Source organism: Lutra lutra, chromosome X (genome assembly GCF_902655055.1).
Source record: "Lutra lutra chromosome X, mLutLut1.2, whole genome shotgun sequence".
In the NCBI taxonomy this organism is placed as follows: Eukaryota; Metazoa; Chordata; class Mammalia; order Carnivora; family Mustelidae; genus Lutra; species Lutra lutra.
The window spans coordinates 35,596,377-35,718,272 of NC_062296.1; the positions used below are offsets into that span (position 1 = coordinate 35,596,377).

General features: G+C 40.0%; 1 protein-coding gene across 2 annotated transcripts; it reads left to right on the forward strand.

Moving 5' to 3' along the window:
* Positions 1-1,364: 1,364 nt before the first annotated feature.
* AMMECR1 (AMMECR nuclear protein 1) lies at positions 1,365-114,848 on the forward strand. Of its 2 annotated transcripts, XM_047716884.1 has the most exons (6): positions 1,365-1,871; positions 55,109-55,219; positions 92,798-92,912; positions 106,451-106,541; positions 107,961-108,057; positions 110,393-114,848. In XM_047716884.1, exons 1-6 carry the CDS (start codon positions 1,396-1,398, stop codon positions 110,505-110,507), a joined length of 1,005 nt encoding a protein of 334 aa, XP_047572840.1. In that variant the 5' UTR covers positions 1,365-1,395; the 3' UTR covers positions 110,508-114,848. The 2 variants fall into 2 exon arrangements, with proteins under 2 accessions (XP_047572840.1, XP_047572841.1); XM_047716885.1 differs by lacking the exon at positions 55,109-55,219.
* The last annotated feature ends 7,048 nt before the right edge of the window (positions 114,849-121,896 follow it).

The following is a 121,896-nucleotide window of genomic DNA, read 5'->3' on the forward strand; positions in this document are numbered from 1 at the left end:
GAATGAACAGCCCTCAGCTATTTGCAAGATCCCACACATTTGGCTCAAAGGTGACAAAAATCAATCAATCCTCTGATACCTCCAAAACTAGAGACATCTGCCTTTGTCTACATGTTTTGGTATGGTGTACACAATGCAAATAACTCACACTCTCTGTTTCTGTCAGGCTAATTTCTATGAATGTTAACTCTTGATTTGTCTTAGGTGCCCAGAATGGGACTGACTCAATCACACGCCTCCTCATTCATTCAAGCATTCTTTGATTGAGAAATTTTTTAAATGAATACTAATAACTATCTAATTATATACCTGAACAAAACCTTTCAACTTGTGACTAAGTGCACCACCTGCCCTATTTACCTGTAAGATCTGTGCTGACTATAGATATATTTCTAATGGCTTTGCTCCCAAGCCAAAAAAAAAAAAAAAAAAAAAATCCCCCCAAAACAAAAACAAACAAAACCCCAAACAACAAGACAATAACCTACCACAGCAAGTTTCAGAGCACAATCAACATCTTTGAACTAGGGAGGTGTTGGTTAGGATTTTCTTTTCTTTTCTTTTCTTTCTTTTTTTTTTTTTTTCTTTTGAAAACGTTTGCATGGGGCTGGGAGGCAGGGAAAGTTGGGGGAACAAGGGAGATACAGATTCAACCAGGCTTGAATATTTGTCAATAAGGAAAGAGTATTGTTCTTTCCCATAATCTTGGAAAACCCCAAGTGCGTGCTTAGATGGGTACTAAAGCGACCGCAGTGTGGCCATTTCCCCGACTGCTTTGTACATAGTTTATACGGGCGGTCTTAGGTGTGGGGCTCCAAGCACCTGCTTGCTCAGCTCCCGCAGTTCAGAAACCAGCGTATTTGAGGCCGGTGGCTCGGGTTTCACGTAACTCGGCTCAAATGTTACTAACACTTTGTGCAGTGCCGGTCATCGAGCTGTGCTTTGGGACTCGGATACTTAACTTCGGACTTTCTTCTTTCTCCCCTCCTTCCCCCCGCCCCCACTAGTTTTCCTTTCTCTTCCTCCCTGGGCGTGCCCAACTCTTTCCTTTGCTCCTACTCTCTGCTTGGCGTTCTCGTTTCCTTCTCCTTCCTTTCTACAGGGCTTCCCGTCTTTCATCCATCCTCTGAGGGCCACAGAGCTCGAGGCTGCGCCTCGGAGGAGGCGCGAGTCCCGCGGGACAGGCGCGAGGTGCCGAGCGGCGAGGGTGCGCGCGGCTGGGGCGCGCGCGGGGCGGCCGCGTGGCCGGGCGGCCGGCTAGGGAGCGGCGCGCGCGCGCGCGCCCTGTGAGCCCCTGGCGCGCCCCCGGCGGCCGGGGCCGCAGCGTGCTCGCCCCCGCCGCCAGCTCGCCTCACTTATGGGTCGGAAGCGCTGCGTGGGGGAGACTGTTCCAAGATGGCGGCGGGTTGCTGCGGGGTGAAGAAGCAGAAACTGTCCAGTTCGCCCCCCTCTGGCTCGGGTGGCGGTGGTGGCGCCTCCTCCTCCTCCCACTGCAGCGGAGAGAGCCAGTGCCGAGCTGGGGAGCTGGGACTAGGAGGCGCCGGCACGCGGCTCAACGGGCTGGGAGGTCTAGCCGGAGGAGGTAGCGGCAGCGGCTGTACCCTCTCTCCCCCCCAGGGCTGCGGCGGCGGCGGCGGCGGGGGGATTTCCCTGTCGCCTCCTCCGAGCTGCGGAGTGGGGACCCTACTTTCTACCCCGGCCGCCGCCACCTCTTCCTCGCCCTCCTTGTCGCCCGCCGCCTCGTCCTCATCGCCCGGCTCCCGGAAGATGGTGGTGTCAGCGGAGATGTGCTGCTTTTGCTTCGATGTGCTCTACTGTCACCTGTACGGATACCAGCAGCCCCGGACCCCTCGGTTCACCAACGAGCCCTAGTGAGTACCGTGCCCTCCGCCGCTCTCTCTCTTGCGCTCGGGATGGGGCTCAGAGTTGAAGCAAAGTATGAGTCCGCCTCCCCGCCGGCGGCTGCCCCTGCCCCTCTCTCTGCCCCGGTCCCCGGAGCCACTCGACCTAAGTAAGGGCACCCCGCGCTTTCTGCCCTCCGAGGCAGGCACCCCACACTTGGAGCAGGGTGTTGCTACAGGAGATGGCTCACTGGCTCCCAAAGGGGTTCGCTTTCTCTTTGCGATAACTTCGAGGAGTTTAGACCCTTCCCTTCTCTCCTTTGCCACCCCGCGTCCCCACCGCCCTGGTTTTGGAGATCTGGATTACTCAAGGTGTTGACCTCTCCTCACTTTGGTTTCCATTTACCCCAAGTGAAAGCCCCGCCAGTATTCCCGCCCAGCGTACCTTGCACAGGGAGAGTTACTATCCCAACTGCAGGGTGAAAAATAGCAACTATCCAACTTCTGTTCGGCTAGTGATGGAACTTAGCTCCAGAGCTTATGAGGTTACCCCTCTTTTCCTTCAGGTTTCCTTGTGTCCCGGGGGAGGGAGGAGTTTTGTTTTTGTTTTTTTTTAACACATTTTCCCTTACTACCTATTCTTATCCGAACGTACCCATTAAAATGTGTTTCTAGTGAAGCGCACCGCCAGCTCTCTCACATTGGAAGAGTGAGACCCCCCCCCCCTTTTTTTTAATTCCACCGTCTGGGTAATAGCTCATTCAAAGAGAGCTGTCCCCATAGAACCAGTGTCAGTTTGTATATGAAGCGTGCATTCGCTTTTGTGTCTATTTCACTTGTAAGAAATCTGTTAGGCTCGACGGTTTGAGAAATAGTTAATCCAACAGTAAGTGTGTAGGAATTTTTATGTTTTCTTTTGGCTTGTACTTTTATTTTACCCTTCAAGTGTGTGGTTGAAATTGTTTAAAATAGCACTGTTACATCTAAAAGCAGGTTAATTCTAATCCCCGTCCATTTGGATGTGTGGGAGATGAGGCATATGGTTTTTTTTTTAATGTGTAAACTGAGTGTAAACTGACTTTTTGAGTTAAATGCTAGACAGAATGTAAAGCCCAAGGAAGGGCAGAATGACAAAGAGGGCGATTGTTTTTATTATGAGTACTTTGCATCACAACAACAGAAATAATAGAGAAAAATTTCAGTGAAACTTATGAAGAAACCACCAGCACTTTTCCTTGCTAAGACAAGTGCCCCTTGTCCCCATATCATAAATACCTGAATCGATGTTCTTTTTAAACTGCTTCTTTTCATTTTGTGAGATTAGGGGATTAGACTACTACTGGATAAGTATAAACACTTCTGCCTAGACTAAAAATATTAAATTAATATGTAAAATGGAAATTGCAATAAAGTGTCCTGGAAATTGTAAATTTGTATTGTTTGTTTTCTTTGGCTTTGATACTTTAAATGTACTTAATTTTGTATTTTTGCCACTCTTGTGGTCTGTGCATTTTCGTTCAGACTTGGTTCATCTTTGGGCATTTAGTCATAAAAATGCATGAAAGAGCATCTAGACTAACACTTTTCTAAATATCTTTATAAATTTCATAGTTTTAATTCTAGGAGCTTAAATCCTAAAACCACACCTTTACTTAGCCAGTTTGTTTTTTGGTAAGAAGTCAGATTCATTTAAAAGAGACTGCCATGTAAAAAAAAATCTATGAAATATTTATTAGTTTGAGTCACTTATTTGTGACTTTCCTGCGTTCTCTTGGGTGTCTATGATGTATTAAAGCCACTCGTGGAATGATACATAGGTTGGCTCTGCAAAGTCATGGGACGCAAAAATTCACTCCTGTTCAGTTACATGAGTTTGGCAAAGGCTGTTTTACTATTCACGCTCCATTGCTCCAAAGCATATGAGAACACACTTTCAGGAGGTGCTATTTTCACACATTTTAAAGTGAGCTTGGGTTAACTGAAAGACTGTAACAAGAAGTTTAAAAGGAAAGAGAGCTTGACCAGTTCATACAGAGAATGCTTTTGAAAATGTCATCTTAACAGTGGCTACTTTGGACATGTGTTTAGGTATTGCTTATCTTTCAATACCCCATCCACTGGATTTCTTTTACATGGAACTAAAGAGACCAAATAAGACACACTTTGACCACTGGGGATATGTTGAAACAATGTTGGAAGAATAATAACCATTATCATTTAGCAGGCCTTGAATGTGTCATGTCTTCAACAAAACAGCTTAGAAGAGACCCTGAACATGACCAAGGGGAGAACGAAAGTTTTCTTAAGCGGAAAGAGGACTACATCTTATCTTCCTTTATCTTAAAGTCATTTTTGAGGTGTACTGTGAAAATTCAAGAAAATGTCTTAGAGGTAGTGTTTGATTATGGAGTCAAATAATTGTAATCACTTGCCAGTGCCTTAGTAACCACCACACATTTTCTGGTTTACATATCACATATTTAATAGCATCGTGTACTTATTAGTGCCTTCATGCTGGGGGCATAAGCTGTAAATAGACCTATTTCTCCCTCCACCCCGAGTTATTAGTATCCCGTCATGAGCAGCAGTGTTCCAGGTCTTGTCTCTGCTCCCCCTACCCCAGAATTCATGCTTTCAACAAATCAGATTCTCCTGTGTAAAAACACACTGCTTTCATCCCTTCCCAGAACCTTCTCTGTCAACACGTCTGTAAGTAGTGAAATCTGCCTTGTATAGGTTCAGAAGTTCTCCATTGAGCAGTTACCCTCCCATTCTGAAGGGTTATTAGAAATCTCCTCTATCCCTTTCAGGTTTGGGGAAGGGATGCCAACATGTGAACAGGCTGTAGGGATACAAACTCTTCACGGTTGGCTGCCGTTTGTTGGAGCACCTACCTCACTGCACACGAGATAGCAGTAGCTACAGCTTGGGAGGACAGTGGCAACTTGCTCAACGGAGGACACGTGACATTCGTGTTAAAAGTGAGGACTCCATTACCAAATCCTTCGTCTCAGTTCTCCAGGCACATTTGCTCACAGAAATCAGGTTTGAGACGTGATTTTACAAATGACTCGAGGTGCATTTTACTCTTCAAAACCCGAGCTCTTGGATTCGTATGTGGGAACCCAGAGAGCCACATTATAGGAAATCATTTGCTACTCTAAAGGGACCCACTGCGCCAGGTGTGGAGCCAGTCAGACTCCAGAGCAGCGGTTCCCCACTCGGGCCGCACATTCGAACCACTGGGGAATTATTTTAAAATGTGGAGACCTGGGTCACAAGCCCAGAGATTCCGATTTAATTGGTCTTGGATGGGGCCTGGACCTCAGGATTATAAAAAGCTCCTCAGGTGATTCTGAACATGCAGCTGAGGCACAGAACCACTGGTCCTACCGTATTCACCTAGTCCTCTCTCCTGAGATTCAGATTAATTTGGCCTGGGGTGGTGCCTGGGAACCCATATTTTATAAGCACCCTGGGTAATTCTGGTAAGCAACTAGTTTTCCAGAAACCCATGCAGTGTGGTCTGCATTAGACCCGACCTAGGAGCTGCTCTGAAATGGAGGCTCTCAGGTCGCTCCTCAGCCCGGCTGAATTGGAATCTGCATTTTCACAGGCTCCCCAGGTGATTTTCCGCACGTTAAAGTTTGAAGAGGAGTGGTTCTCCAACTTTAGAGTACATCATAATCTCCTGTAGTGCTTGTTAAAACACAAATTGCTGGGCCCCATTCCCAGAGTTTCTGATTCAGTCGGTCTGGGGTGGGGCTGTGAATTTGCATTTCTAACAAGCTCCCTGGCGTTGCTGCCTCAGTTCCCAGGACCACACGTTGAGACCCCCTGGGTTAGAGAGAGAAGCTAGGACCTCAGTAAAGTCGTGCAGCAACTGCAAGGGAATGGCAATTCCCCTTGCCAGTTTCCAGTAGGGAACTTCCTGTTTCCGTGTCACCAACCTTTGTCATGTTCTTTCTAACTTAGCACTGGGGAAATAGAATGCTGCCAAGATCCTAGTAAGAGTCCCAGGTTCTTGGGATGGTTGCATTCTGAGGTGGGGGGAGGGGTGACTCTTGGAAACTGATGGTATGATTTTAGGACTCTTTTTTTCTTCCAGAAATGTTAAATGCGAGGGGCACCTTTTAGGCATTAAAAACAGCATAAATATCTCTTAAAGTGAGTTGTATTGATTTTGATAAGTAAAGCCCCCTTTCTGTTGCCATAAAAAATGCTTTGATGATTAGCTCACTAAATTACTCGTTGTGATATGATTTTAAAGCTTTTCCTTACACTTATGCTTGCTGGATTGGATTTTAAGAATTTCCCTCATTAACAAAAATATAAAAGGTTCCTGCCAAGGCACTGGGATTGTTCAGTCTTATATCTTTAATGCTGTGTTGCATGTCACGTCCCATGAACTATTTGTTTTAATCTTCTTACCACCTTTGAAGTTAATGCACTACTACATTTTGTACAGACCATGGCACATAAAAGATACTTTACTATTAACATCAATAATATGGTTTTTCATCACAGTGAATATAATAAAAAAAAATCCACTCCTGGATATGCAGTTCTTGAGAGACTCCGAGCAGGTGTTCGAACGGTTAACTCTTTCTTGTCTTGTCACAGTAGTCAAATTACTGTTTTCCGGCATGCTTGGGAGGAATTGGGTTGTTTGAGAAAGGTGAAGCAGGCATTTTGCCTCACCAGAAGAGTAAGACTCCTATGACATGTTCATTAAAAAGGTGATTTGATAATGTAGTTCAGGTCAAAGTGATATTAATACAGCATTTTAAACACAAGCTATTATATTTCTATTATGTCTTTTTTTAATGAAGACTGAGCAGAATAGCCAGAAGGTTTATCTGTCTATTGCAGATGATGCTACTAGGCCAGCATAGTGGTCATAATATATAGTTTTTCTTCAAAAAAAAACCACAACAACAACAACAACAACAATGATATGTTTGTCTGGAAAATTGTTGAGCATTTTTGAAGGTATTATACAGGTGGTTTTTCAACAATGTTGATTTCCATTGGAAGGCAGCCTGGTGTCCTGTCTTACTAAGAGAGAAGAAAGAAGGCACGCCCCCAGTTGTCATTTATGCTGTAAAAACAGCCAGTGACTGAAATGGAAAGATGTAGAAATATAAATTACAAAATTATTTTTATATCCATGCATAAAGGTGTATGTAGGACAAGGTATATTTAGTTAAAAAGAAAAACTCGATGCTTATTTTACCTTCTCCCCCATATGGCCAAAGGGAGTGATAATCTAGCTCATAATTTTGCTTGCTTATGAATTGTGTTTGTGCTGCATTCAGGTCCCAGCTAGTGGGTGGCAATGAAGAAGGAGTCTTTGCTGGGATCTCAGTCCAATGGGAAGAAAGACCACTACTGAGAAAGTGAAAAATGCTCTGTTAGCCCATATGCATGAGTAGATCCCCCCCTCCATGTGCTTCTCAGAGAAATACTAGCATTCACATTGTTGTCTTTAGAAAACCATACACTTTTTGAAATGTATTTGTGTTAAAATGCTCTGATGTAGTACTGCAAAGGAATTATGATTTTGAAGTCAGTTGTGCTTCCCATTTAGAGACCATCTTACTTTTTGAGAATGTATATGTGTGAAACACTAAAACTTGTGCAATGAGATTAGTCAAAGTTCCCTATTTCAATAGGCGTTATTCTGGTCTCTCAATGTCACACATGCTTGCCTGTTTTAAAGCAGCACAATGACCACGGCTTTTACATTTAAATTTTCTTCAATAGTCTCCCCCCCTTCCGTGAACTTGTGTAATAATGTCTCTTTTGGGTACTGTTCTGAATCAATTAAGCTAAGTAAGTGAGGACCAGCAGTAAAAGCCAGGGGCCTGCCAAGAATGGAACTTCAGTGTGTAGCTGTCTTTCCACAATCAGTAATTGGGCAGTTGCTCACAGGACACTGGAGACAGTGTGGGAAGCCAGTGGTTGTGTAGGTGGGAAGAGTAGATTCCCCAACAGTAAACTTATTTAGAGTTTGAGCTTCTGTAGTCACAGTGCTGCTAAGAGCAGAAATGAGCCACAAGCTTATGTAGTAGAAATAAAAGAGCCCGAAGGAAGAAGTATGGTGTAATAGTGCAGTTGGTTGGGTGGAGCATATTTTATGTTTGGTCCAACGATAAGTGGCATCTTTTCTATCCAGTGTGGGTGTATTTTCTGCAGCTTTTAAACTATCATACTTTCAAACTTGCTCACCCTTAAAAATGTTAGTTTTGAGGAGCTAGGTGGAAATTATATGTCACTGGGGGAAAAAAAAAACCCTGTTATTTCTTTTAGAATATACGGTATTGCTGAGTTCCCAGGTTGGAAACCAGAGAAGTCGCTCTGTCCTCACAGAGCTTCCAGTCTCGTTCAAGGTATGACACAAACATTAGAGTTGCTTAAAATGCTGACAGTGCACTATATACGTGATTGTAGGTGAAGTTAAAAAATGGGAAACATTGTACGTCAGCACAGTGATGCCACAGAAAAAAGGAGTGGTCAGGAAGAAAGGCTTTTGGGAAGAGGATGACTTTTGAGCCAAGTTTTGAAATGGCAAAGGTACAGAAATTATTGGTGGAGAGTCTGGTATGACCAGTAGATCTCGAAGTCTTCCTGGTGGTTCTCAAACTCATTGCTCACCACCACACCCCTTGCCACAACACTTGGGGATTCTCAGCAGCTATCTTCAGCCAGCAACTTGGACCCCCAGCGTTCTCCATACCACTCCCCTTGCTCTGGTCTCAAAGATCAGAAAACTTCAAGGAAATTACAAGCAGCCTTTTGTCTTGGGAACCCTCTGGCAAGGCTGGATAAGAGATACTGGATCTGATTATGGTCTCTCACGTGAGGTGGAGAACAGCATTGGCAGAAGAGTCCTCCAGGACCTAAGATGACTTGGAAGGAGATGAGTCTCACGGTAGAGGAGACCAGCTATGGGTGAGGTTCCGAGGGTACTAGGAAATCTGGCATTGGAAAAGTAGGGGAGCCACTCCAGGGGCAGAGTTCATGAATATGGGAATGTTGCAAAATCAAGAAATGGAAGAAGTTATCAGCAGATGCAGGGACTCGCACTCCAGGGCCAGGTTTTGTGTAGGAGTGGAAAGCTTGCAGCTCACCTGTTTCTTGGCTGCCATCCTTGCCTCTTCTTTTCTTGGCTCTGTGCCTAGCTATTCTTGTGCTCAGGAAAAGTTTGTTCAACAGCTCAGTTGGAATGGCTATGAAATTTGATCACAAGTGTAAGAACCTCCCCTTCCCCCTCTTCATCTATGCCCGACTGTATCTAAATTGAGAGAAAGGAGAAGATACGTTGGTGTATAGAATTCGGATCAAGTATAAAGTTAGCTGAGATAGCTTTTGGGCGAGGACCTGAAATTAGGGGACTGCATGTACATAAAGAGACATTGCAGAAAACAAAACAAATCAAACAAACAAACAAACAAAGACCACCAAATTCCCATTGCTGGGGGAAGTGAAGTGAGGAGAGTCTTTGAACCTAGTTCAGAGTTTACAAGCCTGAGGAACCAGAAGGATGGTGGTGCCACTAAAAAGCATGGAGGTGTAGGAATGGGAAGAAACAAATAGTTGGTCAGATGAACTCAGTTTTCTTATTATATGTTTTTCAAGTGTTTGCAGTTATCCAACATCATTTCTTTTTTAATTAACAGGACTACAGAATAGTGACAGAGCTCTTGTGACAATTTGGTCAGTCTCTTGGCTCTCTACAGCCACCCCTGCCCCAGTTGTGACTTTGAATGCTTAGATGGGTAGAGATCAGTGATAGTTTTCAGCTTCATATTGCTAGGAAAAATACCTGATAGTATGTTGGGTTTCCCTCATATAGTTTTATGTATTACATATATTATATCTCATCAATTTGTAAAGTGATCAGTGATTCTTAGATTTCCTTAGTGTATATTTTAGCATTGTGTTCAGTAAAATACAGCCTCATAGACAAACATCTCCAGAATTTGTAGTTTCAGGGCACCTGGGTAGCTCAGTTGGTTAAGCGACTGCCTTCAGATCAGGTTATGGTCCTGGAGTCCTAGGATTGAGTCCCGCATTGGGCTTCCCACTCTGGGCTTCCAGCTCTGGGCTCCCTGCTCAGCAGGGAGCCTGCTTCTCCCTCTGACCCTCCCCCTCTCATGCTCACTCTCTTTCTCTTATAAATAAAAAAAAAGAATTTGTAGTTTCAGATTGTGGATTAAAGGCAATTTCTGAAGGACTGGAAGTACTGCCTGGTATTTGATTCTAGGTCCTGTGTCCTCACGCTTTGCTGACAAGGAAGGGTAGATGCTCTCAATGGACAGGATCAGCTATATTGCCTTATGACCATTGCGATCTTCAGTGGATGGGCAGATATGAAAAGTTCTACTTGAGTCCAGGCCGACTAATGCTAGTTTTTGTTTTTTTTTAAATTAAGGTCTGTGATGGTCTTGATGATTCTTGCCTTTCCCCTATCTGTTTCATTTTACAGATAATCCACACTGAGACCCAAAGCCACATGCAATGCTGGGAGAGCACAGTTGACTGTATTATGCAATATCCTGCCAGAAGATGCTGACCAGCTCTCTAGTAATGGAAAGTAGTGAGACTGACCTAACAGCCTATGTAGCTTGCCTTGCCATTCCATATGTTTTCTGTAAGCATATGACACACAATTCTAGTAACTTATATTCTAGTGAGATTTTGGATTGCTTCAAGGAGTTACCACCAAATTCTCTGCTTTGCTTCAGGCATTAGTGGGTCTTTGAGTCATTCTCCTAGAACGGAATCTATGAAAAAATTGGTTTTTGTGCTGTCTGCTTCCAGGTCCCTCAGCACTGTGACAGCCTCAAAGAGATGCTTGTGTGCTAGTCACACGGTTATGCTGCTTCTCCGTGACATTGTTTTTGCTTATGTAGCCTAGCAACTGTACAGGCCTCAGTGCTTTGGGGTACAAATAAGTTATATAGCTGGGGAAACTTGGGCCTCAGTACATACCTCATGATAGTAACGGAAATACCTTTTGTATCCTGATTTTAAACAACAGTAGGGTAAGTGTGTAGATGAGGGGTGCCTTTTTTATATCCTTCTCAAATGATTACATGGTAAGTGGAAGTTGGTGTCGGTAATTTATTCACTGAAGGAGAACCTCTTGAAGTCTTCTGGCCTTTTTCCATGTTAGGGTATTGCCCTCAGTGCATTTTATGAAGTTTCCCATGGTTGACGCAAACAAACAGCTCTGCACGCTTCTTTGGCACCAACCAAAAACTTGCCATCAGCCTGGCCAGGTGATTCCGTGGAATAGCTCTCTGATGTCAGGACGAGGTGCCCGGTAGTCGGTGGTTAAAATGAGTCCATCTACCCCACACTCTTGTCAATTCAGAAAACCCTCACAAGAACAAATGGGAATGATACTGATTCTATTTCTCTGACACTAATGATGTGATGTGTGGTTTGTGGCATGTTTTACTCCACAAACTCCTCTAATCGTCGCCCTGTTTGGCAACATGTTTTGCAGAAAGCCACTCTTTCACACTGTGAAAGCATTAGCTCAGTGGAGAAAGAGAGTCACATAGGGCCAGAGGCAGGAATAGAGGGCACGTGGGAGCCAGTGAGGGAGAAAAATGGGATCGCAGTCAAGTGAGATGAAGCCTGGATTCAGGGCAGAAAAAATGAGACTTAAGTGCCTGGTCTGGGGTAGGGCTGCTCTAACAGGCATATTTCACGTTATGCAATCCTGGGTGTCCCTCCTTTACAAGTGGCCATGGCACTCTTGTAAAAAAAAAAAAAAAATTATTCCTATCAGAAACAGATGCACAGAATAAAATTTAGCTATACAAGAAGACTTGCCTATGCATTCCCTGAGTACTTCCAAGAGACCACATTGAAATGAGAATGAGGCCTCTGGGCAAGTTTGGGGGCCATAGAACAAGTAGCTCAAGTATATCCCCAAACAGATAAATGTAGCCACTCTCTGACCATGATCCTTTCTTTGTTTCTTTACTTGTCTGTGAACATAGTTATAAATTCTCAGATACTCAGATGTGTCTTACTTTCAGGTCTGTGTATTGAGGTAGTAATAGATAGATGAAGTTTTGTTTATAGAGCTTGCTCATAGTCATTCTTCATAATAGAGATTATGGAACAGATAATATTAAAGGATAGATCCTGCTGTAATTTTTGACTGCAGAATGCAATCAATAGGAGGGCTTTTGATTGATCATACTTACATCTTCTGTAGCTTTTCTCTAGTGTGTCTCAACAGGACCTACTCTGGTCAGTCTAATTTGTAGGTTACATTCCCACAGATAACTGGAGTGTCAGTCATTTTTGGTTAATCAGTTTCTCTTTAATCACACAGATGTATAATGCTTTTAGAAAATTAATTGATTAATGTATTTATTTAGTGGTAAAAAAACACATAAAGTGAGACCTACCCTCTTCTCACATTTATTTTTTAGAGAGAGCAGGGGTGGAGGGACGGAGGGAAAGGCAGAAAGAGAATCTGAAGCAGGCTCCACATTCAGCAAGGAGCCTGACGAGGAGCTCGATCTCACGACCCTGAGATCATGACCTGAGCTGAAATCAAGAGTCAGATGCTTAACCGACTGAGCGATCCAGGTGCCCCTCTTTCCAAATTTTTAAGTACAGTACAATACTGGTAACTATAAGCACCATGTTTAGCTTAGTTTTTGAAGGTGCATGATAGTGGCTCTACCTAAAGCAACTAATGTTTCATGAGAATTTTGGGAATCTTTAAAAATGAATCTTACAAACATGTATTAGAGACGCACAGAGCTTATTTATGGGAGAACTTAATTTAGGCTTTGAAGTATTTATTTTTCTGAACTTATTGAAAACTGAGTAAACTAGGTTGAAGGCATCTGAGTAAGAAATAACTATTAAAAAATGTTTCGAACTGGTAGTGTGTCAGTATTTGACATGGCATTTATCATTTCCTTTATTAGTATACTTAATACCACCCACCTATATTTGAAAAAAACTGGATTTTCTAGCTTTCCTTTTAAGTTATTATTCTTATCCTCTGTCTTTTAGGGCTTTCTAATGAATTTGCTAATAATAATATAAGAAAACGTCTTTGACAGGTAGGAACTTTGCCTTGTTTACCCACTCTTAATGGTGGAAGGATGAAGGCAGAGAGAGAACATTCATTTTGATGGTTGAACCTTATGTTTCTGAGAAAATGTGTTTTTTAGAGAGATGGAAAATTGGAAAACACCTTGCCTAATGGGCTACTATAAGTAAGGCCTTTTAAGCCCATCTGTGCATATGTAAACCACTTGAGTTGAGCACTTGTTGAAATTGCTTCTTATTTGCTTTAATGAAAAGCTTATATCTAAAGGTGGTTAGTGGAATACTCACTTTGGGAGTGCATACACTAAGTGTGGTAGTGGAATCTGTGAAATAATAGACATGGTCAAGTCTGGAAAGTTGTTTATTTGCCTCACTGTCTACACAGCTGTGTGAGGTTCTTTATTATTAGGAGAGGTACAGATGTTTTTTAATATTATCAGAGTTGTGATGTATTAATTTGGATTTTGGAGCAGTTTCTAACTTTTTCCATTTAGAGATGGCTTTACAGTTTCAGAGAAGAAAGAAGAATTTCCACTATGATTATCCCTTTGCTTATAGACATTTTGAAGTGCGTATTTGTTTAAGCTTCAAGATATATTTGCCAACATTATCGTAAGACAGTGTATCTTACATCAAAACCTAGCATTCTCAGCTAGTACTGCTCTGCATATTGTAAATTCTAACATTTCAGTTGAACGAGTAATATAGCGGTTGTGGGTGAGAGTTCTATAAAATAGGTGTATGCCATGCTTCCTGCCCTTAAAAAGCTTGCAGTCATACTGAGAAGACAAGATTCATGAAACACAGAATGAGGCCACATGATTTAATGACTGAATGAATGATGGAGACAATGAGGCCTGTTAGAGTTAGGACAAAGACTAATGTGGGCTGGGATTTTACAGGAGGGCTCCATGAAGAGAGTAGGATTCAGGCTGGGTAGACCTTCCACAGAGGGATAAAGCATTCTAGACAGGGAAACAACTTAAAGACATAGCGGTCAGAAGGAGTATTGGACAGTAGTCAGTGGGTACCAATCAAAGGTATGTTAAAGTCGGGGAGATCATAGCAAGAAAGGGGACCCCATGAGGAGACTGTTGCTATAATTCAAGCACTGGGAAATGAAGGCCTGCCAGTTGACAATTTTAAACTATTAATGGCCTGGGAATTGCCTCTTTCTTGGTAAAATTTCCCTTTTGTTTAGCTAATTATGCCTCAGCAGCTCCTTTAATGTCATGAATGTCATGAAGCCTGGACAAGAGACCAGGAAATAACACAAGTAGGAGTCTGCTGTGTAGATGAAGTGCTTTCATTTGTGAATAGACAGTCAGCATAAGTCATTTAGGTTAAGATTGGTGATGTTGCCTTCTGCCTGAGTGCCTTCTATGTTCTGTGTTTTTTTTCCTTCTAAACTTCAGTGTCTCAGACATGAAGTTGAGGGAGTTAAGTACCAACAAAGATTAAAAAATAATCTACTTATTTTAAAAATTATTATTATTATTAAAAAATAATCTGCTCGGGGCACCTGGGTGGCTTAGTTAAGTGGCTGCCTTCAGCTCAGGTCATGATCCCAGGGTCCTGGGATCAGCAGAGAGCCTGCTTCGAGAACCTCTCCCTCTGCCTGCTGCTCTGCCTACATGTACTCTCTATCTCTGTGTCAAATAAGTAAAACCTTTAAAAAAATTTTAAAAATAAAATATAAACTACCCTAATTATTATGGAATTAAATGGCTTTAAGTCCTTTTTTTCTCCTTAAATCAATGAAGGGATTTTACTTGGATGTTACAAATGTAACTCACATAAGTTAGGTACTGGGAATTTTAGGAGAATTGGGGACTAATGATTGAATGATATTACTTATTAAATTAGCTTCAATATCATTTAGTCTAATGGTTATGTTCCTCAGGGTTCTTAACATGCCCTGCTCAAGAATGCCACAACTCTAAGACACAGACTGTATAAGCAAAATCTGTAAAGATTTCATAGTATTATTTAGAAACAAAATTCTAAAATGGTTTCCTGGATTGCAATAAAACAGCATATTTTTATTTTATGTGTTGACCAACAATTATCCTTTGAAGAAGAAGGAGCAAATTCTTAGTCTTTCATTGATGATTTGTCTTTAATTAAAAAGAAATCATCTTATGACTTCTTTTTCAGGGATCACTGTAAAATTTCATTTCATTTTAACAACTCTCTTCTTTTATTCGCCAGAATACGTTTCAGAATAGAAGAAAATTATTTCCTGTTAGACTGATCTCTGACAGGGTCTAGCCACATAACCATGAATGTTGTGCCAACGTATTCAGGATGTAAAAAAAAAAACAGCCCTAGCATAGTGCTCATTAGGAGCGTTCTCTGTGTAGTCAGTTTAGGTTTTTTATAAGTAAACGAGCTCATGTCATAGACTTGAATCATGAATAATCTGTAATTTGAATTACTTATTACTACAGTGAGGTAAAAAAATACCAGATGTGAAAATAGTGGTAATGAAATATGTTTTGAGTCCGAGCTTTTGAGGAAGAGATGGTTTGGCCTATGTCTGTGATCACGGACCCCTGCCACGTAATAGGATAGGAGGCCGGATGGAATCCAGTGGTTCTTAGGACAGACCACGCAAAGGTCCGTGATCACTTTCAATATGCTTAAAAGCTTTATCAGCAAGAGTGAATACTCTCATCAAGAGAAGGAGAGGTGAGTTTGTTTATACAGGGTTGAACCATCGGGATGCCAATTTCATTTCTCACAGGCTTCAGACAATAGGCATGTTAACATGGGCAGTGGCCTCCATAGTGTAGAGCACAATCAAGGAAAAAAAAACGTCTGTTTTTCCGTTTTGGCTATGGCAAGAGAACGAGCAAGTCTTATTATAAAGTGAAAAAATGGGTGTGGGTCCAGAGGGTCCTGGTTCCTGTCTCCACTGGCTGCTCTCAGAACCTTTGCTATGTTTTAGTTCAGCCTAGAGAAATTCAGGTCAGTTTTTATAGAAAAGGAGCATTTTAGTCTTGAAACTTTCTCTCATCTCCATGAAGAGTATAATTATTCACCATCCCGTAATAACCATTTGTTAACCCTTTACTAACTTAATTAACTTGCACCAGCCTAGCACGGCCACTGGTGCTTTCTTGTTCTCAGAATTGTTGTTACCTTTATTTGAATATTTTTGACTCCTTATCTCTCCCACCCCAGAATTGAAGTATAAATCTAGGATGGTCCTTCTCTTCCCCTTCTTCAACATAATTTGTCTTTGGAGCTTTGTCATTTTTGAGAGCAGCAGTCTTGAATATCTGAAGACTTTGTAGCAACTGCATTAAATAAAATTTACCACTTAAATTCTAGCAGCATCTACCACTTTGCATTATCTAGAAAGTTTACTGGTTCTGCTAGTCTTCCAGTTTGGGGAGGGGGTGAAGTGATTTGGAAAGAGGTTGTAAATTTATGACTTGATTTGAATATCTTAAAAACTATTTAACTGGACTGATACTGAATTCAGGGCAGTGTTTGTTCTCAAGATTTCTGGAAGCTTTTCTAGGGAGATTTTAAAGCAGAGAATGAGAGAGTTCCATTGTGTTCCTTACTATGCCTTACCTAGAAGTGGGTATCTTTGTGTCTGTATATATAACTGACACCATAAGATCTTTGTGGATTTATTTGAAATTGTTTGCTGTTTGGAGACTGACCTGGCTATATGTAGCTATACACAGGAGAGATGTGTGTTTATGATTCTCAACAAGATTTGGCATAAGCTTTAATCACCAGCTTATCTTCTGTGGTTCCATTCGTATATAATATTGGAATACTCAGAAGGCTATTTGATACTATTTATTTTCTGCTATTCTGTTTTATTTGTTTTTTTAAAGATTTTATTCATTTGACAGAGAGAGAGCGCACACAAGCAGAGGGAATGGGAGAGGGAGAAGCAGGCTTCCTGCTGAGCAGGGAGCCTGATGCAGGGCTGGATCCTAGGACTCTGGGATCATGACCTGAGCCAAAGGGAGACACTTAACCCGCTGAGCCACCAGGCGCCCCTGCTGTTTTGTTTTAAACTATAGATTTCCATATGTTTAGATAAGTGCTTCTTTCCTAATATTTCTACAGTCAGGAAGTTTTTTGTAAAGATTTTATTTATGTATGTATGTATGTATGTATGTATTTATTTATTTGACAGAGATCACAAGTAGGCAAAGAGGTGGGCAGAGAGAGAGAGGAGGAAGCCGGCTCCCCCCCGAGCAGAGAGCCCGATTCGAGGCTCCATCCCAGGACCCTGAGATCATGACCTGAGCCGAAGGCAGAGGCTTTAACCCACTGAGCCCCCCAGGTGCCCCTCTACAGTCAGGAATTCTTAGTCTACTGCCCAAGAATGGACTTTAGAGGGTCAGCAAACCACAGTGCATATCCTACATTTGGTGGGGGAAAAAAAGGGAATACCTTTATTTTGTTTTTATGGAAATTCTTGATGTGTCTGTTCTCGCATTAATATAATTTAGATGAAGGTAAACAGATTTGAAGAAGCCTGACCCAGGGGATTTTAAGTTATCCTGAAAGCACAAATAATATTTTAGCATGTAATTTCTCTCATAAAATGTTTTATGGCAGACTTGTTTATGTCATAGTTCTGAGTCAAAGCTGAATTCAACACATTAGTCTTTGAATTATCCAAAATTAATATCTTCTGGCTAAGAACCAACACAGCTTTATGACTCTTAAACCATTTCCTTATATTAGTCACCCGCTGTAGAAACATGCTTTATTTGGGGGGCCATTTAAAAAAAAAACAAATTTTTGTTCACTTCCTGAGTTATTGCGTAGTTTATAATGCAAAGAAAACATCCAAGCATAGTTGGACAGCAGGATAGACTTACTAATTTAGCAACTTATTCATACATATTACCCTTAAAGTATACAAGATTCAGATTCTTCAAATTACTGTCTCAGCAAAATGAAAAATTATTTAATCAAGGACTTTAATGTTGCTCATAAATTTCTAAAATTGCAGATTTTAAATCCATGAGTTCTAAAGACACATAGTAGTGAAAACCTACCGTGTTATATACCTTTATTGTATGCTCATGCTGGTTTTAAAAAGTATGTATGGAATAGGACAGTGAAATTCTAAATGATGGCTTCATAAGTATCACTGAGATGTTGATTTGAATGAGTGATTTCCTCTGTATTAAGGATCTGCTCAATTTACACTAGTTTTCTCAGACAAGATTTTAATGGCTTTGTAATCACTTTTTTAAAAGATTTTATTTATTGGAGAGAGAGAACAAGTAGAGGGAGGGAAAGGAACGAGTAGACTGCACACTGAGCGCAGAGCCCCACATGGGGCTTGATCCCAGGACCCTGAGATCATGACCTGAGCTGAAATCAAGAGTTGAATGCTCAGCCAACTGAGCCACCCAGGTACTCTGCTTTGTAATCCCTCTTATAGTGTTTTAAACATTTTAGTTGAGTGATTCTCAACATTTTTCTTCTTGCAACTTGACTCTGTGCCCTGCAGCATGATCCCTACACCCAGAGTTTTGTGTACAATTCCAGGTGCTACTTTAAGAGGAATAGGCCAGTTATTTTCAAAGTATTATGTGTTTATTCTCATGCTTCTCCCCACTTCACCTTCCTCTTCTCTCTCTCTTTCTCTCTCTCTCTCTAACACACACACACATACACACACACACACACACACAGTTATGAGAAGGTTGTTTTCATATCATACCTGCAACTAAATTCATTCAGGACCCCCAGAACTATCCAAATGAAGAACCACTTATAGTATATTTGATATCTCCCAATTTTTTAGTATTAGAATAATGCTATCATTGTAGTCAAACTTTTTCATAACTTGTAATTTGGTTTGGCAACATTATAATGAAACATCAATTGGGGTAAAATAGTAAATGTCTTGTTAAAATGAATTTTTTAAATGTTTATGATTCTTGATATAATTCAAGACTTAGAGCTTATAATCACCATCTACCCCATTTCATCTAAGAAGTACACTGAGATCTTTTCTTAAGTAACCTTTCATCTTTTAGGACTCTAGGCTATGCTTTCAGTCCCACCATGTCTCATATAAGTCATAGTCTCTCATGTTCTTTTATTTAAAACTAACATAATGTGAATCTTTGAAACGAAGTAATATTTTAAAAATACTTGAAATGCAGCCAAATGTTGATAACAATAAATGCCTCTTTATTACAACTGTTATCGAAAAACACATTTATTTCCTTGTGGTCAAAAAAGGTGAAACGGAATGTAAATCTAGGCTGATTATATTTTCTCTCTTCTAATTTTGTAGATGTTCACGAATACTTTAACCTAGCAATCTATGTGTAGATATCACCAAGGATCCCATGTATTTTTCTGGGTACTTTTAAGAGCTGAAGGTTACAGTTTTTTTTTTAGAAGATACCAGTTTTAAAATGATTTTCAAACTCAAGAAAAGAAGGGATTTCCAGAATATGAGAGTAAGGACTGTAGAAAATCCACTCCTCTATGAACGCAACATGGACACTGGCAAAAATATTCAAAACCAACTTTTTCAGAATTCTAGAAATTAACCAAAGACTTTCAACAACCTGAGCATTTCCTCATTAAAAACAGTTGATTTTCAGACAACAACAACAAAGCCAGATTATTTTCTGTAAGAACAGTGAGCTTTGTTGTGTTTTAACTTACCCTAATCCTTTCTCCCTTTATCCAGTTCCACAAGGAAACCAGTAGCCTTGCAAAGACAGTAGCTGTGAAAACCAGTAGCCACTGGAGGGGTCAAGCTCCCCAAATACCCTGTCACCAAAAATCATCACTATTTGACCTGCCTGATAGCTCCCTGGGAAGGCTCCATTCACAAGGCTTGTCTCTGTTTGACCTGACTTATCCTTGCTCAGTGGAAAAGCATTATCCTCAGAGTACTTGTTAAAAATAATCAAAGACAATTGTTTAACATTACATCTGCCTGAGCTAATGATACCAGAGGAGGACAAAGAAGAGGCTGGCTAGAAAACTTAAAAGGAGAATCTGGGTTAGGGGGTTTTAGCAAGCTCCAAGATATTCCTGGGTATCTAGAAGGTCATACCCATGTGTAGGGCTGTGTGTAGGCCCAAGAAAGACTTGAGGAGCCCCTATTAGCTCACCTCTGGCTAACCTTGAGAAGCTGAGGAAGCAGGAAATGAAGGCCAAGGTACATTTGTAAACTGCTGGAGCATTGAAAGCATACCCCAATACACACACACACACACACACACACACACACACAAACAGGGTCTCTTGACATAGGGTGAAAGATATACTGGTTCAAAACATTTAGAAAATCCCTTTCCAATCATTAGTTGACCCCTAAGTTAACTGAGTAGAGACTTCAAGGGGCCACACATGACACTGAATACAGACTTTACAGAATCAGTTCAAGAAAGCCACTAAACAACCAACAAGAAGAACAAACCTTGCAGAGGGATCTAATTTCCAAACTTGCTACATTACATTATTTTAAATGTTTACTTTTCAACAAAAAATAAAATACAATCAAAGACACAGGGAAGTATGACACATATATAGTCAATAGAAACCATTCCTGAGGAAACCCAGATGTTGTGCTTACTAGTCAAAACTTTAAATGAGCTATTATAAATATATTAAAAGGAAATCATGTCTAAAGAATTAGAAGAAAGTATATGACTGTCTCATCAAATAAGGAATATCAGTAAAGAGATAGAAATTATTTTAAAAAGAACCAAATGGAAAATCTGGAGTTGGAAATTTCAGTAACTGAAATGAAAAATTTACTAAAGTGTTTCAGCAGCAGATGTGAGTGGCAGAATTAAGAATCAGCACACTTGAAGATAGATTGAGATTAGACTATCTGAGGAACAAAAAGAATGAAAAAAATGAGCAGACTCTAAGAGATCTATGGGACACCATCAAGTACACCAACATACATATAATAGGAGTCCCAGAAGGAGAAGGTGGGGAAGCAGAAAGAATATTTGAAGGAATAATGGCTGAACCCGTCCTAAATTTGTTAAAACAAAACAACATTGATCTTCAACATCCAAGGAGTTCAACTGAAAGTAGGATAAACTCAGAGGGATTCACACCTAGACACATGATAGTTAAGTTGTGAAAAGATGAAAACAAAGAGAATCTTGAATACAGCAAGAGCAAAGGGACTCATCACAGACATGAGCTTCTGAATAAGATTAACAGCTGATTTCTCATCAGAAGCCATGGAGGTTAGAAGGGTGGTGGGATGAAATATTCAAAAGGCTGAAATAATGGATTGTCCAGAATCCTATAGCTAGCAAGACTGTCCTTCATAACTGAGGGGAAAAATAGGACATTTCCAGATAAACAAAAGCTGAGAAAACTTGTTGCTGCAGATCTGCTCTATAAGAAATACTAAAGGGAGTCCTTCAGGCTGAATTGAAAGGACGCTAGATAGTAACTTGAATGTACACAAAGAAAGAGCGCTGATAAAGGTGACTACACAGATGAGTACAAAAGACAGTGTAAAGGTATCCTTGTTTGTAACGTTTGTTCTCTTATCTGATTTAAAAGATTGTTGAATGAAGCAATAATTATAAAACTGTTGATGGGCTTATCATGTACAAAGAGGTCATTTGAATGACAATAGTGGTTTAAAGGAGCAGGGTAGGAAACAGCTGTAGTGGAAGAAAGATTTTGTAAACTATTGACATTGGTTGCTATTACTCTGAAGTAGATTTTTTGAAAGTTATATGTTAAATATAACTCCCAAGGTGGCCCTTAAGAAAGTGACTCAAACTAGAATAAAGAATTGGTAGTTAGCTTTAGAAATCTCATTGCGATGGGATACAGGTTAGATTCAGGGAGTGAGATTATAGATGAATTATTTTCAAAGTTAAGTTTTGATTATTTTCAAAGTTAAGTTTCATTTGGAAGTTATTTTTCATATGTTGTAAACAGGCTGAATTATATTGCCTACATAGAATATTTTGACCTCATTGCAGGTAAATTTTAATAAAATACTAAAAGCACTTCATAATGACCCATTCTTAGAACAATCTCCTAAACTAAGAGTTTGCTCTTATCCAGTTCTTTAGATGGGAAAACTATATAGCATAGAGAATTTAAGCCTTGCCTCTTTCTTGGTAGGATTTCTAACATTGTTGAGAGTTGTAATACTCAAGCACTGGTTTTATAACATAGCCCTCCCCTCTCCTAAAAGTGGTTAATGGCACATATTTATTTTTTGATATTAAAATTAATGTGTTTAACAATTTTATGACACCCCTCAAGGAACTGAAGACAAGTTAAAAATCTCTCCTTGAGCTTACTTGCCTCTCTTCCAGAACTAATTCAAAGAGTCCTTCAGTCTGATGTGCAGTCTCGGTCACAAAGTGTGTGTATCTATTGCCTGGAAAGTTGTTTTTAGCTCAGATGGAGGTCTTTTTTAAAGATTTTTAAGTTTATTTTTATTTGAGAGAGCTAGAGAGAGAGGAGGAGAGCACGGGCAGAGGGAGGGGGCAGAGGAAGAGGGAGAAGCAGATTCCTCCCTGAGTAGGGAGCCCAACATGGGCCTTGATCCCAGGACTCTGGGATCATGACCTGAGCTGAAGACAGATGCTTAACCAGCTCAGTTGGTTAAGACTGAGCCACCCAGCTGCACCTCAGATGGAGGTCTTAAGAGACTGTGAAAAAAATTGTTCTTTTCTGAAATAAGTATGGCATGTCAATTAAAAAAAAAGTTGAATTGTTTTTATACAAATTTCTGAATTTCATTTATTTAAAGATTTTATTTACCTCTTTGACAGACAGAGATCACAGGTAGGCAGATAGGCAGGCAGAGAGAGTGGGGGAAGCAAGCTCCCTGCTGAGCAGAGAGCAAGAGATGAGATGCAGGGTTGGATCCCAGGACCCTGGGATCACGACTTAAGCTGAAGGCAGAGTCTTTAACCCACTGAGCCACCCAGGCGCCCCAACAAATTTTTGAATTTTAGAAATGATTCATCTGTCAATATGCAGATTGAGTGCATCCTTGAAAAAGTGAGTGCAAATCACTATTTCTGAAGAATTTACCATGACCAAGGCATTGTGGGAGATTCAGAGATAAATAAGATATGTTTCTTGCCCTCATCAAGACTTACTATTAAGGACAAGTTGTGAAGTGTTGTCATATTTAATTAATTTTATATTAATGCTTACTTTAAAAATAATGAGAAATTAGAGATTTTTAGTATAACTTAAGCTTTTGGAAGTTACGTAACCTAAGTCACTAAAGAAGTACAGAATGGACTAACAGTTCTAGATGATAAATGCCATTATAACTTACATTATAATATTGGTGATTGGTTTTTATGGGGAGACAGTCAGCTCTAATTTTGACTTGCTTTCAGTTCTGTTTGAGGAAGAAGAAAAGTGGCAGACAAAATGGTTAAAAGCTCTGAGCAATTTTGAATGGATCTTGAACCAGCTGCAAGTAGCATGAAACAAAGACTGCATGGCTTCTGGGGACTGGCTGTCAGGGTCAGGGGTGTCCAGCAGACAAAGCAGGATTCCTTGTGAGTAGGAAGCTTTTGAACGGGTGCTCTCAGAAGGGACTACCATCTTCTCCTCTCTTCCCCCTCCCCTCAGGGATCTTAGTATTTGTTTACCAAGTTTAAAGAGAGAGTAGCTTAGCAATTTTGTAGTAATGTTTCAGCTTAGCAGCCAGCTATAGCTGGTTGAGGAAGAGAGAGAGGATGAGGTTCCAGTATATAGATAAGGAAGGTGCTGGTTTGACTTCCATGAGGTCAGAGCAACATCCTCGAGGGATGAGGCTTGTTAGTTATGGCAGCATAATTTCTTTCTATAATATACTTGTAAAAGTCTTTTATTTGCCCTCACAACAAACCCACTATATTATTTTTTAAGATTTTATTTATATATTTGACAGAGAGCACAAATGGGGGTAAAAGCAGGGAGAGGGAGAAGCAGACTCTCTACTGAGCAGGGAGCCGGAGGTGGGGCTCGATCCCAGGACCCTGGGATTATGACCTGAGCCGAAGGCAGACACTTAACTGACTGAGCCACTCAGGTGCCCCATCCCACCATACTATTTTAAACAAATTAGTTCAGTTATAAGTTAAATGATTTTTTAAGTTAATTTTTAAATTAGATCATCTTAATTAAATGAACTGTCCAAAGATGATTAACCTAGAAATTAGTTACTTTGGGAATAATAAGATAGATAAGGCTTCCCTGCCCTTAAGAAGTTTATATTCTAGGGGTGTCCGGATGGCTCAGTCAGTTAAGCATCCAACTCTTGGACTCTTGATTTCCTATCAGGTCATGATCTCAGGGTCATGAGATTAAGCCCCGGGTCCATTTCCATGTTCATGCCCTCAGCTGAGTCTGTTTGTCCCTCTGCCTCCCCCTCTGTTCCTCCCCTTGCTTGCTCCAGTGCTTGCTCTCGCTCTCAGATAAGTAAATAAAATCTTAAAAAGAAGTTTATACTCTAGTAAAAGAGCTAAGTTATACACTGAGATATCTAATATAAATGAGTAAACATCTTATGGAAGGACAAATAAAACCTATAGAAGTTAGGGAGTGATGAGCGTGGTTGGAATATTTTAGCTGAGTGAAGAGTCATCTGGTTCATAGACACACAGATGTGAAAACCAAAAGGAAATTTACAAATCACCCATATTCCCACAAAAAATCTTGCCTTTACTAGAATAAGCCTGTATCTTTTTGAGCATTGGTGTCTGGAGATAGACAGTCATTGACCTTGGAATGACTCATGCTAATGAGTCATAAATGAAGTTAATTTTTTAAACATCATGCTGGGGCAGAATCAATGGTAAAGAATCCTTCTAGGTCTGGGGTTTTAAGAGTAGGTCAAAAGGGATAGGATAATAGGTCAAATCAATTCAAGACCGTCTATGTCCCTAAATATGTAAGACTTTGGGCTGGGTGCAGCTAATGTTCTGGCCCCTTGCCCTCCAGTAGCTAACTCACTGTCTGACAGGAGAACACTGCCTAATACTGGATCAGTGGAAGAACCTATCCCTAAATCCCGCTTCCGGGTCCCTGGGCCTTTTAAACTGGGTGAAGAGTAATACCTCAGATAGAAGGGATAGTTTAAAACCTTTTGGTCGGAAGACCGTGCCCCCTAGGGATGAACATTTTTGGAAGAAGTAGTATGTGCACATGGTATGAAATTCGCACATTTCAAGGGGACCATGAGATGGAGCTCCCCCTCCCCCCGCCCCTGACTCCTTGGCATCCTGTTTCCCTCCCCTGAGACAATCACTGCTGCCACCAGTTCTCTATCTTTACAGAGATAGCTGATGCATATACTAGCATCTATGCACATGGACATACCCTTTTGCACAGAGAGTAGCATACTATACGTGCTTTTCTCTAACTTTTTTGCAGTTAAGAGGCCATCTTGGACATACTTCTATATTGGCATACCTAGAAATGCCTCGTTCTTCTCTTCTTTCCTTTGCGTTTTTATTTCAAAATAATTATAGACTCACAGGATGTTACAAAAATAGTACCGAGATTCCCATGTACCTATCACCCAGCTTCCCCCACTAATGATATCTTCCATAACTGTAGTGTACTATCAATACCAAAAAACCCATTGTCACAATAGAATTAGACTACAGTGCCTGTTTTTTTTAATGCCTGCAAGATATTTCATTGCATGGATTACCACAGTATTCTACTGTGTGGACATACCACTTAACTAGTGCTTTATTGATGAAAGCAGAGATGGTAGCATTGGTAGTAGAGAGAAAGACAGGAGACAATAAATATCCATGTATTCAGGACCACAGCTAGCACATGTATTGCCTTTGTGTTGATTAGAAAACAAATGCCCTCTCTGGGAGGATAAAGCACCATAGGGGCATGGCTTGGAGAGCAGAATACAACCGAGATGACTGTATTTAGCATTTCTGTATGTACCTCTTTGCACCTTAGTGGGAATACATACGTAGGATAATGGAATGTACTTCGAAATCTTCAGCATGACATTACTGTTCCAATTTGAAACTTTGACACGGTTTCCTTTCGGATCTGACACGTCCTCACACCCTTGATCTCCACCTGTAACCCTCATCACCCCTCCCCTATACCTCAGTCAGTGAATGTTTTCTATTATTTGTGTACATATCTACCTCCCACATTAGATGGTAAGCTCCTTTGGTAGCAGAGACCCATTATTTTCAGCTTTCTGCTTTCTTTCCCTTCCTCCCTTCATTCTACTGTTATCCAGCCAGATAGAATATTGTTGCATATAAAAGTGTTGAGTGAAGTTTTGTTTAAAAATTTTCTTAAGGCAGGGAAGTTAAGAGGTTATTTTTTTCATCTGCCTCTTGATACTTCAAAAGGTGTCAGGAAAGTTTTAAACCAAAATTATTTTGAATTAAAATACCCACACATGCCACATTTGTAGGAGAGAAAAAGAGTGTGTCACGAAGTCAGCCAACTAATAATGGGGTACTGCAATTTCAAAAACATTAAGCATTATAATATTGAAGAAAATAGAGTAGCTGAACTCCTTGAGATATTGTAAGCAGGTTATTAGGTTCTCTCTCCACTGAATATTAAAAAAAAATAGCAATAAGAATAATCCATGATAAGGGCTTTTTAAAGAATTTATAATGTGTACAAAAGAAATATATACTGTTAGAGATAAAAGAATGCATTTTAAAGCTCTGTTCACAAAGAACCTGTTTTATATGCTTATGGTTAGTAAGTACAATTTTGAGAAGTTGCATAAACCTTATGCCCTCAAAAGACCTAATTTCCTCAGGTCTTAACTTTATATGCCATTGATATAGGATGAAAATTGTCCATTTTTTACCACTGGCCCTTTCGTTACTGTTGAGCAGTAGAAATGTTTTATGGAATTGTAATTTTCATTAAAACCTCCATCATTGGAACCCTATGTGGTACATATCAGTACTTCTATGGATACACAAAAAAAGGATGGAAATGTATTTTTTAATGCATCTTTTGTTGTGTAGACTTTATATGAGCAGTGTTAACTAAATAAAATTATCAGGCTAAGCATACAACCTAATTGGCATCAATCTTTTACAACTGACAAGTTAAAATAGATAATGGTAGCTGTAAAATAGCTTGATTCTGAAGATTATGTCCATAGCATAGGCAATGAATGGATTTGACATCTATATTAGTTATGTTTGCTTGTGTATAAAATTTAAGGAGGTAAGCGTTGTGGGTGTGCCAAATGGGGGGGGGGATCTTCAGATCTCAAGTTCACAGTGAATTATCAACTGAGAGTTGCTTTGTCAGCAGCACATAAATATTTTTTCACATAGGGGGTGACCGTTACTGGAAGAGAATTGAAGAAAACATTTGTTTTCCTTGATCATTTGCTGTAAATAATTTTTTTTGTAACTAAATCAACAAACTACTATGGGTTCATTAGGAGAGAGAGCATTGTTATTTACAGTCTCTATTATCCTGATGTTAAAATATGGTGGGTTTTTAACCTGTATTCCAGGAAATAAAGCAAGTTGGATTGATTCCAGTAGGTTTTATTTTTCAGCTTTAGTGTTAAAGTCAGATTGTGCAACTCTGAATCATGGTTCTATAAATTCTTGGCTATACTAAGTAAATTACAGTATATCTTCCAGTACAATTATAAGAATTCTGTAACACACAGGTTCCTTTTCTTGAGTGTTTTTATGATTAAAGATTAATTTCCTCCTGCACATGGCTTGGGTAGGTTTTCATTCAGCTAGGATTGACGATCGCTGTCACCTACCACTTGGGTGCCATCTATGTATTTGACAATTTACTGCGGACTAATAGAAGTTTAAAGAACTTCTATTTGGTTTGGCAAGATTTCTTACAGGGGTGAATAGGATGGACACATTTACCTTGTAAGTATGGGTGTTTATGCACACACACACACATTTTATATTAATCTTGGCCTATAAACTTACAGTATACTTCAAATAATTTACCAACTTTCTTTTCCCCTGGGACATACTTAAGTAAGCCATCTTTTCCACTTCACTAAGCAGGTGCCTATTTCTGTGGCTACTACTTCTATTTTAAGAAACTTCTAATATAATTTGATGTAATTAAGTGTATATATATATATATATTTGCCTCTTATTATCCCTGCTTCTGTAAGGGACCTGAATGCAAATAGTGCAAAATAATGATTTCCTTGCCTCTTTTTCTTGACTTTTGCCCTCATTCTGTGAGTTGTCTGTATGTGTCTTCTCTGTCATGCTCCATCCAGCACATTTACTGGAGTGGACATACCTCAAGCCAGTAAGTGGAAAGAGGCGAAATGGCCACAGGTGGATAATGGGGAGTTGGGTATTCATGATTACACACAAGAATGGGGGAGACGTGTTAGTCATATTAAAATTGATGGACTTCACTTACTGGGGAAGGATTTCGAATTCATGGAAGATTCTGAATTATGTTTGAAATCCTAGGGTTTTAGAATTTGAATTGGGGGGAGTGGACTAGGTATTACAGTCAGTGAGGATCATAAACAGAGTTGATTTTTTTTTTCAGGGAACTATGAGGAAATGATATTTGAGAAATCTTGAATCAGGGTAGGTGAGGAGTAAGAAAAAAGGCTTGAAATTAAAGCATCTGTTCATTCATTTTGACTTGATTTTTTTAACCAGTTGGGAAATAACTGGCATAGGCGTGGTACGGTTGAAACAGAGTGAGAGATTGGTCACCTCTAAAACAGAGTAGAGTCATTGTTGAAGAGAAGACTGGAATAGGTTAGCTCAGAGAGGACTCTGGTTTGCATAAGGATTAGCTGTGAGGTTAGGTTTGAGACGAAAGAGTAGGTACAAATAGTGGTTTAGGAAAGAAACGGTATAGTTTGGCGTTCTACCAAATAACGCATGTGGTGCTGTAGAGGTTCATGGCAGGCTCATCCTGTTCATCCAGAGAGAAGGGCTGTGCCATAACCCAATGGATTTTGGAGAGCTCTGTCAGCCACACACTGTTGACGTCCTGCAGAGGAAGGTCTGTAATTTTGCCTGCAGCTATACTTCAGAGATTCCTAGTTTTTTCTCAACTCCTGAGAGTGCACCATCTGACTCCTGCAATTCTGGTAGAGCTTGTGAGGAGAAATGAAGAACAGTGATGTCTGCTGGGGACTTACGTGGCATGCACCCTGTTTTACATCTGCTCTTCTTTCCCATTTCTCCACCAAATCAGATCATTGATAAGGGCATACGTGTGGGTGGACGGGTGAGTGAACATTTGCCACAAGTCTCTACCCTGTCAGAGCTTTAGTCACCTAAAGAAGTTCAAAAGCAGTGGTGTGCCTTCAGCTCTGACCAGGAGCTTTCTAGCCTTCCCTTTTCCCTTTACTCCACCTTTGATGTATATTATCTCATGGCTCTGAGCCACAGATCTTGAGCTCAAGTACTTTCCCTGGTCCTCTCCTTGGTTGCTTCCCTGAATTCCCACATGAAGTGGCTGCCTTCTCTGCCCCCATTACTTCTCATTCATAGCTATTTGGTTTATGTTAAATTCTGTGTATGTGTTTTTCTCCTTCACCTATCAGACTATAAGCTCCTGATGAGTAGGGTTGGTCTTTTCCCTTCTTTTTTAAGTACCTCTATTTTTTTTTAAGATTTTATTTATTTGACAGACAGAGATCACAAGTAGGCAGAGAGGCAGGCAGAGAGAGAGAGGAGGAAGCAGGCTCCCTGCAGAGCAGAGAGCCCGATGTGGGACTGAATCCCAGGACCACGAGATCGTGACCTGAGCCGAAGGCAGAGGCTCAACCCACTGAGCCACCCAGGTGCCCCAAGTACCTCTATTTTTTTAAAGAGATTTATTTATTTATTTGTCAGAGAGAGAGAGAGCACGCTTGTGCGAGAGCATGAGCACAAGCAGGGGGAGTGGCAGGCAGAGGGAGAAGCAGGCTCCCTGTTGAGCAAGGAGCCCGATGCGGGACTCAATCCCAGGACTCTGGGATCATGACCTGAGCTGAAGGCAGACACTTAACTGATGGAGCCACCCAGACATCCCAGGGTTGGTCTTTTTCATTTCTGAGCCCTAGTACCTAGCAAATAGTAGAGAAGGTGCTTCATAATGGTTTGTTGTACTAAACTGACCCTATCAATTGTAGTTTGGCTTCTTATATTGTTTATCCCTGTGGGATGGCCCCCACATTCTACTGACAAGGAGCGGGGCAAGGAAAAACCTCTTAGCTTTTTTAGTCGTCTTAGTCCAGACAACTCTATGCCACCAAAACTGACTTGCCTCCAGATAACAGACTCAGACTTCCAAGGACATAGTATACCCAGCCCTAACTGGTCCTACACAGTGTCAAGTAGTCTAGCAACTTGGAAGATTGAGCTACAAGAAGTGGTTGAGGGGAGGAATTCTGAGCAGCAATGTTCATGCTAATTTCTTTCTCAGAATGATGATACTCAGGAAACCAGGGAGGCCTTTATTACCTAAGGAGGTGTAAACAGCTCCAAATTGCAATTAGATCAAGTCATGATAATTGTAGTCACTCTGACTGAGGCCCAATGGTAGGCTGTGTTCTCTCCAATTCCCAACAGCAAGATTACCTTGCTTTTCCAGGGTTGGTGAAGAAATCAAGAATGATTTGAAAGTTCTTACTCAACTGGGTCTAGAGGCATAGCCATCTTCCAGAAGTGCAAGATCCTCTGATTCAACAGTGCCTCCTCAGTCTCATTAGGTGCCGGCATAGTTAGTGCGTCTCTGCATTTTGATTTCTTTTTTTTTTAAATTTATTTATGTGACAGAGAGCATGCACACAGCAGGGGGAGCAGCAGGCAGAGAGAGAGGCAGAAACAGACTCCCCACCGAGCAAGGAGCCCAATGCAGGGCTTGATCCCAGAACCCTGGGATCATGACCCGAGCTGAAGGCAGATGCTTAACCAACTGAGCCACCCAGGTGCCCCCCAAATTTTGATTTCTATTTGAGAAAAGCATTCCTGGAAGGAAAATTGAAGAACAGCAAGACGTGGCTTATCCCCCATCCCCCACTTCTGACAACCTACTCTTAAATTCTGGTAGATAGAATTCTTTTATCTTTCTTCAACCTGCTACTCCACAAGAAGGTAAACTGCTCAAACTCACCTACCCATGACTCACTTGGTGGCAGCAGGTCTCATAATTGACAGAATAACTGGCAGTAAGGCCATTAACTTTTCTAACCAGCCCTATTTTTTATAACCAGTGGTTGTAAAATTCTGCTTATCTTTCCCATTTGGATCTCAAGAAACTGCTAACTCATGAACATGATTCCGCATTGAAAGACCTTGTGTCGCTCCTTACCATCATCAAAGGCAATGAAACTGTCCAAAAAGAACCCTTGAACGGGTATTAAAATGCAGTAGTAGCTAATCTAGGATACTAGAGATAACCTTGATGATCTTTTACTAAGGTCTCCAGATTTTGGCCAGTGACTATAAAACTAGAAGGATCTGGTGGAATGGGAAGAAAGAGAAGATGACCCTAAGTAACTTCTCACACACGCTCTAAGTTTTTCAGGGTCATGTGCCCATACAGCCTTCATCATTCAGGGTGAGTCATAACCAGAGACTGTATGAGGGTATTGTGAAATTCTGTGCAGTTCTTTAGCCGTACTGGTGTTGGGTTCTTATAAAAATAGACCATTTCCAGACAGTAACTACATATTCTGGATTTCCCAGGGCAGCCCTGATTTCAGTTTGGCCCATTACATCCGTAAGTATCCTCAGATTCCTAAGACTGTACCAATTTTTGGTTCGGAAAACACAGATACCATACACAGAAGGACTACCTTCTTGCCAGATGAGAAGAGTCCATCACAGCATAACCTTGCTCTTTGGGCTCAGCCATTTTCATTGCCAGCAAGTCTTACCCGCTGCTTAGCAGTTGCTTGTTCTGTTCCTGTCTTGTTAACTCCCCTTGCTTTAACCCTTCAGGAGTTAACTTATCTCTTTCCTTTGGCATCTCTGGGCTCTGGAGTATAGCAAATGGTGTATCCTTACACTCTCACTAAGCTACTTGTCTCTCTTTTTTTTTTAAGATTTTATTTATTTATTTGACAGAGAGAGATCACAAGTAGATGGAGAGGCAGGCAGAGAGAGAGAGAGAGAGAGAGAGAGAGAGAGAGAGAGGGAAGCAGGCTCCCTGCTGAGCAGAGAGCCTGATGCGGGACTCGATCCCAGGACCCCGAGATCATGACCTGAGCCGAAGGCAGCGGCCTAACCCACTGAGCCACCCAGGCGCCCTCACTAAGCTACTTGTATCCCAGCATTTGGGTGTTACCCTTTGGAAACATAGCACACTTTTCATTCTTTCCAGGGCCTTCTTGGAGGTGGAAAACTGCACCTGTGAGATACTCATCTTCACAGGCCTCCAAAACAGATTGAATAAGACGCAGCACCACCACCATTTATTGAGTGTTTACTATACACGAGAACTTGGATAAATTTCTTTTAAAATCTCATTTAATCTTTATCAACCTGTGAGGATGGTCCCTCCTCACAGATAAGGAAACATCCTTAGAGAGGTTAAGTAAGTTGTCCAAGATTTCTACTTAGCCTCTATTTGGAAATTCTTGCTACAGTCTAGATAAAATATTAGTTGCATGCATACCGGCCTTAGAATTGTGGCTGACCTGGCTAAGCGTTCCAACCCCATGTTAGAAAAGAACCTTTACCTTTATGCTTCCTACTACCAGGAAATGTATATTTCTATACCTTTGATAATTGCATTTTTACCATCCTTATTCTATACCAGTGGTCCTCCAACTTGAGCATGCAAAAAAGTCACCTGGACAGCTTGTTAAAATGTAGTTTGCTGGGGGCACCTGGGTGGCTCAGTGGGTTAAAGCCTCTGCCTTCAGCTCCGGTCATGATCCCGGGGTCCTGGGATCGAGCCCCACATCGGGCTCTCTGCTAAAAGCAAGGAGCCTGCTTCCTCCTCTCTCTCTCTCTGCCTGCCTCTCTGCCTACTTGTGATCTCTCTCTGTCAAATAAATAAAAAATCTTTAAAAAAAAATGTAGTTTGCTGGCCCCACTCCCGAAGTTTCTGATTCATTGAGTCTGGAGTGGGACCTGAGAATTCGAACCTCTAACGAGTTCCCAGGTGACCTCAGTGCTGGATGTCCAGGGAATACACTTTGAGAATCACTGTCATAGACTATTTTTTATTGAATTATTTTTCAGCACTTACTGTGTTCTAGGCACTGTGCTAGCATGGGGGATATAAGGACAAACACGTTAGACAGGGTCTTTGGTTTCATTAGGCTTACAGTCTAGTGGGGGAAACAGACTGACTAGATTAATGTGTATTTGGGCTGAGTAAACGGATCAACACAGAAAACAACAGAGTTGCTATCCTCTGGATAGGTTGAGATAAGGTCTTCTTGGAAAGTGATATTGAGTCAAAGACTTAAAGGATGTGAAGAGCTTCTTAAGGCTTTCAGCATTGGTTTTGTCAGCTCTAGCCTTTGTTGCTGGCACTGGTGACAACAGCCTTGGGAGAATGCCATGCATTTTAGACTGACTTCCGGGCAGTGCATTCCTTGGGCACTCCCTGTGGCCTTGGTCAAGCTTGAGTCCATACTTGCTCTGTGACTGTCCCTTCGCTTCACCTCGGCCTCCCCACTCCTCCCCCCTGCCCAGTAAAGATACAGAGGTCAGAATTTGAAGGGTAGGCTAATTTTGTCTCCTGGCTCCACCTAGGTCACATTCCTTGGTATCCGATGGCTTGGGAAGAATATATACCAAGGATTGTGCCTGTGAACCAACCATTCATGGTCACTGCCTTCACCTTGTAACTATTAGTGACATTTTAAGATTCTACCTTACTTGCCAGTTGGCACCTTTGCTTGGAAAGGAGTGACAGTATAGGAACCCACACAACTCCCGAGCTACCCTGATGTTGGGTTTCCTTAAAGAAAACTCCCAGATTCTTGTGGTCTAAGAGGATGCTTTCAACTTTCCAAAAGGCTATCGGAGCAACATAAAACCAAACCGTGCTTCTAGTTGTGTTGACACCAAACCTGGAATAAGTCTAGGTATTTGAAGGTAACTATGCTCCCAGCTCTCCTTATCTCTTGCCCTAGATTTTTAGCCCTGAAATTTGATGACTTACTGGTTTTGTTTGTTTGTTTGTTTTTGCTCTGGATATGCTCTATCATGATTTAACTAGCTTCTGCTTAGAACGTTCCACCTCCAAACCATTTCCTTGATGTCCAGTTTTGCTCTGTTCTGATTAAACATTTCCATGGTATTCTGTTCCTATACAAATAAAGGGATTCTTAACAGGTATTTCTCTGGGTGTTTTCAGGCAGAGCATTTCTTTTGGCCTAGATATACTTCTTGGGGATAACAGACTTCCTTAGTCACCTCTCTATAAATCTCTGAACCCGAGGTTGTTTATCTTATGGAGAATACTGGAAATTGACTTTTTGTGGTTGCTGAGGGTATCCCAAGTTAAATCTTTTAAACACTCATCCAGTGCATGGTTAATGGCTCTGATGACTCTTCTCTACCCACCTGCACATGGAGGCCAGCCTTAACTGTTTTCCCCAGATCGAGAATTACCCTTTCCCTGTGTATTCAGAATTTTCTTACTGCTTCTATGGTTCCTGATGGTATAGAGCGGACTAACATGTTTTGTTAGTCCATGTATCAACCACAAGAATAATTGAAATAACAAAAAAGGAAATGGTGCAGAAGCTGTTTTATCTGAGGATGATAAACCATTTCTGTGACTTTGGAGTCAGATAGTCCTGGGTGATTATGTCACGTCTGCCCCATTCTAGCAGTGTCCTAGGCTGAAGTCAACTGACCTCTCAGCCTGTTTTCTCATCTGTAAATGACTTTTGAAAGTTGCGTTGTTGTGAAGATTAAAATGCCTGTGAAAGCACCTGATCATATTTGACTCATAGTATGCTGTCATTGAATGTTGACTCTTCACTTTCCTCCTTCATGTTCCTCAAGTCCTGAAGCACTCAACTGAGCAAGGCACAGTCTCTCATGGTGCCCCTGTCAGCACCAGAATCATCTTACATTTCCCCAGATATAGAATCTAGTCAAGAGCCACCTGTGAAATTGTAATACTTACTATAACCAATTATAACACGAAATTCTAATACTCAAGTATCCCTACTTCTAAGTATCTAAGGAAGGAATTTAACAGTTATTGAGGGGCTACTTAATAGAGGTCTCACTGGCCAAAAATGGTAACAATAATTTTACCTTTATTGATACAGCATTATAAATACTTGTTGGTTTCAGGACCTTTCAAATGGCTAGTACCCTTGGATCCCTGTGGCAGTCCACTGAACAGACTGTGCACTCCTCCCCATCTTTGCATTTCCATGTCTGAAGCTAAAGGGAGTTAGAGGACTCCTTCATGGTCTTTAGACTAATGGATGGTGGTGTAGAGCCTCGAGCCTGTTTCTATCTTCTTCTCATCCTATTCCAGTACTTTAATACTATTATACCCCATTGATTTAAACTCTGAGGTTCTGGTACATGAAGTATCTGAGAACTAGAATTCTAAGAACAAAATGTCTTTGGGGCTTCTGTGTGGCTCAATTGGTTGAATGTCTGACTCTTGGTTTTGGCTCAGGTCTTGATCTCGGCGTCTTGAGATGGCGCTTCGCAGTCTCCATGCCCAGAGGGGAGTCCGCTTGGGATTCTTTCTCCCTCTCCCTCTGCCCGCCCCCCACTCTCTCCCTCTAAAACAAATATATCAATCTTCAAAAAGAAAAAAACAAAACATCTCTTAGGTTTCCCCTGATTTTATTCCTGAGACATTTATCTCCTTAAGAGATATCTCTATAAACTATGAGTTTTAAACTCTACCTGGAGGCCCAAGAAAGCTGTTTATGCCTTTGATATAAATTCTTTTTAAAAAAGTTTTATTTAGAGGCACCTGAGTGGCTCAGTTGGTTAAGCGACTGCCTTCGGCTTAGGTCATGATCCTGGAGTCCTGGGATCAAGTCCCGAGCGGGGCTCCCTGCTCAGCAGGGAGTCTGCTTCTCCCTCTGGCCCTCCCCCTCTCATACTCTCTCTCCTATAAATAAACTCTTTTAAAAGAAGTTTTATTTATTTATTGAGAGAGAAAAAGAGAGTGTGCATGCGCATGAGCCGGGTCGTCGGGGAGTGGGGCAGGGAAAGGGCAGTGGGAAAGGGAGAGAGAATATCAAGCAGATTCCCTGCTGAGCGCGGAGCCTGTCACAGGACTCAATCTCAGGACCCTGCGATCACACAACCTGAGCCGAAAACCAAGAGTTGGCCGCTTAACCAACTACGTAAGTGACCCAGGTGCCCCAAGCCTTTGATAAAAATGCTGTGTGCCACAGTTAGATGCCCAGTACACATTTAAAAACAGTATTTTTTAGGCCTAGACCCACAATAGTCCCTTTTAGTGTGATCTTCATTAGATTAAATTATTCATTTCAAGTTATTTAAATTATTTCATTCATTCAACAAACATATCTTTAGCCCTCACTATGTGCCAGGGGCTAGGGATAAAGCCATGCAAAAGAAGAACTGTCCACTTGGAGCTTACAGTCTAGTAGGGAGACTATAAACAAATAGGTAGAGATATGTACTGTGAAGAAAAAATAAAGCACTTTAAAATTTTTGCTCAAACCATGAGACCAGTGACCCCTGGTAGACTCTCTGAAAAAGTCAGTTCTTAGGAAAATGGCCTCGGAAAGGAACATTGCCTGCTACACCCCTTAGCAGTGTCTACCTTTCATTCTCGGGACTAAGACCTTGTTGTTGTTGTTGTTGCTGTTGTTTTGTATGGTTGTGAGTTAACCTAATGGAGATGAAGTACAAGGATGTGGCCAAGCGCTTAAAGACAGATTGCAGAGGAAGGGCTGTTAGGTATAGAGCACCTCTGGAGAAATAATCTCCCAACATATACTTTTTTTTTTTAAACAAAGATCATTTTTTTAATATAATGTAGTACTTTTCTTTTTCTTTTTTTGTTTAAATTCAATTAGCCAACATATAGTACATCATTAGTTTTTGATATAGTGTTCAATGATTCATTAGTTGCATACTAACCCTCAGTGCTCATCCTATCACATGCCCTCCTTAAATACTTTTAGAGTCGTGTTTATCTTTTAGTTTTTTTTTTTTAAAGATTTTATTTATTTATTTGACAGAGAGAGATCACAAGTAGACGGAGAGGCAGGCAGAGAGAGAGAGAGAGAGAGAGAGAGAGAGAGGGAAGCAGGCACCCTGCTGAGCAGAGAGCCCGATGCGGGACTCGATCCCAGGACCCTGAGATCATGACCTGAGCCGAAGGCAGCGGCTTAATCCACTGAGCCACCCAGGCGCCCCTATCTTTTAGTTTTTAAATATAATCTCTTGCCTTATGGTGTGTTCCATGAGGAACAATGAAAATAGATGGATTTTTTTTAAGTATCTATCAACTTTTTTTAAGAAAACAGTATAAAAACGCCTCTTTAGATCCTTCTTGTTTTATGGCATAAGACTGTAGAATGAGATTTTTTATTTTTTTTTTGGACATAAGTGTTTTTAAAAGTTTTGAAGAACAGGGAGTCTGCAAGTTGGAAGGAAGCCATTCTTACCACGAGGCAAATATACTTGAGTTTAATTTTTAAACTATAACTGCCGTTTGACCTTAAATTAAGACAGTCTGTTTCCATTGTGGTGTTTTACTGGTTTAACAATGAGAACATTTAAAGCAGCTGCCACCAATTAAAATGATTCATAAATGCTGGTTTTAAATAAATATTCTTGAAGTTTTAACTCAGTGAAATCTTTTTTTTTTTTTTTTCTCTAAGTGGCACTGTCTTTCTGGAAAGTAATTTGGTAAAATGCATCAAGAGCTTTAAAAAATGTTCATATACTTTGATCTGGGAATTATGCTTCTAAAAAAACTTTATCCTTAGAAAATAAGTCTGAGACCTGGATAAACTTTAATGCATAGAGATGTTCCCCACAGTTTTAACAAGAAGAAAATGATTATCTAAATTATGGTACACCCATATGATGAAATATCATGGAGCCATTAAAATATTTTTGAAGAATCTTAGCCATCTAAGAAAATGTTTATGCAATTCAGTTGAAAACAAACTATATGAAAACATACAGTGTGATGTTAACATGTGAATGTACTTCCATAGAAAATGACTCTCAGGAATGACTGTCATTTTCTTTGGTTGTGAGATTATGTGTGATTTTTATTTTCTTCTATCTGCTTTTTTATGTTTTCCAAAATGTTTACAGTGAACATGCATTACATTTATAATAAATAAAAATATATGTTTTGATCCTTTCTTTCAATGGGATGCTTTTTATTAATACCCAATCCATTTGTAATATTACAACATAATTTCCTGCAGGTTTTCATCTTTACAGCAGTTCTTCTTTCTACTGTTTTATGTTTTTAACCTTCTGTTTATTTTAATTTTTATAATATGCACAGTGTCAACAATTTTATTTTGTTCTAATTTCCAGATGTTAGTCTTTAAAGCCAATAATTCAGTTACCCACTGGAATACTATTTTTCAGGTGGTTTGTATCAAACAACACACACACATTCATAGACTGTGGTAAATAGAGGTGGCCCTAGGTCCATACCACAATGCCTAGTTCCAAATCCTGACCGCACCACTTAGTAGCTATGTAACCACTGACAAGTTGATTGCCCACTCAGATTCCCAGTTTATCTGTAAAATAGAGGGTAATAATAGTATCTACCTCATCAGATTGTGGTAGGGATTTAAAAGAGTTATTACATGTAAACACTTGAGAAAGGCCTGCCACATAGTGTTTGGAAAACGTTAGGTATTTTTAGTCATGTGTGTATGCATATGTATATGAATATATACATACTATCATGATCATTTGTGAAATGCTCCTTTTTACCTTTTTATTCCTCTATACAGTTGTAATTTAAAAATTTAAATCTGTCTTATTCTTTGGTAATCAGAGTTAGTTTTCCTGCTATGCTTTGCAATTATTTTTAAAAGTTCCCATATTTTCAGCAATAGAAACCTTATTGATTTGTCTTCCAATCCTATTTTCCTTTTCCATATTTGGAATTGACGATCATTCATGTGGACTGGATGGAATGAAGCTTGGCTTTGTTCTAGGTGTAAAAGAAGTTCCATTTACATACAGATAGTTGATGTATTCCTTAACAGTTATCCTCATCTGTTGAATTATTTACGTTATTTATTAAAGTACCACCTTGGTAGAGAAGAAGCGGGGGGAAGGGCAGGTAAGTATGAGGGTACCCTAAAGAAATAAAACTACATTTGTTTCATTGTAAACTCTGTAATCCAAACATCTCTAATTCAGTTCAGTTAATTGATCTTCTCAGATTTGGCGTGAAAAGAGAGCTGCCTCTTAGGGAATCATGCATTGGGCTAGACACATATGTAATTTTGTAGTCCATAGGAGAACTATTTTATTACAAGTAAAACAGTCATTTGGCAATTTTGCTGTCATACACTACAGAATGAGAAATGTGTTCCTATAGAAAACAACTTGGCTTTAACGGATTAACTGTTCCTCATAGCTAATTCCAGTAATGTTGCCATAGCTCAGTTTCATTTCTTTGAAGAAGTGGTGTTTCTGTGGTACATTTACATTGGCAGAATGAGGAAGGACTTGGGGCAAGTTTGAAAGCATTAAGCTGGTCATTGAGGGACTCTTTTCAAATGACAAGATTTTTCATCAATTTAGCAGTATTCAGCGGAAACATGGATAGTCTTAAGATCTGCATCTTTAACTGGAAAGTTTTTAGTGTTGAATGTCAAAAACGGGTGGGAGAGGTAAGCCTGATGAAAAATTACATTTTCCCTGGTCTTTGGTTCTATAGCTCTGTAGAAACACTGGATTGATCGTGAGGTCCCGTAGGTGTATTTCAGATCTGGAAGTAGAGTGACAGCTCAAAATACTTTTTTTTTAAAAATCTGTGGTATTTATCTGCAAAGCAAAGGCTTGGGGTATTTTTGCTAGTTTTAAGGGAGAGGACGAGGTAGGCTTGAAGGGGAAAAAATTAGCTTTCAGAAATGAGCATGTTCAGTAGCTCAGGTGGCAAATCTTTCTTTCTTCTACTGACGTGATGAAGCTGAGTAGGTCACCATCATTTCCAGACCTGGTACAATACCTTTGATAATCCATAGTCTTCCATGTACTTAGCAGTTCAGCTGGAGGCTTTTTAAACCAGAGTATTTAAATATACAGAGGAAGTTGTTGTACTGGTGCTTGTTGGTAAGGCTGCTGTGTTCTTTCTTATCTTCCCAGGGAGTTTGGTCCCTTTGTTTAGCTTCTGTTTTCATTTGTTTACAAAGTTATAGGCTTTGAAGTAGGCAGCTATATAGGACTACCTGAAGAGAAGTGTAAAGCAAGAAGATAAGCAATAATCCTCATCTCACTACCTTCTTAACCTCAGTTTCTCAGCTAGTGTCATTCGTGAATTTTGCTTTTTTCTCAGAGGCTCTGCACTGCCTTGCTTACTGCTATCCTAATTTTCTGGGGAAACTTCTGTTGTTTTGTGCTTGCTTTCTGAACATTGAACTATTGTGATGTTGCATGATGTGCTAGTGGGGAATTTTCAAATTTTTAGATTTTTTATTTTTTTAAGATTTTATTTATTTATTTGAGAGAGCGTGAGAGAGCACACCAGAGAGAGAGAGAGAGAGAGAGCACGAGTTGGGGGCAGGGGCAGAGGGAGAGGGAAAAGCAGACTCCCCAGTGAGCAGGGAGCCCAATGCAGTGGGGCTCAATCCCTCAATCCCAGAACCCCAGGATCATGACATGAGCTAAAGACAGACGCTTAACCAACGGAGCCACCCAGGCACCCTGCTAATGGGAAATTTTTTTAAAAATAATTTTTGATAGGATAATTTTTTTGATAGGATAATTTAATGACACATATAATGTTGTTTTTCTGTTTGCTCCAAAATAAAAATATTTTGCATATTTGGTTTCCTTAATATGGAACTTGTTCCTAGGCAACTGCCCTTCTGTAGTCATGGCATTGTGATTGCAAGATGTGTACCATTAAGACTGTGATAAACTCAGTGTTATCTAGTACAGCAATGAAGTAAATAGCTCTGCCATAAGATTGTTTAAATTGTCATAGCTGAAAAAAATTGCCCTATAGAAGTAGCGGTAACAAAATACAAACACACACGTCAGGCATAATTCCTAATAATAACTTCCTCAAGATTTTTAGGTGTTGTAAATAAGGTTGTTCAAGTTGCATTTACTTTTTTTTTTTTTTTTTACCATTTTAACTTGTATGGAGGGAGAATAAGAGGAGTGAGCTATTTGTGGCATCCACTTAAAGAAGGAAATGTCAGTGTGACTGTGAACTGACACTTTTGTCAATTGCAGTTTTTAACCTGGCTACTTTGATTTTTTTTTTATTTCATTACCTTGGATTTTAGAGTTCTTGAGTTGATATTTTTTAAGATTGACATCTCTAACCTTTTGGTTCTGAGCAGTGCATTGCCCCTGAAATTGGTTGAGTCACTTCATATTCTTCTGAGTTCACCACCTGTCAAAGCTGAAGAGATCTGTCCCTTTTACTTTCTGCTTCCTGGTCCATTTTCCTGTGCTCCATGGTCTTCTACTATTTGTGGTAGGCTTTTCCCGCATTTAATATGTGAAACCTACCATAGATTTTGACCCTTAAAGTTACTCAGTTTTAAAAAAGCCTTTGGGACTTCCACTTCAGTCCAAGAAGTTGTAGTTGGGATAAGACTTGTTTCCCTCTGCCTCACGTACCTTGTAAACAACTAGGAACTGGGTAAGAGATCTTAAACAACTGTTTTCAGATGTTGGGCAACAGGTAGACAAGACTGTGATCCCTGAGAAAAAGGGAACAAATGAAGTTAGCCCTATAGTTACTCTGGCTTTTTGCTTGTGGGCAGTTTCTGGACCATAGCATTGTAAGAGGGAACCCAAGCAGAGCCTACAGTTCTGTTGAATTGGTGAGACAGAGATAGGAACTCAGGGAGGTCTAGGTGGCAGGAATTTGTAGAGCAGAGTACTGGGAGAAGGGGGCCACTCAGAAATAGTTCCAGAAATCTACAAAAATGTCCCCTTTATCTTTGGTGATTCAGTACAAATCTGTGCATATGTTGAAGAAACACCATGGGGCTGGCCAAAAATATTGCTCAAGAGCTGTAAGTTGAAAATTTACTGGAGCTCATACAGGACTGAGAGACATTTGCGTTGCCACAGCAAGAGATGAGAGACCTTGTTGAATACCCAAACTATTAAATAGAACCCCAGAAGGGTCATATCTTAGTAATAGGGCTACTGTTAGCCCTAAAGTAAAGGGTACTCTGAACCCTAACTAAAAAAATTCAAGCCAAGCTTTGAAAACTAAATAGTTTAGATGCATGACAAAACAAGCTTCACCCTTTGAAGGAAGACAGTAAAATCAAAACATTCAAAAATATAATGGTTATAATGTCTGATATCCAAAAAACCACTAGATAGTCCAAGAAGCACTGAAATGTGACCCATAATCAGGAGGAAGTCAGTCAATAGAAACAGACCCAAAATTGGCGGTTATAGAATTAGCAGACAAGGAATTTAAGACAGCTATGAAACTGTGTTGAACAATTGAATGAAAAGCATGAATATAGTGAGGAAAGAAATTGAAGACCTACCAAGAACCAAATAGAACTTCTGTAGCTGAAAAGTTTAGTATATGCAATGAGAAAGTCACTGGATGAAATTAATAGCAGATTAGATTAGACTCCAGAAGAAAAGATCAATGAATTTGAAGATCTAACAATAGAAATTATCCAAGCTAAAATGGAGAACAGAAAAAAGTGAAGAAAAGAGCTTCAGTGAACTGTGGGACAATATCAAGCAGACTTGTATACATGTAATTAGATTCCCAGAAGGAAAGGAGAGAGTGGATAGTCATAAAAAATAGTGGAAGAAATAATGGCTAACATTTTTCAATTATGATGAAAACTATACACCCATAGATCCAAGAAGCTCAATGAACTCTAAGAGGGATAACCACAAAGGAAACCACAGTAAGGCTATTACAATCAAATTGCTGAAAGCCAGTGGTAGAGGGAGCATTTGAAAAGAAGCTAGAGGGGGGAAAAAGACATATTATATACAGAAGAGCAAAGATAAGAACTGATATACATCTCATCAGAAACAATGCAAGCAAGAAGACAATGGAATGACATCTTTAAAGGGCTAAAAGAAAAAAAGTACCATCAACCTCAAATCTAATTAAAGCAAAAAGAAATGAAGGTGAAATATATTTTTTCAGACAAACAAAAACTGAGAGTTGTCACCAGCAGACCTGAACTATAACAAATATTAAGGGAAATTCTTCAGGCTGCAGGAAAATGATTCCAGATGGAAATTTGGATCTCTACAGAGTAATGAAGAGTGCCAGATAAGTGTGGTAAGTGTGGGATAAATATACAAGACTTTTTTCCCCTCATTTTAAAATTTCTTTAAAAGTTAGGTGATTGTTTAAAGCAAAATTAATAATCTGTTATGGAATTTGTAAGGTATATAGATCTAAAAGATATGACAGTATCCCCAAGGGATGGAAGGTATAAAATGGAAGTATGCTGCTAAGGTCCTTATGGTGTACATATAGTGATGTAATATTGCTTGAAGGTAGATTGTAATAAGCCAGAGATGCATCATATACGACTCGGAATAACCATCATGAAAGGCATAACTAACAAGCTAATAATGGTGTTAAAAGTGAATACTAAAATATACTCATTTAATCCAGAATAAGACCAAAAAAGAAGAGCAAGGAAAAGATGGGAAATGTAAAAACAAATATAAAATATAAAGATGGTAGATTTAAACACAACCATATCAAAATTACATTAAATATAATTAGTCTGAATACTACAATTAAGAGGCTACATAAAAATGCAAGACCCAACTATGCACTGTGTATGAGAGACCAACTTTAAGAGTAAAGACGCAGGGGCACCTGGGTGACTCAGTGGGTTAAGCCTCTGCCTTCGGCTCAGATCATGATCTCAGGGTCCTGGGATCGAGCCCCATACTGAGCTCTCTGCTCTCAGTGGGGAGCCTGCTTCCCACTTTCTCTCTGAGGGCCTCTCTGCCTACTTAACGACTGGAGCCACCCAGGTGCCCCTGCCTCTCTGCCTACTTGTGATCCCTCTCTGTCAAATAAATAAATAAAATCTTAAAAGAATAAAGATGCAGATAGTTTAAAAAAAAAAGATGGAAAAAATATGTCATGCAAACACTAATCATAAGAAGGCTGGAGTGACTACATCAATATGAGCCAAGTTAGACTTCAGGACAAAGAATATTACTAAGGATAAGGAGGGACATTTCATAATGGTAAAGTGGTCAGTTCATCAAGAACACAACAATACTAAATATGTGTGCTCCTAACAAAGCCTCAAATAAAGAGAAGAAAAGAAAACCAGATACAACTGAAAGGATAAATAGACAAATCTACAATCAGAGTTGGATGTTTCAACACTCTTAACTCAGTAACAGATAGAATAAGTAGACCAAAAAAAAAAAAATCAGTGAGGAGATATAAAACCTGACCAACACTACTATACCTAACCAACTGTACCTAATTGATATTTATGAAACACTGGACCTAACATTACCAGAATATATTTTCTTTTCAAATTCACTAAAATGGACCACATTCTGGGTCATAAAACAAGCCTCAGCATATTTAGAAGAATCAAAACAATACAAAATATATTTTCTGACCAAAATGGAATTAAATGAAAAATCAATAACAAAGGTATCTGTGAAATTCTCAAATATTAGGAAATGACACAATACACTCTAAATAAACCATGGGTCAAAGAAGAAACTAGAAAATATTTTGAACTGGGGTGCCTGAGTGGCTCAGTTGGTTAAGCATCTGACTCTTATGTCAGTTCAGGTCTTGATCTTAGGGTTTGAGTTCAAGCCCTGCATTGAGCTCCATGCTGGGTGTAGAGCCTATTTGATAAACAAAAATTTCAAGAGAATGATAATGAAAACACAACATAATGAAATTTGTAGGATGTAGCTTATACAGTGCTTAGTGGGAAATTTATAGCTTTAAAATAAAGAAGATCTAAAATCAATAATTCAACAGTCTACCTTAACAAGTAAGCAAATGAAGAGCAAGTTCAACCACAAGTAAGAGGAAGAAAATATTATAAGAGTAGAAATCAATAAAAGAGAAAACAATAAAGAAAAATCAATGAAACCAATAGCCAGCTCTTTGAAAAGATCAATAAAATTAATAAAGCTATTGCTAGACTGATACAGATAAAAAAGAAAAGACAGAAATTAGCACAAATTACCAATATCAGGAAAGGAAGAACAGACATCACTATAGATCCTGCAGACATGGAAAGGACAAAGGAATATTGTGCATAACTCTATGCTGAAAAATTCTTCAACTTAGATGAAATGGAAGAATTCCTTGAAGGACACAGATTACCAAAATTGACTCAAAGAGAGCTAGAAAATCTGAGTAGCCTTATATCAAAGAAATCGAAGTTGTAATTAAAAATCATCCCATAATTAAACTCGAAGCTCCAATGACTTCAGTGTGTATTCTACCAAATATTTAAGGAACAAATCAAACTTGTGGAAAATGGAGGAGGATAGAATTCTTCCCAGCTCATTCTATGAAGTTGGCATCACCATGATCTCAAAAACTGACAAAGATATTACAAGAAGAGAAAACCACAGATCAATATTCTTTATATTCATACACATAAAAATCTATCACCAAATATTAATAGATTTAAAAAATTAACCTCACAGTATACACAAACAGTAACTCATAATGGATCATAAACCTAAATGTAAAAGCTAAAATTATAAAACTTCTAGAAGAGACTAGGAGAAAATCTCCATGAACTTTAGATAAAGATTCCTCTATCCAACACAAAACATGAACCAGAAAGCAAAAATTCATAAAATTCAACTTCACCAAAATTAAAAAAGTGTGCTCTTCAAAAGATAACATTAAGAAAATTAAAAGGCAAGCCACAGACTAGGAAACATATTTGCAGTGTACATTTTGGATAAAGCTTGGTATCCAAAACATACTTTTTAATACCCTACACCTCCTGTAAAAAGAAGACAAACAATCCAATTTAAAAATAAGTAAATGAGTTGAACAAGCAATTCCCCCCCCAAAATTTGTGCATAAATAGGAAGCACTTGAAGAGTTACTCAATATTCTTAGTTATCAGAGAACCACAAATTAAAACCACAATGAGATATCCCTACACATTAACTTGAATTAAAAAAAAAATACCAAGGGTTGGTGAGGATGTGGAGCAACTGGCACACGCATACAATGCTGGTAGGAATGTAGTTGGTGTAGCTGCTGGAAATTGGTACAGCCAATTGAAAAATAGTTTGGCAGTTTCTTATAAAGGTAAACATATACTTACTCATAACTCAACTGTTCTTTGTAGGTAGTTACCTAAGAGGAATGAAAACTTAACATTTCTATAAAAACTTGAATGTGAACATTATCATAGAAGCTTTATCTATAATAGCCCCAAACTATAAGCAACCCAAATATCCATCCATGCATGAGTAAAGAGACAAATTATGATATACCCATTCCGTGGAATACCACTCAACAACAAAAAGGAACAAACACATGAATGAGTATCAGAAACATTACTCAAGGTGAAAGAAGCTGTCACAAAAGACTGCATACTGGATGATTCCATTCCTGTGAAATTCTGGAAATGGCAAAACTGCAGGGACTGAAAGCAGGTTTGTGTTTGCCAGGGTCCAGGCGTGTGGAGAGGGAATTTATTACCAAGCGGTGCCAGGTAACTTTTTGGGGTGATGGAAATGTTCTATAACTTGATTGCACTTTAGGTTATATGTATATATATGTTTGTCAACATTCATTGAATTTTACACCTAAAATGCGTGCTTTTATAGTATATAAGTTATACTTTAGTGGGAAGTAGAAAGAAAGTTGGTTTTCAAAAAGTACGTTGGAGGGACGCCTGGGTGGCTCAGTTGGTTAAGCAGCTGCCTTCAGCTCAGGTCATGATCCCAGCGTCCTGGGATCGAGTCCCACATGGGCTCCTTGCTCATCAGGGAGCCTGCTTCTCCCTCTGCCTCTGCCTACCATTCTGTCTGCCTGTGCTTGCTCTCTCTCCCTCTCTCTCTCTGACAAATAAATAAATAAAATCTTAAAAAAAAAAAAAAGTACGTTGGAGGTAAGGATGTCAATTCCATGTTAAAAAAAAAAAAAACCCAACCTCGTGGGCAGTTCAAAATAGAGGTTCTTAAGAGCTTGAACTGTTTTTTGGAAGGTAAAAGAGGGGAGGGAGCAGGGGAAGGTAAAGGCAACATAAGCAGCCCTGATACAAAATATGGTCTCAGTTGAATGCTTTGTTCCTAGATCCTGCCTTTCCTTCTAACCCCTAAAATGAGAAGAACTTGGGGAAATTCCTGCTACAAAGCTCAGCCTATCCAACTTCTTTATCTCAAAGGAGCAAGTAATCCAATTTGAGGACCTTAAAATCAAAGCAGTTACCTTTCTAAACCAAGAAAACTTCATAAACTACATTACAGCTTTATTGCAGGTCTTACGAACCTGGCTCATTACATTGGATCTCCTTGGAATACGAAGCAAGATGGAAATCTAGAATGAAGAAGCTAGATAACTTTACAGCTCTCTGTATATAAGTGTTTAAATCACTCAGCCTATTTATTTCCTGTCTATTTCTGGTCATGGAATGGGTTCTGAAGATAAGACAAGATGGTGAAGACAGATCATTAGTGGGGAGGTAAGATACAAGTTTAAAAACAAAGCAAAACAAAATCCTTTAGTTGTATTCATTGTTTGAAGTGTTAAATATTCCCTAACCATTGAGCATATGAATTGTCCAATGGAACAAAACATTTGGTACCAAACACAGTTCCATAAAAGTTGTTAAGGGCATTAAAAAAATAAAAGTTGACCATATCAATCAAAACATTCTGAAACTCTGAATCTAGTTCTCCTGGCTCTCTCAGTTGTGCATATACTGAGTTTGGAATACTTAAGGCATGGTAGGTCTTTTTTGGCCTGGTCTGTTTTACATTAAAATAATTAATTCTTTTCATAGTAAAGGCTGAGTCCCAACCCTTAAAGGTCTTTGAACAAATTGTTTCAGAACAGGAATTCCAAATATAAATTATTTCATTGCAGAATTCTATAGCAATTTGTCACTTAAAGCTTATTTTATGAGCTTCATTCTTAAGATGCTACCATGTATTAAATTTAATACTCACTGCAGTCTAAACTAAGACTCAAAAATATGTGTAAATGTAGATTTTTTCCCAATGCAGGCAGGCTTTCTCATCTAATTTGGGGCTCTAAGAAATAAAATAAGACAGGCTAATCCCAGTGTATGAAGTCTGAGACTGAAATTTTTTTACCTTTACTGAAAAATCATTGATTTGGTCATGCTAAGAGAAAGAAATGGTTCTTTCAGTTCAAAATTTGGCAGAATCAAGCTAATCCTTTAAAGTATGCTTGTGATTTGGCTGGTTATATGTTATTGGTTATTACACTTGATTTATAAGACACACACTCACACACACACACACACACATACACACATACACACTCCCATTCAACCTTTCCAGTCATCTGTAGGGCTTTAGGCTCTCTTTCCTTTGGCATTTGCCAGTTAAATTAGCATTATAAAAATGAGGTGGGGGGGGAGGATATAGTGCTGCAATGATAGAATTTCTGGGACTACCAGGCAAAGAAAAATACTGAAAGATTGGTAATTCCTGATTCCCATTTTCAGATATTTTGGTCATCTATACTAAGCCATGCTGTCTGTTAGAGCAGTGTCTCCTTGTTTTCCCGAGTCCCATGGATACAGGTTATTTATAAAAGTTGGAGGAAGAGGAGAAATATATGGGAACCTTACCTTCTTCCCGCACGCCCCCATTTACAACCTCCTATTGTTCTCCTTTCAGCGTTTCTTAATTTGAATTTCAGATTACCTGGAAGAGTTAGGCCTCATTCATCCATTAATGATTCATTCACTCATTTAAAAACCTCATTAAGTAATATGAATTAAACAGATCAATACCTAGCTAAATAGTTTTTAACAGATGGTAAATGGGAATTTTCTTTTGGCGGGAATTTTGATTGGGCAGAAGTCTGTAGCTTTTAGGTCACTTGAGTTGGATGAAGGCTATTTGTTTAGACAACAGGAAGAAAAAATGAAGAAAGAGGGTTGAGAGGGAGTCAGAAAGGATGTTGGGAGGCCATAAAAGATAAAATAGTAGGCTTTGCTATGGGCTTCTAATGGGAATAGTATAGAAACTTGTAAAGTTGGTTTAGTGTGTCTAGGTTGATCCAGCATTTCTAGTTCTGGTATCTTCTCAGCTGATCTTTCTCTCCTTTCCTGGGAGGAGGAGAATGAGATTTGTATCTTCATAAGAATTTCCTAATCTGTGGTATCTTAGAATACATCTAGCTTTGCTACTCAAAATATTTTTTTCCCTATACCGGCGGAAAAATACTGGCGGTAGTAAGAAGATTTGGAGAACTAGCTAGCTTTTACCACTAACCAGCGAGATGACTCTGCACTTAGTCTCCCTGGATCGCTTTTGGTTTTTCACCTGTAAAATGAAGAGGAAATAGATAATCTCTTAAAATGTCCTTCATCTAACAATCTTAGATGATTATATAAATCGTGAATGATGTGATAAAACTCTCGTTAGGGATTTGCTATGGACTGAATTGTGGCCCCACAAAATGAATATGTTGAAACCCTAACCTCCACCATAATGGTATTTGGAGATAGGGCCTATAAGGAGATAATTAAGGTTACTTGAGGCCAGAAGGGTGGGTCCCTGATCCAACAGGATTTGTGTGTTTGTAAGAAGAGCCCACTAGAATTTGTATGCACGTGCGCTCATTCTCTCTCTGAATGCTCAGAGTAAAGGCCAAGTGAGTACAGAGCAGTCACCTACAAGCCAGAAAGAGCTCTCACCAGAAACAGAACGCTGCTGGACCTTTGATCTTGTATTTTATAGTCTCCAGAACCATGAGAAAATAAATTTCTGTTGTTTAAGCCACCTGGTCTGTGGTATTTTGTTATGGTGGCCCAAGTAGACTAATACAGGATTTAACCACACTGAGTACATTTTTTACAAATTGAATCTGTAGTTTATGTGATGTGTAAATGAGGTAGGTAACTTCTTTGTGCTAAAACAGGAAGCAAAATGTTTTAACCTGGCAGTGGAAGGAAGACTCCACCATTTCTGTTTTTCTCTGAGCTCCTAGATCCTGGGGAATTATGGTACTGAGTTGGATGTTATGAGTAATTTAGTTGGATCACTGAGCTAAGTAACAGAAGAACCTGAGCATAGTTGAGAAGCAATCATAATTTAATGGCAAAAGAAAAGAACCATGCCAGGGAGCTTTTCTTTTCCCATATCTGTGTATAATATAACCTTGTTGAACACCCATTTATAGTAATTAGCAGTATATTGGTAGGGATGGATATCATCTTGTTAATGTCACCTCCTACAAATCTCATTCTAAAGAAGAGCGAATTGCCAGAGTGGGGGCTTGCAAATGTCTAAGGCTGTTTTTTTTTAAAGATTTTATTTATTTATTTGACAGAGATCACAAGTAGGCAGAGAAGCAGGCAGAGAGAGAGAGGAGGAAGCAGGCTCCCTGCCGAGCAGAGAGCCTGATGTGGGGCTCCAACCCAGGACCCTGGGATCATGACCTGAGCTGAAGGCAGAGGCTTTTATTTAACCCACTGAGCCACTCAGGCACCCCATGTCTAAGGCTATCTTTTAAACCTGTATTTAACCATTTGCCGTGGTATGGAGGGGAGATAGGATTTATGGTAAAATGTTAAGTAAACACAGTTTTATCATAACTATACCCCTCCCAGAAATATATGTCTAATCTGTTTTGGTCTGCATCAATAGTCTCAAAAGAGGGACGTAGGAAGTGGCACTGCCAACGGACTGGGGAATGCCCTGTTCAGATTCACATTGCTTTTCTGTACTTTTGCTGATCCCATGCAGCTACCTTTCCCTGAGAGCTAGTACTATTGACCTGATGGTATTGGCTGCCAGTTGACAGAGAGGATTCACCTAGATTAGGTGGTTACTTCCTCTTCCTGCCTACAGACTTGGAAAAGTAGAGTTTACTTGCCTCCAAAGGTTTCTCGGAATGTAGTGGTACAAAATGTTCACAAGTAGGAAAATTCCTTAAAAAGCTGTGTCTGGTTACTCTCAGATAAACATTTCCATTAATATTTTATTTCATTTTGAATGCCTTTCTAGCTTGTAGTATTTTTTTTTCAGTGTATGTAGGTGGCTTCAAACCATACCGTAGAAGTATTTTCCAAAAAGCTTCAATCTTTGTCTTACTATGAACTGTTTTCCTTAGTTCTTGTCACTAAGCAGCTCCTCTCAACAGGCTCAAATCCCTTTTTCTACTTTAATCTGTCTCTGATTACGTTGACGTCGTACATCCTTTTGGGAACTCATACGTGTTTTAATAATATATTGAAGAAGAAATTGCCTATTTCTTCCCTCTGTGCATTGGGAAAATAAAAATTTTTGTTGCTATTTTTAGGTAATACGTATTGAATGTTCCCATAGTCATTGCCCTGTACAAAGAAGTTATCACACACAAGATACAATCTCCTGTGCTCAGTGATGTTTATTCTGTTTCAGTCTACTTTAAAATGCTTCATTTCCCAAGTTCTTTTCCCCCATGAAACGTTGCTTGTAGGTATTTTGTTTTTTTCAGTTCCATATATGTGTTCTTTAAAAAATTTTTTTGAAATTCTTTTGTTGAAAAATAACCAACGTATAATATTGTATTGGTTTCAGGTATACAACATAGTAGTTCAGTATTTACATACATTATGAAATGGTCACCACAATTAGTCTAGTTACCATCTGTCACCGTACAAAGTTGTTACAATATTATTGACTACATTCCCTACGCGGTACATAACATAGCCTTGTACCTCCTAATCCCTTTCAGTGACTTGGTTCACCCCTCCTCACCCCCTTCCCCTCTAGCAACCATCCATTTGTTCTCTGTTATCTGTGAGTCTGTGTTTTGTTTGAACACATTCATGTTCTTTATGAAGTATACTGGATGAGCATTTGTAAATGAGAAATTAGAGCCCAGATTGTGAAGGCATAGTTGTATTCTGTCTCCGAAAAGTCTGATTTCTTCCATCTTCAGACATCTGTCCTAAACACAGTGGAGTTGTCAAGTAGCAATCTCTCCCATCTTTGCCACCGATATTTTTCCACCACACCAACTGCCAAAGTGGGTGTTGCTGGAGGCAGGTAAGGAACAGGGAGAGTGTAGACAACTCTGCATCTGCTTTAGCTGTTACGAGGGCTCTTGAGGACAAATACTCAACAGTGCCTGAATTCATAGAATGTTAAATGTGCAAGAGACCACAGCAAGTTATCAGGATTATCATACTACTTTCTGCTACATCTTCGAGCCCTTGCTGCCTGGCAAAATGCAGCTTATCCTCTAGCGCCCTATGCCTTGAATTCATCATCCCTTCATCAGTGATGGTATATCATTGTAAGAATCTGTATGTAATTTGCCCTACTATGTGTTTTGAATGCCCTTTCACATACTCCCTAATATAGTGGTTAATTTGTATTCTCTTTCTATTTACCCTACACATTTTGAATGTTTGGTTGAGTAGATAAGATTATGGTAAGAATGATGTGCATCTATATTTTAGAGGGATAAAGAAGATGATTGAAGGTAAAGCACTTTTGAATGACTTTCATCTCTAGGGATTTTGATGGGAAACAATTTTACTGACACTTTTAGGTTTCTCAAGTCATTGAGGAAGAGAATACACAACTTAGTTCTGTGTCGTGGAGAAGCCATCGTGGTATTTTAAATATATGTTGTGTGTGAGTCACACAGCAGTGTGATTCACTTTGTTCTCAATCAGCCAAGGGTCATGTTATGGAGATATTTGTGTAGGTGTCATTATAGGGGAAGATTGGTATCTTACTGTCCAGATAGTGGTTGCTGACGTTGACTCTACCAAATTACAAAGTGAAAAATAAAGAGGTGAAGTTCATTGTTAAAGATAGTATGTGGAGGGCACCTGGGTGGCTCAGTTGTTAAGCAGCTGCCTTTGGCTCAGGTCATGACTTCAGGGTCCGGGATCAAGTCCCACATTGGGCTCCCTGCTCAGCAGGGAGTCTGCTTCTCCCTCTCCCACTCCCCCTGCTTGTGTTCCCTCTCTCACTGTCTCTCTCTCTTTGTCAAATAAATAAAATCTTTTTAAAAAATAAATAAAAATAGTGTGTGGAGTGCCTGGGTGGCTCAGTCAGTTAAGCATCTCCTTTCTACTCAGGTCATAATCTCAGGGTCCTGGGATCGAGCCCCCAATGTGGGCTCCCTTCTCAGCTAGAAACCTGCTTCTCCCCCTGCCTGCCACTCCCCCTACTTGTGTGCTCTTTCTCTCTCTCTCTGTCAAATGAATAAATAAACTCTTAAAAAAATAGAGTGTGTAGATTTTAGGTAGTAGTATTTGTATGAATGTGTCTAATTCTTGTCTTCCTGATAATTCCTAGTCAAGAACAATTAGAGAAATGCTCTAAGTGGAGCATCAGTATCTTATCTCAAGTTATAAGGTGTTCAGGTACATATGATGTGGAAAGCAGAAAACCTGGAATTTCTCTTTTGCTTTTTATCTTCGTACTTTTAATGTAGGTCATCCAACACTTGAATACTAACATCGACAATCATTTGGCCTTATGGTCATTTTTTTCAATGCCTTTGAGAATTTGGTTCGTGGAAGAAGGTAATTCTTAGCACTGCTCCTGGTTTGTATACTTTGTTTATTTTGGGACCTGTCTGATGTTGTGGCCACCTGTGAGAACTTGGCATATTTAATTGTTTGAGATGGGTGATTGAAGTACTTGAACAGGATCTTTTCACTCAACTGCTGATGACTGACTAGAGAATACTTTAAATATAGAATGTGCTCTCCATCTCAACAGCATATTATTAGAAATACATGAGCTATGGTATGTCCCCCTAAAATTTAAATTTTTAGAAAGCAGAATTGTACTGTATCCTACCCATAATACTGTAAATACTCACATTAACATGAACCACCCCCAACTGTAGGCTATTTATCCTTTTTACACAATGTGCTAAAATGTGTAAATTAATTTATTTCATACAAATTGACATATAAAGTTGTTTGTAACTAGAATTGTTTCTAGAATCAACCATTAATCAAGGCTATCCCTGGTTTGCTGCCAGATCCAAACCTCTACTATATTAAACTTCATTTAAAACTACACAAATTTCTTGATGCCATTGTATTTAATGCTTGAGAGATTGTATTTGTTGGCCATACTTTTATCTACAAACTAAAATAATTTTTCTGGTTTCAGAGTCTTATTTTGTTAATGTTTGCTCTTGCCCTTTACCTCTCCAAACCCTACCCATTTTTCTAGGCCAAGCTGAAGAGAAGCAGAGTTGATCAGATTTTCTTCTGTCCCTGTAGGTTCATTCATGGCATTTTGGACTTAGTTTATAGCACTCAATTTCTTTTGCCTGTGAGTTAGTTGTGAACACGCTTCCCTTCTGTACTGGTTCCTAGAGAGGTACCATGGTGTTTTGGGCAACCTTGTATTTCCTATAACCTTTCGTAGTACTTTGCCCTGAGATATTCAGTATTTGTTGAAATTATGGGTTTTGTTGTTGTTGTTTTTCTAAACTAGACTTAATGAATCAGTCAGTAACTTTACTAAAGTCAGTAACTTTAAACAGGTTTAAATGAGGACTCAAGCAGTCACCATGCTGGTTAAGGCTTTGTCCAGGTTGCTGTTCCGATTTCATTATGTATTAACTGTGGAACTACCTCATCTGTAAAATAGGACTGTGGTAATAGCATTACTCAGACTCTTAGAGTTGTTGATGAGGATTGATATAGACAATTTGTTTAAAACATTTATCGTGCTGCCTCACATATAGGTTCCCCTCAATCATTCCAGCTATAATTGCTAAATGCAGTCCGTTGGGCTAGACTCAGCCATATCTCAGGCATCTAACCCTGCGTATAAAAAATATCCAATAAATAACTTGCTTGAGTTGAATTGATTGATTGACCCTATTTTTATCTTCCGTTACAGCCCACTGTTTGTAACATGGAAGATCGGTCGAGACAAAAGATTGCGTGGATGCATAGGTACTTTTTCTGCCATGAACTTGCATTCAGGACTCAGGGAGTACACACTTACCAGGTGAAGATCAATTTTTGTTACCTCTGCTTCTACATTAAAAACAAAACAAAACAAAAAAAAAAACTTATAAGACTTGAACCTGCTACTTTAACTCCTTTGCCTTTACTAAATTGCTAACATTCTTGACTTCTTTCACATCAGATTTTTCCTTCTCTTCAACCATTTGCCTTATCTCTGATAAAACATTATTGCTATATTATCATAATATAAAATACCGTGATTACATGTATTCTGCCATAGATGTTTTAAAGTGTCTTCCTTCAGAGGCCAGCTTATTTTGTGTAACTTGAAAGTCAGTACCCAAATGTCAATGGCTTACCAAAATGTATTATTTCCATAATAACACTGTGTCTTCTCTGTTAGGCTTTTTAAGAATTGTTGATATCTGTCATCTTACACATGTCGGTACACTTTTATGTACTTCTGTAGTGAAGGGGAGAACCTTGGAAGAAAGGGATGCCACAGCCTGGCAGCATAATCATTCACATTCACGCTTTACCCAGAACTAATTGTAGCTTACTTATTTTGTTTCCTCTAACACAAGGACAAAGTAATGAATGCCTCATTGCAGTTGTTAAGACTTTGTTTTTAATTTCCGAACTCACAAAAAGCTATCGAGCATGCCATCTGTTTTTTTTGTTTTTTTTTGTTTTTTTGGTTCAAGTTTAGATTTCTAGCAATTTAGGTTCCAAAATTATTTCAAAGAAGAAAATTCCTTAAATAATAAGCTATTAGTAAAGGAATTTCCTGTTTTTCATATTTCAGGGTGATTATCTGATACAGTTTCTATAGTTGTAATATACACAAGTATCTGTCCAGCAAGAAATTGGTCCCTGCTGACTATTGGTACTTGGGGCACATTGCTTAACCTCCAGTAGTTAAAGTAGTAATTACAGGATTTTGTTTTACATACTTAATAAGGATGTTAGGGAGGTGTTCGGGTAATGAAATAATACTCAGTCACTACTTTGCTTCTGGATTAACATTGTGGAACATTCATTATTTTATTTTAGGGTTACATAAATGTGGCTTGTGCTACCACTTAATAAAATGCTGGTAACCGAGTTTAGCATTCTTATATTTGAAGGTGCAGCTCACAGGTACAGGGTTTTCTTAGCTTACAGTGAAACCTGGAAAGGAAAACAAAGGCTTGGAGGGTCACCTTCATTTTTTTTATATTTGCATAGGCATTAGAATTGAGTGTTTGGACTTGATTAAGAACATACAAGCAGTAAAGGGGTCAAAACACATATTCTGGAAATGAATTGAACTTGCTAAAGATAGTGTAAAGTCTAGTCTAATCAAGTTAGATTTTTTTTTTCTTGACATGAAATACTGCGGATAATTTTGGGACTTCAGCAAATTCTGCCAGTGACTACCTCTTTGGGACTGGTACATACGATATTACTCCTTTATTAGCTAATCAAAGGCAATTTATGGCACATTTCCTAAAATAAGTAGTTATGAGGAACTTTGGTTCCTTGGTTATTGCTTGGAAAAAAGGATCCTATGGCTAAATAAATTTGGGGAACACTGGTTAAGCCAATTTAAAGAGCTGCGCTCACTGCAGGACTTCTCAGAACCTTTCATGTTAATAGTGTTGTGAATCTCCAAGAGTGAGATCTAGAATGCAGCGTTTCCCAAACTTCAACTCTTTTGACCACAGAACACTTTCTTTGTTAAGATTATTTATTATTTGACAGAGAGACAGAGAGAGAGCGCGCACACACAAGCAGGGGGAGCGGCAGGCAGAGGGAGAGGCAAAAGCAGGCTTTCTGCTGAGCAGAGAGCCCAATGTGGGGCTGGATCCCAGATCCTAGGATCCTGAGATCATCCACTGAACTGACTAAGCCACCCAGGTGCCCGAGAACCCTTTTATCCTACCACACCATTCATTGTCTTATAAGCCATCAGTATCCCAAGGAACACATTTTCAGAAATTTACAAGTCTGTCATAAAATTTCCATTTTTCTTTATGTTTGGGGAGTCTAGGTGGATAATACAGAAACCCTTTGTACTTTCTAATGACACTGTGGCAGAAATCCCAGTATCAAATGTTATATACTTTAGAAAATCCTTAGTGGTGATGACTGTAGTAGCACTTGGGTTTTGTTTAAAGAAAATCTGAAATTCTTTTGCCTATAGTGGTAAGACGGGATGAAATACTCAACTTCTCCACACTTGCAGATTGGTCTCTTAGGGATATTACCAGAGGAATTATAGTGGGTTTTTTTGGGACAATAATATGATTCGGAATGAATCCGTCAAATAGCTCAGCTTGAAAATTTGCTGACATTTGTATACATGGTTACCCTCATTGTAGTCTATGGCTCTTCCTGTTCATTTTTCAACTTTTTTCCCTCATGTTTTTATACAACTTCCTGAAATAGTGTATGGCACACTAGATGCATATGTTTGTGTGTGTGTGTATACACATGTTCATACCCAAACGTTTCATTTCTGTTTGGCTTGATTCTTTTTGCTTACATGACAATAAGAAAGAAGTTATTTGGAAGAGATGAACAAAAGAAAATGCGTCTTACAATATACAGTTGTCCTTTTTTTCTAGATTCATCTTAGAGTCAAAACTACAGAGTCAACTTTAGAAAAGTCACCACATAATGCCTTTCAGTCTAATAAGGGGCATTTACCATTTCTGCTGTTGATGGCATTATTATTAATAGCTGCCATTTATTAAAACTTGCTACATGTTGATACTGCAGAGAAGCTTTATATACATGCTACTCACAACTCTTAGGTATCAGTACCACATTTTAAAACTGAAGAAACTGAGGTTTATGGAATTTGAATAATCTATCCCCTCACACATCTAGTAAGCAGTAGAATCCATCTGACTGCAAAGTTCCAAGCCCTTAACTAAGACGTTTGAGATAAAACAAAACCATTTTTTTCTGAGAAATTATGTTTTGCAGGTTTGTCATGCAAATAGTGAACTCAAAAGAGAGTTACTACAAATTGTCTAAGTCATGGATCGATAATTCGTCACAAAAATCTAGCTAGGAGTTAAGACTGAAATTTTGGAACATTATTTTAAATTTCAGAAAATCTGCAGATGGAATTATAAAAAATACATAATACAGGGTTGTATAGACTAGTCAGAATAAAACTGACTTGGATTGATACTGAAAAAAGGGACAAAGCTTATTACAAAAATATACTTTGGTGTGACAGGAAATTGTATTCTCTGGGACCTGTAAATAATGGACTAGACATTGAGAAGAATACAGTTTTTTTAAACATGACAATTAGGGATTCTTGGAGTTCATTCTTCAATCTTAAAAACCCATAAATCACAAAATTTACAAATGGAATCAAATGAAAACAAAAAATGAACTGTGAAATTAAAGATTCACCAGGTAGAGAGGTATTTTAAAAAAAATTATCAGAGTATCTGGCTTTTCACTGTCTTCATCTGTGATTAGGTAGACTGTTGTTTTCAGAATATTACTCGGATATACCCTTATTTATTGTGAAATATATATAACATGAAATTTATGTTTTTTGGAATTTACCATTGTAAATTTACCATTTTAACCAATTTTAAGTGTACAGTTCTGTACATTAAAGTGCAACCATCACCATCATTCATAACCAAAATGTGTTCATCTTTCCCAACTGAAACTCTGTAGCCACTAAACACTAACTCCCTGCTGTTCCCTCCCTGCCCCGGGCAACCATCATTCTACTTGCTGTCTCTGAATATGACTCTTTTATATACCTCATATAAGTGAAATACAGTATTTGTCTTTTTGTGATGTCTTATTTGGTATAGCATAGTATCTTTAAGGTTCACCCATGTGGTAACATATGTTAGAATATCCTTTCCTTTTAAAAGGCTGAGTAATATTTCATTGTATATATCTACCACATTTTGTTTATTCATTCGTCTGTCTGTGGACATTTGGGTGACTTCAACCTCTTGGCTATTGAAAACAATGCTGCTGTGAACATGGGCATACACATATCCAGTTGAGTACTGCTTTTTTTTTTTTTCCATTCTAAAAACTAACCATTTTACAGAAGACAATGATCTAATTTGTTTATGGTCCCTTAATCTCCAAAACCTAAATCTAAAGTGACCAGGTCCTTTTTAAATGAAATGCCTATTGTAGATTATGTTTTTATTTATAAAATACAGTCTTAAAATTCAGACACTTGCCATAGTCAAGTTTTATGTTCTCCTAATTGAAACTTTGATTTAAGGCTGAACTAAAACTTTATAAATAGGCTGATTTCCTCCCAATTATAAAAATGTATAATTTCTGTGTCTGCAGCAGAAAGGCTTTGTGAGAATTATAACATGGAACTATGGAAGATACTATTCCTTCCTTGTCCTTGGAGACGCTGGGTAAAAGCAGGCAAGATTAGAGCAAACAAGTAGCAGGATGGAGAGCGCAGAATTACTGATTGAAGTTTATCCATGGTGACATGTTCAAGTCCACAAATGACTATATTTATTCGTGGTCAGACCTTCCAAGTAGAAATATTCTTTGTCCCAGTTGAAGAAGAACAATGTCTAGTATTTGCCAAGCTACTTGCATTTCTGGCTATTACATGTTAGAAAGCCGAGGCAAACTTATCAATCCTTTCTCTTAGTACTTAGAGTATATACTTTTATAGGAAGAGAATCACGACTCATATAGATGAATACAAACGTCTCAGACAAAGAAGATTCCTTAAAATTTTGGTCAGTAATGTGCCCGGCAAAGCGTAGGTCTGATTCTTTATGTAAATTCATGTTGGTGGTAATTCTTCCAGAACATACGAGGGAATAATAGAGGTGTTCTTATTTTGTAAAACAGAAATGTGTTCTGTCATCAAGCTTAAAAGACTTTCTTTTCTTCTCATTTACTTTATTGGACTTAGACCTCTCAGTGGTGAAGTGATTATGCAGGTGCGTGGGCTGCGTCTGGAGCTTGATGCTGAACTATGCCACTTTGTTGCATTACTTAATTCTGAGAAAATAGCAATGGAGGTTTTTTCCTTACTAAGGAACAGGGGGACCACATAAAAGGTGGTGTGTATTGTTTTGGAGTTTATTTTGTGTGAGTGAGGGGTGTGTGCGTGTGTGTGTGTGTGAGAAAGAATGATTGTTTCTGTGTTACAAATGTTCATTTTCTATTAGGATTTTTGAGCTATTAGAAATAGCTGACAGACCTACTTTATTATTTTCAAAGGCCCTGGCTAGATTGGGTTCTTCTGGGTGACTAGCTTTGTTATAAACCAAATTCGCTTTTATATTTAGTATTATAATATGTCATTTTCTAAGGCAGTAATAGGCTAAAACCATTGTAAGCAGCATAATTATATTTTTCCTTCTCAGAGTGGACTATTTTGTGAACATTGTTATTCTTGATTATTTTAGGTAACTGGACTTGGCTCATTGAGAATAATGAGGGGGTTTAAACACCCCCCCCCCCATTTAATATTAGTGCTTATGATAGCATCACCCAGATCGATTTTTCTCATGAAAAGAAAAGCTGTACCTGAGTCACTTCTAAGTACACTGTTGTCATGGGGCTCATTCTGGAGGTGCTTAGGCCAGACCAGTTTTGGCAAGTGATGGTGGCAAGAGCCCTAGCTAAAATATACTTTTTGGAGAAATAAATTAGATGTATCAAAAACAGTATGCACAATTAATTAGCTTAATTTGCAGTCTACATTTTGTTGCAATTTTACAAAAGGCAGGCCTGACTTCTAAAACTTATACAATTTCTTGGTTTCAGTGTCTAAGTGTTTCTCAGGTCGCATAAACATTTAATTTAAGGTGTAGTTTGGAACCTAGATCATTTTGTACCCTCTACTCAAAATTATTCATAAGGTGGCATAACTCAGTATAAACTGTGGAAATCTAGAAGCCTCTTTTTAGCCACTAGTTTAATGCACTCTTTCATTGTTCCATGGTTGTGCTAAATGTACAGAGATGTGGCTGAAAAATGGCCAGCAGAATGTGGAAGGAGAAACTAAAGAGTAATAACCATTCCCAGTATGGGTAATGGCTCCTGAATTAGAGGGAACTATCGGGATTCATAGAGCACCTACTATCACAGAAATTCAGTGTAGTATGTCAGACTCCAGTTCCTTATCCTATCTCTCAGATCTTCAGATCTCCAGTTGGAATCCCTGTGTTCAGCTTTAAGGGCCACAGGCACAGTGCCTTTGAGGAGAAAAGCAGAAAAGGCCATCTGTAAAAAGGTGAAGGTGTGAGAGAAGCTGAAAATAGGCTTTTGCGACGTCAGAGCTCTGGGTTCTTGCATTTCATAAGATGGTAAACTACAAGAAATTGACCCTATTCTTTAAGCTATCTATAAACTTCATGGCTTTGTTCCTGGGAGGTTGCCGTTTCCCCTTTAATCGTGTTTAAACAGTCCATCCTGCAAATCTGGTCTAAACTTTGCCTTAGGAATTTATGATATAGTAGGAGAGATAAGTTATATAAATACTTATGGTCCTAGATAGGAAGTGGTTTTTGCCAAAGAGTCAGAGGTGGCACTGGATGAACAGATTCTGTGTCTGTAATAAAAGTAGAACCGTATTTAAAGCAATTTATGAAAGTATGTAATCTGGCCCATCCCTTGTCCACTTTGAGTAAAAGCAAAACACTACCGTTTTTTGGTTTGTTTTTGTCCTATATGGACAAAAAGGTCCCAAATTCCAGGAATGTGTATCAATTGTTAATATCAAAGTACCACATACAAGGTACTGCATTTTTTGAGAGGTTCATAACATGTATTTTGAAGGGAAAATTGAACTTACTATGGAAAAAATTAAAACCTCAGAAATAGAGCACATTTAAAAGAGTGTGTAAGCACACACATGCACACACAGAGTTCACCAAAGAGTAACTAGAACCAGTTGGGTTATAGCTCTGATGCTTGGCAAATGAAGAAGATTAAAAATTAATAGTTTAGATTCCATTTCTCTCTTGTCCCATGGAAATGAATTCATATTTTGTTTCAGTTCAGTAAATTGATATCTACTTCCTTTTCTGAGAATCATTGCTTGAGATATTCTTCATTTTTTTTCAGATGAAAGACTGAAGTGGTAAAGATAAATTAGAACACAAATATTATATGAAATCATTATTATTTTAGATGCGGTCTAAAATCATACTGAGGCATTTAACAATATATTTACTTTTGTCTGAATATTTACAAAATAAATATTGAGTCTACTTATAAGGATCTAATGTATTTGAATCATGAGGACCTGAAAGTGTGAGAGAAGAGATTTGTATCTTAGTGTCCTGGAAGAATAAGATGCTTATATCAATAAACACTGGAGGCAATGATTCCAGTCTAGAGTATCATACAAATAATATGTTCTTACCACTTCTAGGGGACAATGTTGGTAGTAACTTGAGTACTTTAAAATAATTGAATGTTGGGGCATTGTGCAGCGAATAATACTCAATTTTCAGTTCCTATTTTATAAGCATGAGAAAATACTTTTTCAAAGATTTCCTTTAAAGGCAAAGAAAGAAAGCCCTCCTCCATATTCTTTGCCCTTCCTTCAAACTTTAAACTACTTAAGATGTGGATATCCAAAATAGTAGCCTTTGGAAAACTTCCCTTTTCATCATTGATAACAGTTTTTAGTTCTTTAAAGGCTAAACACTTACTGTTAGCCCTCTATCTAGAGTCGTAGATATATTTGTTGTAGAAGCAACTTCCAGATTTTTTTTTTACCTTTCTCTCACTTTTTAAAAAAGATTTTATTTATTTGACAGAGAGAGAGAGATCACGAGTAGGCAGAGAGGCAGGCAGAGAGAGAGGGGGACGCAGGTTCCCCACCGACCAGAGAGCCCGATGTGGGGCTCGATCCCTAGGACCCTGAGACCATGACCTAAGCCCAAGGCAGACGCTTAAACCACTGAGCCACCCAGGCGCCACTCTCTCTCACTTTTTAAGTAAAGAACAAATATTCAATATAAAACTCTTGTTCTAAAGAGCCACATTATCTGGGCTGCTTCTTTACAAAAGAAATTTAAGAACCCTTACTATATAATAAAATAGGCATGGACAAATGGTAACTTTTTAAAAAGTTCTATTGGAACAAGAGTTTCATGGGTGCTAAGAATTTTTAGAGATGGGAAATGGTGTTTAATACATTCTATTGAGAATGAGGCTCTAATGATTAGCATCAAATTTGCATTTTCCACATGTTTAAAATTTAAAAGTGAGGAAAATGCAGTAAAGTCATGCAAGTATAGATTTACAACTTGTCTCATGTTCAGAAAGCTAATTTTTATTAATTTTGAACTTTTTTACCTCAGCTCATGAAATTATCCTGTAAATAAACATATTGGAACTATAGGCTTCGTCATTCAAATTAGATCAGCATGATATTATCTCCATTTTTAGCCCTCATTCTTAAGTTTATACGTTGATATGCCAACTTTTGTGCCCTTTCCAGTGATGAAAGAAAAGATTAGGAAAAGCCATAAAAATAAATTCGTCAGAAGCTTTAATTAACGAGATTGCCCAGAACTCAACTTCCTGTTGCTTTACCCAGCTACTTTTTTAGAACTGCTCTTTATGGTCCACAAAGCTGACTTAGAAAGTTCCCACTACTCCTACTTCACTGAGGATAGGAGGAGAGTCTCTTAAATTTTTGAATCACTCTATTGTACACCTGAAACTAATATAACACTGTAGGCTAACTATACTGGAATTAAAAGAAAAACTTGAAAAAAAAAAACTTCTTCAGGTTCCTTTAAACCAAAGCCATTCTTCTAAGATGACCTTCTGTTGCTCCCTAGCTAAGGGGGGTTGATTTACTTACCTAGGTTGGGAGAAGTCTGCTACACCTCAGAAATGAGCAGAGAGGTTGTTGCATATAAGAATAGTAAATAACTGGGGCGCCTGGGTGGCTCAGTGGTTAAAGCCTCTGCTTTCGGCTCAGGTCAAGATCCCGGGGTCCTGGGATCGAGCCTCACATCGGGCTCTCTGCTCAGCAGGGAGCCTGCCTCCTCCTCCTCTCTCTCTCTGCCTGCCTCTCTGCCTACTTGTGATCTGTCTGTCAAATAAATAAAAATCTTAAAAAAAAAAAAAAAGAACAGTAAATAACTACACAGAGCGGCTGGTTAGACTACACTGCTAATGAGGTCATGGGTTCAATCCCCATTTACACCAGTTTGCCTCGTTTAGCTGAACATAGACTGCACCCACTCACAAGGGGGCTCAGATAAGAGCATGTGGATGACCCCGTACCACACCCAAAACTTCAGCCTCCTCTCAGCAATAGGAAACATGCTACATTTGGAATACCCAACACTGAGCTTTCTCCCAAATAGTTAATTCTATCCCAGTAGCCATGCTGACTATGAACACCACACCCATTGGCAGGATGGAACTCTCCTCAGTTACTGTTAATCCTTATGCCTGAGACAAGAAGTCTCCCTCTGTCTCCATCTTGCTTAGGGTAAAAACCAAAGTCATTCCAAAAGCTCTAGTTCAGTTAGAGTGAAGTTAATGCCTTACAGTGCCATCACCCTCTGTCTGCCCCTGCCTCTCTCCCCATCTCATATTCCCATCCTTCTTGGTTTTTTTTTTAAAGACCTTATTTATTTTTTTGAAAAAGAAAGAGCACGAGTGGGGGAGGGGCAGAGGGAGAGGGAGAAGTAGACTCCCCGAGGAGCAAGGAGCCTGACACAGGGATCAATCCCAGGACCCCGGGATCATGACCTGAGCCAAAGGCAGACACTTGACTGAGCCATCCAGGTGTCCCTACTCTTATCCTTAAGAAGCATGGCCTTCGGGATGCCTGCGTGGCTCAGTCGATTAAGTGACTGCCTTCGGCTCAGGTCATGATCCCAGGTGCTGAGATCGAGTCCCCCCTGCTGAGCAGGGAGCCTGCTTTTTCCTCTCACTCTGCCTGCTGCTCCCTCTGCTTGTACACACTCTCTCTCGTAAATGAATAAGTAAAATCTTAAAAAAAAAAAAAAAAAAAGCATGGCCTTCAAGGCCCGAACCTCTCACTCCAGCCATGAACAATTATTCACAAATACATGTCTTTCATGTCTCTCTGGCTTTGAACCTTTTTTTCTCTGCCAGCCACGCCTCTCTCCACCCCTACCCAGTCACTACCTATCCTTCAAGACGCAGCTTGCTCATTACTTCTATGAAATTTCCTTGACACTCCCAGAGGAAAGTTGGTCAGCCTCTGTGTTCGCTCAGCACTTTGTTCAGGCCTCTGTGATTACAACTTGACACACTGGTTTGTAATAATTAACCTTCCACATTTGTCTCTCCCTTTTGAAATTGTCCTCAGCCGTAGTTTACCAAGCCACATCAAGGCAAATAAATAGAAAACAACCTCATTACTTTGTAGCAACTTGATCCCAATGACCATTTCCACTCTCTTCCTTTCTGTCCGCTTCTGTCAGCTTACGTTTGTCATCGTTCCCCGCTGCAACTGTACTTGAGCTATTATAAGTTTCTGATTCTGACTGGTAGTGAGAGGGGTAGTTTAAAGCCAACTGGAGTTAGACCAATCTAGGGGGTAGGGGTCCTTATCCAGAACACTTTAGAATGCAAGTTAACATAGGGTTGATCTCTTGGGATAGGTTCTAGAAACAATTGAAGAAGCTCAAGCTGGAAGGAATCCTTACGTATCCTCCAGTCCCACCCTTATCAGCTACTTGAATTTATCTTAAAATCTCCCAGGAAATGGGCATCTAATTCCTCTCCAAATATCTCCATTGACTGGGAACTCACTACTAGTTAAGTAAACCATTTACTTTTCAAACACCTCTAAACCCACTGCCCCATCTCTAGTTACCACATCGCTTTAGTTGAAGTGCCAGAAGTAAAAAATGGCCTATACTTAGTGCTTTATTCTTTGTAGAAAGCCGCACTAACCAGCAGTGATTAAACTTACCTTCTGAGTAATGTCTGAGCCCTTAGAAGTTGAGGAGTGGTAAGATACATAGCTTTACAACTGACTCCCATCCACCCACTCTTTAACAATTTTAACTGGCTCCCCATTATTGAAACCTTTGAAGCTGCTACCACCGCAGCTTCTCTCACTGCCTACATTAGACTTCTGGAATTGGCTGGGCCAGAGCGCCTATAGATTCCAAGATAGAACGGGTACTAGAACTTTTAGTACCAACCAACCGTCCCTGGTACAAAGTTGGAACTAGAGTTAGAACACAGGTCTTCTGACATTCCCTGGGACTGTCACTGCAATTTTCACAACAGAAGACCTCTATAAAAGTAGGAAAATATATTTCTATTAGTTTCATGTTAGGAAGCACAACATTCCAGGGCACCCTGTAATAGAACAGTCATTTTGTAACATAAAGTCTCAACCCCCAAGTTATCTGCCTTGTGTCACCTTTTTGGCATATTTCTCTAAAATGAAGAATAAATACCCTTAGAGCTATTCAACCATAGTAACAGAATCTGTGAGACAAGCCTGAAGCAAAACCCAAAGCAAATACACACACACACACACACACACACACACACACACGGATGTATGACCTTTATTCTTATCTTAGATTTCTCTTTTACTCCAACATGGCTTCCAACATACTGCTAGTTAAGTTTCCTAATTATAGTAATCACTCATAACTTCTCTTTGTGTGTTTGTCTTGGACCTATCCAAAGTATTTTATGTAAGTCACCTCATTTCATCTTGCCAATTATATGTGATGTTGAAGGTACTTCTACCACAACTAGTGAAAAACAGGACTTAGGTTAAGTCACTTGCTGAATCATAGCTAATACATGACCATATCTGAATTTGAACCTGATTGTATCTGGCTCTGTAGTCTGTGTTCCCAGCCATTGCCTCTACTGCTTTCTCCTCCAGTGACATCGCTCGCTCTTCTGGGAAAGTTTCTTATAGTTATCTGTTCTCCTAACTCAACCAGCATCCCCTGGCCTCCATTCACAGGAAAAACACACACACACTGAATAAGTCTTCTCTTCATGAAGGGACTCAGTTACTCAACTCAATAGTCCAAAATCCCTCACACCTGCAATCCCTAAGTTCCAATCTTTACTCAGCTTCTCCTGGATCCTCTTTCCTTTTGGAATCCTGCAGCGTGCCATCTCCCTCATGTGCCTGTTTTCTTCACAGCTATGCTCTTGGTCCAGGTTGATATTCTGAATCCCCATAGTCCCTTCAGAACAGATCATCTCCTCAGGGACAACCCCCCCCACCCCAAGCTTTGAATTGCTTTGTACCACATCCGCATCTCATCCCAGCAAGTTTACATGGGATAAGAGTTCAGCCTTCAGATTTCCAGTCAGGTACAAGTGGCCAAAATCTACTCTGACTTTTGCAAGGGCTTAGGGAAGGCTTCCCCATAAAGGGTCGGTAGATAAAAGCCCCAGCTCTGCTCTTCTCTACAGCTGGTGAAAAGGGGAGGCATTTCAGGGGTGAGAAGTTAGTCCATTCCTTAGAAACTATAATTAAGGAAACAGATTCCAAATTTCCAAGTAATTTAGATCAAATTTATTGCTTTAGTTTTCATTTTTGCAAGGTGACGTTCTTGGGCAACTTAACCATAAAACAAGAAACAGCTATATAAACGGAGGATAAATATCCATGACTGGCATGTTTCTCATAGAGATTAAAAAGGAATTTTAAGAAGGAACTGGATGTATTCGGACATGGATTATGTCTGTTGTACCATGCTTACATTTCTTACAATCAGAAGGGTTGTTGTTGTTGTTTTTTAAGAAAAATAATGAATTATCCAGATTATGTCTCTGATTGCATTTGGGATTTGGGGATCTGAGTATCTGAAAAGCAAGGGAGGTTTTTTTAAAGTATTTTTTAAAATTGTATACAGGTCTTTTATGGTCACATTATCTTTTTCAAATTTGAGGTAAACGGTAATGAAAACTAGAACCTTAGGCACTGTATCTTGTTTTTGCTCTCGATCTACTTTAAAACTTCTTTTTCTGAAACAAATAGCACATCATCAGAAGTCTGTTTTCAGGAGAGAGGCATTTCACAGTCTGTTAGAAAAATACCTTTCCATTTTTTTATTCATATACTGCCTGTAATTATTGTAAAATGAATGGCAGCATTGCTGGATACATTGTCCGTGCCTCTTGTCTCCTAATAGGATTGCCCAAGAATGTTGCCAGCACCTGAAGTTGTCATTTCACATATCCAGGCCCCACATACCACAGACTCGTCATGGCAACAGGGCAAATTAATGATGTTGTGAAAGAGAAACCAGCAAACGGCTGCAGATGCCTGCCCACGAGTTAGTCATGTCCGGAGTCTCCGGGATGTCAGGCTAACCAGGGCACCCAAGCGTCATTTGTAGGCTTGTGTCCGAGGTCAGAGAGGTGAGAGGAAAAGGATGACAAGGCCTGATAGAGCAGACATTCTGCCACCTTGTCAAGTGTCAGAGTTGATGGCTGCCATTCTGTCTCTTGCCTAAGGTGTATCCCCTTTTAAGTTTGAGACTGAGAAGACCTTCCAGAAAGAACATTTTTTATTTCCCAGGCAAATAACTTAGTAAATACTCATGGCTCTCCAGTGTCACACAGCAGAGTTCTTCTGTTTCCCAAAGGATCCACCCAGGGTTTTCCCCAAACCCCCAGAGTTACTGCTTGTTCCTGTGTGAGCTTATTACCTATGGCTGGTCCCTCTGTTAGAGCACCTTATTTATCTTGCTTTGCTGTGTGCTTAATTCTGCACATGATTTTCTCCCTTACTTAGGCTGGTAGTCCCTTAAGGACCTGAGCTAAATTTTTCACACTTCTGCATACCTTAAGTAGCTGTGGGGGATTTAGGCATCGATCAAAGTAAATGTTCGAATAAGAGAGCGAGTTCCCTTAGTATACCGCCGTCCTTGTGTACGGGGTGGGGGGACGCATAAGGTAATTCAAGTATCAGGAGCCACGGCCTATGCAAAGGAAGTGAGAGATGAAGGTAACAGATTTTTGGACAGATAAATCATAGGAAAATAGAATTCATTTGCAGAAGTGATTTCATTTGGAGGAACCTAGACATAACCTAAGGTAAGACATATCTATATTTTGTTTTCTATTTATAATTTTAGATCAAGGAACTTTTTGCTGTGTAACTGCATCAGCTGTCATTTGACAAAGGATGGACATACTTCATTCTTATGAGAGGTTTTAGGTAGACAAAATGTTTAAGATATTCTAGATGTAGCTGTTAAGGTCTGCTATTAAGAAAAAATGGGGACTCCTGGGTGGCTCAGTTGGTTAAGTGACTGCCTTCAGCTCAGATCATGATCCCAGGGTCCTGGATCATTAGGATCCCTCTGCCTGCTCTGTCTGCCGCTCCCCCTGCCTGTGCTCTCTCTCTGTCACAAATAGATAAAATCTGAAAAAAATGAAAAGTTTAAAATGTGCTCCTATGGGGTGCCTGGGTGGTTCAGTTGGATGAGTGTCTGCCTCTTGGTTTCAGCTCAGGTCATGATCTCAGGATCAGTGTTGAGCCCCTCATTGGGCTCCCCACTCCCTCTGCCCCTTCCCCTTCTCTCTCTCTCACTCTCTCAAATTGATAAATATACCTTTTTTTTAAAAAAAGTGCTCCCACAGAAAAACTTACACATCCTCATTCTGCAGATGAGATGGAGAACCAGAAATAAACCAGAAATAGCCCAAGATCCTGTGTATTACTTGTAGTGCACGGTAGCAACTTACAAGCATCTGGTGCCACAAGGGTCTATTGAAATTGTTTCATGAGGGAAACTTCATTCACAGTGGCACTGGTGTTCACCTATTTATTTTTTACTCCTTATAAGAGAGCGGTGGCCATTTCGTGAAGTTTTATAGCTCCTAGTCTTAAGAGGGCTGTGTGAGTGTGTGATAGTTTGTCAGAAATGATCTACCTGTGTTGGCTGAACACCTTGGGTGAGGGGGGGGCCAAAGTTCCAGGTAAGCAATCCCAGATCATGTTTTCATGTTGTGCCATTTATTAATATCTAGTGAATTATCCTTAATAATTCTGTTCATGAAATCATGTAGAGAGGCTGTATTGACACAGAAGTAAAACTTGAATTCAACAAATGAAACAGGACCTCACCCCCTTTCCCCAGTGATGAAGCTTTGGGCTGGGGATTGTGACAATCTTTGTATCGTTATATTTAGCAAGTTTGAAAATGTCCTTTTGAAGGGCGCCTGGGTGGCTCGGTCGGTTAAGTGTCTGCCTTTGGCTCAGGGCATGATCCCAGGCTCCTGGGATTGAGCCCCCTGTCCTGTCGGGCTCCCTGCTCTGTGGGGTGTCAGCTTCTCCCTCTCCCTCTGCCTACCCCCACCCTAGTCCTGTGCATGCACACACATTGTCTTTCTCTCAAATAATAAAATCCTTTTTTTAACAGTCCTTTTGAGAGATACGGCCTCTATCCTGTCTTTAATTCTCAGCTGTGGGAATATTCGCTGCTGAATGTATCCCACCCTATTCTGAGCCCTACTTTCCTTGTCATTCCCCCGGCCATACATGCTGTGCAGTGACTGCCTGTGTCATGAATAAAGTCTTTGGGGATCAAGCAGAATGTTCACTCTAGCGGTCGGGGGGCGGGAAAGAAGTGCTGTTTATATGTTGATACGCATTTGATAGGGATGTGTTAATTGCCACAAAACATCTGGTTTCAAACAAATGTTGTGAATGTACGACATCTGAGGGGGTTAGAGAAGGAGAAGGGATTTACTGTGCTTAACAATTGCCAGTAGTTAGGCCATTTCCAAGTTGTGATTTTGTCAGACTTGGAAATGAAGCGGGATCAAATCTACTCAGCCCTTCTGTGGGAGAAGATCCAGATCCGGCTGCAGCAGGGAGCAGTTACTAACTGAGAAGAACGAAGGCTCTACCCAGTGTCTCCTAGCTCGTTTTCCTTAATATGCTTAATATTGCCCTTTTTATATTCTGGGTTTAAAAAAAAAAAAGACTGTCTTTGTGGTTTATTGGCTGAACTTGTTCAGCTGAATCTACTGTAAAAGGGCTTTCTTCATGGCCATTATTTTACTACAGATTTCAGTGTTCTTGCTGTTCTACTTCTTTTCTTAATAAGGTAATTCAAACTTAGAATAGTTACTATAGTTTCAAAGCTTGATTGAAAGATGCATTCAGTATTTTCTCTAAATAAGCAGCAATTATAACAACACAGCTGTAGTTAAAGATAGAATTTATTATAAATCCTGACAGTCACGCTTCTCAGTTACATCGGGCTGAAATAAGGTCTGTTCAGTTGAATTCTACATTTATCAAGCACATAACTCTGAGCAAGGTATCAGATTAGGTTGTGGAGGTACAAAGATGAGTAATACATGGTATCTTCAACCAGTGAGTGTATAGTCTGGTAAGGGATGATGGGACGTGTGCACAAAGGAATGACAAAGAACATAGTAAGCGCTACGTTAGATGTATAAACAACACTGTTGGAAGCGAGAGAAACCAGGTCTGGTTGCACAGGCTGGGGGAAGGTTTCACTGAAGAACTGACATTTAAGCTGAATCTGTGGACATTTCAGACTCAATTTCAACATTCAAAAGTGAGGATGTGAAGAAGGTATGCGTGATATGTCCAAAAAACTTTCTAAGCCAAATACAAGGAGACAGAACAGCGCCTGCTGTTCAGGGGAGAACTGTAACCCTGTGTGGCTTGAGCTCTAGTGAGGATAGTGGGAGATAAAATGGTAGATGGGGGCCGGAGTTTACCCCCCCGCCCCAAAGCAGCGAATTGGCATTGAAAGATTTTCAGCAGAGTAATCGTGTCATTCAGGGATGACTCTGGCTGCTTATATATAGGATGGGATGGCAAGGATAGGGATGAGAAAACAGTTAGGAGGCTAATTTTAAATATTCCAAAAGAGAGACGCTACAGATGTGAATTAGATTAGTAGCAGGAAGGATATAAGGAGACACAGAACAGAGGCATGGGAGCACCAGAACAAGAGGAGACTGTGTGTGGGGAGGGAGGTAAAGAGATGAGTTACAGACAGATCCAAAGGTTCCTTCTTCCATGACGGGGAGATGACACCGCTAATGGGCAGCCTGGTAAGAGGCACGTGTTTGGCACATTGCTTGTAAAACAGTCATTTTTAACGCCAAAGTGATTTGGACCTTCATCTGAGGTTCCTTTTTTTGTTTCTCAATTTGATCATGGAGGATCTTTTTAAATTAAGAATGTATTGAACATCACTTCCTTTCAGGACAGAGTAGTGACAGAGGAGCCTATGATTTAATATCTTATTACACGATATAGTATTATTTATTTAATATCTTATGTAAACGTGTAATAAGGACAGTAGAGGAGCAAGACCCAGACAGCTCTGTTTTCTTTTGGCCCATGCCACCAAGCAAAGCTTAGACAATAAAAGATCGTTTTTTATAGGGCTACCACTTGCTTGAAGGAACACTGATGTTATAACATTTGTGAAAGTACAGCTGAACCCTCAAAATTCCTCTTTGTAACCAAATATACATTTTGTGGATGAGAAAGCTATAAAGAAATAAATGTTTGTAAACACTGGGTGGTTGTTATGGAATTTAAATATCTGTACTTATTACCTAAGAATGTCTGGGTTTCAGGGCTGAATTAAAATAGATTCCAGGCTTCCTTAAAGGTAAACAGCACATCTGTTGATTTATCTAGGACAATGGAAACTGACTGATTTTTGTATTATGATACAAGTCAGCATCTTCTCTTCCATCTATTTAGCAATACTTTTGGGTAATCACTTCTCCTTTGGGGAACTTTCCAGATGTTTTGTGAATATGATTCCAATTTAGGAGAGTTGTTTTTATATCATCGCTGAGTGATGTTCTAACTCTGAAACACTTACTTAGATTGGTGTAATTCCAGCCAAGGGGTCCTCTAAAATGTGTGTAGGAGGGCCCTGTGATGCTTGGGCTCTCTTGACTTGCCTAGATTCTCAGAGCTGTCTGTGGGGGCAGTTTCCTGGAGTCAAAAAATCCAGACCCTCTTGCTGTAATTTGCATTAACAAAGAAAATAACATTTCCAGGTATCAGCCGGGGTCACTTACGTTTGGAGCAATGTTCATATGGGACAGTGAAAATGAAGAGTCAGTACCATGAGATGATTAAAATGCTTCTCTAGGGGGAGAAAAGGAAAAAAAAAAAAAGCTCCTGTAGGTACAGATGTCCACTTGTCTTTTCCAAAAGGAAGAGAAGCCCTGAAATTCAGTGAAAATGACAGGGTGGTTGCTGTTGCTGTTGTAGACATAGTCAAAAAAAATGGTTTTTCAAATAAAAGATCACAAACTTTAAAAAAATGTTAATGTATTACAATAGTCTGGCATTAAGTAGTGAATTTATGTTATGACTACATTTGTTTCTTAGTATTTATTTAGAAAATTTTAGAAAATTCATAGTCTGTGCTTGGTTTTATCCAGGTATAGATTATACCGTTTATGATTTTCCACAGAAAAGCCTTCCCAAACCGGAGCCACCCCAGGCTGCCTTGCCCTGCCCAGCAATTGGTTTGTGCCCTGTGTTTGCCAGCTACCTTAAATAGTTGCCCAAGCCAGGCATAATTTTAAAAGTAAAATTTCTCATTTTAAGAGTCACAAGCTTATGGTCCAGTTGTAGATGATTTTTGGACTGTGGACCTTCTTATTCCCCTTAACACCAATGACAGAGATGCCACAGCTGATCAACCCAGTTGATGAGGAGAGACCCATATTGTAAAAGGGAGTACAGACTTTCTTGCCCAAAACCACTTCGCAGAATTTTTTTCCCTATAAAATTTACCAGCTAGCATTTCACTTTGGAACATTCACCTATGATTATTTTATTCAGTATTCTTGTGGGACCCCTATCAATTTTAGTGTCCCAAATTTTCTTAAGTGGACACATTTGGTAGTTCTGGTATTTTCCAGGTTTCTATAGAAACTGGAAATCTTGGAGCCTTTTTTTTTTTAAGATTTTATTTATTTATTTGACAGACAGAGATCACAAGTAGGCAGAGAGGCAAGCAGAGAGAGAGGAAGGGAAGCAGGCTCCCTGCTGAGCAGAGAGCCCGATGCGGGGCTCGATCCCAGGACCCCGGGATCATGACCTGAGCCGAAGGCAGAGGCTTAACCCACTGAGCCACCCAGGTGCCCCCCTTGGAGCCTTTTTTTAAAAAAATCTTATTGTTCTGACTTACAATTCTATATATGAAAAGAGGGAGTCTTAGCACCTGAAACCAAGTGAAATTAGTGGAATACCCATCAGTGATATGCTAGTTCTGTGTGCTGTGCTTAAGGGAGATGTGTACGAATCCAGGAGCTCACAATATAATCTGCATGGTCAGATGTATCCTTGTGACAAGGTGCCTGGGCCTCTAAGGCAGTGAGCCATGCTCACAGAGTAAGATGAGAGCAGTATGGAGGTGTGAGGAGTAACCACCACTGAGAATATTTCCTTTGGACAGCAATGCTACTTTGTTGGGCTTTCATTTGATATCTGTTTCATAATGACTGAATGTTTCCTACTTACTTTACGGGTTTCCCAAGAAGGTTGTGGCTCTGCCTTTTATTTTGTTTGTTCTGGTGCATAGGCTATGACCTCAGGGCATGGAAGTCCCCCCTACCCCGCCCATTTTACAGCTTGATGTAACCCAAAGTATTAAGAATTTGTAACTTCTTTAGATCCGACCGGAAGTGACTGAACTCATCAGAAGGCCTGCACCATATTTTTGAGTCATTTAATGACCTACCATAAGACTTGTACGTACAGGTCCTTCCGTGTGATTCTGACCATCGGCGAGTAACGAGCCACACTGAAGTGGATATAGAAGTTCCCTAATTCAAAATAAGTGCAGGAAGTCAGTATGATGAATAAAGAATGAACTTTTTAAAGTAGTTTTGCTTGTTGTAATGCCACAGATAGCTCAAAATGAGTGAAGAGGGTACTACTGAGTAGCTATCTTCCAGAGAGATGCCTTTTCATCTAAACAAAAGATTCATAATTACGATGGCACAGTGCACGGAGATGGCTAATTCTAAAGTCCTGAAACTAGTTGCTCTCTCTGTTCTTCCCTCACAACCTTAATTGTGAGGTTGATTTATTGAGCATAGCAGACCCTTCTTTTCCAGTCAGCCTTGGTCTGTTTGAATTAGCACAAATTTTGCATTAGTGGAGCACAAATTAATGACGTTGTATTCTGTTACGAAGAGTTTGCTTTCCATCACTGATAATTATTTCCAGGAAAGTTAAGTCCACAGAAAATATTCTCTCAGTTTCCTCAGTGCTGTTTGCCAACATCTAAGAAGTGGCTTTTAGTTACACGGGGGAGGGACAAGGCATGGCACCAGCGAAGGAAAATGAGGTACTATAACCTGGTCTTTCAGGTTTGTGGAGCAGGCTCTGAGCAGCATTCTAAACCAATATTATTCCTTATAAAAGGCAAACCAGACCTGGGAATTTGAAAGTCTAATGTGATTGAGAGAATGTATGCTGGTGCATACTAATACTTTAACGACTGAGCCACCCAGGTGCCCCCATACTAATACTTTAACCCCTCTCAGCCTGGTGGGTTGTAGATCCTCTCAGTTGACAAATACTCGGGTCAGCCCCACCAGAGAGAGGTCTATGGGTCTTCCCCAGAGTCAGCACTTCTGCCACTAGATCATTCTCATAGCTTCCGAGGGTTGATCTTCATCAAGTTCCCTTTTCCCTTTGGACTCTCTCTCCTCCGACATCCCACAGAGAACCAGAAGAGTGGGCATAGGATTTTGTAAAGGATTCTTTTTATTTGTGAACCAATATCTGATTTTTTCTTTAGGCCCATGTTCCTTTAGAGAGACTGTTATCTTGTGCTTTTTTTTTCTATGCCTGCCCTTGCTCATGGGTGATTCATCCAGTTTGTAAGATGTTCCTTTATAAGAAGGTGTGAAAGACATAAAAATAGACTAGTAATATGGGTCCCTATATGTTTCAAACTACAACAAAATAGTGATAATCATCCCACAAACATAAGAGGCCATTGAGCTCCTTCAGGATGCAAAGCATCTGTGTTTTCCTGGGGAGGAGAGAAGGCCTGGGAGATCAAAGCAACGCTAACTCTATCATGGAAGTGAATTATTATCTATTTATAGCAGTCTATGAGTTTTGGATGGAAAAATGTTGCCAAACTGTGCTGCACTGTGAATGCACAGTAATTTAACTAAAAGACTAAAAAGGCCAATTACCACCTAAATGAACAGCATTTCATAGACATCAAACAGGGGAAAACACATTTCAGTAGAGAGTTCTTTTAAGCTGATAAATAAAAGGATATTTGGCATCTAGGGCAATGTTGGCTCTTTAATAAAGTAAAACCAGTAGGGCCATTTTAGTGTTTATTATATTACCAATAAACATATATGAAACTTGAGACTACCTTCCTCTATGCTTTCCTTCACTCATTAAATATTTACTCACCAGCTACTGAATGCTAGGCACTGGGTATAGAGTGGTGAGCAAAATGCACACAATTGCCATCCTCATGGACTTTATGGTCTAATGACCTTATACCCATAACACACAAGTGGGTACGAAGGAGTCAAAAACTTAGTCATGGAGTTTCTGTAGGGTTTTGGCCATTAGCCTGGTAGCTTTGCTTTTACAAAGAGGATTATACCTATAAAGCAAAAAGTAGTAGGGCCTTGCGAATTTAGGTGCCCCCCCCCCACTTCTCTTGTAGGTTTTTGTTTTACATCTCTAAAATGTGACTTAGTGTATGAGATCCGCACTTGTCATTAGTTGTTCTGGGTTGTGCTTAGAAGGGCCATCATGTCAAGGTAGTGCAGTGAAACTTCTCTGAAGTAAGGTGTCCCACAGAACTGCGATTGAACACACTCCAGAGGTATACCTATGCTTGGCACACAGCAGGCACTGAATAAATATTTGCTGAATGAAAGAACTCATGTTCATAGAGATTCTCTTCTACCAGCAATCATTAGGACTGCCATTTATTTGTGGCGAGTTCTGCTGTTGTGGGGGGAACAGAGCTCTTGTCACGTGACTGAGATTTAAATTGCATGGCTTTTATCCATTGCATTTTTTCCATCCCCAAATGATGCCGTTTCCTTTTTGTATCTACTGTGGTTTTTCTAATACGTACTGTAGTACAGAATCAGCAATTGTGATTTCAGCAGTGTAGTGCAAAGCTTTTCCAACATATTTTATTACCCCATGTGCTTGTCTCATGGAAACAAAGTCAGTGTAGGACCCTTTCAGTAGGACCCTTTCAGTGGGAGAATCGGGTAATGTTTTGGAATGTTATTGGACTAAGACAGAGTAGGTCAACAGATATGTGAAAGGTCAGTGGATGGGGGATGATGAAAGTCAGGAGATGCAGAGTATAGTCACTTTCTGCTCTAGTTCCCCAAAATGTCAAATGAAGAGTGATAGTGGATGATCTCTGAGTGCTTGTAGCGCTGACATTGGATGACTCTCTGACTATAGCGGGCCTTGTTCTTCAAGGACACCTATTATGGTTTCTAATGTAATGTAGCTTTCACTTGGTCTACTTCATGGGGCTGTTTTGAAGGTCAGCTAGGCTAAAAGATGTGAAGACCCTTTGGAAACTATGAAGAATCATATAAAACAAAGATGATAGGAATGATTGATACTTTTCCCCCAACGATATCACACAGTGATAAAAATTAAAATAGTTCCATTATGGGGCGCCTGGGTGGCTAGTGGGTTAAAGCCTCTGCCTTCGGCTCAGGTCATGGGCTCTCTGCTCTCAGCTCCCAGCACGGAGCCTGCTTCCTCCTCTCTCTCTCTCTCTCTCTCTCTCTCTGCCTGCCTCTCTGCCTACTTGTGATCTCTGTCAAATAAATAAATAAAAATCTTTAAAAAAATAGTTCTGTTGCAATCCGTGTAAGGCAGGTTACAGAAGCCTTAAAAACAGACACGTAGTTATGCTTCCTTTTAGAGAAATATGTCATTGGAAAGTATACAAAGCCAGGAACGGATTCAAAACCATTGCCTGTTTAAGCAGTGAGGGGGTTGAAGCACTGGGCTTTTCTTCCCAACCCCCATTCTGCTTTTCAGGGTTACCTTTAAAACCCTAGACAGAAGCAAACAGTGGATCTTGTACATTTCTCTGTCATTATCACCCATCTGCTCTGCAAAAGCTGAGCTCTAACTTTAAAACCAGTGCCCAAGAGAATAGGTCATCTTGACCCAGTGGCAGAGAGTAAACACCTGTAGTTGCCTTGCACCCGGGCCTGTTCCGATGTCTGGTGGAGGCAGCAGCTCTTGGCCTCTGTGTTAGTGTTTTATCTCCCCCGCCCCCGTTTATCTCTTTCATCTCCTCTTTATGATGCTTACTATTCTTTTATCCTTCCTTACCTTACTAGAGTAGAAAGAGGAAAGAAAAGAGAAAACATCCAGAAGGTGGGGGAGAGGGGAAGAAGAGAAGGAAAATAAAGATGAAAAAAATAAAAGCAAAAAGGAAAGACGTTTCAGAGGTAGTGGGGAGGGGTGGATTCCTTCTCGCTCTCTTCCTCAGCACAATTGAGTTGATAAGTGTGGTTTGTAACTCATCTTGAAGACTGACTGAACTCTTCTTTGTTACCACTAGTCCCCCATCAGTGACGTCTGAGAAAACCAGCATGCTAGCTCTCAGCATACCCGGACCATCTAGGGCTGGCAGGAGTTTTAGAAAGGACAGTAAACCAGAGGGTCAGACCAAACCACCCTAACATGGCACGTAAGTTACAGTGACAGCATATGTTTTGCAGTTCAGGGTTTAATTCATCGATCTGATTACCATGGAAAGAGTAGAGGACAAAAATTGCAAGACTCTTATTGGGAGCACGAGAGAGCTTATTCATTCAGGTTGGAAAAGCAAAGTTAAAAATCAGAAACCGGCCCTCCAGTCTAGAGATGTCCAAAACTAGTTCTTCGGTCATGCTGTTATGCCTTCTAGCAGATGAAATTTCCAGTTGTGGAAAGGCTTCAGAATAAGGGAAGGCGGGGCCCCTGGGTGGCTCAGTGGGTTAAGCCGCTGCCTTCGGCTCAGGTCATGGTCTCAGGGTTCTGGGATCGAGTCCCGCATCGGGCTCTCTGCTCAGTGGGGAGCCTGCTTCCCTCTCTCTCTCTCTGCCTGCCTCTCTGCCTGCTTGTGATCTCTGTCTGTCAAATAAATAAATAAAATCTTAAAAAAAGAATAAGGGAAGGCTTCGTGTCCCACAAATAGGGCTTATTAAATTTAGATAAAACATCTTTTTCAATGGCAGCAGCTCTGAATCACCAAGATGGAAATGGAGAAAACAAGAGAACAAAAACAAGCTAATACCTTGACTAAAAAAAGTACCATTTATCTAAGCTTCAGAGCCTGCTCACACTTAGAACCTAAAGCCTTCAGTGAAACCCCAGGGGAAGCAGCATTAACTGGGGACATTTTTCCTTAAAACCGATTGAATGTGTATGCATGCATTTATGTTGATTTGCTAACATTCTAGAAGTGGTACCACGAAAGGAGAAGGAGCTCTAGAAGCAGGCAGCCCCGATGAGTTCAGATGTTAACCCCGTTACCTAGTTTTATGATCTTTGACAAGTTGCTTAATCTCACTGAACTCAAGGAATCTTAGTCTCCTTATCTGGAAAATGGGGTGGTTTTGAGGACTCCAACAAGGTAATAAGTGTATAGTACTTGGCTCACATAGCTCCTTCAGAGATAGTGGCTCTTCTTGTATTTAAAGCTGTTTTTGCTCATAGTATCATGTGTCTAGGTAGATTAGAACCAGTCTCCTAGAATTTGATCAGGAACTATACCTTTGCAGTCTCCAGATAGGGGGGCACCTAGATGATCCTTTGCAGGGTGAGAAGAAAAATTAGAAATACAAGTTACGATCTTCCTTATCCAAAATATAAGGAAGTACTTAAACCCCACAAATCCTTAATGTATGGACTGACCCTGGTGCCCTCACTTGGTTTATATCTGAAGCTCACTGCCATATTCTCAATGAGGGATCTTGAGGAACGTATGAGATCCCTGATTTGATGGAAATTGAGAGTGGCGTACTCCTTTCATTTGCTTTCAGCATCTTGCAGTTTACGTGTGTCTGGTTAAGTGGATTCATGGTTCTTGGTATGATCTTCACCAAGTGGTTTCTTTGCAGAAGTCTCCTGCAGCCATCTGACCATTGTTCATAGGTTAGCTAAAGCTAGATAAACTAACCCATGCAGGGGGGACAAGGGGCTTAAGAAGATTTCCCGGCCAGGAACAATGGATTGGTGATAAAAGTAATAATACAGGCACAAGGCAAAGACAAGGAAATGGTGGAGCTAGCTGACACTTCTACAAGCTACCTTATAATTTAGTTGGACAAGTCCTAAAGTAAAAATGAAGATGATCTAATGAGACCTGACAAGATGTCAGCCCCCAAATAAAAAAGAAATGATCAAGAATGTTACTGAAAATATGTATTTATACACGCTGTCTTTAACAACAAAGCTTACTCAAATATATATTGTACTTTGGATATATTAGCTAGTGATGGCAGTACATGTATATACTTTGTAAATAAATATACATATTGGGGGTGCGTGGTCAAACTTTTTTTACTGACAAGATCAAAACCTCTAAACCAGTGGTTTAGATGAGGAAAGCATGGACTTTCTCATTTCTCATTCTGTGTCTACTGCTTAGCAAGTGTTTTGTTTTGTCCCTAAGAATTTTGATGAAGCATAACCAATATGATAAATAATATATTTAAATCCATTCAAGATAAATTGATAAAAATTCAAGGAATTGCATTTTTTGGTCAACATTTCTTGTATGGAAATAAAAGACCAATCCTTGCCCTGGATATTTTTAAATTTTTAAAAAGACTTTATTTATTTATTAGAGAGAGAGAAGGAGCAGGGGGAGGGGCAGAGAAAGAGGGAGAAGCAGACTCCCTGCTAAGCCAGGAGCTCGACATGGGCCTCAATCCCAGGACCTTGAGATCATGACCTGAGCTGAAGGCAGACACTTAACGAACTGAACCCCCCAGGCGCCCCTCCCTGGAGATTTTTAAAAATCTAGTTCAGGAACACTGAGAGTCACAAAGCAAGATATGAATGCATGCCTGTGGAATAATAGAAATTCTTTATTTTTTTTTTAAAGATTTTATTTATTTATTTGACAGACAGAGATCACAAGTAGGCAGAGAGGCAGGCAGAGAGAGAGGAGGAAGCAGGCTCCCTGCTGAGCAGAGAGCCTGATGCGGGGCTCGATCCCAGGATACTGGGATCATGACCTGAGCCGAAGGCAGAGGCTTTAACCCACTGAGCCACCCAGGTGCCCCGATAATAGAAATTCTTAATGAAGAAGCTCCTTACTTGATGTAGTAGATTGGTTAACTAAAAAAAAAAAAAATGCGTATACATTTCATTTCTATACATTTATGTGTAATTCTGGGTGACTTGGTAACCAGTAAACCAGTAGCGGAGAGGGTTGAACAGATCCTTCCAGAAAAGAAATGAACCTTGTCTGACCAGTCCTTTCAGCATTCCTATTGTATGTGATTTTAATAAGTCTTTTACGTATACCCATACATTACTTTGTAATCTGTTCTTATATCTTCATGGCTCTTCACATGATAAAAAGCATATAGCAGGTGGGGGGCACCTGGGTGGCTCAGTGGGTTAGGGCCTCTGCCTTCGGCTCAGGTCATGATCCCAGGGTCCTGGGATCGAGCCCCGTATCGGGCTCTCTGCTCCGCAGGGAGCCTGCTTCCTCCTGCCTCTCTGCCTAGTTGTGATTTCTCTCTGTCAAATAAATAAAATATTTTTTTAAAAAAGCATATAGCAGGTAATATATTTTGAAAATGAAATTAAGGCTTTTCAAAAAGACCGTGCCAGGGGTGCCTGGGTGGCTCAGTGGGTTAAAGCCTCTGCCTTCGGCTCAGATCATGATCCCAGGGTCCTGGGATCAAGCCCCACATCGGGATCTCTGCTCAGCAGGAAGCCTGCTTCCTCCTCTCTCTCTGCCTGCCTCTCTGCCTACTTGTGATCTCTCTCTGTCAAATAAATAAATAAAATCTTTAAAAAAAAAAAAAAAAGACCATGCCAGGAAAAGTGACCATTATCCCTTGAGATGACTGCATTTAATTCCTAGAGAAGATAACTGGATCAGATTCCCCCGTATTGAGGTTGATGGGTCATTCTTATTCTCGGGGTTCCTTTCCTTTTCCCTGAGCCCTGATATGGATGGGGGCTGTGGGCATAAGCGTACAGTGAAAGTTCTTTGACAGCCATTACTTAGTGAGTACCTAGTGTATGCAAGGCACTTACACAGGTATTATTATTATTAATATTTTATTTACTTGTCACAGTACCTCTGTAGTGTTAGCATCCCCATTTTATAGATGAGGAAATTGAGACTCATAGAGGTTAAGAGATTTGCCCAGTTGTCACACAGCTAGTAAGCAATGGAACTAGGATCCACATGCAGGTATATCTGACTCCAGGATAGAAGGTCTTAACCATTCTGTGAAAATAGAGATACAGCATACCAAAATCTATGAGCTGTAGCAAAAGCAGGTCTAAGAGGGAAGTTTATAGCCATACAGGCCTACCTCAAAAAAAAAAAAATGAGGAATCCCAAATAATTTAGCTTTATACCTGGAGGAACTAGAAAAACAAGCCCGAAGTTAGTAGAAGGAAGAAATAATAAAGATCAGAACAGAAAAAATGAAATAGAGACCAAAAGATAATAGAAAAGGTCAGTGAAACCAAGAAGAGCTTCTTTGAAATAAAACAAAATTGATAAACTTTTAGCTGGACTCACCAAGAAAAAAAAAAAAAAGAGGGCCCAAATAAATAAAATCAGAAGTGAAAGAGAAGTTGCAACTGATGTGACAGAACCACAAGGGATTTTAAGAGACTGCTGTGGACAAGTATACACCAATAGTATGGGTGATCTAGAAGAAATTCCTAGAAACTTACAATTTTCCAGGACAGAATCATGAAAAGAACAGGAAATCTGAACAGACTGAGTCCTAGATTATTAGTAGGAAGAGCAAATCAGTAATCAAAAACCTCCCAACAAATAATGTATAGGACTAGGCAGCTTCACTGGTGAATTCTGACAAACATTCAAAGAATACTTAACACCGTCCTTTTCAAACTCTTCCAAAAATTGAAGAGGAGGGAAAGCTTCCAAGCTCATTTTATGAGGGCTTACTCTGATACCAACACCAGGCAAGGACACCCAAAAAAAGAATTATAGGCTAATATCCCTGATGAACATAGGTGTAAAAATCCTCAATAAAATATTAGCAAACTGAATTCAGCAGTACATTGAAAGAATCCTATACCATAATCAAGTGGAATTTATTCCAGTTAAAATCTGCAAACCAGTCAGTCTAATACAGCACATTAACAGAGTGAAAGATTAAAATCCTATGATCATCTCAGAAGATGCAGAAAAAGCATTTGACAAAGTTTAACATTCATTTATGATAAAACCTCTCAACAAAACAGGTATAGAGGAAGCATACCCTCAACATAATAAAGCCCATATATGACAAACCCTCAGCTAATATAATGCTCAATGGTGAAAAGCTCAAAGTTTTTCTTCTAAGACCAGGAACAAGGTAAGGATGCCTAATCTACCCATTTTTTTTTTTAAATCAACATAGTATTGGAAGTCCTAGCCACAGCAATTAGGCAAGAGAAAGAAATAAAAGGCACAAAAATTGGAAAGGAATGAGTAAAGCTGTCACTATTTGCAGATAACATGATACTATATATAGAAAACCCAGAAGATTCCACAACAAAAACTGTTTGAACTAATAAATGAATTCAGTGAAGTTACGGACTACAAAATTAATATACAAAAATCTGTTGCATTTCTGTACACTCATAATGAACTATCAGAAAGAGAAATCAAGAAAACAATTCCATTTATGATCATTATCAAAAATAATAAAATACCTAGGAATAAGTTTAACAAAGGAGGTGAAAGACCTGCACACACCGAAAATTATAAAACATTAATGAAAGAAATTGAAAAAGACACAAAGAAGGGCAAAGGTAGTCCATGCTCATGGATTGGGAGATTTAATATTGTTAAAATGCCCATACAACCCAAAGCAATCTATAGATTCAGTGAAATTCCTATCAAACTTCCAGTGGCATTTTTCAGAGAACTAGGATAATTCTAAAGTTTATGTGAAACTACCAAAACAAAAAGCAAAAACTGTGAGTGGCCAAAACAGTTTTAAGGAAGAAAAAGAAAGCCAGAGGTATCATACTCCCAGACTTCAAACTATACCACAAAGCTGTAGTAATTAAAACAGTATGGTACTGGAATCAAAACCAGACACACAGATCAGTGGAACAGAGCAGAGAGCCCAGAAATAAACTTGTGCATGTATGGTGATCTATGACAAGGGAGGCAAGGATATACAATGGAGAAAGGACAATGTCTTCAATAAATGGTGTTGGGAAAACTGGACAACTACATGCAAAAGAATGAAACTGGACCAATATCTTATACTATATACAAAAATTAACTCAAAGTGGATTAAAGACTTGAATATAATACCTGAAACCATAAAACTTCTAGAAGTAAACATAGGTGGTAAGTTCCTTAACATCAGTCTTAGTGATTTTTTTTTATCTGACTCCAAAGGCAAGAGGAAAAAAGCAAAAATAAACAAATGGGACACAACAAAAGCTCCTGCACAGCAAAGGAAACCATTAACAAAAGAAAAAGGCAGCCTATTGAATGGAAAAAGAAATTTGCAAATCATATATCTAATAAGGGGTTAATACCCAAAATATATAAAGAACTCAATACAACTCAATAATAACAGGAAAAGGTCCTTTTAAGTAATGAGCAGAAGATATGAATAGACATTTTTCCAAAGAAGGCATACACATGACCAGAAGACATAGGAAAAGATGCTGTCCATCACTAATCATCAGGGGATGCACATTACAACCATAATGAGGTGTCTCCTTACACCTGTCAGGTATCACTTTACACTTATCAGAATGGCTGTTACCAAAAACACAAGAAGTAACACATGTTGGCGAGGATGTGGAAAAAAAGGAAGCTTCATGCACTGTTGTGGGAATGTACCAAGCTTGGTATAGCCACCGTGGAAGGTTCCTCAGAAAATTAAAAATAGAATTGCCATGTGATCCAGCAATTCTACTACTGGGCAGACATGGAAACACTAATTCAAAAAGATATATGCAACCCTATGTTCTTTGCAGCATTATTTACAATATCCAAGATAGGGAAAACAACCTAAGTATGCATCAGAGGATGAATACATTAAGAAGATCACACACACATACACACACACACACACACACACACACACACATACAGGACTACTAGTCAGCCATAAAAAAAACAAAATCTTGAAAAGAATGAAATCTTGCCATTTGTGCAACATGAATGAACCTTAAGGGTATTGTGTGTGTGATAGAGAAATACAAATACCATATGATTTTATATATGTGGAATTTAAGAAACAAAACGAAAACAAACTAACCAAAACAAAACCCTGATTCATAGATACAGAGAACAGATTGGTGGTTGCCAGAGGGGAATGGAGAGTTGAGCAGACTGAAATGGGTGAAGGGGATCAAGAAGTATTACTTCCAGTTATAAAATGAGTTATGGGATGTACTGTACAGCACGGAGAATATAGTAAATAATATTGTAGTAAGTTTGTATGGTGACAGATGGTAACTAGATTTACTGTGGTGATCATTTTGCAGTATATCCAAATGTCAAATCACTATGTTGTACACCTAAAACTAATATAATATTATATGTCAACTGTACCTCAATTTAATAAAAAAATGAACCTGGGTCATAAAGAGAAAATTAAATTGCATTCATTGTACTCACTAGCTTTTCATCTGAAAAATAATTAAAAACAAAAACTCTTCCTAGTAGTTCATTTCTAAAACCAAGATAGAGTAGATGCAGAAAATCTGCAGACAGAGCGTTATTGTGGACATTCCATGGAGGGAAGTGAGGAGCACCTGCCATCTACACTAAGCATGTAGCCATCTGTTTCTTTATGTATTTTGTATTTTCCAGTTTTAATTGTGCTCCACTAAATCAGACCCACAACCCATTCTCCCAATTTAAAGGCGAGGTGAGAACTCGGGGTGAGGCTGCAGATCCCTGACAATATTGCTGTGGTTGTCACAGCATGCAGCCGGAAGGGTATGCTTCCCTCCTGGTGGGCAGCTGTAGCTATGACAGAGAGTAAAGGCTTTTAAGAATGTGAGATTAGAGCAATTCAAGACGTTTAAGCTGGCTAATCAGAGGGCAGCAGACGATAACACTGTAAAGCCTAAGTGAATCCTATAAGATGGGAGCCAAATAACACAGGAAAACCTGCGGGACCTACTGCACTTTTGCTTGCCCTCCCTCCTACCTTCTACTCTTCCTTGCTTTCTCTTTTTGTCCGTGTGTGTGTGTGTGTGTGTGTGTGTGTGTCTGTCTGTCTTTTTTCTTTTTTCTTTTTTTCCCCTCCCGTTTCCTTTTCTCGCATTTTTTTTTTCCCTCTTCCTCTCCATCTTTATTTCTTTGTATATATACCCTTTCTCTTTTTTGGTCCCTCCTTTCTTTCCTTTCCTTTTGTTCCATCCCTTAGTTCTTTCTTCTGTCCCCCATCAATTACTAATCATACCACATTTTGAAATGTATATTAAAATTAATGTTTTAATGTTTATATACATTGAGCACTAAGTAGCTTGTATTATTCTAAAGGGGAAAAACATCCCCCAGTTATGGAACACTCACCTATGGCTTACAATTGAAAATTTCCTTCTGGATCATTGCCCTTCTTCTTCCCTTAACCTAACGTAATCATGTCCTTTGTTGTTCTTCTCTACCCTTAGGTTTGATAAATGGTCACTTTTTTTGCATTCTGTTTTATATCCGTCATTTTTTTCTCTCATAATGGAAAACTAAAATTGTTACTTAATGTGAAGGAGAGGCTGTGGATAATTTTTTCAGAATTGGCTTTAGGATTCTAGTATTCTAAGTTTCTGAAATTCAGACATGCCACATGTGCATTCTGTTCCAGAATCTCTGATGAGGAATGGCAGAATTTCCAGAGGATTGAAACCCCTTGTGAGAAACAGTTTTTTTTTTAATTTTAGACTAATGTATGTCTGATTTACTTTTCTTCACCTATCCAAACAGGGATTTTTTTTTTAAAGATTTTATTTATTTGTCAGGGACAGAGGGAGAGAGAGCGAGCGAGCACAGGCAGACAGAGAGAGGCAGGCAGAGGCAGAGGGAGAAGCAGGTTCCCTGCCGAGCAAGGAGCCCGATGTGGGACTCGATCCCAGGACACTGGGATCATGACCTGAGCCGAAGGCAGCCGCTTAACCAACTGAGCCACCCAGGCGTCCCCAAACAGGGATTTTTTAAAAGATTTTATCTACTGATTGATTTAGAAAGAGAGTGCGAGCAGGGGGAGAGGCTGAGGGAGAGGGAGAGAGAATCTCAAGCAGACTCTGTGCTGAGCAGGGAGCCCGACACGGAGCTCAATCTCCGGTCCCTGAGATCATGACCTGGGCCGAAATTAAGAATTGGATGCTTAACTGACTGGGCCACCCAGGCGCCCCCAAAAAGGGATTTTTAATTTTGATTTTGTTTCCTTGTCCTGAAAAATGATGGCCTGGAATGTGAAGCCTTTCTCAGTTTGGTAACTTTCCACTGGTTAACTGATTAAAGTCATCGAAGTTTTAGAAAGTGATGGAATGAAGGAATGAGTGAGTAAATGGCTAGCTAGCTAGATTCATTTAAATCATTTCCATTGCCTGCTCTGTTGTTTGTGATGAGTCTTGTAACAGCTAAGATTTTGTCTCTTTTTGGCTGTTTTTTTCTCCCTCATAGCTTCCAGGCGCTGTCATAAACTTTGATTCTTTGATAGCTAAACTCTTAATTCCTTTTTTTAAATGTTCATTTTCATTAAAGTGCTATTTAACATTAGATATTAACTTTGACAGATGTTAATGCTGCTTCTCAATTAGGTAAAATACATTCTTAGTGAGGCGCCAATTTGAATTGAATATATTTGAATTTGGTATGTGAATTAAACTGTTGTTTAAACCTTACCCATCCATCACATGGGTGATGGAGCAGCTGGCTGGTTTTGTGTATAAGTGCGTTTCTTCCCCCCAGCAATATTTACTTATTTATTTATATTATTTTTAGAGGGGGGAGGGGCAGTGGGAGAGGGAAGGCGAGAATCCCAAGCACACTCCCCACTGAGTACAAAGCCCGAAACGGGGTTCCGTCCCGTGGCCCTGAAATCATGACCTGAGCCGAAATCGAGAGTTGGACACTCAACTGATTGAGCCACCCAGGTGCGCCCCTCCTTCAGCAATATTTAAACATTAGAAAATGGCTTCCTATTATAGCAAAGAGAACTTCATATGAATTTATTACAAGATATCCTTGTTTGTCAGTTTCTTAGGCAGCACAGAGTATAAATTGCCAGTATAAAATGTTTTCCATGGACAGTATTAATATTTTAAAATCCTTTTTGCTCCTACAGATTTCCAGTAGACAGGAAGTCTAGCTCTATTTACCCTTTGGCTACTAATGAATGCTATTAAATTATTATTTATCTTCTTTAGGCAGAGGCACTACAGGAATGAGATCAGAATTGCCAAGTGAGGCAAACATTTAATTTTAAAATTAAAAATAATACAAATCCATTCAAAAGTGGCAACTAAAGTGTGGCTCCTAGAAGGTATTTTGGACTTGAGTCAGAGAACTAGGGTTGTGGCTCCACCTGCATCACTAACTATCTGGGTCATCTCAAGCAAGTCACTTCCGGACTCTGGATGGCATAGTCCCTCTAAAGTTTCAGCTTCCACATCACATATTCTATATGCTAAAGAAAGCAGGGCTGAGGGAGGCTGATACCTCTTGTTTATCAGCTATCCACACCAGCCTAGTAGCTCTGAGATCAGACTCCAGCTGCATTTTTTGTCTTTTTTTTTTTTTTTTTATAATCCCTTAAATCCTTGCTAGGCTTTCATTGCTAGTTCTTTTCCCCTAGGAATTTGCATTCAGAACTATTGAGGGCTTCCTACCTTTGGGAATTTTTCTATGCTCATGAATTTAATGAAAAGTTACTTAGAGTTACAAAAAAAAAATCAGAATTAAATGTCTTGTTTGAATGACTGTTTCTGTAAAGTCAGACTGTTTCCATCATGACTAATGTACCTTCACTATTTCAGTTTTGAACTTAATACATTTGAGTCCTGGTACGGCAAGGCATGATTGTCAGTTTCTCTTATTAGCCATGCTAGTATTCTCCCACTTACGCATTGTTCTCTTTTTTTTTTTTTTTTTAAGCCCAGAATGATTAAGCAACAAGGCTCCATATCATGGGAGTTATATTTTAGGTACTTGAGAATCTCAATGATTTGAAATAGTTTGAATTGCACTAAGCTAAAATTTACCTTTTGTTGGCTTGCTAGGAAAAAAAATTAAACAAAATAAACTTACCTCAGAGTGTTGAGAAAATAACCATATGGCAACTTCAGGATGTGTATTGTTTGACTGGAAAATGCTAGAGAGAGATTTTTATAGCTCTCTTTATTAAAAGAGGTCTAGCACTCTGATTAAAAAGGCAGACAATAAGAAGGGCTGGTAAGGATATGGGGAAATTGGAACTCTCACACATTGCTGGTGGCAGTGAAAGGTACAGCCACTGCGGGAAGCGGAAGCAGTTTGTTAGTTCCTGAAACAGTCACCCATAGAATCGCCGTATGACCCAGCAATTCCACTCTTATGTATCTACACCCAAAAGAGACTAAAACCTCTGTCCACCCAGATACTCATACATGCATGTTTATAGCAGCATTATTTATAGTAGCCCCAAAGTGGAAACACCCAAATGTTTCTCAGTAGATCAAAGGATCACAAAATGTGATAAAGCCACACAACTGAAATATGATTCGGCAGTTAAAAAGATGAGGTATGGGGACGCCTGAGTGGCTCAGTTGGTTGGGCGGCTGCCTTCGGCTCAGGTCATGATCCCGGCGTCCTGGGATCGAGTCCCGCATCGGGCTCCTTGCTCAGCGGGAAGCCTGTTTCTCCCTCTGCCTCTGCCTGTGCTCACTCTCTCCGACAAAAAAAAAAAAAAAAAAAATGAGGTATGGATACATGCTACAGCATGGATGAAACCTCCAAAACATTCCGGTAAAATGCCAGACACAGAAGGCCCCATATTGTAGGACTCTCCTAATACGAAATACTCCAGAGTAGGCAAGTCCATAGACAGAAAGTGGATTAACGCTTGCCAAGAGCTGGCAAGGAAGGAAGAGAGGAGACTGGCTGCTAATGGGTATGGGGCTTCTTTTTGGTGTGACAAAATGTTTTCAGATTGGAGAGTGGAGATGCTTGTATAATTCTGTGAATATACTAAAAGCCGTTCAATTGGATACATTAATGGGTGAATTGTATTGGTTTGTGAATTCTGTCTCCATAAGCTATTATATAGCAAAAACATTAGCAACTATATTATTCTAATTACTTGAAATTGGGAAAGTGTCTGTAAGTTACATTTTTTGCCAGGGGCTGGAAGGAAGGAAGAGTGGGGAGTTAGTATGGAATGGGTGCTGTTTCAGTTGGGCAAGATGGTAAAAATTCTGGAGATGGATGCTGGTGATGGTTGTGCAACATGAATGTGCTTATCCACACAGAGCTGTATACTTAAAAATAGTTAAAACAGTAAACTTTATGTTACATATATTTTACAATAATAGAAAGTCTATAATTCTAAGAAAATCACATTTTACATTATTCCAGTGTATAAGGCTTTTTTCTTTGTCTCTCTTTTTCTTTTCAGCAAGAAGGTGGAAAGTGTGATCAGCCTTTGGTTTTTATGCATGAGATTCTTTTGTTTTAGAACTTCTGTTCAGTATTTGTGTTTGTTAGGAGAGAAGGTATTGGTTATACATACACATATATGTCTTTATCTTGGCTTTGAAGGAGAACTTGAAAATGCTTTATGAAAATTTATTTGCCAACAGGAAAATAAAAGAGGCCAAACTGTAGGAAAATGTATGTCGTTAAATTATAAAATAGTGAGGGGGGTAGGGATAGGGTGGCTGCGTGATGGACATTGGGAAGGGTAGTGATATGGTGAGTGCTGTGAAATGTGTAAGCCTGATGATTCACAGACCTATATCCCTGGGGAAATAATATATTATATGTTAATAAAAATAATAATAATAAAAAAGAGTTGGATGCTCAAAAAATTATAAAACAGTGAAATGCTATTCTCAGAGTATAAATTATCATAGATGTCCTGATTTTCTTGGTTAATCTTGGCTCCTCGAATGGGAAAAAAACAATATAGCATATATAGAACATATCTGTCTGTAAGCATTTTCCTTTGTGTAGTAGGATCGAGCAAGCACCCAAATGCATTGAAAACACTCACAAACACAGGGGTTACATTTGTACAATACAGTAAGTGTGTTTCAGAATCTAAAGGAAGAGATGGAAAAATGAAAAAAAAAAAAAAAAAGAAACTCCAGCAATGAGGAAGTCATTGGAAAAGGAATTAAATGATTTCTAAAGGCCATGGAACATTGTTAAAACTCAAGCAGTTTGTTGGCTCTAAGTTTGTAACTTCTACTGATTAATCTATGAAAATAGTTTCTAAGCCTGGCTGCTATATAGCACATTCGAATTTGAATATCCATGGCACAAATGCCAGCAATGCCATTAGTATAAAGTGTAATCAGAGGTATGTTTGTTTTTCTTGACCAGGAACTGGTTTCTTTGAAAAGTATAGGAAACACACAGTGCCTCTGTGTGTGAGTGTGTGTGTGTCTGCGTATTTTCTGTCTGTTCTATTGCAGGAAGAATTATGGTCTTCCAACATCTTTGTCCTTTATAGTAAGGGTTTTTCTAGAATTTTGCACTGTAGTATATTACCCTTGATTATAGGATCCAATCAGAGTTGATGTACTCAGAAATCCATTGATGTGATTAATGGTCTCCTAATCATACTTTTATTTCCTAGATTAGCCCAATTTCCTGTACTTTCACAATTTTTGAGTCATATCTTGAATTATCCTTTATAGGGGGCCTGAAATCCTTGTATTTTTAGTCTGCAATTTGCATGATTATTTTAATTTTCTTTGATTTCCTTTGCTTGAAGAAAATGAAATTTTGATCTTTTTTGAACTCTTTGAGTGCTGTTCTATGGTAATGGACCAATATGAACTTTTTTTTCAACTATATACATTTTTTTTCCCATCAGCCCTAGATCTGGAAGTCTTCCCACAAATTTTCACTAGTCTAGGTTTTATTCTTTTCAAAAGTAAAGTAAAAAATAGTCTCAGATTCTACAAGTAATAGGGAAGTAGACCAGGAAATGACTGTACAGGAAATGTAATTGATCATTCGCTCTTTACAATTGGTTACAAGATTGGCTAATAAACAGTCTATTGAATGATAAAAATGACTTCTAAAATCTTTGGGGGCCTTTAAATACATTTGAAGATTTTTTTTTGATCTCTTACCTTTTTCAAATCACTTGTCTGCATTTGAAATTCAGACTTTCCCATATCTAGTGGTTGCTTTAATATTTGCTTTGTTTTCAACAGTGCCCTTAAAGATAGCCGTTTCCCCCCAATGACAAGGGATGAATTGCCACGGCTGTTCTGCTCAGTGTCTCTGCTCACTAACTTTGAAGATGTCTGTGATTATTTGGACTGGGAGGTAAGACTATAGAAATTTTTGAAAAAAAAAAATGAAAGTAACTCCTGAGTAAATGTTAAAAAGTAGGCCCAGGAAACAACTCTTTCAGCCCATTCTTTATTATAGTGGAGGTGGAGAGTAAGGTGAATAAAAAAAACTTCACATTTGATCAATGAGATATCAGTGAAGGAGTTGTTTTGTTTTGTTTTGTTTTGTTTTGAAGGCAAAGTGCCATGTGTTGTTTCAATCCCCAAACTGAATTTGCTGTTTATTTTTGTCCTATTACTTTACCACAGCACCTCATAAAAGCTGTTAATAAGTAGTGAAAAGGACTGATTGGAATTTATTTTTCCTCTTATTTCCATTCTAATGTACGTCGGTGTAACCGCCTCCCAGCAGTTAGGTGCTCAGAGGAAACTTCTCAGAAGCAAGGAGCCAAAGAGTGAGGATAATATGCCAGTTAGGGAAATCAGCGTGTGGATACAGAACAGGGTGTCCATTAACTGCAGTTAAATCATGTTAATTCATTCTTAGCGACCTTACTTTATGCACTTAAACCCGCTAACAAATAATATTAAGGTTGTATCTCGGTGATCTCTGAGCATTGTCATGATTGAAGTAGCCTAGATTATTCTTATTTTTTATTCTTTAGTGTGTGGTGTTGGGTTTTTAAGGAAGTTCAGAGGTTCTCAGCATGATTTGTTTTGCTTGTTGCTGGGAGATAGTCGAGTGTATGTCTATGAAATTTCACACACAATCGTGCATACATTATTGAATGCCTCCTGGGTTCAAGGCACTGGGCTACATACACAAGAGTCCTAAAATCTGGTCCCCGCCATAAAGCATCTTTCAGTCTAACAGCAGAGAAAAGAAGTATATACCAAGCATAAAGAAATAAGTACTACAAGAATGAAACAGTGGGAATTCAGTAATGCACTTAGCATTCTCTCACATAAACTCTCATAAATGACATGACTAGATCTTTATGCTATAACATGTTTTAATTCTACTGACTTTTTAGAATGACCATGTCCCATGGTAACTGAGATATTCTGCCTTGTGGACAGATCACTGCCCTGATAATTAATTGGACTTGAATTTTAGTTTGCGATTTGCTCGTGAGACTTTGTGAGACTTTGGACATCTTATTCCACTGCCATTCAGTTCTCCACATACAGACTAAGACATTTCTAAAGTTCTTAACCTTCAGTGGAAAAAATCCCTGTGATATAAATTATTGTTGTTAGGCCAAAGCTTTAAAAAAAACCATTCTGCCCAGAGTAGGATAAAAGACTTCTTCTGAGTTTTGGAATACGTAGGGTTTTTTGGAGTATTATCAGAATATGAAAGCATTCAGGGAAGCTTTGTAATGGGAGAAATAAAATTAATTAATAGTGTTGAACCTAGCAAAGTTGGATTGGGTAAAAATTTCACAGAATTAAAAATCCTGATTGCTTTCTATAAGTTCATTGTTCCTATTTGAATTTTTCTTAAAGCCTACCCATGTCATAGAAACATTCCTCAGTACTTTATTTTTAAATGATCCCAAATTATATCCCTTACTTATTAACCAATATTAAAATTTGAGCAGTTCTTTTAATGTTTTAAGGCCACTGCTTCCTCTTCTCTAGCTAGAATTTTATTTCTGCTTTCTGAATTGCAGAGTGCCTGGGGGGGGTGGGGGGCATAACAGGGTAAAGCCTGAAATCTAGAGATGACCAAGCTACAAAAACACGCCTACTCTTGCTTGCCACCACTGAGTTGGAAGTACAGTTGTGGTGTGTGTCGGGGGCAGGGGGGCGGTTTGCACATGCAAACATGTGAACATGTTTGACATGTAAATGAATGTATATTTCATAAATATACATGTATGTATTTGGAGGGAAGGAAAAATGGGAGGATTCTATAGTAGTTCAAGAAATATGGGCAGCACAGAGTATACCACCATCATCTTCTTTAGCCCACTTCAAGCACTGTCTATAGCTAAAATTAACCCTCATACCTTGTATATTGTATATTTAATACATTCCTCGAGGCTTAAATATTGGTGTCTATTTAGTGATGCTTTCCGATTAAAATAACAACAACAAAAATAAATATATTTTTTGTGCTTTTAACATACAAGTGTTTGAAAGTGAATTTTAGGTCCTGCTAGAGTGGCTATGCTAAGAGGGAAAGACTGTCCTTTTCAGTTAGTTTGTCATGGTTGGAAGTATTTAGCATAAGAGAAATTTGTCCCCGAAGAGTAAGAGTGAAAATTACATTTTAATAAGTACAAGAATGTGATTTGGGCTTAAAAAAATTACCATAGTCAGTTATTACAAGTGGAATGGTATATGTGGGGATGATGTCATAAGGGTCATCCTTAATAATTCTGAAAAAGCATTGGTTACTTGAAACTCAGAATGCCAAGGTAGAGTTCAAAACATTTTTTTAAAGTATATGTCAAGGCATTTCTGCTCCTAGGTATATACCCCAAAGAAATGAAAACAGATGTTGAAACAAAAACCTGTACACAATGTTTATAGCAGCACTATTCATAATAGCCAAAAGGTAGAAGTAACCTAAATGTCTATCAACAGATAAATGGATAAACCAAATTCGGGATATCTGTACAATGGAATATTAATCAGCCATAGAAAGAAATGAAGTAGTGACATGGATGAACCTTGAAAACATTATGCTAAGTGAAAGAAGCCAAGCACAAAAGGCCACATACTGTATGATTCTGTTTATATGAAATATGCAGAATGAGTGTATCCACAGAGATAGACTGTGTTAGTGGTAGCCAGGGGTTGGGGGAGGGGCTGAATGAGAAGTGACGGCTTTTAATGGGTCCAGGGTTTCCATTCAGGGTAATGAAAACATTATGGAACTGGATGTTGTATGACACTGCGAATGTACTTGATGCCACTGAACTGTACACTTTCAAAGCATTTTACATGATGTGTATTTTATCACATAAAAAGGTGTATATGCATCTGCATGTATATTTAAACCTATTGTCCATAATAGTATGGTGATTCTAATTTATTGAAGAAGAAAACTTTGAAAATTAAAAAAGCTATAAAGAAAGGCAAGCCATTTGTAATTACACTGTTCTGAGATAACCACTGTTAACATTTTGGAATATTCCTTTAAATTATTTTTCTGTGTCTTTGTATCAATAAATATGCCTATTTATGTAACGGAGATCGTATTGAATATACAGTCATTATTAAAAAGGATTGTGGGAAAGTCTTTGTTTATGGTTTACCTTTATAAGTTAATGATTCATATTGCAAATTTCCTTTATGAGGGGGGTCCAGTCTATATCATGAAAGGATACATTTCACTTTGAGAAATTTCAGGCTATGAAATAGGTAAACTTTTCTTCTAAGAGTGAAATATCCTATTCACCATAAGTATCTAAATTTAACCTGAAATGCACAGCGTTCTGTATGTTGATGCCACAGGGGAAACAGGAGATGATGACAGAATTTTAATAGAGAATTTTTAAGGCAGAGATCAGTAACGGGTATGTTTGATATTAACAGAAGCCTCTCACCTAGGGCTTTTCTGGTAGAAGTACCGTTTGAGAGTTGACCCCCACTGGTGAAGCGTGTTACTGCAATAGAATTCCTAATTAAAGAGGCGAAAATGCCCAGATCAAAGCAGAAGAGAGCAAAGTCTAGAAGTCCCAAAGCATAGAGGTGAGTCACTTTGGTAACAAGAGAGATATCCCTGTGGTCATGAAGATGAGGGACGTGACCAGTGGTCATAGCCACCTAATTTTCAAATGATCAGGAAACAAGTGAACCACCACAGGGCTGGCTACTGTCTTTCTCTTTTCCTCAAGGTTTTTAACTGAGCCTGTCTGGGACCTCTCTTTTGGTAACATGTCTCTATTTGTAGAGTGGAAGTTAATAGGAAGGTAAGATTTACAGCAATCAGACTTTTTTTAGAGGCTAGAATGCTTCCCTTTGATAACATGAGGAACGTCTGATAAATGGCTTCACAAGTGGATGTAATTGGTTTCATTTCAAGATTGAATTGGCAGAATGATCAGTAATGCCTCCATGTTATATTTCCTCAACATAAGAATCATAGCATGTAAGATGAGCGTCTGTGGGTAGCCTCTCAAGGTAGTGATTAAAAACAGCAAAACCATCCACAAAGACCACACAGACAAATTGCAACACCCGCCCCTCCCTCCTAAGAATTGCTCGTCATTGCCCCCATCATGATCTACTTCTTGCCCTGGTAGGTATGAGAAGGATGAAGAGTTGAATGCTTTGGAGGAGAAAAAATTCATTAAGTGGTAAATTGAGATCTCTACCTGCCAGGCTAAAATGGCTGTTAAATGAGGAAAATTGCACCGCCAGGGTGACATCGGAAGTGATCTGCCTTGTGTCCGGACGCTAAAATTATGACCGTGGTTAGGTGTTCTTCTGTCGACAGCATTCTCTTAATTCCACATGACAGGATGATGGACAGGCATGGTGCTTCAGAAAGAAAGAAAAGCTCTTGCAGTGTGTAGAATCCCTCTCAAATAATCTGTAGGCTAGAACTGGTGTAGTCACACGATTTGGGAGTCATGTTTGTTTTTCCAAGATCTGAAAGGATTTAAAACCAAGGACATTACAACAGTCCGAGTTTGAACTGAAGGGTGGTGCTAGGTATATTACCTCGTGACTGCTCATTTGCAAGATGATATAAATGAGTAAGCCTTTTGCTTGTCGAGGAACTTGTATACAGCCAGTATACAACCTGTGATCTTGCAGGGGGAGCTCACGTCGCAGTCTACTGCCCAGAAGACAAAGTATTTTCAAAATTGTCGTCAGGGAACTCTTATTTCTGTGCTTTAGAGAACAAATCATTTTGGAGGCATGAGGAAGATATATTTTCTGTCATCGGAAGTAGACCGTTAGATCATGTTTTAATAGATCAGTAACATTTTTCATGAGCCATAAGGCACTTTTGGTTCTATCTAGCTCCCTGGATCACTGCTATCTCAACTGTGTATACAGCTGTCACTTGGGGAGCGCAACGTGGCCCTAAGACAGACTGTTCCTTTCTAGCACCCAACACTTGAAATCAACCCATGCTGGGTGGGGCGGGCCAGCATGATTCTTATATGATATCAAAAACCTATCCCTGGACTACAGAGCTAGACCCCAAGCCCCTAGTCTCGCTCTGTCCCTAAAGTACGCAAGCATCTGTCGTTGTCCATGAGCTTGTTCAACTCTCAGTACTCGGAGTGCTGCACTTCACTTTAAAAAGCACACCTCTTGAGTGAGCACAGCTCCATTTCTGACATGTTCAGTTGCAGTTAATAATAGTGCACTTTTGTAACAACCTTCAGGAGCATAAATAGATGAGATGAGTAAATTGACTACCGTCATTATCTCTCATATATTTTAGAAGGTCATGATCTCCTTCTCACCCCTTCAAGGTTTACATTTTTCTAGCTCCTCTCAATGTACCACTGAAAACAGAGTTTCCATTCAGACACAGATGTTTAGCATGACTCACCCAGTGAAATGACTTCTTGTCGTATATGTTCTGTCCACCGCCCCCTTCATAATTTTTCTCTATGCTATACACCATGCTTTGCTTCTCTTTTAACTTAAGATTCCCACCTTTGGGGCACCTGGGTGGCTCAGTCAGTTAAGCGGCTGCCTTCGGCTCAGGTCATGATCCCGTGGTCCTAGGATTGAGCCCCACGTCAGGCTCCCCCGGGGAGTCTGCTTCTCCATCTCCCTCTGCCACTCCCCACTGCTCGTGCTCTCTCTCTTGCTCTCATTCTTTCTCTCAAATAAATCTTAAAAAAAAAAATTCTGATCTTTGGAAAAAATATATATATGGGGCTGCGGAGGCTTTGTATATCTAAGAAAATGCTTTTCATGGTATTTTCTCAAGGACCCTGAGATTTTTATATAAGATATCGCTATTGTTACAATAATTTAGCCTTTGTCCTGGTGCTCTATTTAGAAATATTTTTTTCAAGTACTGTGGAACATTGGGGAAAGGAGTACTTCAAGCTTCCTGACCATCTAGTAAGAATTTGCTGTGAATCAACACTTTAGTGTATTAGAAACCTAGTGAGGAAGCAAGCCGAACAAAGTGAAGTAGCTTCTAGAAGGTGCTTTAACACATGGAAATTTCCATTAGCTTTTGGTACTGTTGGTAAAATGGGCTTGCACAGTATGTTCTCCAGCCTCCTCCAGTTGCTTCCTGCTTTCCTCCCACCATGTTGTTTGGTTGAGGGGGGAAGCATTTCCCTGCTTCTTCCCCCAAATCCACAGACCCTTCCAGCCTTTTCCCTAGTAGTTGTATTATAGTCTGCTCTTTCCTGGGTCTCTGATTCCTCACCAGGACGTTGAAGAAGCTGGATTAAATAATACCCATGGTCTCTTTGGAGGCTGACACAGTGTGATTCTGTGACTCCCCCCCTTTTTAAAATGGCTTCTGTTTCATTTTACTTCCAGAGAACGAATCACCACTAACCACTAAGATGTCATAAGAAGTCCCTAACTTTTAAAATGGCAAGGTGGCAACCAAGGTGAAAAACAGTCCAATTTTTGGAATTTGACATCCCATCTTCCCATTCCACCAAAGAATTCTCTTCAGGGGGGCACCTGGGTAGCTCAGTGGGTTAAAGCCTCTGCCTTTGGCTCAGGTCATGATCCCAGCGTCCTGGGATGGAGCCCTGCATTGGGCTCTCTGCTCAGTGGGGAGCCTGCTTCCTCCTCTCTCTGCCTGCCTCCCCACCTACTTGTGATAAAATCTTTAAAAAAAGAGAGAATTCGGGGCGCCTGAATGGCTCAGTGGGTAAAGCCTCTGCTTCGGCTCAGGTCATGATCCCAGGGTTCTGGGATCGAGCCCCGCATCGGGCTCTCTGCTCTGCGGAGAGCCTGCTTCCCCTTCTCTCTCTGCCTGCCTCTCTGCCTACTTGTGATCTCTATCTGTCAAATAAATAAATTTTAAAAAAAGAGAGAGAGAGAATTCTCATCAGGAAAACAAAATATTCCTAACAGCCAATGCCTTGTTTTATTACTGTATCATCCCCTGGTTTAAGTCAACATTATATGTATAAATCTAAATTAAGCAATTAGGGAGTGACTGTTCACTCGACAAAGATAGTTTGCTTCGCAGAAGTACTCACTCTAGGATTTCTTTACTGCCTTCCTGGTGACTTCAAAATTAATCCATTTACACAAATGCAACACATATGTAATCTTTTAGGAACAAATCTCTTTTGTAGATGGAGCAAAACTACATTGAGCCAGATACTCATGTATAGTTTAACCCATATAACATTCTTCTGTTTCTTATCAGACAAACAACATTATTTCACCTTGAATATGTTGGCCAAGAAGTGCCCCCCCCCCAGCCTTTGAAAAGCAAACTGATTCCCATGTCTAGGTTTTAAGAACACTTCCTAACTTGAGTTTGTGTGTAAATTCACTCCCTTCCTCATCCCCTTAAAAAATGGTAGGAATGCATTTTTCTAACTTTTGATGAAAAGCAGGCTTTTTATTTAAAGGTCACCTGTGTTGCCTGAACTTTCCTTGGAAAGCTTCAGGATGTTCAGATTTTAAGGAATGCTCATTATAATTAATCATTACAGAGAATTGAGGTTTTTTTTTTTCCTTAATTGCACACTGAGCTGTCACTTGTTCTCTGCAAAACCTCAGCTAAGAACAGTCTCTTTCCTTGCACATGATACATAAACATGTTTGGCTTCCTAGCCTTTCAAAGCACTTCGTCATTAGCTATGCTTTATTTTTAAAATCTTAACTAATTCTTTAAAAGTTCATAAGGGGTGATTATTAGCTAGTTTAGGTATCGTAGAGCTGTGTGTCTGCTATTAGTTAAAGTAAATGTTATCAGATTGTTGTTTGGTGGCCTTTGTGAAATAAATTGGCAGGCTTGTGTTCCTGATAGACAAGATGTCTGAGTCTCCTACATGAATCAAATTTGGCACTAATTGGCCCTTTGGCAAGCTCTGCAAAAGCCAAGAATTGGTCTATGGAGATTGAACTAATTTCTAAAGCGAAAGGTGACCCATTTGCAGGGATTTGAGAGAAGAGCAGTACATATGCATTTTGGTCAAGGAGGTCTTTGCGGTCATTGTCACAAAATAACAATAGAAAAAATAACTTCCGCTGACACAGACGATGAAGCAGTTTTCAGAGTTACTTACAAAATTGGTGGGTGGGTTGAGGTGATGTAAATTCACAATTTTGAGGATTTGATGGGCAGATCTGGACACTATGTTGTCTACTTTTTTATTTTTTTATTTTTGGTAGGATTGCGATTGAGGGAAGTGATTCATTAGGATCTGTACAAATTGTCATCAGCCTTTATGTCTAAAATCTTAATTTTTCTTGCCCCAAAAAGAATTATTCAAGAGGATAAACTTGGAGTGGGCCCAAGTTTGGAATATTTTCCTCTTTTATGGTGAATTTGTTTTCACTGGGAGAAGAGTCAGCATCTTCAGAAGGCTGAGTGGGGGGTGGGCAGAAGGTTCTGTGGGGCTATGAGGGAGAAAGTGGAACGTGTCTCATTGTGGCTTTGGGGCTTCTAGGAGAAATACCACATATGGCTGTTTCCTCCCAAGAATATAAGAAACTCCAGACTCTGGGTCAGACCCATGGGCTGTCCAATGCAGTGTTTGTTTCTGTCCGTGGTACCATGGGCTGTTTTGTGAAAGAGCATGTGTGTCTTCTATGATGCCAGCCTCTAAAGGTTAGAGGGTGTGCCAAATATCCTGAGCTCCTCTCACTAGGAACAGAGTCCTTTTATTCAGTTCAGTGGAACTGGCATATTGAGTCTGGCAGGTCTGTCTTATGTGAATGACCAGTGACTGGCTACTTTGTTAATTGCAAAACATATCTTGCCAAATGATATCAACAAAGACATGTCAAACCACTTTCGATTCCTTGACTTCCTGATATACATGCGCACGCACACACACACACACACACACACACACACGAAAATTCAAGGTGAGCCCACTGAAAAATCAGTGGAGTGAGCTAAGGCCATACTGTTTTACAAAGGAAACCCAACATTTGTTAAATGGGGAAGACTGGGGCTTACTGTGGCATGTGCTAAGACAGGATGAACCTGGGGAGGCAATTGGTTTTATTGGCCAGGCAGGATGTGATCAGGGGCAGATTCAGGACTGTGGAGGTAATTGTGGATCCAAATGGTCCAAGGCTCATGTGGCGCCTACTTGACTTAGCCAGAGCATGTTTTATGCTCACTGATACTTTTAGCCAGATGACTCCTTTTCATGTTTGAGCGTATCCAAGGTTATTGGCTTGTTGACTGGGCTTGCAAATAACAGTAAGGCCCTTTTCTAGTGCTCTTAGTGGCTTAGAGGATGAACACTTGCCTTATAGACAGATTAGGGGCTATCAAATTTGATGCAGTTGTGAGGAGCAGAATATGGATATGTATTACAATGAGGTGGGAGGGGGGTGCTTTTTAAATGGTCCTGTGTCAAGAGTCACTGCATTAGAGGATAATAGTTGTAAATGAAGCCACATTTCTAACAAGGGACCAGATAACAAGGATAAATGAAATCTGCAGAGAGTCTAGAAGCTTCATTTTAGCCATTATTTATAATCTCTTCTCTTACCAAACCTTTTACGATGTAGCAACGTTGATTAATTTGCATGTATGTCTCTGTGTGTGCCCACATGCTCTCTGACAGAGAGTGAGCAAACAGAGAAATGGACGAGAGGAAAGACGACGGGGTCAGGTGCGGCTAGGGATGCATAATCCCCAAACTGAATAATCAGCTGTGGAATAATCAAGATATATTTTGGGGTCCTAACATTAATCTCGATATTTAATCATTCCGGGCAATGTTAAAAACAAAAGGCTTTGGAATAGCGTTAATAAAAATCACTCACTATGTAATGGTTCAGAATAAATATGGCTTTCTTTTTAGCATGAAATAGGAATCTGTTGAACGAGTCTTACTGTTCTCTCAGCACACACAGATACAGCTCTGTTTAATTCCATATCCTCTTATCTATAAGTCCTACATTTAATTTACTACCATTCGAGTTGATTTATAGCTTTGCTTAGCAAAAGTACAGTCTTGATTAAAAGGATATTATCACAGCTGATGGGCCTTGAAAGCATTTTTTTTTCTCAGACCTAATAACTTTGACAGTGACCTGCAGGCTTCCATAAGGCTAGATCTGCAAGTCTCCCATTTTTGCCTCTCTGGCCATACTTTGGGCAATGGTGGTTAGGGGTATGTGAGAAGTAGGAGGGTAACATAGTCTTCCCATATGCTACATCATGATCCAGCCCTAGAAATGGAAAGTTACTATGACACTGTGGTGGAGTTTTAGCGGAAGTTTGCTTCAGGGAATCCCAGTTCCCTGGTTAGCCGAACAATCTCTTAGCTAGCGGGTAATTGCGACTGGAACTTTCCTCTCTTGGGATGCTGCTTGGTGGAAGGATTCTCCACTGTGTCTCAGAAAGGATTTGATTAGTATACATGAGGGTTACATTTTGGAGTTGCAGCTGGGGCTGATTCCTCCCTCAAACAATACAAAATTCGTTTTGGTGCCTTTGTCAGCGGAGATGACTTAATTTGCAAAGCCAGTGATTTCCACAGGTTGGCCAGATTCTGTCATTCTCCACAGCAGGCCATTTTCCACTCTCCTGTTTTGATTGCACAGTATGACTACTTGGTGGCGTCTGTGGTTCTGGGAGTAAGGAAAGTGATGTTGCTCAACAGGTGACAAAAAGCTATTATGCTCTGATTCTGGTCAGAACATGATTGCCAGTCTCCCGATTCCGCTGGTTGAAGAAATGCGTCACTCTGCTTTGGGCTTTCTATTGCTGTGGAGTGTATTTTTTTTGTCTTTGAAAGAAGTTATTTTTCCCAAAGGGCTCACTTTAAAAGCACCCTACTTATATTTCCATTTGCAGGTACTTTTCAATTGTTCATAATCAGAGGAACATGGAAAAGAACTAAAAATTGTAAATGCGGTACTAATTCTAAATGGGAGAATTTCAGTAATTTTTTTGTTGTATCAAATTTGTGAGGCTTTTGAAAATACAAAAGTCGATCAGTTTTATCCATGAGTAATTTTTATTTTGGTCAGCATGCCCTTCCAGTTTGGTCTTAACCTCCTTCTTTATATTTACATATATACATACAAGCTTTACTGAGGTATTATTCACATATCATACAGCTGGTCATAACCGCTTTTAATTGCTAAATTACTAGGCTTTATAATCTCTGATATTTTTGTTAAAGAACACAATGCACTCCTATGAAGAAAGGATTAATGTGTCTAAATTACCTCCAATTTGCCTAAAGCACTTTTTTTTCAATACACAGCCACAGTTTTTCAGAGCTAGGCCAATTATTAGAGGTTTTCTAGTTAACCTAGAATAAAAATCACCGGGGGAGTTGTTCTTTTTCCAAACCATACTTGCTGAAGCATGAAACCCCCTGAAATTCTGATAAATTTCACAGCCCCCAAGCCCCCCCCATACCAGTTAAACACCCCTGATTTTGTCTAACACTCTCATCTCACAAATAGGGAAACATTCCTCGTCTCAACAATTTTGATTAGACGCCTTCATAAACACCAAAATTCTTTCCAATTTGAACATGACAGATTTTTGATAAATTGAGTTGAAGATGCAAAATTCACTTCAGTGAATGATGGGAGCACAGATTATTTATGCTGTGTATTTTCAAAAACAAATTATGAAGGAGCTGCTATGGTGAAGGGAAGAAAAAACTTCGAAGTCACAGATCAGAAAGTCAGAAACTGAACAGATCAGAAACTGCTGCAAATTTATCATTATCTCGGTACTGCATCAGGCACTGGGGAGATTAGGAGATGTCCTTTATCCTGGAAAGGCCTGATAGCTAAGCACTCATACTTCTTCTCAGCTATCCACAGTCATTTCCCACAGGGTCTGGGAGGTCTTATTGTGTTAGTTTTTAAACAGCTGCCCTGACTGCATCTTCAGCAGAAGGAGATTTATAAGAACACTGATACCATGTAGAAGAAATAGTCACAGAGATAGGCTTTCAGAAAAAACAAACTTCTCAGAAGATCTGACAGGCTCTAATGCTTGGATGTATGAAGAAGACCTGGGGAAAGAACAAGACGGATTCTCCAGAGGACTTTTTCTTCCCTGGAAAAGTGGAAGATTTCAGGCTAAGGGCAGAAGCAGCAAAAGAAGTTTGCCTGGACCCCTGTTCCTCTTCTAGACCTCTCCGTGCCTACAGATGGAAAGAGGCAAGGCCTGTGACTTCACTCACCTGCTCTAAAAGGAAGTCTCTTTCCTGGATGAAAGTGTTGTCCTGGCCTCTCCATCCTCCCTCCAGGTCCCTTGGGCCACCTTCCTAAACTCCACTTGGGGACCACTGACCTAAAGTGACTGTAGATTTGGGAGGCCAGAATGGAGTTGTTGTCCTTTTGAAATTGCATTTTTCTTATCAGTGTTCACAAAGAAAACCTTTCTGTGATCCTCAGTTCCGTATATGATCCTATGAAGGATGCGAGGGTGGAAAAAGACAGATCCCTTCTGACTAGATGCTAATCAGTGAAACAGTATGTTACTTTCTTAAAACATTAGCATGAAATTGCCCACATTTACTTAGAGAACTCCCTTTCTTAGGGCATCACTGAAAGTTCGTGTGCTTCCCATGAAGTTATAGGGATCTCTGTGTTCATATATAAGAAACTGCAAAACTACCCTGCCCCAAAGGGATTTGACATCTTTATCACTTGTACATTTAGCAGTACTGCATGAGGGCAGTGACATAGATGGTAAAGGTTTGCCACGGACCCACCGTGTGTGTGTGTGTGTGTGTGTGTGTGTGTGTGTGTGTGTGTGTGTCTCATATATTTTAGAACAATTACATGGAATGGGCGATGGGGTTGGATCTGGTTGTTGGCTTTTTACAGCCTTATCTGGGTTTGCTCATCTACATAGAAGTCAAGGTTTTAAAGAGACTAGACAACCAGGGATTCAGCAGCCCCGGAATTTTTGGAACTTAATCCAAAGTGGTGCTTATACCTGAAAATAGGATGCATGTTTGCTGTCTCTTAGAAGTCAGCTCCCTCGCTCTAGTTCCTTAAAGTTGCGAGCCACTAGTAAGAAGTGGGGGCAGGATTCTTGCCCATCACTGTCTGATTCTACACACAGTAGTGTGGTTGTTCTAGTTCCAGACAGAATAGCATAGTCCAATACATGCTGGGGATATATCAGTTGATGTTTTCAGTCTCAACAGCCATCATAATGGCCCTCAAACTCAAAGTCAGTGCTTTGGAAAGAGAAAAATCGTGTGTGTGTGTGTGTGTGTGTGTGTGTGTGTGTGTACATATACATACAGACAGACAGACATGTATATATATATATATATATATATATATATATATATATGTATGTATGTATTGTATGCCCTTCTAAAATCAAGGGGAAAGGAAAAACTGCCTTCTCTTGAAAGTGAAATTATAACTTTTTCTTTCTGTTTCTATGAAGAAGACTATACTAATAAAACTGCCAATTTCTTTCAGGTGGGTGTACATGGCATTAGAATAGAATTCATCAATGAAAAAGGATCAAAACGCACCGCCACCTACCTACCGGAGGTTGCAAAGGAGCAAGGTCATTGTCATACTTTATTTCATATGATCTGGGGAAGAAGTCCAACAGATACACACATTGAAATGCACTTATCTGACCTTGCAGTTCTCAAATGAGAAGAAATGACTCTTCCATCCCTGTCACTGCAATGTCTGTATGAGATGAGTGAATTACTCCTAGAGAAGTTGAATCTCTGCACTACAGTTGGAGAGCTAAGACACGCAAAAATCTAACTTTCCCCAGAGAAAAAAAACTTGTAGAAGTGGGTTTTTCTTTTTAGGCAGTAGTTTGCTGTGAATTTGAAATGCCCTTTGCCCATAATCCCACTGTGCTGTAGCCTTTTGGCATAAACAAGCCTTCTGTCTAACAGCCCCACGGTACATTCATCGTCAGTAACAAATGTTTCCTCGTCAGGTCATTGCCGGGGACTCATCCGGCTACTGTGAGGACTGTAGGTTTCCCATTAATATCAGGAGCACCGAGATGACATGGAGTCTTAGTGTTTGATCGGCTGGGTCTGCACTTCCAAATCAAACATGTTTCTGTGTTGGCGGGTAGAGCACAAGCGTTTATGAACCACCACTGTAACCTTAAGGAATTCTTCGCTCTCTAGCACCTTGTCCTTTCTAGCCACTATGAAATTCTAGTTTTCCACGTCAGTTGAAATGAATATTTCTTCTTTATCTTATAGAGCTTTTTTATTCCTCATCAGAAAGCATCTGTAATTGGTTCTCTCCTGTTTGGTTCATATAAATGTGAGCTATATAATCGTACAATTTCATATCATTACACACCCCTCACCCCGACAAGAGAGTCTTTAAGACAGCTATCGGAAGATTTATTGGGGTTACTTTCAAAAATGTCCTCAATCCCGTAGTTCCCACTGGCTTCTGGGGGGGGGGGTCGGATATTAAGCACACCATCCCACATCAGAACCAATAAAAATGTCTTCGCATATTTCACACAGATACACTTGATTGACTCCAGAAGATATCAACAGGGACGGTAATTCCCATGAGTTAGTGTGGTAGTCCTAACTACTACCGAGCTGGCACAAGTGACATTTGGGCTTCTCCCTCCCTTTTAAAGATGTCATTGTTAAAGGAGAGGGCAGTGTTTATGGTTTAATATTGAGACCCACCTGAGCCGTCACCGCCAGCCTCTTAGACTTCTTGTCTTTGAATGTGGTTGAGATAAAAAAGCTAATGTCATCAGCCATTACGGGTAGCTAGCACTTAAGGTATATATAGAGAAGCAGGGCCAGAGCTGCTTCTCGACAGGAGGAAGTCTTAGCTCTTCTGTGTGATTGTTTTTAGGACCAAAGGAGTTGATGGTATTTGGTGACAGTAACAGCTGACCTCTGCAAAGTCATTTTGTATTTTCCCAAAAGTGCTTGTGACATGTGCGTGACTGGTATTTTATCTGGTCTACTCTCCACAGGATGGGACCATATTCAGACCATAGACTCCTTACTGAGGAAAGGAGGATATAAAGCTCCGATTACTAATGAATTCAGGAAAACCATAAAACTGACCAGGTACAGAAGGCATTTTCTAGCACAAGGCGAACCAGTACCTTTCGATGTGTATGTCTATAACCCTTTGACTTCCTTGGTCTCTCTTACTTGCTTCCCTCTTCTGAAACTGAATGGAAATGAATGGCCGGGCCATCCTGGGGGTGGAAACTATGGAACCTGGCTCGGCAATAAAGCTTGCATGATGTATGAGCCCATCCTTCCCCATCCTTAGCTCTGTGTGATTCCTTTGGCTTTACACAAGCAAATCCTCTGAGCCTGTAGACTACATTATCGAAGAAAGTTACCAGAAGTAGCCATTGGCTAGCTTTGGACATTGCTTAGCAGCACCCCCGGATTCTGATAAGCACTCTTCAAATTTGTATTTAACCTTAGGATGTTGGCAGCGATAGAAGTCTACCATGGAAGCTTACTGAAAATCACAAGTGAGCTAGACTCACAAATGCCAAATATATTTCTCTGTGGGCTGATGGGGATACTTATTTTTTAAAAATATCCAACATTTTAGGAAAATGGATTGCTGTTTCCATTTGTTTCGATTCCATAAAACTACAATGAATGCCTATAGTCTAAAATTGGACTTTTCCCAGCCCTGCGGAGTTACACATTTAAAAATGCCTCCCTCTCTGCTTTCCCTGAATTCAGTCTAGGAGACCAGAAGGGCACGTACAAAAAATAATGAGGAATATAAGGCAGACTGTGATGGCTAGTGTGAGGTCATAAAGTAGGGAAAGAGGACTTCTAAGAGGGGTGGGGTTAGATAAAACAACACTTCAGAGAGGATGTAGGTTTGAGACTGGGCTGGAAGAATGGGTAGAATATATGAGGGTGGGGGAGGAAGGGGATTAATTTAGTGAGTCGAGGCATGTGGGTGGTGAAGTACAGAGCCAAGTTCTGAGGAACGTTCAACAGTCTGATTTGGCTGGTCTTTCAGTGTGCATATAGAAGGTGGTCATGGGAGCAAAATATTGCCCAGAAGGTAGGTTGGGTCATATTATGGAGGGTCTTGAATTCCTGAGTAAGAAGTGTAGACCTGCTTCTAGAGGCAGTAAGTAGCCATTGAAGGGTTTGAAACAGATGGATTTGGGAAGGTGTAGGATTGGAATGGGACACAGGAAGAGGAGTTAGAAGACATTGCTATTACCTAAGGATCTGGGGCAGCCACCCAAAGGAGGTGAAACAGATGAGAAAACACTGGAAGAAATGAAAGGACTTAGTCATCATTCAGAAGTAGGGAAGAAGAATAAGTCAAGGTTTCACTCCAGATGAAAAAGCACCAAGGCACAAAGCACCCTTTGACCAAGGGAGGGGGCACAGGAGGAGAGTCACGTTTCAGCACTTGTTCTGCATTGGAGGTGCTTCCTGGGGTATTTGTATAGAAATGTCCAGTATGTCACTGTAAATGTTCATAGATAGAACTCATGGCCAGAAATGGTGATTTGGGATCATGTGTGAAGAGATCCTAGTTGAAGCCATAAAGATAGGGCTCCCCGAGGGGGCACAGAGGGTGTAGGGTCAAAAGAACAGAAGGCAGAAACACAGTAAAATCCTACCAGGCAGGAGCAGGAGGAAGAGTCTGAGAGATAAAGGAGAAGTCTGAGAGACAGTGTGTGGGTGGAGAACCAGGGACATGTGGAGTTGGAGAACCCATGACACAGGAGAGCTTCAGAAAGGGAGAGGTGCACGCTGTCCTAATGGAGAGGTCAAGCAGGAACAGCGGGACCTTCTGAGAGAGTGGTTTCTGTGGAAGAGTGGCAGGAGCCAAGGAAGACCAGGCCGAGGAGCAGCGTGAGATGGAGGGCTAAAGGTAGAAAACACACCTTACGGTTTTGAGAAGTGAAGGGGTGAAAGGAGAGCCAGAGATGGGGAAAGAGAGGGTTTGGGATACCAGTACTAGGAAAAGTGTTTGATTGTTGCTATTCTTACTGACTGGCAAGACCTGAGTAGATGCGTGGATGGAGGGAAGGCAATGGTCAACAAGGGAAGGTCCTGGAAGAAAAGAGCAGTCAAGTGAATGAGATGCATACATGATGGCAGTAGGTTGGCTTTCCTGTGTTCCTTCCCATTGGCAAACTGGGGCTGCCGGGGAGAGGGCACGGAAATGTCTAGAACAGTTGAAACCAGGAATGGTAGAAGAGCACTGGATTCAGACTTTGGATTCCCAGGTTCGGATCTCAGCTTCACCACTCAGTTGCATGGCGTTGGCCCAGTCACGACTTCTCTCTGGACCTCTGTCTCTCTTGGTCTGTAAAGGTATCTCTGACGTCCTTCTGGGCTCCGACATTGGCATGCCATCTATTTCTTGATGTTAACTTTGTCTCTTCCCTGACTTTTTCAGGTACCGTAGTGAAAAGATGACCCTGAGCTATGCTGAATACCTTGCTCATCGCCAGCATCATCATTTCCAAAATGGCATTGGGCATCCCCTTCCACCATACAACCATTATTCCTGACACTGAGCCGCACAGCCAGTCACTGGGCCTCTCTGCAGACCTCTTCCCAGGAGACCCTACCCCTTCTTGGTCTAGCTATCTCTTTTACTGTACCATTTTATGATGATAGTTTCCGTTGCCATGATGAAGCTTGGACATCATTAAGATCATCATGGTAACGGGTAGGAAAATGGCATTTGTTAAGAAGATTCTGTTTCATTATTTTAGGTCATTGATTTTTTTTTTTTTTTTTTGCAGCATATATAACTTTTGGGTTTTTCTTTCCTCACCATATTATGTAGAATTTTGCTTTGCTCTCTCAGTCAGGTTTCTGTCTTTCTGTCCTTCTTGCCTTCCCTCCTGTCTTCTTCCTGTCCTTCTCTCTATCTTCTCTTCCCTCCTTCTTTCGACTGTGGATGGAAGACATTGTGCAGTTTTTGAGGATTTTATTTAGGTTTTTCTCTAGTTTTCCCCCAGTAAGATAGAGAATTTTTGATAGCTGAGTTTGGGAGCAATTTATATCAAATTCAGGTATTTGTATATTACTCTCGAATTTGTCTAAAATGCATTTTGCTAGGAGAGCTTAGTATGTGGGTCTTTACTTAGGTGTTTTCCCCATGGTTAAAATATATGAACTTTAGTTCTAGTAGAGAACATTGGAAGGTCCATGATAGGGCTTGTCACAGAACGTGGGAAATCATTTATGCCTTTTGTGCTGGTTATTGTAGAAGAGACAGCTTCATTACTTTATAGAACCAACTTAACAAACTACAACACTGTTTTAAGAAAGTACAAGCTACCTTTCAGATATGCTACAGAAGTCATTTTGAAGAGCAGCAAATATCAGGAAGAGAGCAGATACAGAATTTAGTGCCTTTGAGAAGAATATAATTAAATGGAATTAAGAGAGGTTGGGGGAAAAGGCAATTTAGAGAAATATTCTTATAAAATTTTATTGTGTCTATATGGGAAACAGCAGATTAGACAAATTCCTTACTCTTAGGTATTTTTTTAAGGTGAAAAAAATTTATTTTGAGCAAATAACCAAAAAGAGACATTTGTCTATTATATATTAATTTAAACCTGTTAGCTTTAGGTTTCAGTAAGTCATAATTGGCCGGAGATAATTTTAGCGACTATTTAAAGAAATAGTAAAGATAATCTAGTGAAACGAAAGCTCATATATGCCACAATTTCAGATATGTTTGTCATGGGGACAAGACTGGAGTCTTTCTGCACTACATACTTTTGATAGAAACACATTTACTATGTTGATAAGATGTTACGTTACACCGATGAAAATGGAGCTGGTATTTAGAAACGATAGAGTTGTTAGAGCCCAGCCGATTTGCAGGGCTGGTCTTCCTACAGCGCATACAAAGCGAACTTCCCAATGTCAGGAGGAGTAGGAGTTCTGTGTGTCTATCCCCGGGAAAAATGACAGATGATTCTGGAGAAAGATTACCTTAATTTTTCTATAGTAAATCTGTGTGTGAGTGTGTGTGTGTGGTGTGCACGCGCGTGTGTTTGTGTAATTTTTCTCCAGCAGGAAACCAGTATATCAAGTGATGAATATAAGTATGGTGCAGAATATGTAGTCTAAAACTCTGAGATGTCACTGAAAATCAAAATGGTGGAGCTTACACCTAGAGTTGGCTGTGACAAGGACAGACTGCTAGCTCCGAATTCAAAACCCTTTTGCTGGTTGGTGCGCTGATTGCCTGGATTCCCTGTGCTTGCCACTGTGGCCGAGCAAACTGCTTTTGTTTTTAATGAGAGTCCTTAGAAGTTTGGTGGTAGTCCTTCATCCACAGCGCCCGTTGTTGAAATAACCATTTTCAGTTGTGATGCCTTAACTAAGAAGCCAACTGTTAGCCTGTAATGCAATCCTGGTAGCCAGTTTCATTGAACCTAGAGATTAGTCAGAGAAAGCTAGCTGTCGGGCTGTAGCAAGAGGTCTTGAGTCCTTCCGTTTCTCCTTGGGAGCATTTTTGGAGCAGATTCATCTTTCAGCATAAAACCAGGTGGCTACCTGATGGAAACTTTTTCTTGCCCTTATAGGGAAACTGAGCACAAGCTGAATGATATTATCTGCTGCAAAAAAAAAAGTAAATAAAACAAGCAAACTGAAGAGAGACAAAATAGACCAATATTGACCCATCTTATCCATCATCTCATCAGTTCAACAGGCTCCTCGTCCTGGGTGAGCTCATGGTTAGAAGTTGTTGTTGTTGTTTTTTTAAAGAAAAGATCTATGACATACATATGTGTGTATGTATACATTTACTTACACGTACATACATACATATGTGTGTGTATGTATTTAACGGTGCTAATCAATCTTGAGCAGGTCACGTGACTGGTCATGCGGACTCTAAAAATCATATCAGATTTTTAAAAAATTCTTGATATATGCAGATGTTCTACAGATTTTTTCTTACCAGTGTAATAATGTTATACTGAAGAAATAACCATCCTGCAGGCTTTAGAGGACGAGGTCAGCAATATTTCCCACCATGGCTTGGGGGGAAAGGATAGTTTTGTCTCCTTTTGTTTTCAGATTAATGCACAGTGCATTTTTTTGGTCTCTAAATAGCTGTTGACTGAAAAGACTTGGTAGCAAAAAGGGTGTCATGCAGACCGTAATGGTGTGCTTCAAACAAACGCTAGACCCTTTTCACCTTCATCGTATAGTACAAAGCTGTTAAGTCTGTGCTTTGAATGAACTTGGAATATGTTGAAATATGTAGCATGTGTCTTTAACTCAGACGAAGATTCTGATTGCACAGGTTGTGTTTTTAGCCCAGTTGTGGTTTATTTGTTCAGAAACACAAATGTGAATTGCACTCTTATCACCAGAATATTGTATAAGTTCAGTGATCTTTAAACAGCTCAGAAGTAATACTTGAACTTCATTTGAGTAGCACAAAGTTTACATTGCCCCCCCCCTTTTAAATGTTAATTAGTTCCATTTCTGTGTTTTGTTTCTCAAATGCAACTGGGTATTTTTTTTTTCCCCTCTGGGAAAACAATACGCGTTTTACTTTGGTATGTAGCAAAAGGCTTCCGTTTCTGGAAGGTTTTCTTATTCTTAAACAACATCAGCCAGGTACCAGATACTAAAAGAACAATTGCCCTCCCCACCAAGCCCCCAGCCCACCCCAACCCCCATTAAGTGGCCTTCGGACTGCACGAGAGTGTGCTCCCCCGCCCCTGCCCTAGGCTCCCCTAACCACGAGAGGTCGGTGTACTTGATGGAGGAGGGTGAAAGGCTTGCTCTCGTTCCCCCCAGCCCCCTTCAAGCGGGTGTAAGGATTTCTAGTCCAGTACACACAGTCCCAATGCCCAGCACACTGGAAGTTTGTATACTGGCCTCTTTTCGTGTCTCCAAATGTGCAGGAAATTTGAAACTGTCATCTGGAATAGGTTCCATCTCTTACGTGTGTTAGATCAAACCAAAGAAGCCCCCAGCCATGCCCAAATGCTGCTCCAAAAGCCTGCCTTCCAGTCCTTACAAAAACCTTGCAGGATTAAATGTGTTAACTTTTTTATTTTTGTACAGTTTCTAAGTGATTTTTGCTAGTGATGTTCAATTGAATGAAGTTTATTTGAGGGGTGTGAGCACCTCCTCCATTGAAATAAACTGGTGACTTTCCTTTTGTTTTTTAAAAGCAGAAACCCGTTGTGTGCCTCTCGATTTAAGGGTTTCCGATTACATTATTCTGAAGACCAGCATTGATCCTTTATATACAAAGATCTGTTTTCCTTGTTTTTTATTACTGTTTCAGAAGAAGAGAAACCTTTTATTTTGCTCTGGACCCAGTAACTGCGCTGGTACATAGACGCACTGAGAAAACAAACTTTTGTAACCACCTCTGACTGTTTTTGTATATCAAAGTCGATTACTTTTGAAATATTTGGATCTAGTTTCTAAGTTATTTTAGTGTTTTGTATGTTCCCCGAAATTACTTTGAATCCGTCACCAGCATACTGAGTTCTTGGTGATACAGTGGTGAGACTCGTAATGAGCAAAAGCTACCTGGAGTAGCTCTTCTTTTCCTTTGTTCTTAGTAACCTGTTTTTGGATTACAGTGAGACATTGCAGATTACCCGAAACCCCCTCCAAGTATAACTAGAACCTCCTTCCTTCCACATTTAATTGCTTAATAGTTTGAAGAAACTATTGGAAATGGGCATTTTATATGATATGTATAGCTTGAAAATATTAAAACTGAGTGAGAGGAAAAAAATCAGAAGGTTTATGTGGGTCTGTAAGGTATGGCTGTGGAAAGATATTGTAGTAGTTTTGACACTATTGTTACTATCTTTAAAATCATTTACCCAATAAAATGTTAAAACTGAGTTACCGTTTGGTGTCTCTTTCTTTAACCTGCCCTCCTCATCGTAAGGCTTCTTGCTCCCACGCTAGCAGCCGAAGACTTGTTAACAATATACTGCGGAGCTGATGCCGATTTCTTTCCAAACCGGTGCTCTGGAAACCTCACCTGCCTGCAGCTGCTCCCCACCTCCCCTATGATTTGCCTGTGTCCTCCTTTTGCCTGGCCCTCTATCCTGGCTTGGTGACTGAGTCCAGCCTTTATGGGACAGTCCGCCCTGGCTGCCGACCTGGGGCGGGCATCAGATGTGAAGTCCGGTGGTAGCATAACCGTGCTCACTCCAGCTCCAGATTTCTTCCAGGTGTTTCCCTCTCGCGAGCTGGTGGGGACAGTTAGCAGTGCTACCCGGGCGAGAGCATCTCAGGAGGTTGGGAAGCCTTTCTTCTCTTCTGCCCTCAAGGCTTTGCCATGTTCTCAGTACTGGAGGGACGGAATCTGAAAACGCCCCAGATGTGGCTGATCAGAGCGGGTACGCATTCACACACGCAGCAGGCCTACCATACACCCAAAAGATGTCCCCAGTTACTTTTCCAGTTCCGGAGTGGCAGGAGGTGAACTCTACTCCTAGCTGGAGTTTGGGGAAAACCATCTTGAGGAGAGGGCAAGGCAGCCGGTGGCACTGACCTTCCCGGGCCAGATAAGAGCCTGCATTGAGAGACGGCGAGCTCTTGGTGGGCCACCTCTCTCCCAGCTGTTGCCTTATCTCTTCCCCCATGGAAAGGCCACCAAGGACATTGCTCGAATACCTCAGGCTCTTTCTAAATCATTTGCTGTCTCAGTTCTAAATCCTATGCCGTCCCATGCATATTTCAGGATTAATTGCTCATGAATGCACGCGGGCTTCTTTTCTGTTGCATTGCCCCAAAGCCCTGCTGCCCGTGTGAATTTGGTGACACGTGTTGATGTCAATCACGGGGGCTAAAAACAGCCATCTCAGATCCCGGAGGACTGACTACTGTGGTGTTGAATTGTGCTCCATTAAGGCAGCCATCTGCTCGAGGTTTATCCAGTTCCATCGTTCATGGTTAATGGTACATGGGATTTTTTGGGGGGGGGGAGGTAACGATGTAGACAATATTAATAGGCTCAGGTAGAACGAAGTAATTGCATGAGCCCACAGCCTTCACTTTTATCGCATTAGTGGTTAACTCAATGGTCTGGACGGATTTCAACTTCAACAATCACACTCCACCTACCTAAATTCTTCACAGAGCTTCAGCATTCCGCACCCCCTGGATTTCACGCCCCACTAGGCACCTTGGAAATAGCCCCGCTGCTTCAGAGGAGCGGCGCGGCCGTTCCTCTCTGTTGATGGAAAACACTCTCATGCCCGAGGGGTCCCATCGGAGTGAGCTGGGGGCAGTCGGCCGTGGCGAAATCACACGCGGATTCAGAGCTGCCAGTCGGGAGTGCTAGTGAAGGACGGCTTCCCCCACTAACTGCAGCTCTGACCCCAGGAGCCAAGACAAGTGTGGGTGTGGGCAAAGCCATCGCGGCTTCCCCTCTGTTTGCCCAGGCCTTTGCCTGCAGGAGGAATAACTGAATGGGGGGACACGCACGAGGTGGGCCCTGGGGAGATGGTGTGGGCTCCTACGTTAAAAGGCACCCCCCCCTTTAATCCTATAGCTTGTGGGACAATCTCCTGCTCCAGACCCCAGGAATGTGGAAAGAAATCTTTCGAGATGGGGAGGAAACTGCCTTAGATCCTAATTAAGTACACTTCTGAAGCCAGCTGACCTTGTCCTGAGAACTTGGTTACAACCGGATTTAAAAATGACCCTGAATAGATTACGTTCAGGTTGTACTGACTGTCACAAATCGTTTCAATGAACTGGCCCAGAGGCCTGGTAAAGGCCATGTGCCTTATATAATTGAACACTGACCCACGCTTGCAGATCTCCCCCATGACAGACGATCACATGAGCCCGACAGAGGTTAGATGTAGGGTGCGCTCCGTCTGGAGTGTGCAGCTGGGCGGTGGCTGTGAGACGTGCCTCCGTGCTCACCAACGACCCTGGCGTCCTTGAGCTCATGCTCCCATTCTAGAAGGATGCCGCTGAGTCACAAGGAGCTGGTCATTTGCTCAGCCTTTGGTCTCCCTCCACAGTGGAAGGCTCTCTTTGCTTTTTTAATCAAAATCTCAGCTGACATCTCATTATGTTACAAAGTCAAGATTAAAAGCGGTATTTTGTTCTAAATTACAAACGCACACCGGTTCCTTAGAAAGCTAATGAGAACAACAAGGCTGTGGTGAGGACTAAAAATTTATAATCGGGGCAACAGATGATGGAGGCAGAGCCTCAGTACCCCACTGATTTCTGTACTCTGGGCTGTCCAACGGTAAGAAGGTCCTGACTGGCACAGAGAAGAGGGGGTATCTTACTCCTCTAGTTTTAGGACAGTGGGTGTGCTTCGGCCTAAACCGTGAAATCCTCCTGCCGTCTTCACCTTCTGATCCAGGCCTGATGAGGCCTACAAGAAGTTCAGGCAGCAGACGCATCACTCCTGGGGTTTGAACAGAAATGAGGCCACCCAACCGCTCCCACTAACCCACTGGGATGCGTTAGGGGTTTCTTTCAGGTTGTATTGGTTTTTAAATACCATACATTTGTACACATTTTTTTTCCTTTTGAAGTGAATGTTTATGGAAACTTGAACTGGTTCCAACAGAATGCCAGGTCCCACAGGACAATCTGAAGATCATGGCCGGAGCCCCAACCTGCCCAGGTATCTTGAGAGCCTTTGGCAAGCTGTCATCTCATCTCCTTTCCCACTCCGGCCTTTTCCTCCCAAATGTCAGGCTCAACGTGATCCATCAATATTTCCTGAGTGCCTGTCCCCGCAGAGGCATGGCCCCGTGCTTCGTTTAAGAATGATGATAGCGTTAATATCGTGAAAACAAATAAACCGTCCGCTCGGAGCTTAGAGTTGGTGGGGGGCATCCAAGTTCGGTCTAGTTGGGCAAAATCATTCAGACCGGGGCCCAGGCAACATCTGGCTTGATTTACAGGGTCCCCTGAAATTGCTTCCACCTCAGAGGGGCCCTTGAACAGAGTTGTCGCTTCTCCTGTGGCCCCCCAGCTATCTTGTTCCCTAGCGGCAATGCGCCCGCTGGTTGAGAAAGAAAACGTGATCGCAGAAGAAGAAGGTTTGTGTTCACGCGGAAGGGCATTTGGTGGTGGAGAGTTGTGCTTCTCGCTGCAAAGCTGCCCTCTCAAAGGCTTTGGACCCTTCCCGTGACTGGGAGGGAGAGTAACAGCATGGATGAAGACCGGGCTGTTTGTGCTAAGAATCCTGGAGGCCCGAGGAGCCGAAGAAAGCCTATATAGTATGCCAACTGGCTGAAAAATTATCCCGTAGCTGGGGGAAAAATCTATTCACAGAGCAGGAGGAGAGAGAGGATGGTAGGGGTGACCCACCCAGAGAGGAAAATCAGGGTCCCTCTCGGTGTAATTTTCACCGACTCCGTAGGCCAGGAAGGCAGGAAGGCAGTATTCAATCTGGATTCTTGTAAAACAGGAAATCAAGTAGTAGTATGCAAGACAGTAGGTAAATCACATCTGAACCGACAAGAAGCTGCTGAGAGTTGGGAGTCATGACCGAAACAGCAGGCAGCTTTGAAACCAGGAGGTGCTCTAGTCACTTTCCATCGAACCAGCATTTCTGTCTCAGCGGTCTTCCAGAATGATCCAAGGTTATGGTAGGTATCAACCCGTACAAGTGGATTGGTGTGTATCGGCATAGGAGATGGGGGTTGAGCAAACAGCTGGATGGGGCAATCATATTGCCCACCTCCACGCATCCTGGTGGAGTAGGAAGGGCGTCTCGGCTGGAAAGAGTGGGAAACCCCCATCTTTCTGGAAGGGCAGTACTAGTGTGAGTAATGCACACATTTCCCCAAACTTTCTCCACTTCACACATTCAAATGAATTCCAGGAACTCTGGCCAGGGACAGTGGTGGGTGGCCATAGTCACCCCTGTACATGAAGCCATGCCCCTTGGTGACCTGGTTTGTGTTTACCTTGCCCAGCAGACGTGGTCCATGGTACACATGAATGATGAGGATGCAAGGGGGGCACAGGGTTAATACTACTACTCAAGTAGGGTAGGATTGCTCCGGTGGGGTAGACAGGCCGAACTAGCTCCTTTGTACTCCAGAAGAATCTGCGGCCTTGGAGAAGGTCAAATTGAAATCGCTCTGGTGGGGTAGATGAGCCAAACTGGCTCCTTCTTCCCCCATTTGGGTTTATACCACTCCAGAAGAATTTGCAGGCTTGGAGAAGGTCAAATCAAAATCGCTAATAGTCAGTTGGAGGCTGGGAAAGTGCAGGCGACACCCTCGTTTCTAAGGAAGGCTACACAGTGAGTCCCACAAGCAGGGTACCAGGACACTTGCGAGGTAAAAAGAAACCCTTCTTTTCACCTCCTTTGTTTGACATTTTCTTTTATTGAGATGAAATTCACATAAAGTACAATGAGCCACTGCAAAACACACAATTCAGTGATATTTAGTGGATTCACAATGCCGTGCAACCACGAGCTTGCTCTAGTTTAAAACTTTTTCATCAATCCATAAAAACACCCCATCCCCATAAGAGGTGACTCCTCCTTCTCCCCTTGCCCATCCCCTAAGTAACCTCTAATCTTCTTTTGGTCTCTCCCGGAATTGACCTATCCTGGGTATATTTTATATATATATATATATATATATATATATATATATATATATATATATATAAATATATAAATTCATTCATACACATGAAGTCATACAAAATGTGACCTTCTGTCCCTAGCTTCTTTTAGTTAGCAAAATGTGTTTGAGGTCCGTCTAAGTCACGGCTCGCTGATATTTTATGGCTGAATGATATTTCATTGTATGGCTCTACCACAATTGGCTTATCCATTTATCCACCAATGAACATTTGGGCTGTTTCAAACATGTGGCTCTTATGAATAGTGCTGCTGTAAACATTTGTGTCTAAGTTTCTATGGGCACATGCATTTTCATCTCTCTTGGGTATATACTTAGGCTTGGGATTGCTGGCTCATGAGATCATTCTCTGTTTACCTTTTGGAGGAACCATCAAACTTTTCCCACCAGTCGTGTATGCCGGTTCCAGTTTCACTACATCCTCACCAATACCCAGTTAGAGTCGGTCTGATCATGGTCATCCTTGTGGGTGTGAACTGATATCTCACTGTGATTTTAATTTGCATTTCGTTAATGACCAGTGAGGTTGAAACACCTTTTCATGTGCTAATCCGTCCACTTGTAGATCTTTGGAAAAATGTCTATTCGAGTCCTTTGCCTAGTTTTTATTTGGGTTGTTTCTTTTGTCTTATACAATATGTATATTGTAATGGTATACATATGTATGTATACTGGTATGTGTGTGTGTCTGTGTGTATTGGATATTAAACCCTTATCAGAGAAATAATTTGAAAATACTTTATTCCACTCTGTAGTTGGTCTTTTTCACATTCTTTATAATGTCCTTTAATGAACAAAACTTTCTAGTTTTGATGAAATCCAGTTTATCTATGTTTTTCTTCTGTTGCTCATGTTTTTGGTGTCAAACCTAAGAATCAACTGCCAAGTGCTAGATCATAAAGATTTACCCCTATGTTTTCTTTTAATAATTTTAGCCCTTCTGTTTAGGTTGTTGATCTGTTTTGGGTTAATGTTTACATGTGGTTTGAGGGAGAGGCCCCAATCTCATTCTTTTGAACATGGTTATCCAATTATCCTGATACTGTTTACTGAAAAACCTATTCTTTTCCCAATGGAATGGTCTGGGCACCCCTGTCGAAAATCAGTTGGCCATGGAGGTTTGGGCTTCTTTCTGGACTCTCAGTTCTATTTCCTTGGTCTATATGTCTACCCTTATGCCAGTACCACACTGTTTTGATCACTCTAGTTTTGTAGTAAGTTTTGAAATCGGGAAGCGTGAGTCCCCCCGCCTTGTTTTTCTTTTTGACTATTGTTTGAGCTATTCAAGGATCCTTGAGATTTCTTATATATTTGAGGGTTGGCCTTTCCATTTATGGAAAAAAAAAGCATTGGACTTCTAATGGGGATCGCTTTGAATTTGTAGATTGCTTTAGGGACTGTTGCCATCTCAATATTAAGTCTTTCAATCCATGAGCATGAGATGCCTTCCCATTTATTTGTCTTCTTTTTTTTTTTCTAAAGATTTTATTTATTTATTTGACAGACAGAGATCACAAGTAGGCAGAGAGGCAGGCGGGGGCGGGGGAGCAGGCTCCCCATCAAGCAGAGAACCCGATGTGGGGCTCGATCCCAGGACCTGAGAGATCATGACCTGAGCCGAAGGCAGAGGCTTTAACACACTGAGCCACCCAGGCGCCCCTCAGGTAGAAGCCTTTTACCACCTTGGTTAGATTTATTCCAAGGAATCTTATTCTTTTGGGTACTATTTTAAATGGAATTGTTTCTCTTAACTTCCTTTTTAGATCACTCATTACTGGCATATAGAAACACCACTGATTCTTGTGCACTGATCTTATATCTGGCAACCAAACTAACCTTGTCTTTCTTTTTCTTTCTTCTTTCCTTTCTTCCTTTCTTGCCTTTCTATTTTTCTTTTCTTTTTTTCCTTCCTTCCTTTCTTCCCTTCCTCCCTACCTTCCTTCCTTTCTTAATTATACACTAGTTGTGTGTGTGATTGTGTGTTACGGGATTTTATGTAGAGAGAATCGTATCACCTGCAAATATAGTTTTACTTCTTCCTTTCCATTTTGTGTGTCATCTCGGGGGAAAACTTTCAGTCTTACACTACTGGGTATGATGTTAGCTGTGGGTTTCTCATAAATGCCCTTTATCATGTTGAGGTACTTGCATTCGATTCCTCGTTTGTTTGAGGTTTTTGTCATGAAAGCTTGTTGCCTTTTGTCAAATGCCTTTTCTGCCTTCGGAAATGATCACTTCTTTCTTCTCTTAATGTGGTGTACTTAACACTGCTTGATTTTTTAAGTAGGCTCCATATCCA

Coding starts and splice junctions, on each gene's coding strand:
- AMMECR1 (XM_047716884.1), top strand. CDS start 1,396: ATGGCGGCGGGTTGCTGCGGGGTGAAGAAGCAGAAACTGTCCAGTTCG. Junction 106,542..107,960: donor GGAGGTTGCAAAGGAGCAAG/GTCATTGTCATA, acceptor TACTCTCCACAG/GATGGGACCATATTCAGACC. Junction 108,058..110,392: donor AAAACCATAAAACTGACCAG/GTACAGAAGGCA, acceptor TGACTTTTTCAG/GTACCGTAGTGAAAAGATGA.